This window comes from Lissotriton vulgaris, chromosome 4_1, assembly GCF_964263255.1.
Source record: "Lissotriton vulgaris chromosome 4_1, aLisVul1.2, whole genome shotgun sequence".
In the NCBI taxonomy this organism is placed as follows: Eukaryota; Metazoa; Chordata; class Amphibia; order Caudata; family Salamandridae; genus Lissotriton; species Lissotriton vulgaris.
Genome location: NC_141691.1, coordinates 731,482,688 through 731,626,866, shown reverse-complemented (window position 1 = coordinate 731,626,866; position 144,179 = coordinate 731,482,688). Strand labels below are relative to the sequence as shown.

At 44.8% G+C, this 144,179-nt stretch overlaps 1 long non-coding RNA gene across 1 annotated transcript; it reads left to right on the top strand.

Annotated features, from left to right (window-relative positions):
• Positions 1-41,080: 41,080 nt before the first annotated feature.
• LOC147722504 (uncharacterized) lies at positions 41,081-109,915 on the top strand. The gene is made up of 3 exons (XR_015310032.1): positions 41,081-41,264; positions 77,737-77,867; positions 108,717-109,915. It is a non-coding gene; the product is annotated as an uncharacterized LOC147722504 (long non-coding RNA).
• Positions 109,916-144,179: the final 34,264 nt, after the last annotated feature.

Sequence of the window (144,179 nt, the reverse complement as noted above, 5' to 3'; positions counted from 1 at the left end):
TAATTACCTCTACTTTTGAGTTACGAAAGTAAGCTAAGACCTATACGAACTCGAACTTGTTTTTATTCCTCAGAACAATGCTCAATGCTGCGATCCACCCGATCCCTTTTACTATATGCTGTTACTTTTTTGCTTTTCTTTGTTATACAATGTGTTTTCACTAAATTGTTTGTCACCTTGCTCGATATGTAAAGCGCTCTGATACCCTACCCTGGGTCTGGTGCGCGTTATAGAAAACTCTAAAAATAAATAAATAAATACATTTGTGAGATTTACTATGTTTGCTGAGTTTTACTAATCCAAGAGTCAAAGAAGTCCAGTATTTCCATGCAATCTTTGTTAAATATTATGTCTATCAATGATGTTGGCTATCGTAACAGACTTCCTTAAAGGGTATGGAATTTGTCTTATATTATTTGAGCAAGGGTCCTCCTTCCTTCCTGCCTGGATACATTGAATGTTTGACCTTTACATTTCCTAGACCCTAGGACCAGTCACTAACATTGTGATTCGAAGTTTGCAACTATAAAATAGTTATTTCTAATTTACTAAACTAATTGTAGGGGACATTTTGGGTTTAGAAATTGATATTAATAAAAATTTTTGAAGGGGCATATTTTGGGCACCCCTTTGAAATACTGAATAAGTACCATATGTATCAATGATTTGGAACTAGAATTCTGATCGCAAACTATTGAAAACTAACCAACTTTCAAGTTGGAGTTGTAACTTGTTCATCAATTGGAAGGTATCCTCTTTGGGACCTACACCTTTGTGAATTGGTGTAACAGTATCATGGAGAATAGACAGTGGTTCAGAGGGCACATCACAGGGAATAAGCAGTAGTCCAGAGGGCCTTTGCCAACTCCCATATACACTTTTGAAAAAGGAACTTTTTATATTTAAACTACCTGATTTCCTTTAATGTAACAGGCTGTTTTGAAAAAATAATTTTTCTTTATTTTAAAAAACATATATATTTTGGTTATCAGGTATATGGCCTGAGGCAGTGGTTACTAAACTTTTGACTACTAAGGACCCCCATTGAGTCACTACTGGAAGTCAGGAACCCCCAAGCAAATTGTCCAATTTAAATTTCAAACATTAAAACAGTAATTCGAAAAAAATAAACTCACACATGTGCACACCAAACAATTATTCAAATTACTGAAGTTTTAGTTTTTATTTAAAAAAATGTGCAAAATGGAAACATTTTAATGGTAAGGTTGGTGCTGCATCTCGGTGACTAACTTTTCAATCTTTGGTTTTATTTCACAGCACAAGGCGCCTGCTCTTGCCAGGGCCAGACTAGAAACCCAAAGCAACCCTGGCAAATATCGTCAGGCCAGCCCTGGCAGGTACACACCGAGTGCAGAGAGTGAGCTTGACCACTACAAAGAGAGCTTTGGGGGGCTCTCCCCCCAAGAAAATATGGGAAGAAATGGTGCATTCTACAACACATTTGTCATTATATATTGAATTGTATTAGTTTTTAAAGCATAGTAAATATTGACCCTACTATGCACTAGGATACAACAATCTTTGTTGGGCTCTTCAATGATTCCTTCACTATCGCTCTTAATCAGTGCCTCTCCTCTCTCCATAGCCCCTCTGTCACATGTATTTCATTTGTTTTATAGCACCTCTCATACCAGTGTAAGGTACCAGAACATTTTACATCACTCAGATACAGAGACAATGAATTATATGTGTGTAAATCAGTGTATAGAAAATGTTATATAAGGCAAAGGGGACTACAATGTGCAGGATTCACATGCCATTCATACTGGTAGGCATTTTTAAGGGTATTTGGTCAGGGGAAGCACAAACTCAGGATTCAGAACATAGCATGATGGTTAGCGTTGGTTTTAGTAAAACCTTTTTAGCAACATCAGGATAATGAAAAACTGGGAAAAAATATAACTTACTTATAACATACAGTTTGCATGCAGCTCTTTGAAGTCAGTTCATAGCTTGCTGTGCTAGATTACGATTGTAATGTATGAACTGCACAGTAACAAAAGAACTTCTGTAACAAAAGTAGTAACCCACTGAGCTATGTACTGTTTTTTGATAATGCATGGTACACGATCTTTGCAGCAGGCATATTAACCATCTGCGCTTCCTTAGATGAGTCAAAGCTGTCACTGGACAAAACTCCCATCTCTCTCTCTAGCAGGTACATTAATCACCAGGGATATCTTGGCACTTTCATTGTTGTCCAAAAACTGCTTATTAAACAAGGAATTTTGCATTGCTTTTAAAACAGCTGCCTGCGGACCCTCTGGGAATGTGTCACTGACCCCTAGGGGTCTGCGGACCCCAGTTTGGGATCCACTGAGGAATTAAGCCTTCTGCTACCCTCAATGAACAAGTGCAAAAATTGGGGATTGTATCTGTTAGAAATCTTGGTATATAGTCTCAGACCTTAGCAGCCTACAAGGCAGGCACATCTGCAGTAACTAAGGAAGTTGCTCCATTACCTACCTTTCCGATAACGGGTATCAAAACTTTTTGCACCGATGCTCTGACATATTGATTTTGTTCAACTAAATATATTTGGGACTCCCAGATGATCAACTTAGTTTTAGACAATAATTTCAAAACTCAGGTGTATTCCCTTTAATTGGTCTACAAGAAAGAGCTCATTCAACACCCCCAATTCAAGCCCTTCACTTTAAGTGAGGCAATGGACACATATCAGGATCCTCCATATTACTAATCAAACTTTCTCGGATCATAGTTCATAGTCTGCAGCCAAAAAGCTAGTACCACCTCCTGTTGATACCTGTTTTTTTATACCTGTTTTTCATCATTTCACAACCTCCTTCTGAAAGTATATAGAAATAAAAGTGTATGTATTGGTGGCTGGCCATTCTCTGACACAGCTCCACCTTCTGACACCCACTACCTCTCTGATATTGTCAACATGAGAACTGTCCAGTATTTAGGAGACAACTGAAAGAAATGTGTTCTCTGTCTAAAAATTCTCAGTTAATAATAACAATATTATTATCCCCTACTTTAGCAAATGATAGTCAGTCTTATAACCAACTGCTCTGCAGCTGTCAATATATCCAGATCACCCAAAAGCCATGAAGGCCTAAATGTGCTCAGCAAATTTCAATAACGTAAAATAAAGTGCTATTATTCCTTCACATACTTTCTATTCACTTTAAACGCCATGGTGCTCTTGATCGGGGAACCAAAACAAAAAGTGAAATGGGCTAATTTGTTTCAAATATTTGTAGGCAATAATATATTCAATCTTGGTCCCGAATGGCCAAATCCATGCCAAATTTAAGGACTTCCCTATCTATAAATGTATATTAAATTAATCTACAGGGAACTATATGCATTGGTGATGTTAAATATCTGGTATGGATCTGGAACCTCCTGCAAACTACAAATGATTATCTAGTTACATATTTTAAATCTTTTCGTAAATATCTTTAAATTTTCAGGGTTAATTTGACATTACAACTAAAGTAGAAGCTTTTTGAGATGTATGGTGCTTATGAAGTTATACATAGTAAAATGATTCTCACTCATTGCACAATACACAGTAGTCAGTTAACTAATAGAAAGTACATTTGTTTCCGTCATCTTCGATACTGTCAATATATATTTAAGACCTGTCCATTTCATATGTATTCACTGAGTAGCTGATTCTCCATGTTCAGATACATGAAGTGGATGTTGCTTTTGCATTAGAAGCCTGGCTAGTTAAGCAAGCCTAGGGAGCCTGAGTGGTTTCAGAAGGAAGGGCTCAGTTGGAGGGGACTGTTACATCCGAAGGGCTTTTGTCAGATGCAATCATTATTGCTTCTGATAAAACTTGTTCTGAAGTTATCCTGTGTGATAATTATTGCCTCTTCTGACTTTTTGGGGAATAACATACACATGCCCCCAAATCATGATGTCCTATAAATGCTGAGCCTGTAAATACCATGCATTTTCCCCCTATTGAATTCGAGCATGTTTTACCTGGCAACATTTTATGAACGGTGTGCAGTGTGTGTATATATATTTCCCTGTGCATTTAATTGGCTACTTAGGGCGTTCCTGGGTTTTCCACCTTGATGGCCTGAACTGTATTATAGCAAGGTTGTCCCGCAACTTAATCGGGCTGGCTAAGATTGGGCCTTATGATATTCCAAGTCTTGAAGATGTCTAGTACTGCAACTGACCTAGTAGTGTAGCATAGCGGCTTAGGCTATGTAACTGAGCAACATATAGGATTGTCGAATTTCACTCTTTTGTACAATACACAAAAAAATGAGAGAGGATAGATATGATAAAAAAGAAAAAAAGAAAAAGAAAAAAACAATTTGAAATTTTTTTCATTATTCACCATCACTAACAATTTCTTGTACAATCTAATGGTTGTTGTATATATTCTACTGCAAGTGTACTGGGGGAGGCTGGGATATTGCATTGGCAACAAACAATGACTATCTCCTCCCCACATACACTGAAAGGCATAGACAGTTTTTTAGCATGTGCAATATATTTATTTATTCAAGGTTGCTGCGTTTTCATGGGTTTGTGCAATGCATTTATGCAATTACGTTTTACATTTATTCGTAATCTCATCCAATGTATACAAAGTGGTTTAAGGTCATTGTATATATTGTAAATATATCAATTGTTAGAGAGTTTATATTCCTCTAATACACTCTGATTTTAATACCGCATTTTATATGAAACAATTATATATATTTATTTATTCAATACCTCAATTATAGGTTTGTATATATATGTACCTTGTATTTTGCACATTGCCTTTTGCGCATCGTAGGGGATTACCCCGGTATGAGAGTTATTAACTTCTAAATCTGTTGTCTATGTCTACCGTTGAATGAATTTCCATCTGACTATGCTCAACCAATGATATTACAGTTTGAATTGCACTAGCACTTTAAATTTTGCCTCTTTCCCTGCATGCGTCATGTGACCAAGGCCTCTGGGAAGGCCGAAACGTTATGCTGAGGTGCGCCTTTGTAATGATTGAATAAACCACTGCACACCTGCACCTGGGTCTCCTCTCTTCTTCTGCGCCGTTTGGTATCCGGAATTGGGCTCCAGGCGAGAGATAGCTGAGATTGTTTCATATATATATATATATATATTGTGAACTCCGTATCACTCCAGCACACGCTGCTTCTTTCAGCTGGCAAAACAGGACACCGGACACGGACCTCGAGGTGTTTCGAACTTTTATTAAGCAGAAAGTGTCACATATATATATCCTACTGGCGGTCGCCAGTAGGTAGTTATAGTTAGGATTTTTTTCAGTGGAAATTCTCAAAATTCTATTGTGAATAACTTTGGCGCCGGTTGACGAATCTGCCTGAAAATGTCCTCAAATTTGCTCATTTACGTTCCGGTTCTTCCCTGAAATGTTGGGGGGGATTCGTCAAGCGGGGGCCGAGATAAAAGGGGGGTCCCAAAACGTGTTTTCCCCATGTTAATTTCCATAGGGCGGTCCAACTCACTTTTAGCCCAAACGGCTGAATGGATTTCCACCAAACTTGGCAAAATTGTAGGGACTGGGAGCCCGATGTGCCTTTGCTATGTCTCAAGATATGTGCTCCAGTGTTTTTTTAATAATTTAGGTTCAAAAAAATATATATATCTATGGCAGCGCCCCGGTACGTGCACCGGGGAGCGCTCTGGGCGCGCCACGCGAGGTGCGCACGGAAAGCTGATTGGCTCTCAGGTGTCTGTAAACATTCGAAACAGTCCAGAGCGGCCGCCATCTTGTGTCTCAGTAGAATCGAGACACAAGAGGTGGGAAAAACAAAGGGGAAAATGACCATAAGGGGGCAGAATAGTCCCCCCCGGCCCCCTAGGTTTGATGTGGGGGACATAAAAGGGCCCCGGCGCTGAAAACAAAAAAAAATTCGATTTTGGGGGGGGGGGGGGGGTGGGGGGGGGAGCGTACCGTGGAGAAAAAAGCATGACAGAGTTTCCCAAAAAAGTTGCTTTTTTTTATACATTAGAGGTAGTTCTAAAAAGAACTGTTGTTTTTATTCTTTTTGTTGTTTTATATTTTTTTATTGTTTTTTTTTACATTTTTTACTTTTTTTGACTTTTTTGAACATTTCTTTTTGTTGTGTTTTTTAAGGGGAGAAACAAAAAACAGGGAATTCTAAAGGGCTCAGCAGGAGCAAAAAAAAAAAGCGGAAAAAATTAATGTTTCCTTGGGCACTTGTGGTTATCCTAAGCACGGTTAATAAGTGTGATGCATTGCTCTCCATAGCATATTGTTTGTCCACAAAAAATACAAACCATTTTAAAATTGGAAAACTTTGTTTGTATGGTGGAGCACATCTCCCTAACTTCCGGTCCCGATGGGGTTGAAACATTAGTTTGGGAGGTGCTGGCAGAAGATTGGACAGGGTTTCTGGCCAGTTCCCTGACCTCTGCCCTAGCATAGTTATTTGGATGCTTTCGTTGCATATGTCTGATCATCGTGTGGTTGCCAAAGGAGTATTTTTTGTTGGGATTCCCCCTTGACAGCTCCTGATGACATATTAAGCAGGTTGCCTTAGGCGCATTTACTTTTTTTTTGTCTTTGGGGATTGAAAAAAATTGCCAGATGATGTGCTCTTTAGGTTTGTAGGTAATATTGTCCTCTCGGACGAATCTCCTCTCCTCCTCCTCCTCATCCTCCTCCTCTTCTTGATCTCCACCACTGTGAAGTTGTGGTGGTCCTTGTGGTGGTGGTGGTGGTGGTGGTCCAGAAGATCCAGCAGCTGCAGCTAATGTAGCCATTTCTACTGAAATAACTGCAGGTCTACCTCTCTCAAAGCACAAAGGTAGAATGAGGAAAAAAGGTGGGGTCTTTCATCATTTGGAAAAGAAAACTGTTCTGAACCAATGAAAAGTGTTATTTTTAAGTCACATGACCTGGCCTTACATCATTAGGAAACCAAAAGTGAAATGAACCAATAAAAAGTTTTATTTTCAGGTCACATGACCCGACGCGCTTACGCTACGCGCCCCGGGCCTTGCCCCGAGGCGTGCCCGTAGTCGCGCCCCGGAGCGCGCCCGGGGGCGCGTAGCGTAAGCGCCTCAGGACGTTGCACGATCGTATGCGCTCGCGTGCTCCCAGGTGCGCTTAAGCAGTGCGTCATATGATGCATCACGCGGTTACGCGAAACGTCACAATGTTGTTTTCGTACGCGAGAATAGTGTTAACGGGACGCTCACCGGTACGCGCCCCGGGGCGCGCCAAAGCACTGTGCTTACCCATGCGTTCACCGGTACGCGCCCCGGGAGCGCTCCGGGGCAAAAAATTAAAAAAAATTACATAATTATACAATATAAAATTTGTTATAAAATGTTTTACTTTTTATACCTATAGAGAAATGCTATTAAAAAACCATTGAAATTCACTGAAAAAACCAGAGGTTTCACACCAGTTATAGTTAGGAATTAGCATTTAAAAAAACCTATTAAATTCACTGAAAAAAACATAGGTTTCACACCAGTTATAGTTAGTTGGAAATTTTACTGACATAAAACCATTGAAATTCCCACGTTATAGTTAGTTGGACTCACTATAACTTGCGCGCCTGCAATGCACTGCTGATGACGTCACATATTACATCACTCATGACATGGTTTTTTCAGTGAATATATATATATATATATATATATATTCCAGTACTCTATCTTTGAGAATCCACTCAACAACAGGACTCGGATAGACAAGCGCGGACCCAGTATTTCGTGCTTTCTTGAAATTTTATTCAAAGAAAAATTTCGCCTGCATCAGTCTGCCGCCATGACGCGTTTCGGTCCGACCTGGACCTTGATCACATGACGCGTTACTCATGGACCCCTGCCTCTTTTAAAGTGACAAGCTATCAGTAATACAAAACAGCTGTAACATTTGCACAATGAAATTAGAAAACAGACTGTGCAATGATATAGATGTAGTCAAGACCGCAACTAGGATACATATGTACAATTCATGTTAATATTATATACAATAAAAATGGATAATATTTACAAATGAATTCATAAATATACACCTATATAATAATATAGAAAAATAATAATCCATATAATTACATCTCAATAACAATTCATGTATATAAAAAATATATAAATATACATATTAAAATAAGTTAGAGATATATTACAAGACGATTTTCCAATGTTATGAGTAAATCATCCAAAATTCTAATATGTATCCCTTCACTTTAAAAGCAGTCTTGGAATTTGCTGTTTCTTTAAATAAAGCCCAAGTGGGCGAGCACTTCAAAATAGGCAAAGAGGTCCTAGGATATAAAGGGATCGATGTTATCCACTGCCTAAAATGTCTAGGCGAATAAAAAAAGTGATAACAAGTGCAACAGTGAAAAAATATAATATAACCAACAACCATATTAGACCCTGTACAAATAACAGAGATATCCTGTAATGTTCAGTGTATAAGTGATTTAAAAATTCGAGTGATACTCAAATATGTTGTATAGCGCAGAGATGTGGACTAACAAGAGACATCTAAAAGGCGACTTAAACGATTCTGAGACATGCTGACAAGCAAAAATCACTATACAATTATACAGTTAATTCATTCACAAATTAGCCTGAAAGCCTGTAAATCCCAGTGTTCAGTGTGGAGACAATAGAATAGAAATATTGTAATTTATATACAAGTATATAAGTCCTCCGTGGTGTTAAGACCATTTGGGACCTTGGAATTAAATTCCAAAATATATCTAGTTTCTAGTACTCTTAAAGCACTGTCCCTATTGCCACCTTTGCGTGAAAATGGTATACAATCCACAGCAAAGTACTGAAGCAAGGTGTTGTCACTGTCATGCTTAGCTTGAAAATGTCGTGCTACAGGGTAAGCCTGATCCTTGTTATTGATGGCCCTGAGATGTTGCAGGATTCTCATGTGTACCGGTAGCTTTGTACTGCCCACATAGCGTAATGCACAGGGGCATTCCAGCACATATACGACATATTCACTTTTGCATGTTATGCGTCGCTTAATTTTAACAGGGTCAGACAAAAATGGAACACTGTATTCTTTGACATTTTTCGCATGTTTACAGGCTTTACATAGGAGACATTTGAAAAAACCTTTTTGCTTGGACAGCCAATTGGATGGGGGTCTAACCTCGGGATTGCATTTGTTTAAACAGTTTCCCATGGACCTGGCTTTCCGAAAAGTTATCAAGGGAGTGGGATTGCTTTTAAGCAAGTCATTGCCTATAACCGGATCCTTCAACAGTAAATCCCAATGTTTCCTGAGAATCTTTCTGATGGCCATTTGTTGTTTATTATAAGTCATGATGACCCGTAATTTACTGTTTGGGTCATCGGCCATAGCAGGAATTTTCGGGGCCAAGATGTTATCACGAATCAAGGTTTCAGTTTTACGTATAGCCTTGTCAATGATTCCGGGTTTATATCCCCTTTGAAGGAACCTTTCCTTGCAACTTTCCTGAGCCAGTTTGCATTCCTTGTTATCACTACAGATGCGTTTAATCCGCAGCATCTCCCCATAGGGGATGCTGTTGATTAGGTGCTGGGGGTGATGGCTGGAGGCGTGGAGAACAGAGTTACCAGCTGTAGGCTTTCGGTGGAGTCTAGTGCTTAAGGTGTTATTGTTGATGTACACTTCCACATCAAGGAAGACTACAGAGGTTTTACTCATATTTGCAGTAAATTGCAAATTCAAGAGGTTGTCATTTAGCATTAATATGAACTCCCTAGCTTTTACCTCTGACCCTCTCCATAAAATGAAGAGGTCGTCAATGTACCTCAGCCATAAGGGGACATATGTCTTCAGAGTATTTTCATGCTCCCTTCTCAAGACCTGCTCCTCCCACCAGCCCATATGGAGGCAGGCATAACTGGGGGAGAAGCAGGCCCCCATAGCTACTCCCCGTATTTGTTGAAAAATGGTATTGTCGAAACAAAAGTAATTATGTTCCAAACAAAATTTGACCATTTCTACTAGCATTTTGTTGTGCAGGGTAAAGCATGCCGGTCTGCGATTGAGGTAATATTCAATCGCTCTAATGCATATGTCTGATCATCGTGTGGTTGCCAAAGGAGTATTTTTTGTTGGGATTCCCCCTTGACAGCTCCTGATGACATATTAAGCAGGTTGCCTTAGGCGCATTTACTTTTTTTTTGTCTTTGGGGATTGAAAAAAATTGCCAGATGATGTGCTCTTTAGGTTTGTAGGTAATATTGTCCTCTCGGACGAATCTCCTCTCCTCCTCCTCCTCATCCTCCTCCTCTTCTTGATCTCCACCACTGTGAAGTTGTGGTGGTCCTTGTGGTGGTGGTGGTGGTGGTGGTCCAGAAGATCCAGCAGCTGCAGCTAATGTAGCCATTTCTACTGAAATAACTGCAGGTCTACCTCTCTCAAAGCACAAAGGTAGAATGAGGAAAAAAGGTGGGGTCTTTCATCATTTGGAAAAGAAAACTGTTCTGAACCAATGAAAAGTGTTATTTTTAAGTCACATGACCTGGCCTTACATCATTAGGAAACCAAAAGTGAAATGAACCAATAAAAAGTTTTATTTTCAGGTCACATGACCCGACGCGCTTACGCTACGCGCCCCGGGCCTTGCCCCGAGGCGTGCCCGTAGTCGCGCCCCGGAGCGCGCCCGGGGGCGCGTAGCGTAAGCGCCTCAGGACGTTGCACGATCGTATGCGCTCGCGTGCTCCCAGGTGCGCTTAAGCAGTGCGTCATATGATGCATCACGCGGTTACGCGAAACGTCACAATGTTGTTTTCGTACGCGAGAATAGTGTTAACGGGACGCTCACCGGTACGCGCCCCGGGGCGCGCCAAAGCACTGTGCTTACCCGTGCGTTCACCGGTACGCGCCCCCGGGAGCGCTCCGGGGCAAAAAATTAAAAAAAATTACATAATTATACAATATAAAATTTGTTATAAAATGTTTTACTTTTTATACCTATAGAGAAATGCTATTAAAAAACCATTGAAATTCACTGAAAAAACCAGAGGTTTCACACCAGTTATAGTTAGGAATTAGCATTTAAAAAAACCTATTAAATTCACTGAAAAAACATAGGTTTCACACCAGTTATAGTTAGTTGGAAATTTTACTGACATAAAACCATTGAAATTCCCACGTTATAGTTAGTTGGACTCACTATAACTTGCGCGCCTGCAATGCACTGCTGATGACGTCACATATTACATCACTCATGACATGGTTTTTTCAGTGAATATATATATATATATATATATATATATATATTCACTGAAAAAACCATAGGTTTCAGGCCTTATATAGTTAGGAATTAGCATTTAAAAAACCTTGCAAATTCACTTAAAAAACCATAGGTTTCAGGCCTTATATAGTTAGGAATTAGCATTTAAAAAAACCTTGAAATTGCTCCTATATAGTTAGTTGTACTAACTATATTTTGCGCACCCGCAATCCACTGCTGATGATGTCACATATTACATCATTCATGACATGGTCAGTGACATCACTGATGACATCTCAAATGACATCATTGAAGACATCACTGATGACATCTCATTTGACATCACTGATCACATCACTGATGATATCATTCATGTGATAATACGATGCACCTCCTCACACTCTAATATAACCTTTGATACACCCAGTGTTAAATACAGACTACCATTCTTGAAACCATTGACACACCAATACCAGTTACTACATACGCACTCATTGATTCCTAGGTCTACACACACATTCACTCATTCACCCATAGAATCACTCATACATACAGTCACTCATCAATACAACACTATCGTATGCACTCATACACCTATACAGGCATTCACACACTGCCACTCATCCATGGATGGTGTGAATATATATATATATAAATATATATATATATATATATATATATATATATATATATATATATATATATATATATATATATATATATATATATATATATATATATATATATATATATATATATATATATATATATATATTCACACCATCTCCAATTGCAGTCCCTGAGTAAACAGGCGTCTAGGCATGGATCCCTATTTAGCGGGCCCTCTGTTTACAGGCCCTAATTGGCAGAGACAGAACCTCAGCCCTATCTCCTGCAGCCCTGATCACTTGGTATTCAATTCCCAAGCAATATATAGTCTTAAATGAGATCCCATTCTTTTCCATGTGGCTTGTATGCTGAATGATTGGGCTGGAGGAAAGAGTGGATGTTGCAATCCCACTTATTTCATATTAAAAATTCCCTAACATCCCATTCTCTTCGCACCACTATTGCAAGTCTAGTGACCACACCACTCATGCGCCTAGAGTAGTACTGAGGCACAAATAGAGAAACAGCAAAGGATAGCACGGAGACCATGAGAAGGACAAGGAGTACGAAAAGGAGGATGTTGAACAAGAGAAGGATGATGATGATCATTTGGAGGACATACCTGGCAAAGAAGGTTCGCATCTCAGTGCTATGTGGAAAGTGGTAGGGCAGTAGTACTTCCTACTCATGGGGTGAGACATGAAATGAAGCCTTACAAACTGTAATTATCAGAAAAACTATTATGGAAAAGGTGCTTCATCTACTGGAAATTGAAGCAAGGCAATGAAGATTTACCTACCAGGGCTAAGTTTGAATAGGAATAGGATAATGTGCACTTTAAGTATTATAGCATTGTGGAATTGAAACTCCAATGGTGAAATGCTCTTTCTTTATTGTGGTTAATGTGGGAACTGAAATGATAGTGTGTACTTTAAATACTGAGGTGGACTGATCCTATACAGGTGTGCCAGTGTGGCATTTTCATATTTGAGTAATTTGATGTCTAGTTCTACTGTTAGAGAACCTAAATTGGAAAACGTGTGAACTGAAGAATTAAGTAACCAACACCTGTCCTAGCACTCTGGTCAATAACCTTGGTTTCCTGCCGTCTAACAAAACTTCGTCCCTGCACCCAATTTTTCCACCTCAAACAGTGAGCAGGAATGAGACACAATGTTCCAGGTGACACAGGTATATGTAAACATCAGTGATCAGCCTTGACATTGAATACCGAATGATTAGTCCTGGAAGAAAGAGAGTGTATCCGAAATAGGGAAGTGAGAGGTGAAATAGGGTCTAACAAACGCTATGAAAATCGAAACAATATTTTTCTGAACAAGAGGGGCACTAATTTAGTGCTATTCCTTTTTTTATATATATAAATAGGGAAGCAAATTCCTCACCCACAGTAACAGTTCAGTCTGGTTTGTCCACATCAGTGAATAAAGGGTTACCATCAGACTTTCAAGAATGTGTAACATAATATTGGACACCTTTATCACTCTGATGAGAGGGAAGAACTACGGAGTCCTCTTTTGGGATGGCGACCAAGCTTTCCTAGATACATACACAAGAGAACAAGCCCATCACTAGGCCTTAACAAAATTTTTATTACACATGAGTAATCGGAGTAATTTTAGTAATTACGCATTACTCTGGTGTTGTGAAATTACTGAAATTACACGATTATGCCAGCTTGTTTAATTACTTGGGGTAGAAATCCTACCACAGCAGCACAGGAACAATGAACTAAGAGAGAGTGAGTAGCTGCTGATTACTGCTGTTCATGCCGTGTAGCATTTAGTGCTATTTTATTAGCGCATAATGCCTCCTCCAACCCATTTTGGATGAGTGGGTGCATTTTGGACTAAGAAAGCAGCTAATTGTTAGATTACCTTTCTCACAGAATTACGCATAATTACGAGTAACTTTGTGGTAATTATGAGCAATTGTGCTAGAGCACTGGTTTCCAAACTGTGGTCCACAGACCCCCAAGGGTCTGTGACACATTCCCAGGGGGCCCGCAGGCAGCATTTTTAAAATCACTGCGAAATTCCTAGTACAATCAGCAGTTTTCGGGAAACAATAAAAGTGTCAAGATATCTATAATCATTAATTCATCTGTTGGAGAGAGATGGGAGTTTTGTCCAGTGGCAACTTTGACTCATCTAAGGGAGCACATATGGTTTATATTCCTGCTGCAAAGAACATGCATCATACAGATAAAAAAACTGTATTTTATGTACATCGCTCAGTGGGTTACTGCTTTTGTCACATAGATTCTTTTGTTACTGTGCAGTTCAAATTTTACAATTGTAATCTAGCACAGCGAGCCATGAACTGCCATCAAAGAGCTGCATGCAAACTGTATGTTACAGGTTAGTAAGGTCGATTTTTTTCCCAGTCTTTCTTTATCCTGATGCTGCTAAAAAGGTTTTTTAAATCAACACTAATCATCATGCTACGCTCTGAATCCTAAGTTTATGCTTCCCCAGACTAAGCACCCTTTAAAAATGCCTACCAGTATGGACGACATGTGAATCCTACACATTGTAGTCCCTGTGTCTTATGTAACATTTTCTATACACTGATTTACACACATATGATTCATTATCTCTGACAGAGGGGCTATGGAGAGATGAGAGGCACTGTTGGAGGGTGATAGTGAGGGAATCATTGATAGCCCCAACAAAGATTTTCGCATCCTGGTGCATAGTAAGGTCATCATTTACTACAGCTTTATATATTGGAATGTTGGAAGCTCCATTGAAAACAATAGAGTAGCTCCGGGCTCATAATGGCGGGTATAAGCCCAGAGCTCCAACATTCAAATACTTCTTTGTTAATAGCTCTGGCTGTGAACAAAGGCTTCAGGGAGCCTGATGGAATTTCAATCCCCTTTGCGCTCCCTAAAGCCTTTGCTTGATTTGTTAGAGCATTCTGCCCTCTAGTGGCAGAATGTTCTAATAGCCTTATAGCCTTTCGTAGCTGGGCTATACTGGCTATTAAAGTCCCTCTACCTTGTTAAAGTTCCTAGCCTTCGGCTCGGGCCTTTAACGTTGCAGCTGGCTTTTCAATAGCCGGTATAGCCCGCTATGGTGGGCTATAAGGCTATATTAAAGGCCTGCTGTGGCGTTAAAGACCCGAGCCGAAGACGAGGGCCTTTAACAAGGGAGCAGGACTTTAATAACCGGTATAGCCCAGCTACGAAGGGCTATAAGGCTATTAGAACATTCTGCCACTAGAGGGCAGAATGTTCTCACAAATTAAACAAAGGCATCTCGGAGTCCGAGGGGATTGCTCAGTGGGCCTTTACCGGCCTGTAGAAGCACGGAGCACTCCATTGTCTGCAATGGAGTGCTCCACATTCCAATGTTCTAATATGCTTTAAAAGCTAATACAGTTCAATATATAATGACAAATGTTTTGTAGAATGCACCATTTCTTCCCAAATTTTCTTCGGGGGAGAGCCCCCCCAAAGCCCCCTTTGTAGCTAGTGGTCAGGCTCACTTTCTGCACTCTGTGTGCACCGGATGGGGCTGGCCTGAAAACATTTGCCAGGGCTACTTCGGGTTTCCAGTCCGGCCCTGGCAAGAGCAGGAGCCTCGAGCTGCGAAATAAAAATAAAGATTCAAAAGTTAGTCGCCGAGATGCGGCATCAACCTTCCCATTAAAATGCTTCAATTTTGCAAATGTTTTCAATATAAAACTAAAATCTTCAGTAATTCGAATTATTTGTTTGGTGTGGACAAGGTGAGTTTATTTATTTTTTTAATTACTGTTTTAATGTTTGAAATTTAAATCGTACAATTTGCTTGGGGGTCCACAGCTTCCAGTAGTGACTCAATGGTGGTCCTTAGTAGTCAAAAATTGGGGAACCACTGCTTTATTGCATATTGACATTTCTTTAATTAAAAAGAGAGAAAGTCAGAGTGAAAAATCAGAAGACGATAGTACTGCCGTGTTCTCAGTTCTCACAATCTCCCTGGAAAGCACATTATTGGTTTGTGTGACTATCTTAAGAAATATAACTTTTACGTGTAAATACATATATGTAAATTGAAAACGTTAAAGACACTCAACATTTTTGAAAGGGGTTAATAGAAACGTATGTTTAAGCTTAAAAATTGTAGAATTCCGGAAAAGCATGCCTTTTGTAAATCTATGTATGAGGACATTCAATGTGATTTTTGTTTGATTTAGCCTGTCTGAAAAGACTGGTGTACTCACATGTATTTAATAGCAAAATACTAAAAAAAATCATTCGTTTGGCGAGACATAAAAAGGAGTATTGTGCAAAAGCTCAGTTCAGTACATAGAAAAATGATACTTCTGGCAATAATATCATTATTTTCTCACTAGATACAACCCCCAACATTTTACCTTACTGCCAATCATTTCGAAGCAAACGTTATAACAACTGTGTAAAGCTTCGATTTCATTCTCCCTTTTTTGCTTCCTCCCCTCCCGCTGCCAAAACACAATCATTTCAACTGCAATCAATAACGTTTCACACGTGTAAGCGGATACAGCTGCAAAACAGATTAGCGCGGCCTAGACCTGCTACTGGTAATTGAGAGGGAAATGGCCCAAGAAGATTAATGCGCAATACATCCCGGGGTCTTCCAGTACATGACACTTATCACACGTGCACTGCTATCTCCCCATTACTGATAATGCTATCTTATCACGGGTGTCACTGAGTCTGAAGTGGTTAATTGTACTGCAAATTGCCGCTCAGATCACGCGCACGAGATTTCAATGCAAACATCTTTACAACCAGGGAGCATATCTGATAAGTTAAACAGGGCTGCGTGTTGCTGGGGGCAGCCTGCAGTGAGTGACACGTTATCTCTGCTGCCTCTCAGACGCCCTTTACAAGTCCTTCCTCATAATTCAGGAAATGTAGTATATGGGAAACGGAAAGTACAGGAATTAAAAAACAGAACACAACCATGACAACGCTCATGAAATCACTTGATTTTTTTGCTCAATGCTGACAATTGATTTTACAATGTCTTGCTACTAGTCGGACTGTTTTTTATACTGATTTTATATTTTGGCAAAATGCCCGCCCTGTACATGTTTCTACGCTTTACAAAAGGGTCTCATCTACAGGAAGTAGCCCTTAGTAGTAGTGGAGAAATGGACGTATATGGGGGAACTCTTACAAGCCCCTTGCGACACATTTGCACCGTCGTTGCGTCACTTCTGTGATGCAGCGGCAGCGTAAACCATGCGCCACGTTGCGACTTATTTACAACGTGACGCAGCTAGGCGTATGCGTCATGTTGCAAAGCACTGCGTCACATCAAACCTGTCGCAGGGTGGGGGTTCCGTCGCAGGAAAGCCTTGTAAAACTGACGCAGTGAAATCTACAAGATTTCACTGAGTCGGTTTTACGACGCTACTGCGTCAAACCTTTGCACTTGCTTGAAGCAGGCGTAGGCGCAATACAACACATTAAGTATGGGCGGTCCCTGAGCATTGTTGGAGTTGCGTCGCGCTTGCGACACGACTCCAGCAGTGCTCCACCCTTACCCCACAAAATGCAACACTCATCTCCCTATCCTTGCGCTACGCTGCACTGCATTGTAAATGCGACACATCCGTGGTGCCACAAAGGGAGAATTACGCAATGCCGGTTGAAAGGTACTTGGAGGCTGTGCTGGTTTTAGGAAAGAGACATGGAGATGCAGGCATTGTGTTCCGTTATTTTAGTAGTGCTCCTGCCTGTGTCTGTTTGTGGTTTGGTGTGTGACATTGGCGTGTGAGTGTATTTGGGGTGTTCTGAGTCTACTGATGGTGAGGTATTGGTGTATGGATAGTTCAGTTGTGCATAGCACACCGGATGTTGAGGTGTGCATTCTCTGCTAAGTCTAAACTCATTGGTTAAGCTAGGGAGCAAATGGCCAGCGTCATATCAGCTGCCTGACATGTCTTTAGTCCTTATTGTGTCATGGTGTTGTTAGACGAATGCTGGTCATGGGTGTTGGAGCTCTGTGGGTAGATATATTATACTGTGCATCGTGCTAATGGCTGATTATTAATTGGTTTATGCTTTTTACAATCAGCGTTGAGGAAGTAATTTTACAGCAGACTAGTTATGAAGGACAAGAGGGCTGAGTTTCGGATACATATGGCTGAGATACCCGCCACCCCCTCTCAACACAATCCCCAAGGATGGGAAACCGGAAACAGTTCTGAACTTTTTGGAAGACGGGAGGGAGTGACCCTCCCGGCCGTATTTATTAAAATATGAAACAAAATTAAAACATTAAAATAACAGTTTCATATTATGTACAATTTCATTACCACATTGCGATGTTTGGCTAACCTTAACATATTCTCTAATACAAAGGTTCTCCTAGCCGAACTAACATCCTACAAAACATCTAACTTGAAATTTTTGAAATTGTACATCCTAACGTTTAAGGGCCAACGGCAAGGTCGTAACCGGTGTCAAGATCCCTAACCAGACATATCCCCCTCACTTGTGAGGGGCGACCGCACAGAGGTGTACCTCGAGTGCAATAACCAATTTCCCTTGACTTGACGGGGGCCCCAATAAACTCGACGCCACTTAAAGGTCGTCCGAGGACTCGTGTGAGGAATCTAGAAGGTAGCGTAGACCCCCCCCCAAACCCCACACAACTTACCACATCTGCCGTCGCAGATGTCCTGGCCCCGGGAAATTCTCCGGGAGGGGGCTGTAGCCCCCCCTACCCAGGAAGGGGCCTTGACCGCCTTTCCTTTCCTTTCGGCGTCCCATCCTTAGAAGGGACCCCCTTCCCCGTTGAGGGGCCAATGGCCACCTCCTTCGAGCGCTCCCATCCGTAATGGGTGACGCCCACTCATAGGGATCTTCCAATTAGTGCTCACCGATCATGACCTTACCGCCCGACCAAAATAAATACGACAGTTCTAAACTAAATGAGTTCTAAACTAAATGACTAAATTACTCAAAAGACAGTTAAAAGCAACAATTTTATTAAAACCTGCTACTGATCAACACTAGAGCAAGATTACTTTATTTGCAAGACATACCACAAATTGACCATTTCTTTATTGCATATTCAAGGTTATCACGATAATAATCCGACCTGCAAACAAAAAGTTACCACATCAACTTTATTCAAAACTACTTGCTGTCCTCAGGGGCTGGTGGGTGGGTCAAAATTGGCTCTTCGTTCCGTCTCGAGCTCACGTGCAGCGAGGTGGTGCAGCTTCAGAGCACAGGAACAAGAGGATGCTTCCTTGGCTTGTTGCTCCTTTTATCCATCTTCAGGGCGGGCGTAAACCCGCCCCGGCCTGCCCCGAGGGCGTGGCCCGGCCGCGTCAGTGTCTAGGCCAGCCCACTCCAGGGCGGGAAAAAGGCGCGCCCCGGCTACGCCGCTTCGGGCATACCAGCCGAGACTCGCCTCCCGCCCAAGATGGCTTCCCGGGGGGATCGTGGTACTCCACCATACGTTCGGGGGGACCGAATGGTCGCCCCTTTCCATATGGCTGAGATACCCGCCACCCCCTCTCAACACAATCCCCAAGGATGGGAAACCGGAAACAGTTCTGAACTTTTTGGAAGACGGGAGGGAGTGACCCTCCCGGCCGTATTTATTAAAATATGAAACAAAATTAAAACATTAAAATAACAGTTTCATATTATGCACAATTTCATTACCACATTGTGATGTTTGGCTAACCTTAACATATTCTCTAATACAAAGGTTCTCCTAGCCGAACTAACATCCTACAAAACATCTAACTTGAAATTTTTGAAATTGTACATCCTAACGTTTAAGGGCCAACGGCAAGGTCGTAACCGGTGTCAAGATCCCTAACCAGACATATCCCCCTCACTTGTGAGGGGCGACCGCACAGAGGTGTACCTCAAGTGCAATTACCAATTTCCCTTGACTTGACGGGGGCCCCAATAAACTTGACGCCACTTAAAGGTCGTCCGAGGACTCGTGTGAGGAATCTAGAAGGTGTCGTAGACCCCCCCCCAAACCCCACACAACTTACCACATCTGCCGTCGCAGATGTCCTGGCCCCGGGAAATTCTCCGGGAGGGGGCTGTAGCCCCCCCTACCCAGGAAGGGGCCTTGACCGCCTTTCCTTTCCTTTCGGCGTCCCATCCTTAGAAGGGACCGCCTTCCCCGTTGAGGGGCCAATGGCCACCTCCTTCGAGCGCTCCCATCCGTAATGGGTGACGCCCACTCATAGGGATCTTCCAATTAGTGCTCACCGATCATGACCTTACCGCCACAGGCCGGATAGTTGACCGGCTATCCGGACCCCCCACAACACTCCTACCTAAAGGTCATGTCTTAAAGTCTTTAGCCAGGCTATACAGTCTCCTATGAGTAACTCGTTCCCCACCCGGGACAAATGAACACCATCCCCCAAATACATACTGTCACCAGTAATACAACCATGCGAAATAGAATGCAGTGTATTGGAACGGAACAATCTACTCACTTTGTTATTAATTTTCCTTACTGAATGGTTTAAAGCAGAAACCGAAATAGCCCCCCGCCATACCTTACGTGGGATCATATGTGACCATGCAATTGTGCACCCCGGAACTCTCCTCGCCAACCAACTTACAGTGGAAAGCATCGCCTCAAGAAGAAGTCGTCTACCAGTGGTGACCAAATCATTGCCCCCAAGATGTACTATGACTATAGACGGCGGTGACCTCGTCCGCCCTAACAAACCCTCAAAAAATGATTGAAACTGGTCAATACAGAGTCCGCCCTTTCCGTAGAAGGACACACTGTACCCGTATTCCCCAGCCACGTGATTCATGTCACCTGCTTTGAATACGTCCGCGGCTCGCCTCACGTATGAGTGGCCCACGACCCACACCTCCTTTTTCACAGCCGGTGAAGTATGACCGCTGGCCCGGTGTTGGGTCGACTGCATAGTCCGCCCCGCCTCGTAGGCTTGCGCAACTGAAACCAAACAAAAAACAAGAAGCGTGAGTACATCGTTACAGCTTCACAACATGTGCAACCGCACATACCTCTTATAACAATCGGAGGACCAACGCCCCACACGTTTAATTTGTTCGACATTCAGACCCCTGGCCGTAGCCTCTGTAGCAGCCCCTATCCGAAAGGAATGGGTCCCAAACTCGCCCGGGTTCAAGCCCGCAGCCGTAATCGACATCGCAAGCACCCGCTGAAACTGAAACCTCGTAGTGGGGTGGCGTCAGCGTGTCTCAACAAGGCCCCCCACCCATGATGCCACCCTTTGTGCTAAATACTCCTCTACACAACTCACCGGGCACATGGAGGACCCGGGGATCCTTCGTATCATTATGCAGTCCCCCATCGAACCCTGATCGGTCTTGGACTTGACAAATGAGACAGTCATTGTCTCCCCCCTGACTTGGACGTGCTCTCGGCACAGTCCCCCCATGGTATCCTGCTTGTTCCTCGCCACTAATTCGCTTACCCGCATAGCCCCATGAAATGCTAGCACAAAAGCGGCTCGGAATAACAATGCTTCATACTGGGATGAACATGTTGCAGGCAGTACAGATAACAACAAAGCCAACCTATCCAGACCTATCGGGCGCCTTTCATCTACTCTGCGACCCTCAAGGCGTTGCCACCCACGTAGCGCTTTTTGCACAACGAAAGACGCTGTCGGGTCCTGGATCCCATGAGCCCTAGCCACAAAGGAAATGGCGGCCCGATGCCTTTGAGCCGTAGCCACTGATTTGCCTGCCTGACGTAAGGATAGCAGGAATTTCACTACCAACTCCTCCTGGCCCCAAAGCTCCCCTCTAGCCGCCCCCAAAAAGGCCCAATAGGAACGGAACGCCCCTTCATATGCCTTCCTCGTCCTGGGTGCTAAACTCTCTCCCACGAGGTTCTGTAGTTCGGGGCACCGAGAGACCAGAGAGCTTCGGGAAAGGGTGCTGCCACCGGGTCCGCTGTGGGCAGAAAACCCCAGAAGGCCTGCATACGAAAACGAGAAAGCGCATCAGCCGCCTGGTTCATCACCCCCGGGACATGTTTTGCCTTAAATAGTACATTCAATTGCATACACAATAACACAATTTCCTTGAGCAATCTCAGAATCCATTTGCATCGTGCTGCCTGGCTATTGATACACTCAACCACGGTCATGTTATCAGACCAGAATACCACAGAGTGATCTCTGAACCCCTCGGGCCAAGTTCTCAGGGCCACCAGAATGGGGAAAAGTTCCAGGAAAGCAATGTTACTTGTCAGTCCACTATCATGCCACCATGACGGCCATTTTTGTGCCGACCACTGAGTGCCGAATATGGCACCAAAACCAATGCTCCCTGCCGAATCTGTCCACAGCCCCAGCTCCTCAGAGGACACCGCCGGTTTGTTCCAGACAATTCGACCATTGAAATCCGCCAGAAATGCCAACCAAATGCGCATGTCCTGGCGAACCTCTGCCGAGAGCCTTGTGCGATGATGACCCTCCTTCAGGCCGACCATGGCTTGAGCGATCGAGCGGGAAAAGGGGCGGGCCATCGGTATTACTCTTAGGGCAAAATTCAACTGTCCCACCAATTGTTGTAATTGATGTAGCTTAACCTTAGACTCATTTATACACATTTGCAGGGATGCCCTGAATCTTAACACTTTGTCACCTGGTAAACGAAAACAACCTTCTTCGGAGTCGAGCTCGATCCCCAGAAACTCGAGGCAAGTCGAGGGACCCACAGTCTTACCTGGTGCCAATGGCACGCCAAACTGATTCATCAAGACACAAAATTCAGTCAAAGCCTGTCCACATTCCGGATCCCCGGCTGCCCCCATAAACAAAAAGTCATCGAGATAATGCATAACATGTTGAAACCCCGTCTTCCTTGTGAAGACCCATTGCAGGAAACAACTGAACTTTTCAAAATAGGCACAAGATATAGAGCACCCCATCGGCATACACCTATCCATGTAATAGTGACCCTGAAACATGAAACCAAGGAGACGCTGATTGTCTGGATGTACCGGGAGCAACCGGAACGCTGACTCGATATCAGATTTTGCCATCAGCGCACCGGGCCCCAGGCGATTCAATATGGCTACGGCCTCATCGAAGGATGCGTACCGCACCGAACACACTTCCGGGTCTATCGCATCGTTTACGGAAAGACCACGTGGGGCTGATAAATTATGTATCAGCCGAAACTCACCCGGGTCCTTCTTGGGGACCACCCCTAAAGGGGAACAAACAAAGTTAGCAACTGGTGGCACATTAAATGGACCGGCGACTCGACCTCGAGTAACCTCTTTCCCGATCTTTTCCTGTACCACGGTCGTATGCTGCAAGACCAATATCTGGTTTTTACATTTCGCTATACCCTGAAACTCCCCTACTGGGATGCGGAAACCATATGAAAATCCGTTGCGCAACACCCCAGCGGAAGCGTGATCCGGGTATTCGCTGAGCCAGGGAATCATTGTCATGGTATCAATCGGGGTAGGTAAAGGCGCCCCTCGGACTATGTCAGACCTGTTTGGCGCCTCCTCTCCCCCCGTTATCACCTGTTTTGGCTCTGCACATGCACTCAGGAGGAGCTGATTGCCAACACCCCCCACATTCGTGCCTAAATTTGCATGACCCCTGGGGCCTAGTCCATTTCCCCCTGTTAAAGTTCCAACAAACCCCCCTTTTAATTGCGTTGCCGGCTGGCCTCGAGTGATTGTCGTTACTCGTACCTGATCGAAAGGGCGTCCCCGCATATTGGCGGGAGGATTCACCCACGTTACTCCCTACCAATGGCACCTTCAACATACCAGAGTCCTCCATTTTTGACCAGGACACAGAATCATAACAATCCCAAGTTAAATTATTATCATGCTCTTTCGCTTTTCTGAAAATATTGTCGTAACAAAACCAATGATTGCCCTCGTGAGATACTAAATACCCCATGATCCGTGACTGATAAATCGGCAATTCGGGCAACAATTCGGGCCTACGTTCACCCAAAATGGATGTAAAAACCCCCCATGCCTTGCCCCAATTACCAATGTTTTCATTTACCTTAAAGGCGGCCATCTTTGCGCGCCAAACACTTGGATGCATGAGCTCTTTCTGGCTCTTAACATGCTCCATTTCATAATGGTCGGTAAGCAACGAGAAGATGTTTATATATTCCCCTGCCCATATCTTCTCTTTAATAGCCAGAGGGACATGCTGACCCAGTTTTTCCCTCCGAGAGGGTGCCGACTCATCCCTCGCAATCGGCAATGGCCGCTTACCTGAACCGGAAGCTGTATCAGCGACTGGAACTGATGGCGATGGTGCCTTCGTCGTTTCCCTTGTTTCCCGCAGCTGCCTCATCAACACCTGCGCGTCGTCAGCCGTGGCGCCCTTGCTACCTTTACCCAACCACGCTGCTAATTGTGCTGCCAGCTCGGGCGGCATATCCTCCCCGGACACGGGGGTGACCACTACGGGAATCGGATTCCCTTCCTCCGGCAAAGGAGTGGGTGCTTCGAGTGGGGTACAGGGAACTGGGACGTCTCCCCCTGCTGCTCCCTTTCTGGGCCTCTTGCCTTTTCCTCCTGGAGCTGCTCCTGCCAGAGGACGTTTCGGCCCCCCTTCCTCGTCTTTCTCCGCCATTCGCTTCTTTAAGTCGGTCACCTCCTTCATGAGAACACGCAGCATCTGGTCGGTAGTCATTCGCTTTCCCGCCTTCTTAGGCATTCTCTGACAGAGTATCTGAAAAACAAACAAGAACGATTACAACGCTCAAAATTGGCTCTTCGTTCCGTCTCGAGCTCACGTGCAGCGAGGTGGTGCAGCTTCAGAGCACAGGAACAAGAGGATGCTTCCTTGGCTTGTTGCTCCTTTTATCCATCTTCAGGGCGGGCGTAAACCCGCCCCGGCCTGCCCCGAGGGCGTGGCCCGGCCGCGTCAGTGTCTAGGCCAGCCCACTCCAGGGTGGGAAAAAGGCGCGCCCCGGCTACGCCGCTTCGGGCATACCAGCCGAGACTCGCCTCCCGCCCAAGATGGCTTCCCGGGGGGATCGTGGTACTCCACCATACGTTCGGGGGGACCGAATGGTCGCCCCTTTCCATTCTCTTTGGGTCTGTTATTATTTTTAAGACAGCAGTTTGTAAAAGCTATGCCTATGCAACAATTTATGAAAGCATAGATATCCAGAGATTGTGCACATATTTTTCGAAATGAAATTAATGTTAAGATACTTGAACCAAGAATGACTGCCAAGTCGTTTTTTGTAAAAAAAAAACTTTATAAGACCCTCCGAAATGTCGATTCTCTGGATGGTAGCTGACAAGTTTTGATTTTGAATATTAATAGTTCACTTTTTGGTTGCTTTGTGTTATGTGTCATGAAGGTAATCCTGCAAGTGATTGAAAGTCAGAAGAGTCTATTTAATGCCACAGTTATCAGATCGTTTGTTCCAATTTGGAGTTGGATTCTACCCACTGACTTTTGCATGTGCTTTAGGCTGCAAAGTATGTTGGCATGGAAACCAAGATGCAGCCTCTTTACGTAATCAAGACAAGATAGGATTAAAGTTATTATTCATGAATTCTTAGTGGGGAAGCTAAGAGCGGGCTATTTTATCTCAGGGTTCTGAGGAGGGGCATGGAAAGTTGCATCCCTTCTCATATTTTGTAACTCAATCTCGTTTTGCAAAGTGTGAATCTATCAACATTGTTTTAAAAGGTGATAAAATTAAGCCTTCAATGGCAGCTTAAAGTTTTCCCGCCACCACTGTGAGACCCACTTCCACTCTGCAGCAACTCAGTAGCACTCACCTGTCCAGAAGGAGATTGAAGAGGCCAGAGCAGAAAGATCAGCCACGGGCACTTCATCGACCACTGCAACACTATCAACCTCTTCTGCATCATCAGCACCTTCACCACCATCCGCTGCATTTGTCCCTTGAGTACCACCTTCCGCTTCTTCAGCTACATCTGCCCCCCCCCCCCCCCCCCCCCCCGGCACCAGCCTTTGGGTCTGGCCCTGCATCAGTACCTTCTCCTGGTACTGCGGTGCCAATCAAATTATTTAAGCAGAATAGAGAATTTATCAAGCAGCATGGCAGTACTGCAACATACTGTCTCCACTGCCATACTGTTGTTGTTGTGGGAGAGAGGGCTAAAAATATATATATATTATATTCTCCAGTTGAGACTATTGTTTTGTTTGATCATGTTGGCCTCGTAAAAAAAACTTCTAGAAAAAATGTTTACAAAAGAAAAGGAAAAAAAGTGATTTTAGAACTAACTAAATATCTCAAAAGATAAAGAGCTTGTAGCAATATTAACCATATTTGTTTTAGACATCAGAAGTACAAAATTGTAATTAATATACAGATAAATGGTGAGTATAAGGTGAGTTAAACATGTTCCTCATGATGGCTTCTTAGTAGATGGTGAGTTAATAATATACTACTACAATGATATCTGATTGTATTTAGAGTGAAATACAGTGTCATAGAGTGGAGTGGCATGGAGTGTTTTTGAGTTTAGTGTTGTCGAGTGGAGTGTCATCAAGTGGAGCATTGTCGAGTAAAGTGTCGTAGAGTGGCACAGAGTGTAGTAGAGTGTCTCAGAGGGGAATGTCATAGAGTAATGGAGAGGAGAGTGGTGTACAGTGGAGTGCCATAGAGTGTAGTATAGTTGAGTGGCGTAGAGTGGAGGAGAGTGTTGAACAGTTGAGTGGCATAGAGAGTGGCAGAGTGGAGTGGCATAGAATATCGTATACTGGAATGGCATGGAGTGGAGTGGAGTAGAGTTGAGTAGTGGAGTAGAGTGCAGTAGAGTGGACTAGTGTGTCACAGAGTAGAGTAGAGTAAAGTGGTATGGAGTGGCTTAGAGTGGAGTAGTGTGACACAGAGTAGAGGGGAGTAAAGTGGCATGAAGTGGCGTAGAGTGAGTTGTGTAGAATGTTGTCAATTTGAGCAGAGTGCCATAGAGTGGCACAGAGTTGAGTAGAGTGTCGTATAGTGGCATAGAGTGGAGTAGAGTGGAATAGCATAGAGTGAAATAGACTGTTTTAGGGTGTAGGTGCGTAGAATATCGTAGAGTGGAGTACAGTGGAGTAGCATAGAGCATAGTGGAGTACAGTATCACCTTGTAAAGTGTTCTGGCACAGAGTATTGTGGCATAGAGAGTTGTGGAGTGTCGCATAGTGGAGTAGCCTGTCATAGAGTGGAGTGGCGTGTCATAGAGTGGAGTGGTGTGTAGTAGAGTGGAGTGGCATGCCATAGCGTGAAGAAAGGTGGAGTAAAGTTGAGGGGCATAGAGTGGAGTACAGTGTTATAGAGTGGAATGTCATAGAGTGCAGTGGCATGTCATATAGTAGAGTGAAGTGGCGTGTCATAGAGTGGTGTCTCTCATAGAGTGTCTTAGAGTGGAGTGTCATAGAGTGGAGTGTCCTAGAGTGGAGTGTTGTAGAGTGCAGTGCCTTAGAGTGTAGTAGAGTGCAGGCATCCTTAACATCGCGGTCAGTACACCGCGATGCTGTTACTATCCCAACACCTTCCCTACTGTTAAGTGGACTGCAGTTGGAATAGTAAATTACACTTTTCTAATGTTAGCACGCCATCTAGCGCAAGTCGATGTAAAGTGTTGCAATGGCATAGCGTGGTTACATCGCGTTCGTTCTATCGACCGCGATGTAACGGCACGAGTTGTACTCACTTTCGTTGTAACATCGTACATCCAGAGTGGAGTAGTGTTGAACAGTAGAGTGGCGTAGAGTGGAGTAGAATGTTTTAGAGTGTGGTAGAGTGGAGTGGCATAGAGTGTTTTAGGGTGGAGTGTCAGAGTGGTGTAGACTGAAGTAGTGGAGTACAGTCCATCATAGAGTAAAGTGACATGGAGTGGCATAGAGGGAGTTGCGTAGAGTGTAGTTGAGTAGAGTACAGTGCTGTAGAGTGGAGTGGAGTAGCACAGAGTGGCGTACAGCGTTGTAGAGTGGAGTGGCATAAACTGGAGTAAAGTGTCATAGAGTGGAGGGGAGTACAGTGGAATAGAGTGTAGTGGCAGATTGTAGTGGCATTGAGTGGAGTGACAGAGTATTGTCTTGTAGAGTGCTGTGGCTTAGACTGTCATGCTTAGAGTGTCATAGAGAGGAGTGGCATGTTGTAGAGTTGAGGTGCATGTCGTAGAGTGGAGTGGTGTAGAGTATCGTAGAGTGGATTGGAGTGGTGTGGAGTGGACTGGCATGTTGTACAGTGGAGTGGTGTGTCATAGAGTGGCACGGCATGTTGTAGAGTGGAGTGGAAGGCCATGCCGTAGAGTGGAGGGACATAGAGTGGAGTGGTGTGTTGTAGATTGTAGTGTTGTAGGATGGAGTGACATGTAGAGTGGAGTGGAGTGGTGTGTTGTGGAATGGATTGGCATGTCGTAGAGTGGAGTGGTGTGGAGTGGAGTGCCTTATAGGTGAGTGGAGGGTTGTAGAATGGAATGGCGTGATGTAGAGTAAGGTGGAGTGGCATGTCACCCCCTCAACTTATTTACCCTGCAGAGATCTGCAGGAAACTTGATAGGCCCGAAATTGACTGACTTGGCAAAGAGACTGCAAAATTAATACCGGTCCGTCCATTGGGTCAGAAGTTGTAGGCCCAGCAAAAAAAATATTTTCAATGGAAAGTGCACCTGAACCATAAGTACACAGTAGTGACTGACACTGCATATATATACAGTTAGATCTGCATTTCCATAGATGGAGCATTTGTTGATTTGCTAATAACTTTGTACTGTTTGATGAATCTTCACAAAACTTTCCAAGAAAGAAGTTTATTCATCTCAGCTCCTTCCTGGGAAGTTTAGGGCTGAGCCGTTAAGCGGGGGCAGAGAAAAAAGGGGGTCCCAAAACATAAAATCCCCATTGTTAGACCTGGCACCATTGGTGTGGGTCTCCCTTCCATTTTTGCTGTTGCCTCATATGTTTTTGCTGTGTAGATGCTTTTGGCACTGTGCCACTGCTATCCAGTGCCACAGTGCAAGTGCTCCCTATTGTAAATTGATGTATGGATTAGTGATTCCATGTTTGGCTACTTTGGTTTACTTGTCAGACCCTAGTCTAGTGCACTGAGTGTGCCAGGGCGTGTAATCCAAATACTGCTGGTGGGACTGCAGCACTGGTTGTGCCACCCACAGAAGCAGCCTTGTCAAATGTGTCTAAGGTCTGCCATTGCAAAGCCTGCGTGCAGTCTGGTACTGTCATGCTGACTGGGCAAGTGCACCCACTTTGCAGTCCCTAAACCTTCCCTTTTCTTCATATCAGTCACCCCTATGGTAGGCCCAAGGGCAGGGTGCCTTGTAAGTATAAGGTAGGACAAGCCCTGGTGTGTGTGTGGCATGTCCTAATAGTGAATTACAGCCATTTTCGTTCTTCACTATTGCAAGGCTACCTGTTCTCCATAGGTCAGAATGGGCTGATAGAATTGTTACATTTTATAATCCTAACAGGCTCAGAGAACATGGTAGAAATTCGAGTTTAGTATGCCTGAACTCAGAATAATAAAATGCATATTTTAGTAAAGTTTATTTTAATATTCTGTGTTTGCAAATACCACTTTTAAAAAGTAGGTATTTGCTTGTCTAACCATTCAAACCTGCATCTGCTAGTTTGTGTATTCCTATGTCCGGTTTCTGTGAGTGACAGGGCTGGGGAATTCCAGGAGACAGGCTGAGACCCCCAGTGGTGAATAGAGAGATCTGCATCTTAATGGGAAGGAGGAGTGCACCTGAACCCTGAATAGGGCTGTGCCTGCCTTCGACAATGCTGACTCCACCCCCTGGGAAGCGGCTGATGTCTCTGCCCTGTAAACTGAAAGAAGAGAAGGAGTCCTGTAAACAGAGTGCTCCAGGACTGTACTTGCCTTCCACAATGCAGGCTCCACCTCCTGTGGGGCGTCTGATGTGCATGCCCTGCACTGTGAAAGGAAAGGAGATGTCTGGTAAACAGAGTGCTTCAGAACTGGTTTGGACTGGGCAAAGGCCCCTCTCCCCTCAGAGAACAAAGGATTTCTGGGTATAAATATTGGGACCCTGATCCCATGAAATTAGATCACTTTTGGACTACAAGAAGAAACCTTTACTGAGGAGAGGAACCTGAAGAAACTGAGGAGAGACTATTCCCAAGCTGAAGTGCTGTTTGGGGGATTGGCCTGCAGTGGTTGCCTTACTGCCAAAGGAAGGAGAAAGGAACATTGTGTACTTTGCTTTCAACTTGTGAAGGATCTCCAAGGGCTTGGAAAAGAGCTTGCCTCCTGCTGAAGACTCAGGGACAACAGACTTCAACCCCCAGCTCCCCAGTGATCTTTTGGAAGTGCCTGCTGCTGATTTGGACCTTCTGAGGAACTGCGTGTCGCAAGGAGCTGGAAGCATGACTCAACGAGAAGAAGCGTGTCGCCGTCGCTGTGCCTGCCGTCGCAACTCTGGAGAAAGGAGGGTGTCGCCATTGGAACTGTCACACTGCACCGCATCGGAGAGAAGCGTGCCGCAACGAAGAGGAAGCATGTCGCCGTCGCTGCTACTGCCGTCGCAACTCTGAAGAAGGAGGGTGTCGCCGCTGTGGTTGTCACACTGCACCGCATCAGGAGAAGAATCTCGCAACATGTTCGGAGCATGTCGCCGTCGCTGTGCCTGCCGTCGCAACTCCAAAGAAGAAGGGTGTCGCCGCTGGAACTGTCGCATTGCACCGCATCGACCTAGAGCACCTCGCATCCCCGAGAAGTGCGCCGCCGTCTGAACTGCTGCCGTCGCATCTTTGATGTCGCCGCTGTAGTTGTCGCATTGAGCGGAAGCTTCACGCATCGTGGGAGAAGAGCGTCGCCGCTGGAGCTGTTGCCGTCACATTGTAAGGGTGTCGCCGCTGCAGTCCACGCATCGAACAGAGAGCTTCTCGCATCCCCGAGAAGCGTGCCGCATTTGGAAAATCTTCACGTCTTTATTTATTTGCACCTGACTTTGCCGCATTTCCCATCGCTGCGACATTGCTGGTCGTGGAAGAGCAACGCAACTTAAGGTACATTGACGCAGAGTGTTGCAACTAAGAACTGAATTGAACTAAGCTTAAATCTACCATCTTAAAGTAATCATAGTGTGTCTTTTTGTTGTTTATGGTCTTGTGGTAACTCTATATAAAGTCTACTTATTTTTTATATAAAACCTGTGTAGTGTCCATTTGTAGTGTTGTCACTGGGTTACTGTATGTGGTCACAACTGCTTAACTTACAACGTCTCTAAAATAAGCCTTGACTGCTTGCGCCACGCAACCTAGAGGGTGAGCAGGGGTTATTTTAGGTGTGTAATCCCCATTCCCTGACTAGAGGAGAGGGTCCCTGTTTGTTACAAGTACCTACCTGTGCCAACCAGAGACCCCCAAATCTAACACCCATGCATTTTCCATAGATTTCTTTAGACAAGGCTACAGCAAAAACTGCTGAACGGATTTCTACCAAAGTCGACAGAAAGCTAGATCTTGGTTCACAGATTGTGCTTTTTGTAACTTGGTGTAAATTCATTTAGTAGTTTTTCAGAAATTAAGGGAAAAAAATAATTATATTTTTGGAGGGATGGACTCGCGAGAATCCCACAAGAGCACAATTTTCAAAGTAGAGCCCTGTGATTGGTTCTGATTGATTGGTTCAGGGGCCTGTTTCTCCTGTGAGCTTCATGCTCTTGCTGGAGTGAGAGGCTCCTGTGAGTCCCACAAGAGCAAGTGCTTTGATTGGCTGCCTGTTGGAATTTTAGAAATTAAATCTCCCCTATTACTGTTTACTGTAAAAAACTTGGAGGTGTTGTGGAAATAAAATAAAAAAGCTATATAGGGGGCAGGAGAAAGTCATGCTGCCCCCCTAAGTTTTATGAAGGAAGTGTTTAAGGGATAACTACTGTGTAGAAAATAAATGTATATTATTTTTAACTAATGCTTACAATCTCGTGGGACTCTCGTGGGATTAGAATAGTAAAAACGAGAAGATGAGTTCTCAATGCACTGCATATTGTGCTGCTTGTTTTTGAGAGAAAGTTTGTAAGAGATAAGTAGTGTGATGAATAGATGGTTATTTTGTATGTGGTTCATTGGCTCTCTTAAGCATCCTGTGAGACTCGCAAGGGAAAGCGCACCACAAGGTGTTTACGATCCTGCGTTCTTCTTAAGCGATTTGCATGGAAAATGTCTAGGCCTGCCACAAGGTACTTTAGACTGTTATGAACTTAATTTCAAATGTAAGATCTCTCAAGCGGATCATGAGAACCAGACAGGAAGTACAGCCCCCTCGTTGTCCACGCAGGGGATTAAGTGTTTGACACTTGCGATTGTCTCGTGAGAGTCGTAAGTTTGTAAACTAAATAATGAATACAACATACATATTGTAATGACACAATTATTAAAGATTAGCATTCAATAATAACTCACCACATGAAAAAAAACTCTGTTCAATAGATTAGAATGAAATTTATAACTGTACGATCTCATGAGTTTCCCGTGAGCCTCCTCCGAGAGCGGTCACACAATTGATGTACATAATGAAAATACATAGTTTACAGTATAGTAAAAACTGATTAGTGTCTTTTTGAAATATAAATATGAAACATAGATACAAAGACTATGAAATCTATGCTGGTAACATTTCTCAATATGTGAGTTACAAAAACTAAGAAGATGACCATTTTTAGTGCAAACATCACTGGAGTAGTTAGTATTCCATGTATTTATAAAAATATTTTTGAATTTTAAAAACCCCTCAAATTCACTCAAAAAACAAACGTTAAATAACGTTATAATTATGCGTGTTAAAATAATCTGTTTTTTGTGTTAACCTCAGAAATTCACAAAAAAAACAAAGGTTAAGGTATTGTTATAGTTAGGTGAATTGTCAGTGTGAATATTAATGTTTTGAACAAAAAAACACAGAAATTCACCAGTTATAGTTAGCAGCAAAAACTATAACTTGCACCGCGTCATGCATTGCCTATGACCTCATATATGACATCACTAATGACATGTTCTATGACCTCATTTATGGCATCACTGATATATGTTTTTTGCAGGTATATCCAGCAGGGGCACTGCTGGCAGAAACATCAAAGTATGCCCAACTTTACATCAAGCAAATGCATCATCAGTTTGGCTAACAGGACATTTCTCTATTTGTAGCATAGTACCCTGTCCACAAAACTCCCCAAAAAAACCATAATGCCCTTTTTGTTTTTAGAAACAAATTTCATCCTCATTTCCTAGTCTGTACACTCAATGCGTAGATCTCTTTCCTTGGCTGAATTAGGAGATTTTCCCTTCTATTTGGAGCATATTAGGGCAGATTCACAAAAGCATGTAGAAGTATGTAAAATAGTGTTCATCAAGTACTCTTTTACAAACTCTTACTGTCTTTCTAAATAAGATCCAAATCATTTAGGGCCTGATTTAGATATCGGCGGACTGGTTACTTCGTAGCAATGGGGAAGGATATCCCGTTCGCTGAAATATAACTCCCATATCCTAAATTAAGCTAGTTAGAAATATAAATAAATGTATTTAATATTTAAACAAATCTAAAAATATAACATAGTTTGTAGTTTAATATAACGGATTTCCAGAACCCTTTTTAAATAAAAAAAATATTGTAACTTTTTAAAAATTAAAATAAAATTATTTTAAATTATTTCTATACACAAATTTTTATAATTTTTAATATGTAATAAAAATATATATATTTCACTTTAGGAGGGAGTTGCTCTTGCATTTTAACCTTCAGAAATATATTTTTTATTAATTTAATATATTCAAATAACTCGATATACAATTTAAATTAAGTTATTAATGCTGTATCTTTTTTTGCAACTCATAAATATCTACAAATATTTAATATTAATATTGTACATTTCAATATTTTTTCTATTTTGTTTTAAAGTTTAATCAACTTTTACACTTACCCCTTTACTTCTGGACAGAGTGCCCCCCGCAAGGGGCGCACTCTGTCCAGAAGACACAGGGCCTCCGTGCCCCTGGCCCCTTGCGATTCGGCAAAGTGCTGGTAAAGGGCGGCGAAGGCCGGTTCTTTGGCTTCTGGTCACTGCACCCCGTGATAGGTGGGGTGGGCGGCCGGAAGCGCATTGCAGCACGTCACTTCTGTGTATGTCATCGCCGAGGTGGCCAATAAAGCCCCCATGACCACATGTCTGTGACGAGTGGATAGGAGTGGCTGCAATTTTCCCTTCCACCCGGCCCTATATTTTAGGCATGGGGTCTAGAATCCTAAAGTCACCCCTATTTAAAAGGGGGGGGGTCCTCCAGAAGCAATATACATTCATTTAATAACTTGTTACTTGTAGGTGAAGGAGAGGTCTTTGATACTGTGGTGAAAAGCGCCATATCCTTAGGACCCGGATACCCCCCAGTCTGGTCCGGACCCTGATACCACCCAAACAAGGTACCAAAAGAACTACAGAGAAAGCTTTATTTTGTGGATCAGTTCATTCAAAATTGGCATTTCACACTTGTGAAAAAGGTCATAAAAATTCAAGGTGAAAAAACACTTGGAACACGTAACAGTCACCAAACCACGAAGAAAGTGTCAGTAGAGTATGTGCAAAATAGAACTGGGGGGAAGAACATTCAGCAACATCCTGAAGTACACCCTTCGCATCAAGTGCCAACCCGCAATCCTGAACGCCAATGGACCACACAGGTGCAACTACCTGCACCTGCGAGGGGTGGTCCCGCACCACTGTACCCTTGTCCTCATTATGTGCATCCCCCCCATGAAAACCAAGCTCCCCAGGGGCTGCAACGAGGTGGCAGGAGCAATGAACCCCGTGCCCAGCCCCGATCTATTTGTGCGCCCTAGCCCACAAGCTGGCATACATCCTCTGTTTGGCTCAGGACTGCAGAACCTTACACCTTAGTGCTGTCCTGAGGGGATTGCTTCTGGAGGTCCCCTCCTATTAACTAGGAATGACTTTAGGATTCCAGACCCCATGCCTAAAATATAGGGCCGGGTGGGAGGGAAAATTGCCTTTGCTCCTATCAGCTCGTCACCGCCATGATGACCAGGCCAGGAAAAGCGGCTAAGGCCAAAGGGCAAGGGGTCTTTATACCACTTCTGGCCACCTCGGCGATGACACACAGAAGTGAAGTGCTGCAACGATCTTCCAGGTGCCCGCCCCACCTATCGCGGGACGCGACGACCAGAAGCCAAAGAACCAGTCTGCGCCGCCTTTGGCAGGTTCTTCGCTGGATCGCATTGGGCCTGCGTCCACGGAGGCCAGTGTCCTAAGCGCCCTGCCCCCCCATGCGGGGGGGGGGCGCTCAGTCGAGAAGGAACGGGATAAGGGTAAAAGCTTATTAAATTCTAAAACAAAATAGAAAAAATATTCGACTGCATAATATTAATATTAAATGACTGTAGACATTTATTTGAGTTGCATAAAAGCTACAGCATTAATAACTTAATTTAAATTGTATATGAAAATATTTGGCTACATTAAATAAATACAAATATATTACTGAAGATTAAAATGCAAGAGCAATTCCTTCCTAAAGTGAAAAATATATATTTTTATTATCTATTAAAAATGATAAAAAAATGTGTGTATATAATTAACTGAAAATAATTTTATTTTAATAAAAAAAATGTACTTTCATTTTTTAATTTAAAAAGATTCTTGAAATCCATTACATTAAACTACAAACTATCTTATATTTTTAGTTTTGATTAAATTACATTTATTTATATTTCTAACTAGTTTAAGTAATTTCATTTAATTTAACATTATTTCATGAGTTTTTATTTTATATCCCTATCTCTGTTGTTTTCTATGGGAGGGTATTGCAGTAGCAGGGTTTGGCCTTGACTGGTGCTGGACTTACTTCAGTTCTGAGCTGGAATATGTTGATGACTGTTTTGGGTCCTCTGTGGCAGTACAAACTATGGAAGTGCAGTTTGTGAATACCAATGGGCTTACTCTTTTGTGGGTTCAGGGAATGGAGACATGTAAGTCTACACTCCTAAGTAACTTTACACTGCTAAATGGTGAATAACCCAAATAAGAAAAAAATTACTTATGTAGATTTACTTTTTGTTTGGGAATAGATTCCACAGAGATGGAATTTTGGGGCCAATTTGCCAAGGCATGTAAGAGTACATAAAAGAGCACTGCAGTAGTACTAATTCCCGTACTCCTACAAAGGTATTGTGAATCAGCTCCTTCGATTCCACCTTCACAACTTTGGTCACTCTAACCCACAGTGCTTAGTATACTGGAATTACTATGGTATAGTTCATATTATAACAAACACAGGTTGATTTGCATATTGCTGGGTCTAATCTGATGGAATACGAACAGCAAATAAACTATTGATTGAATGCTTCCTCAAGTGATTGCCTGTGGTTAGTTTACTTGCAAGAGTTTGGCCCATCTCATTTTATGTTTTTGAAAGTACATGATATGAAAAGCTGTCATGACATTTGGTAGTGGTGACTCCAGGGAGGTGCTGAGAACAGTGGTGAAGTTAATGACTTTGGAACCAGTAGATCTGAGGATTTTAATCACAGTTTCCAAGAACGAGCCATGAGACATTTGACAAATAAATGTATTTCCCTTTGCATAAGGTCCTTTAGCTGTGAAAATGTAGAGCGGTCTATTAACAAACTTCATTTTGTAGAATGTTTAATAGTACTAAAATATCACTACTAATGTACAACAAAATGCAATTCACAGACCTACGTGTTGAGGTCAAAACTTCATGTGGAGGTCAATGCCTCCCCCTTTCTTATTTTTTATGTACAGAGATCTCCGCCCAAACTGTGGAGATCTCCACACAAGTACGTATAGATTTCAGTAGTGAATGTGGGAGGGACTGGTAGTGGAATATATACAACAAAAGGGGAGGGGTTTTGGAAAGAGTAAGGGGGGCCAGGGCCTTGAGACCCTCACGGGTGAGTAGTGCACTCTAAACTCCCTGATTGATTGGTTAAGGGAAAGTTATTGATGGCTGTGCACCCACCCACAAAAGAGTCCCTTCCTATTCTAAAGCTGCTTTCCTAAAGTTACTGCAACCAGAAAGGACTGAAAAGAGTTGTACTGTGCTTTAAAGCTGGAGTAAGTCCTGCATTGCCACTCACAGTTACTGCAACAACATACCATAGAAAATAAAGAAGATTGAGATTTAAAATAGAACCCAGTAGGAAATAATTTTCAAACAATTCAACTCATTTAAAATATATATATAAAATTGTTTTAATGTTAAATAATTTAAATAAAATATAAATAAATATTCTATTTACAATATTATATTGTGCTTTTTTTTAGGTTTAAAGTAATATTGTGCTTTTTTAATTAAAAAAGTAATACATTTTCTTTAAACAATAATTTAATTACATTAATTTTATATGTAACTTTTAGTACATAATAAATATGAACAGCTTTCTGCAGGTGGTTTTTTTTTAAGTCTTCAAAAACATTTGTAATTTAATTTAATATAAGTAAATGTATTAAACATTTAATTTAAAAAATGTGCAAGTGAAGTAAGATTTAAAAAGACTATCTATTGTTTCCAAAAACAAAATTATTTACATACAATCATTTTGAATTATGTTTTTAAACTTTAATAAGCTTTTATTAATTCCCTATTCTTTACCATAGGGAGCTGTCTGACCTGATTGCAGAGGTCTCACCCAAGTGTGCGAAACATCAAAAACAGTCAAAAAGTCACTACTACTCGTGACACCACTTATTACAATCGATGGGGATATGTTTAAGTCCTCGTTTTTGAGTAACTTTACACTCATAAATGGTAAGCAGCCAAAAGTAGTAAAGTTACTTTAAAATATTGTAGGAGTACCCACACTCACAGCATTCGCTGAGCTGCGGATTCTGGTGCATTTATTTTCCTTATAAGGGCACTATCAGGGCCATCTTGGGAGGTACCTGGCACGCAATTTTAAAGCGTGCCGTATAACGGGTGATTCTACCCATTTTAGATTGCTTTTATGATTTCCATTTTTCTCACTTTTCTGTTAACTTTTCTTTATTTTACTAGTAATCCTACCTAGAGGGGCGTCTGTGCGGGTGAGAGAGGAGTTGCTGGACCCCAGTTTGTTCTGCCCTTGTTGCCCCTTCATTTTGCCACCTCTGAGGCGTGCCTACATTCGCTGAGGCTGACCAGGTCTATGGCCATGCCCCCATGTTAGCCCTTTTAGAGGACTGATTAGCATGTCAGCCCCGCTGGCACACCAAAGGCAAGCCCATCTGCGTCTGGCCGCGGCCAGACAGCACCAGGTACCAGAACCCCTGCTTGTTTTTTCACCTATGCAAGAGAGAAGTTGCTGGACATCAGGCGTGGAGGTGAGTTAACTGGTGGTGAAGTTTATAATTGTAACATAACCTCAAGCTTATTCAAATGCCAGGAATGCAACTATGCCTTCAATCTCTGCCCTATAGATGGCAGTAACTGTGAAGCTTTCACTAATTCCACAAGAAGCTTTGAGTATCAGGGCACCCAAAGGAATCTCTCAGCTGTGATCTGTTAAACGTAAGATTCCCTAATAAAGAACAAACACAAATTTGTGGATTTTATTGGGTCTTTTCATCCTGATTTATTATTCCTTATGAAAACTTGGACTGATTCTTCATCAGATCCCAATCTGAGAACTGCTACTCCGGACGGGTATGATGTATATAGAATAAATAGGCATGGTCGTTCTCCTTCAAACTTAATGATGCTACCAATGTTAACAGTTCTCTACTATATCGTCCATCTGTCCCCAAAGACAGCTTCATGTGCTCTGTTCCAACCTTTCTGGAGTCTAGCTTTGAATTTTTAAACTTTACCCTCTTAGGGGATTTTAACTTTCACTTGGAGCTAAGTGGAAACTCAGACACAGAACACTTACTAGACTGTGTTTGTTGCTTTGATTTGCATCAAATAGTCAAACAATCGACCCACTATACTGTGGTACTGAAAATTCTGGACCCTGCTATTGTGTGGTACCGAAGCTCTACACTCGTGTCAAAAATATCATCGTAGCATGGCGATTTTTATATCAAAAGACCGATAATGACTAGTACACTATGCACAAGCATTTTCGTCATAATCGAGTAACGATTTCACCTCGAAATCGTCATTTTCGTTTTTGAACCCTTGGGTTCCATTTTACGCTTTACGGCCATTTTGTGAGTTGCCCTTCACATAGGCTTGTAGCTACAGTTGAATTCGATATCAAAGGACACATACACCTTAATTGACTTTTCTGTGACCTGGGCAAGCTGAAACCATTGCCCCAGGCCAAACCTGTTTGGTCAGTCCCTCTCCCAGTGGCCGAACAAGATAGCATCAAAGCACAACAGGCCATAAACTGTTCCCATCGCACACACACCCCGCCCAAATCTTACTCACACCTGTCCCTGCTCTTTTCTCTCCTTTTCCTTTATGATGAGGAGGGGCCCGGTTTTATTGGGGGTACACCGATATCTGATGGAAACACTGGACCTTGCCGGATAGTTAATTATAAACTGGACAAACTGAAATATGGACTTGTCATCATGACTCTGCTTTTTCTTTGTGTTGGAAATATGTGAATTGTCTACTGTAAAACAAGGAATGTTTGCCTAGAGCATAATAAATGATTTAAAAGTTCTGTGCGGAGACCATTCAGGAGGCTACCTCATTCAGTTGCTTTAGGTGTGACTGGGCGACGTAGCCTCACAATTAATTGTAATAAAGATGTCTTTTCATATTTCAGATTCTCTGTTGATTTCTTTGCTGCTTTTGAATGGACTACTTATTGGTAAGACCCCTGAGAAGAAGTCTGAAGTTTTTAGGTACTTCAATGCCAAACATGAACTGGATGGTATTTTTACAAATAACCCTGTGCTCAGTTTTGACACAGTCATTCCACTAATTTGGATGGATCAAAAAGCAGTATTTTTTTAATCTTGCAGTTACAGATAAGAATTGTGGTCACCCCAACCCTTTGAAAGTCATTAAGACCCACTCCTGGTGGAAAATAGGTAGTCTGGAAGTTGATAAAATGCTGATTATACACAATCCAGACTTAAATAGTAATATTGAAGAGTCTAAGGCTAATTTTACCAACTGGTTAGATAAGGTCATTATGAAGCTAGCGCCTGAAACAATCTTAAAAAGTTTCAGATAAATCAAGATATTTTACAGAAAATATCTGCACTGCAATGACTCGACTGAAGATCTTTTTAAAACAGTCACTACTCTCTCTAATTGTAACTTTACTCAACTTTTTACTCCTACTCAAGCATTCTGTAATGAGCTGGCTGAGTTTTTCAGGCAAAGGTGAACAGTTTATGTGAGGAATTTCCTTCTCATCTTAAGGCTAATAGCCTGAGCACTACTCCATCCCCCCTGTTTCATGCTTAATGAAGATCTTATCTTATCTTTACGCTGTCAGATGTGTCACGCATCTCTCTATCCTTGCGCTACGGTGCGCCGCATTGTAAATGTGGCGCATCCATGGTGGCGCAAGGGGCTTTAACCGTCACACAAAATAACTGGTGCATCCCTGCGGATATGCAGAGTGCGCCAGTTATTGTAAATCTGCCCCTTGGTTCTTTTCTATTCACAATCAGTAGACAGCTAGCTGCCTATCACTCAGGGAATGCTAGCGCTAAGCAGGGCACATGTCCTAAAAAAAGAAGTGGGGGTACGCTGTCACCTGGAGTGACGTCACAACAGAAAGTGGCGTCTCGAAAGGTGCCGAGCCCCCCGTCCCAGAGAGGCCAAAGAGTGAAGTCCAGCTGTTTGGCAGGGGGGACAGCGTCCACCCGCGTGGTACCCCGACTCGAGCCCTGGCGCTAAGACGCCTCTGCATTTGTATGCTTTAACATTTTTTAACTTACTTACTCGTGTATAAAGTTACATTTGTGAGTTGCCCTGAAGCTTTAAAACTGACCCACCCCCATTATTAGGCAATACATACAAGTTAGTAAACGCTGATTGTGATACAAACCATTAGTAGCCATTCGCAGACAAAATAGCAAATACATACATGAGGAGCCAACAAGAAAAATATAGACAATGCTAGAACTTTCTCATTCTGCTTACCACAGCATTTTGAACATTGACGTAATAAGTCTTGAGGAGGTCACAAGGGGGTAGAGTTGGGAAGCAAAGCAACGTCCTTTTCCTCTTGTATCCGGCATGCCCCTTGAGCTCACCAGAGTGAGTGGTGTTGTGCAATACACCTTTCTAATCAGCTACCTCTCCCCCCACCCTCTCCGCCAATCGCCTCTGTGTAGAAACGTAACTGAGGCCTCTGACTCGTGAGACAGTCTGCAGAGCTGATGTCTCCGCGGTCTCACCTCCCTTGTCACGAATACCCGGGTTAAGAAGAGGGTGATTTATCTCCACAGTCTCCGATGATGCATGGCGGAAGAGATGAAAATCTATTTTAATGCCGCTGAGCTGTGTCAGGTGACTGCAAGCGACAACAAAAAGCCAGGCAATTAGAGCTGCTTCCCTCGACTTGATACCAGCTGAGGGGGCTTCTGGGTATTGTGATAGATGTAGATTCCTATCCATTGATTTCTTTTGTACCTGTCTGAGGAGTTTATGATAAAGTGTTTTTTGTTTTTTTAAATGGAGTTGAGTTACAGCAGAATCTTGAAGCCTTGCTGAAGCTGTTCTCTGTGTGAGTATCATCACTGCTACACTGAGGCTATTATAATTCATCATGACTGTTTTGCCTCTTTACAAATAGCATTGTGTACCGAAGAAGCAATGAATGTTTACGCTCAGTGTTTTGTGCTCTACCACCAGAATGGGAATATATCCACATGGAGCTTTTATAGTATTCTGAGGCGTGGACTCGCGGAAGACTGCAGAACAGGTTTCTCAATCCAGGGTATATGTGACAAAATGAAACCTTCCTAGATATGGCTGTGCTGTACACTGGGGTGGATTTGCTAATTGTTAACACAACATGGTAGACAATCAGATTGAGTGTGTTGTGCAAGTGGGAAACATATCTACTAAGATTGACCTGCGGCTCCTGCCGTCTCCTGCCCTGGAATTCCTAAAGGCTGCCTTGCACAGCACACAGCCTCGCACCATAGTGCAGGAGTGAGTTGTGCTATCTAGCATAGAATTTATACTGGAAGCATACCCTTTTAGTACAAAATCCTATGTCTAAACAAACTGAACAATCCCATACAATGGATGTCTGCTGTGCCCTTCATTGCATATGTAAAGCTTGGGTGTTTTGAGAATTGAAAACATTTCTCCTTGTTAACACAGGCTTCAAGGAGATGTTATAGTTTGACACAAGGCCCGGTCTGGCTATCTTAGTAAATCAGGCTAAGCATCAGAATCTATGGATATGTGCACTGTAATGTCACAGTAATGATCCTTTGATACAATATGACTCGAAGAAACGCGCTGATAGCACCAATGGACTTTTTGGTGAACGAGCGTTTAATAAATCCCCCAAACATAAACCTAAACATAAAAGGTCATGTTTACAGTGGGAAATGTCTTTTTCACATGAAAGTAAATCACATGCAACACTTTTCATCGCTTTGAAATAGTGCTACGTCTAGTGCTATGTCTAGTGCTAGTAAATCTGCTCCTCGTTGTAATGCCACTAGAGTGTACACATGTAAGGCACGTCCGACTCTACATGTGTTTAAACACATGGCTTTTCAAAGACAAAGATTCTACCTCCTGACTTAGCCTTAAAGTCCTGATCAACCACAGGAGTACCCGTACTCAAGCTCCCGACAGACCCACCAGGACCCCAAGGAAGGCATGTAGAGACTCACAGGGTGTTAGGCAGAGGCAATAGTAGGGTCCAATCCAGGTTGAGTTGCCACTGGTCAGCTGGGTAGTTCAAGGAAAATGCCCGTTACCATGTATTGCCTCCCTGAAGCCACTCATGAGCCCACTTCTTTGTCCTGGGTAGAAGAGGGAGCAGGTCCTGATCTTCAGGGATCCTCTCAGATCACAGACAGCCTATCCAGTCCTTTTCTGATAATCTTCAAGTCCAGAAAGTGTCCTGAAGTAGATGCCTGGATGTGCCACATTTATGCCTTGCACCATCTAGAGTGTGGGGGTGACTCCTGCACACTCCTTAACCAATAGGGTAAACGATTACAGGGCAGAGAGGTGTTAAGGTATGTGCACCGTGGGCAATTGTCCAGGGCTCCTTACAAGGAGCCCCTCGAAAGTGAACTTTCTCTCTATTTGACCACGGTCTATTCTGTTTCTCTGTCTAAGATTCTCCCTCACTGCCTACCATTACCTCTAAATCTATCTCTCAAGACCAGTGTCATATTAAGGAATTTTGGGATCACAGATAAGACATATCTTTGCTGTTTTGTATGGCCTTGTTCAAATGTAACATCTACTTTAGCTTAGCATCATGAGGGTTTGAAGTGGGTAATAACATTCAAATCTGTTCTGCACATGTACCCCAAAATATATTTTGCCCAGTACCCCCAAAATCCTTAAGATGACACTGTTCAAGGGCCTACCTTTTCACTTTTTCACTAGTTCCTGTTTGCCATACTACAAACAGGCCCAACATGCCATGTCAAGACATTTCCAAGCTGCCGAATGCCTTCAGGTCTGAAGGCTGTGAGTGTGTGGGAGTGTTTATCAGGAAATCACCAGTATCCTTCCACATCTAACAGCAATATCCAGATTGTAGCATGCACTGTCCACATGTAGTTCCATAGATTGAGGGTCTGAGGTTCGGTGGTTCCGAACCAGTTCAGTAAAGGTCGTCGGAAATAGACGATTTTGGTGTCAGCGGACCGCCAATCACGAGTGTGGTGTGTACAAGTGTTTTCGTCATAATCGATCAATGAGAACACTACGTATTCAGGGATTTTGTTTAAACCCTTGGGTTCCATTTTGTGTACGGCAGCCATTTTGTGTGGTTGCCCTCACATAGGCCGATGACTGCGGCCGAACGAGTCCTTGGGACACGTACACCTTAGCTGACTTCTGAATGACCTGGCCGAACTGACTCCCTTGCCCGAGGCTGACATCGCTGAGCCAGTTCCTTGTTAAGCAGCTGGTCAGATAAAGATTAAAGAGCAGGACATGTTGGAGTTTCCAGTACATTGCACCCACCTTTCTATCTTGCTTCCAATCTGTTTCTGCTCCTTCCTTTACGACATGATTACTGATTTGGGTTGAGGTTTTATGATGGGTTTGTCCGGCCTGATCGAACAAGAAAATGGAATGTGCTTGGTCATTTCTGGTGGGCTGGACAACGGAAAATGGGATTGTCGTCATGCGCTATGTTCCCAAATGTCACAAGCTGATTGGTTAGTTTGTATGTGTTGAATGCCACCTCTGGAATGTGATTTTCGGCATAAAAGACCATGCTCCGCTCATTGAATTTGTGCAGTCTCTAGTGAACCACCCGTGTTGTGCTTCGTAGATCTCTGTTCCTGGTTGCAGCCAATAAACTTTGGTCTTTGACGTCATCGAGAAGTGTCCCGTGTCTCTGTTTGCCAAGGCAGGGGAACTCGAAGGCATCGGGCGTTTTCCCTGACGCCACTGGGTTCTAAAACCCGGTCCTTCAGTTGGTGCCCAACGTGGGGCGACTTCAGTGGTACCGGTCCAAGCCTGAAGATCGTGGAGAGCTTTGTGTGGAAATTCTGGAGGAAGGCCAACCACTTCATCGACCCCTGTATGTCGTCGTGGTCCGAAAGTCTTTGCTGCATGGTTCCACGCCTTCCGACGGCTACGAAGGACTGCTGCCCTGACTGTCGCCCTGTCTTGGAGCCTTAGACGTTTGTAGAGCGAGATGATAGACGGGTCTTCTGGTGACGCCATCGACATTTCAGGTAAGTATGAGTGGAGCGTCTCCCAGTCCTTAGTTTGTTTTGGTATCCCTTCGTGGATCGCTTTGATTTGGTACCTGCAGGCCCCAAAGCCAAGGGACTCGTGTATTCGCGAGACTATCGTTTTGAGATTTCCCTTGTAGTTTGAAGCTAGACAGTGAGCGAAGATACCTGGTCTTAGCAGATTTGGAAAGATATTTGGTTGTGGTTGTTCTAAGGATTCCCGTTTAGAGGATTCGTGTCCGGTTCCTCCAATTGGAACTCCTACGTATGAACTCTATGTGAAGCATGGTGTGGGCCCTATTAGTTATAATGATATCTGGGTAAAATATGGGAGAAAGGACGGTGTCCTACAGTGGCCCTGTTATGGTAGTTTTGAAACTGAGATTCTAGATAACCTCGAAGTGAAACTGTTCAAAAAGAAAACCCGGCCGGCAATATTTGACTCTTTTCGCATATGGCGCAAAGAAGCCAAACAGAAAGAAATTAAAGTAGCGAAGAAGAATAAACGAGAAAGAGGTTTGTCAATGGTGCAAGCTGCTATAGCGTATAGGGATAATGAGGAAGAGCAAGAGAGCGAACAGATGCTTAGGGTTAGGAAGTTAGCGGTAGATAGATGCTACCCAGTTTTGCCACTTAAAGAGCAGGAAGAAAAGAAAGATCTTGCGAAAGATCCTTTAATGTCGCATCTATTGAGTTCGCCACCCCCTTATGCACAGAATGCTACGGCACCACCGCCACCAGTTGTATCTGTGCAACCTCCAGTTGTTGTGCCACCTGTAATTCCCCCACAGCCAGCTCCTTTTCCGTTGGCTACTATTCCTTTGGTGCAGCCTCCGCAGGGGCCGCCAACTTTGCCTCCCCCTTCGTCTGCTACTCCTACACCTATCTATAATACTCCTTCTGTTCTGACTTTGGATTCTTCTACTATCGTTCCGTCTTCTCTTATTCTTTCACCTTCTCCTTCTGCTAGGCAGAGAATGACTGCTGCAGTTTCTGCTTTCTTTTCTCCTTTGTTGGGACAATCAGGTATGTCCCCTGTTAATGAGCGTAGACAATCACGTAGTCAGTTGCCTGATACAAATGAACATACAGTTTTGGATCATTTGGTGGGTAAATGGATAACGTACGCTACTCAGTATGATCTTGAGGGTGTTATGGATGTTTTCCTTCAATGGGAAGCACCAAAGCAACGGTATGTTTTTGATATGATGTGTGCGTTCCTCCATGAACAATGGGTTGAAGAAGTAGGTAAAGCTCCTAATGAGTTGTACCGAATACGTTCTGAATTTGCGAAAGGGACCGTTGTGGGTCCTCATGATGTTGGGAGAGCAGTTGCGACTATCTTGTCGTTTCGTAGTGATACTCCTTCTGAGCGATTGTTTGCGCCTGATTCGTCAGTTAGGAGAGCAGCACGTCAATATCCGATGCTTGAGGTTCCTCCAGTTTGGAGACCTACCGATCCTAATGCTGCTCCACCTGTTCTTGCGCACTTTCAACGTGTATGGGTACATGTTCCTTGGAAGCGTGCTGAAGTCTTAGCACTTAAGCAGTCTTTGCCTGATCCGCGCTAAAATCCGGCGGGATATTATAAAGAGCTCACTCAGACTGTGGGTTCGTGTATCATGAATTTAGCAGACATAGATATGTTGTTTGGAAATGTTGTTCCACAACCTACTTGGGGTACGATTCGACATACGGATCATGATCAAGAATTGGGTGATACATGGGTTAATATTAGTGCTGCGTATGATAGACAAGTAGGAGGTGCTAAGCCTGAAGATATTATTACTCTACTTCCTGGTAGGATAATTAATTACATGAAGACATTGATGCCTGAAGTGCGTGTTAATTGGGACAAGTTGTCTGCTTGTAAGCAGAAGAAAGATGAGACTGTGTCTGACTTTTTCACGCGGTTTGAAGAGACTTTTGTAGATCATAGTGGTCAGGATATGGCTACTGAAGGTGGCCAGAGATTGTTCGGTGACAAATTTGTGCATAATTTGCTTCCGGAGTTGTGCACTAAGCTGAAAGATTCCGAGAGTGCTTAGGCTGTTTCCACGTCAGCGCAGATTTTAGCTACAGCCCAGTACCATGAAAATAGGCACAAAGATGAGGTAGAGAAAGCGGATAAGAAGACTAAGGAATTGAAGACTAAAATTCTTCTACAACAAGCTTATCCACACCGTACTAATACTCAACCGATTATCAGCAGAATCAGCAATATTCGAGGAACTCGCAAAGGAACGAGTCTTCTCAACAGCGTTTTCCGTATGGGCCTAATCAGTGTGCGTATTGCAAAGAAGAGGGCCATTTTAAGAATAGTTGTCCGGTTTTGTTACAGCGCACGAATGGTGCTTCTGCTGTGAGAGGTCGAGGTGCTGAACAAGCGCCTAGAGGTAGAGGTCACGGACAGAATGGTCGTTCTTTGCCTCCACAGAACTCAATAAATAGTTTTTATTTTTTTTTAATTTTTTGAAAACCTTTATTGTGCAAGCAGAAGCGTACAAATACGGGCCTACAACCAATCAGGCCGGCCACGACACATTACGAACGCATGAAATCAGTATTGAAATTCTCCAGCAGTTTCTCGGCATTACATGAACAATCAGACAACATTAAAAGGCTCAGTATAACCGCTAGGAGCAGGATAAGAGAAGGTTAATTTTTATATTATAGTAGGAAGTATAGCAGGACCAGTTGCAACTGTTAACATCTGAATTCCCATGGTGGGCAGTTGGTAAAGCATCAGTACAAAGGAGCAGTGAGAATCGGGAGTAATAGCAACAATTGGCGAGGTCAACATACAGTCTCCCCGTTTCTAATCAGTTCCCACCATTGCCCACCGGCCACCCGTCACCACCTGAATATGTGCTGGTACAAATCAAAGAAGTCAGAACAGCAACGCAAAGACAGCCATCCACTATACTAACCCAAAGAAAGGGAAAAGAGAGAAAGAGTAGAAAAAAAGGAAGGAATATTAAAAACAATAAAGAATGAACGCAGCACCGCAGAACGTGCCCCATGGCGAGCAAAGCAAACAATACTAGAGACCCACAGTGGGGGTCGAGGCAAGTAAGACGTGTAAGTGTGCTATCATTATCATTGAAGCGAAGAAGTCATATCCTACACTGTCAGCTAACACCCCATGGAGTACCTGCGCGGACACAGCGTCCCGATAAAAGGGATACAAAAGAGCCATAGAACTAAGAAAAAACGAACAATATACAGACCCCATCCCACCCACACCACCCTGCACCCCTGCAGAAGGCTACGGCCTACCCTGGCCATGGTGCTCTCGCGCCTTGATTATGGTAATATCATCTACAATGGCGCCCCAGCCTACGCCATTCGCCGATTGCAGCTTGTGCAGAACCAGGCGGCCCGCCTGATTCACGGCCTGCCTAAATTCCATCGGGCTACCCCCCTAATGCAGGCACTGCACTGGCTGCCGGTGAAAGAGCGTGCCCTGTTCAAACTCGGGTGCACCACCTTCCAGGCCAAAATGGGCACCGCTCCGGAGTTTATCTGCTCCGCCATCAAACCCTACTCACCTGGCAGAGAGCTCCGCTCCTCCCATCAGGCCCTGCTAACCATTCCCCGTTTTCGCAAGTAAAAGGCCGGAGGAACAAAATTTGCAGTTCTCGCTCCTGCGTTCTGGAACTCCCTCCCGACAGAACTCCGATTGACTTCCTCCTACATAGAGTTCCGGAAGGGTCTTAAAACTCTGCTTTTTTCCCAAGCCTACAAGGTCTGATCCCCCTCCGCTCCTGCCATCCCCCTCGCAATCCTAAAGCGCCAAGAAACCGCATGGTAGCAGAGCGCTATATAAATGTTTTTAAATTCAAAATTCAAATTCATACCCCCCCGGCAGCGTGCCTGTCGCCCTAAGTAGAACCCGAAATACAGAAGAATCAGAAAGTAAGAAAAGATCACTACAGACAAAAAGAAGAAGGAAAGGGGGAAGAAACCCCCCCCAGTGGGAGAGGAGATATGCATTCGAGCATCCAGCTCCCACCCCCCGCCTGAACACATTTAAGACCCACTTCGAAACAAGATCGACCCAACCTCGAACATCAGGAACCTGAAGCGGAGTCGGTCATACTGTTACAGCTGCGAACAGTCCTCATCTCCATACATTAATTAGCAGTCCGCCGAGGCAAGTCCGTCTCACCCCTGTCCACTCCTGATCATTACATTAGCACACAATAAAGAGAAATACAGCAAGCAGTTAGGCATGAAGTGTACATAGGATCGGAACAAGGTAGGCCAAGGGTGCAAAACATGGGATCCCAATCTCGAGCAGCAATGCAAACAATGGCGGCAGCGGACCAAACAGATGAAGAGCAACATCAGGAGCAGCAAACAGCGTGGGTGTAGTCCCGCCGACCAAAGGGGGGAGGTGTCCCCCACGGAGCAACCGTGGGACCCCACCGAAGCAGTTCGAGTCAAACAGCCGCCGGGTACCCCAGCCAGACTGACCTGGACGGACCCCAGCGTGGGGCCCTCACCCCCATTCGCCACAAGCAAAACCTCCCGGAGACTCGAGGCGGCAGGTACATGATCCCCCAAATGAGTGGCAGCAGTATTCCTTGCAGCAGCCGGGGGAGGCAAGTCAGCACACTCCCTCAGTCGGGCCACATGTATGGGGGGCGGCCCAGCAGGCCCAGCAGCAGGACCGCTATCTTCCACAGCTGCGTCAAAGGCCATGGTCTCACGCCAGGAACACAGGGCAGCGAAGACATCGCCAATCGTGGGCTCATTCCCACAATCTTCAGCCATCGTGTAGTGCGACGGACCAGAGTCGCCTCCCCCAACAGGTCCAAGACCCAGGGCGCCAGCCGCCATTTTGTCAGTGCAACAAGGGCGCTCCGTTCCTCAACTCCGGACCGGGCCGTCGAACAAGGCCCCGCAGAGTCTCGCCGGGTCCCGCTAATGGCAATCTTGGTGCAAAAAGATGGGCCGCCAAGAAGCAAGGGGTAGCCGGCGCCACCCTATAATGGGCACCGCCCGCCGATTCCGGGCGAAGGGCTTCAAGATGTCCGGGCAGGACAACAAAGGGGGGACAAGCCTCCTATACGTTCTACCCCCGTCCGAGGCAGGCCGCGCCCCGCAGCAGAGCCCCCGGGCCACCAGACCGGGCCCGGTCAGTCGCCACTGGTTTAATCGCTCAATGGCTTCTTCAGCCGACCCCTCCCCTCGACCGGGGGTCGGCGTCGATACCCCGCTCTGGCCGACCGTTGCAGGCGAGTTCCCGGCCTGCACGTCACGGAGGCTCCGGAGCAAACAGGGGCACAGCTCAAGATCCGCGGCACGCAGGAGCTCCCGAGACAAACGGTGAGTGCAAGCAGCCTTTCACCTTCCCATAGTTCGTCGAATGTGTCTCCTCGGGGCAGGATGAAGTACAGGATTTGTGGTTCAGGCGGGAAGGTTGACGGAGCCGAGCTACAGTGCGGCCATCACGGTTGCGAGCTTGGCTCCTCCCCCCTCAATGAATAGTTTTGATCAGCAGCAAGGTTCGTCTGGTAGGACAGCACAGTACTATACGGACGATTACTACGTCGAAGGTGAGGAAGTGGATGGTAATGATTGTTAGGACAGCCATAGACAAAGAGAGGGAGTTGTTTCAGTTCCAGTAGATCAGAGTGGACCTTATGTTGAAGTGATTGCATCAGGTGTGTCAGAGCCTTTTCTGTTAGATACTGGTGCTACAAAGAGTTCTATAATGCACTCTAAACTCCCTGGCGCACCTTTGTCTGGCTTTGAGAATGTTTCTGTAGGTTTTTCTGGTGCCCCGGTTACAAATCTGATTTCTTCTCCGTTTTCTCTTTCTGTTGGACCTCGTAAATTTGAAGCACCCCTCATTTTGACTACAGGTTGTGGTGAGGACTTGTTGGGATTGGATTTATTGAAAAGATTGTATGCGACGTTGTATTGTTCTCCGTCAGGAGTACATCTTACGTTGGATGAGAGAGTGATCTCTCCGATGTACATGTCGAAAGACAGACTTCCACCTGAATTGTCTTCTTTACCAGATTCATTCTGGGCTACAGGTCCGAACGATGTAGGTCTTTTAGAGATTCCTCCATCTGTTGTGACACTGAAGGCGAATGCTAAGTTACCGCGCATTCCACAGTACCGTATCTCGAGTGATGGTAAGCGTGCACTTTTAGCGATTATTTATGATCTGATCGACAAGGGTGTGATTGAGGAAACAAGAGGTAATGTGTGCAATAGTCCCGTTTTGCCTGTTCTGAAGAGAACTGATTCTTCACAGCCTCCTGTATATAGGTTTGCGATCGATCTTCGCGAAGTGAACAAGATTGTCGTTCCACAGTTTCCTGTTGTGCCTGATATTACAGCTTTGTTGACTCTAATTTCGGCTACGGCCACATGGTTTTCGGTGATTGACTTGAAGAATGCTTTCTTCAGCATCCCGATTGCCATGGAAAGTAGAGACATCTTTGGATTCTCTTTAGGAGGACGAAGTTTCCGCTTCAAGCGCGCTCCTCAAGGTTATTGCGAGAGTCCATCGATCTATAGTCAGGCTTTGAAAACACAACTTGATCTGTTGGTTTTACCAGATGGTGCTGCCCTTATTCAATATGTTGATGACTTGCTAGTTGCCGCTGATAGTGAAGAGATTTGTAGAGAAGCCACTTTGTCGTTGTTACGCCACTTGTCTGATTTTCATCATAAAGTTTCTCTCTCCAAGTTGCAATATTGTCAACAAGAAGTAACCTACTTAGGTCACCTCTTATCGAAGGAGGGAAGGAAACCTACCCCAGAGAGAATTCAAGCTATTGTGAAAATGAGTGTGCCTATGACACAGAGAGAAGTACGTGCGTTTTTGGGTATTACGTCGTACTGTAGACAGTGGATCCCTAATTTTTCTTTGTTAGCGAAGCCTTTGATAGCTCTTACTGTTAAGGATACTCCAAATCCTATTCCTTGGAGTGTTGAATGTCAGAAGAACTTTTCCGAATTACGCAATGCGTTGTGTTCGGCTCCTGTGTTGGGTACCCCCGACTACAGTAAGCCTTTCACATTGTATGTTCACAAGAGAGAGGGATGTGCATTGTCAGTGTTGACTCAACAGTTTGGCGATAAGCAGCGTCCATGTGCTTATTTTTCGTCGACCTTAGATCCGGTAGCAAGGGCGTTGCCGAGTTGTTTGAGAGCTACAGCAGCAGTGGCTGTTTCAATTCTACAGTCTGCTGGTTTGGTTATGGACAATACGTTAGTTATAATGGTTCCACATGCAGTGGATACCTTGTTGAACCGTACAAAGACACAGCACTTAACTAGTGCTCGGTTGTCGGGTTACGAGTTGACCTTGTTAGCGAGTCATGTGCACATTAAACGATGCAACACGTTGAATCCAGACACGTTGTTGCCGATTTCAGTTGAGACAGATATTGAAGAACAACATGATTGTTTTCTGAGAACTGAGGAAGAAACAAAAGGGAGGATAGACCTTAGGGATATTCCTCTTCCAGAGTGTGATGGTACTTTGTGGGTTGATGGTTCGTGCTTTAAGTTGCCGAATGGTGATACGACTGCGGCATATACTGTTACGACTTTGCATACGATTGTTGAAGCTGCACGTATCCCACATAATTCAGCGCAAGCAGCAGAGTTGATTGCATTAACGAGAGCATGTGTATTGGCGAAAGGAAAACGAGTGAATGTGTATACTGACAGCCAGTACGCGTTTGGTGTGGCTTATAGCTTTGGGCGTTTGTGGCGTGAACGTGGGTTTTTGACTTCGCATGGGACTAAGATTCAACATGGTCAGTTGGTGAATGAACTTCTTGAATCTCTTACTTTGCCGTTGCAAGTAGCGATTGTGAAATGTAGTGCCCATAAGTAAGTTACGGATGATGTTGGTCGCGGAAATGCATTTGCGGATGAAGTTGTGAAAGAAACTGCGAGAAATGTCATGAGCCGAATGTATGTTGCAGGTCCGGCGAGATGGGTTCCAGAGAAAAGTATGTGTGAAGATACGATTGAGAGTGTGAAATCCATCCAAGCTGAAGCTACAGAAAAAGAGTTGAATGAATGGAGAGAAAGTAAGGGTAGATTGGATTCGAATGGTTGTTGGACTGATTTGTCTGAGCATCAAAGATGGTTGTTGTCTGACGCGTATGTGCTTCCAGTTGTTACGATGGCTCATGATATGGCACATATTAGCGTGAAAGGAATTTGCAAGTTGTTGGCTCCGGTTTGGCAGAATGTGGGAATTCCAAAATGTGCAGAGAATTTGGTTAAGAATTGTATGGTGTGCTTGATGTATAATCCTGGTAAGGGAACTCCAACACCAGCTGGTCATTTTGCTCCTCCTACGTATCCGTTCGAGGCTTTGCAGCTAGATTTCATCCATATGGAGAGGTGCAACAACCTGAAATATGTTTTGGTGGCTGTTTGCTCCTTTTCTAGATGGGTGGAAGCTTATCCTTTGAAGGACAATACTGCCTTGTCCACAGCGAAAGCCCTTATCAAGGAATTTTTCCCTAGGTTTGGTTTGCCGAGAATTATCTGGAGTGACAATGGGAGTGAATTTGTGGGTCAAGTGATGAAGAAAGTATGTGAGGGATTAGGAATTCGGTAGAAGTTCCACGCTGCAAATCACCCCCAATCAGCTGGTTTAGTTGAGTGCTATGATGGCACTTTGAAGCTAAAGTTAGCCAAAATCCAAGCGAGCTCTGGTTTACAGTGGCCAGATGCTTTGCCTTTAGTGCTCTTGTCCACAAGAACAACTGTGCATTCGCGAATGGGTTTGAGTCCATACGAAGTTTACTTTGGCCGCCCGGCGAATATTTGGGGTGTGCCAAGGCCGACTAAATTCAGTGAGATCGAATACCCTGTGTTGCTTGATTACTTGCACGAACTGACGGCTAAACTGCGTGTTTTACACCAACAGGTTCACAAGAGTTTGCCACAAACTTCTGGAGATCCAGGCCACGCTATTGAACCTGGATCATGGATCTTTGTTAAGAACTTCCAGCGGAACAAGAACGATCAGCCCCGTTGGACAGGACCCCATCTAGTTCTCCTGTCTACACGTTCTGCAGTTTGAGTGCAAGGCAAGAAACACTGGATCCACGGCGTACACTGCAACGGGCTCCATTGCCCTTACCGTACGACCGGTGGGTCCAGGAAGGACTCCCAGACTCTGAAACAGAAACTGTGCCACGATTTTTGCCATTCAGCGATGCTCGTTTGATTGGAACAAACTCTGAGAAAGAAAGTGACGATCTGTTGCAAGAAGCTGTGCCTCCTTTGAATCAATTGAACACTACTGAGCCTGATCTTTTATTCAAGGACCAAACATTGCCTGGAAAAGATCGTTATAATTTGCGACCAAGAGTCGTGGGACTAATAAAATAAATGAAGTTTTTATGATTTTTCTGTTTACAGGTTAACTCTCCACAGAGGATCTACTCATTTTTGTTTTTCGAACCGCCATCCGGGTTCAGCTGTAGGGTCGCGGTTGATAAGTCTTTGGAGTGCAAGCCCGAGACAATAGGTCAAAGGTTCAAGTTAGCCTAAGGGAGTTGCCCTGGGTTGACAGAGGCATTCCTTATCATAGAACACCCTACCATCGCGAGCAGCATATTTAGTTAGGATGGATTTCTTCGAGTTGCAAAGACCTGTAAGGACAATGAACTTTAAGAATAAGATACACAAACTAATCACAAGGAAAATATTTTTAATACTGTGTTTGTTTTTGCTATTGAGTTTAATGATATATATATATTTTTTTTATTTAAAACTTTTTATTAAAATATAAAAAAAAAGTAGAATATACATGTTGGCATTCCTATATACAGTACATAATGTGGTACGCTTCGTCTTCATGTTCTCCGAGAGAGAGAGAAGAAAAGAAAGAGAAGAGAGAGAGGGGGGTAGGGGGGGCCTTAGTTGCATGTACTTGGCTGGGCTCGCGTCAGATGTGCGTCTAGGAGCTCCCACATCTCTTCTTTTGAGTTGTGTTCCTTTGAGAATTTCCCAGTTATGCTGTCTGCTCCTCTGAGAAAGGTGACCCAGTTCATCCATGTTTTGAAGTTGGCTTTGGCCGTGTTTTTCCAGTTCGTCAGGATTATTTTTAGGGCCGCTGTGAGCAGTAAGTCTAGTAGGTCTCTTTCTTCTTTGTCTTTTAGGTCTGCTGTCATGTGTTCTGTGGCCAGGCCTACAAAGCTGATTGTTAAGTCTTTGTTGAATATATCGTTCAGAAAGCTGTTCACTTTCATCCAGAACTTCCTGACTTTGGTGCAGTTGAAGATCAGGTGTTCTAGAGTTCCTTCCTCTTTCCCACAGTTCCAGCAATTGCCTGATTCTGTAATGCCAATTTTGTGGAGTCTTGTCGGTGTCCAGTAAGCTCTGTGGAGGAGCCAGAATTTTGTCTGGGCTAGTTGTGGGGTTATCTTGTTTGTTGATGCCGAGCGCCACAGTTTGCATTGTTCGCTGTCGTTTAGCTGCCTTCCCAGGAGTTGTTCCCATGTGCTCGTTGTTTTCATGTTCAGTGACGATGTGGATGGGTTGAGGAGCTTGTATATCTTTGCCGTTTGGTGGCCTGCGAGTTTAGGCTTTGCATGTATTTGATGATGGTCGGTTCTTCCTTGCTTAGGTTCGCTTTCGTTATGGCTGTTTTGATCTTCAGGACGGTGTAAAGTTACCGGTTCAGGAGCTCGTGTAGTTGTTGCAGGTTTTGGAATGTTAATGCTGACTGTTTAGTTTCTAGCTGGCTTGGGAGGTTTATTCCTTTCTCTATCCATGTATCATTGTGCATTGTTGCTCCTTGGTAAGTTATCTTTGTGTTGAACCAGATCGATTCCCATGTCGTGCCCTTCAGTTTCTGTGCCATTCGTTTGTCTATTTTCATCAGCGCCTCGTTGGTGTGTCTCAGTATCGGGTTTATTCTTTGGGGGTGCCTGTTCGCGGTTAGAAGCGCTATGGGGTTTAGTCCCCCCAGGATGTTCCTTTCCACCTCTAACCAAACCGGTTTGTAGCTTTGGGTGTTGTCTAGCCAGAAGATTCCTTGCCTCACTAAGCATGCGGTTTGAAAGTTTTTAAAATTCGCTAAGTTGAGTCCTCCAAGGTCTTTCGTAAATCTCAGCTTCTGTAGGTTAATTCAGGGTTTCTTGTTTCTCCATATGAAGTTGTTTATGAGTTTGTCCAGTTTTTTGTGGAATGTGTCTGTCGAATGTCTGACATAATATCGACAGACAGAATATCGAACTACAAAAATATCGGAACAAAAATATCGACATCAAAAATATCGGAATCCTATCTTCATAAAGGTAAGTACAAAAATATCGAGAAAAAAAATATCGTAGTACAAAAATATCGGAATTAAAAATATCGTTTTTTTTAAATGTATTAATAATAATGTAAAAATAATTTTAAAATACATATAATTTTACAAATATTAAATAAAAATATTAAAACAAAATTAAAACTAATACATATACATTTAAAATAAATAAAACACTTAATAATTTAATGTAATTTTTTTTTAATGTTTCAAAACTGACCCTGAACCCTAAAAATATCCCTGTACCCCAAAAACCCAAAACTGACCCTGAACCCTAAAAATACCCCTTTACCCAAAAACTGAAAACTGACCCTGAACCCTAAAAATACCCCTTTACCCAAAAACTGAAAACTGACTCTGAACCCTAAAAATACCCCTTTACCCATGAACTGAAAACTGACCCTGAACCCTAAAAATACCCCTTTACCCATGAACTGAAAACTGACCCTGAACCCTAAAAATACCCCTTTACCCAAAAACTGAAAACTGACCCTGAACCCTAAAAATACCCCTTTACCCAAAAACTGAAAACTGACCCTGAACCCTAAAAATACCCCTTTACCCAAAAACTGAAAACTGACCCTGAACCCTAAAAATACTCCTTTACCCAAAATTAATTAATATTATTTAATTACCAATTAATTATTAATTAACAATAACAATAAAGTAAATATATTAGCACATTAGCTGTAATTAATTTAATTTAATAATTAATATTATTTTTCCCAATTAATTAATTAAGAATAACAAAAATGTATATATAAAAAATTACTATAATTAATGTAATTAAATAATTATTATTAATTAATTACCAACTAATTAATAATTATAAATATGTACAAAATTATATTAAATAATTAACTAATTAATATAAATTAATTACCAATTAATTATTAATTAAAATATGTACAAACATATATTAATTAATTAATTATTATTAAATTACTTCCCACCCTATTCCCCTATAAACCCATAACCCGCTACAGAACATATTTATCAATTAATCAATTAATTAAAATTAATTGAAAATTATTTCTCAATTAATTAATTAATAATTCCTACTAATTAATAATTAATTTAACATAATTAAATTACTTCCCACCCTATTCCCCTATTAACCCACAACCCGCTACAGAAGTAAAAGACAATATTTAATTAAATTACATTAAAAATAAATAATAAAACATAATAAATACAATATAATATACACTAAATTTATTTAAAAATTGATATTAGTAACATCGAAGTTATTTATTTCGATATTATTGACATCGATATTTAAAACTTCGATATTACTGATATCATACTAATATCGATATTAAGACTGTCGATATTACTTACCTTCGATATTTTGTCCCATCGATATTTAAACTTCGATATTTTTGTATATCGATATTTAAAAATCGATATTTTGTCTGTGTACCGTGTCTGTCATCAGGAGCGGTAGCATGCTGAGCGTATAGTTGATGGCTGGCGTTACCATCATCTTTATTGTTTCGATCCTGCCCCACCAGCTTATGTATTTAGGTGACCACAGGTCCAGTCTTTCCTTTATCTTCTTCAGGGTTGACTCCTCGTTGTGCTCTAGTGTGGATGTTAGGTCTCTTCCGAACAGCAGGCCTAGGTATTTGAGTGGTTTCGTCTGCCACGCCAGTCCTGAGTCTCCGAGCACCTCTCTGGTGGTGTGGATGTTCATTGGCTTACATTCTGATTTGTCTTTATTGAGCTTGTATCCCGAGGCTTCAGCGTATTCTCCTATTGTGTCCATGAGTGCTGTTATTGACGTTGACGGGTTGGTAGTTGTGATGAGGATGTCATCCGCGTATGCTGCCAGTTTGACGTTTTTTTCTTTGATTTTGATGCCTGCTATTTCGTTGTTGTCTCTTATTCTGGCTAGTAGTGGTTCTAGTGCTAGAAGAAGAGGCCTGGTGAGAAGGGGCAGCCTTGCCTGGTGCCTCTACCCAGTGTGAGTGTTTCGGATGTGCTTCCATTTACTACCACTTTTGCTTTTGGTTCGTTGTACAGGGCCATTACCATAGTTCTGTATTTGGCCCCTAGCCCGAACCTGCTCATACAGTTATCTAGGAATGGCCAGGAGACCCTGTCAAACTCCTTTTCCGCGTCCAGTGCTATCATCACCGCCTGCTTGCTGCTGTGTGTCGTGTGGTTGATGAGATGGCACAGTAGTCGGGTGTTGTCTTGCGATAGTCTGTTTTTGATGTATCCTACTTGCGAGTTGTGGATCAGATTTGGCAGGACCTTGTTTAGTCTGTTGGCCAGTATCTTCGCGTATATCTTTCAGTTAACATTTATGAGCGAGATCGGTCTGTAGTTCTGCGGGTATTGTGGGTCCTTCCCCTCCTTGAGAATTATTATGATGTTCGCTTTGCCCATGGACTCAGTCATCTTGCCTCTCTGTATGCAGTGAGTGTATGTTTCCGCCATTAGTGGTTTGAGTTGTTGGCTGAAGGTTTTGTAGAACTTTGCCGTGTACCCGTCTGGACCTGGTGCCTTCTTTGGTTTGAGCTGGTTGATGGCTGCTTCGATTTCTGTGTCTGCTATGTCCACTTCCAGTGATGTTCTTTGGTCTGCTGTGAGCTCTGGCAGGGTGGTGCTGTTGAGCATGGCTGTGCCACCGTCTGCTTTTAGATTCTTGTCCTCGGTGTATAGTTCCTGGTAGAACTGCCTGAATACCTCGATTATACCTTTGTTTGTCGTTTGGGACTTATTTGTTTTGTCTGTTATGGCTGCGATTGTGTGTTGCCTCTGTTTTGCCTTTAGGTATGATGCCAGTTGTTTCCCAGCCTTGTTGGCGGCACATAAGTTTATGGATTTGAATTTATTCAGCCACGTGCCAGCTCTTTCGCTTAGAATCTTGTTCAGCTCATATTTCTACTTCATCAGTGTGGTGAGGGTATTCTTGTCCGTTATGTTAGCGCAGTGCCCTCTCTCCAGCTGTGTTATTTCCTCTTCAAGTTCACTGATCTTTTTGTTCCTGCCACGGTTCATTCTTGCTTTGATGTTGATCAGTTTCCCTCTTAGCGTAGCTTTGAGAGCGTCCCAGATGGTGCCTTTTCCTACCTCATCGTTGTCGTTGTGTTCTAGGTAGTTGTTTATTGCGTCTTCGATTTCCTTCACGTTGTCTTTGTTCTGCAGGATGTCGTCATTTAGTCGCCATCTTCTCGTTGGCCTCTCATTGTGTCTTCCACTTAGTGATAGTGTGACGTGCGCATGGTCAGAGATGGTTATTGGCGCGATTTCTGTGTGGTCGATTAGGTGTGTGTGGGTATTAGACATCAGTATGTAATCTATCCTGCTGTAGGAGTTGTGTGGATGCGAGTAGAAGGTGTATTCATGTGCATCTGGATTTTGTAGCCTCCGCTGGTCGGCAAGGTGTAGTTTGGTGCACAGGTCTTTCAGGGTGTTGGTGTTTTGAGATTCGTGGCTTCTTCTATGTGGGTGTCTGTCTGTAGCATGGTCCATTACCCTGTTCATGTCACCTGCTACCAGCATGTGGTCTTCTTGAGGAATGTTGGAGAGCATCGTGTCCACCTCCTGCCAGAATTTCTTATCCTCGGAGTTTGGCCCATAAATTTTGGCTATGTGTATTTGTTCCTCTCCTCTCAGTAGGCTCGTTATTAGTACTCGCCCTTACTCGTCTGCGCTTGAGTGTTTTAGGATCAGGTTTGCCTTCTTGCTCAGTATGGTGATTACACCCCGTTTCTTCCCGTTTGCCGGCGAGCAGAAGACTTCCCCTATCCACCTCGCTTTCAAAAGCTTTGCTTCTTCTTCTGTGAGCTTGGTTTCTTGCAGTGTGTAGATGTCGCCTTCCAGTTTGGCTAGGTGGTCTAGTACTTTCCTTCGTCTGACTGGGTGGTTGAGGCCTTTTACGTTCATGGACACCACCTTGAGGTTTGCGGTTAGTTTGGTTTTTGGTGCGTTATTCATTGTGGTTTGGTGTTATCGCTGTCTTCTATGTTCTTCGCTAGGTGCATGGCTGAGTGCTTTGCCCGTCTTCCTTGGATCTTCCTAAGAGCCTCCCCCGAGGTCTGGCGTGTGGGGTGTGGGGTGATAGGTGGAAAGAAGATATAAGAAGAAAAAGATGATCTAGTTACACATTTACGTACTGTACCATTCGCTTTCCGGTCTACATGTCCCCCCTTCCCCCTCGTCCTCCCCCTCCCTCCCTCCCCCCCACCCTCCGCCTGTGGAATTGTGGGTGTGTGACAGCAAAGGTCCTCCCACTCTCTCCCCCCCAAGTCTCTGTCTGGTGGGAAGGTGTAGCGCTCTTGCCCTTGTGTCTTTGCATAGTGTTGGCACACTTAGTTCAGTTAGTGACTATTAGTTGTTATTATGAATCGGCATGGGTTACAGGGTTTTGAAAAAAGGATGTAGCTGGTTATAGCTGCTTATCTTCTTCTTGGTAGAACGTGGTGGTTGGTTCTGCTGCAGCTGTTCCCTTTCCCCTTGTTGAGGTAGATGAGGTTGTGTCTATGTGTGTGCACCAAAGTGCGTTATCTAAGGTAGTTTTAGTTCGTACTGCGCCTTGCGCGGTTTGAGAGTTCTGCTCTGCTTTTGTTCTCTTGATTGTCAGTGCGTACATTAGCAGGTTCCGTGGTTAGTTTCTATTGCGTCTATACGTAGGGGGCGGAGTCTCACAAGGTTTCCGTAGGGTTGGCCAGTGTTATATTGTTCCTTGCCCTTGTTTCACTCCCCCCTCCTTCTTAAGGGTTTTCTGCCATTCTGGGGACCGATGGCTAACAGCAGGAACATTCGCCGGTTGACGAGAGTGGTTGAGTCCACCATACTCGAAACTGCTGGTGCCCTTAGTAACTTGACTGCTGAGCTCCAGTCGGATAGACTTATGACACTTCACAATAGAGTTGCTCTTGATGTCATACTAGCAGATCGAGGTGGAGTATGTAAACTGATTCAATCGAGCTGCTGCGTTTTCATTCCAGACAACGCTCCGACAGTCTTCCAGGCCATTTCCAAGCTACATAAGATCTCCGATTCTGTCCATTTAGATAAAGGAGATTGGTCGTTGATGGGATGGTTCTGGGGATTGATATCCACTTGGGGATGGAAGATTCTGATGGTCATTGGGATGGTTTTAATTATCCTTTCCTTGTTCTGTCTCTGTGTACAGTGTGCTCCTGCTATTTGTGGCCTCTGTGCTACTTTGTGTGTAAGGAGACCTGTCCAGAGAGAGGTACTAAGTACTAGGATGATGCTACAGCAACATATCGATGATCTGATGATGATAGACCTGGATTCAGATTGACATGGGTTTGGGTCTGTTGCCTATGTAAGGGGAAAAGGAGGTTCTGTAGTTCCGTAGTTTGAGGGTCTGAGGTTCGGTGGGTCCGAACCCGTTCAGTAAAGGTCGTCGGAAATAGACGATTTTGGTGTGAGCGGACCGCAAATCACGAGTGTGGTGTGTACAAGTGTTTTCATCATAATCGATCAATGAGAACCCTACGTATTCAGGGATTTCGTTTAAACCCTTGGGTTCCATTTTGTGTACGGCAGCCATTTTGTGTGGTTGCCCTCACATAGGCCGATGACTGCGGCCGAACGAGTCCTTGGGACATGTACACCTTAGCTGACTTCTGAATGACCTGGCCTTACTGACTCCCTTGCCCGAGGCTGACCTCGCTGAGCCAGTTCCTTGTTAAGCAGCTGGTCAGATAAAGATCAAAGAGCAGGACATGTTGGAGTTTACAGTACACTGCACCCACCTTTCTATCTTGCTTCCAATCTGTTTCTGCTCCTTCCTTTATGACATGATTACTGATTTGGGTTGAGGTTTTATGATGGGTTTGTCCGGCCTGATCGAACAAGAAAATGGAATGTGCTTGGTCATTTCTGGTGGGCTGGACAACGGAAAATGGGATTGCCGTCATGCGCTATGTTTGAAATGTCACAAGCTGATTGGTTAGTTTGTATGTATCGAATGCCACCTCTGGAATGTGATTTTTGGCATAAAAGACCATACTCCCCTCATTGAATTTGTGCAGTCTCTAGCGAACCACCCGTGTTGTGCTTCGTAGATCTCTGTTCCTGGTTGCAGCCAATAAACATTTGTCTTTGATGTCATCGAGAAGTGTCCTGTGTCTCTGTTTGCCAAGGCAGGGGAACTCGAACGCAACGGGGGTTTTCCCTGATGACGCTGGGTTCTAAAACCCGGTCCTTCACACACAACAAACCCAGAGACAAATGCAGGTAGGACAAAAGCATGGTCATTCATCAACCAGACAGGGGATCCACAAGAATTGTCTTGACATCCTGTTCTCTCCCTTTCAAGTGTTCCCCAAGCTTGCACTGTCCATAAAGGAATAGGGCTGTTGATGCTGTCTTATCAGATAATCTAAAGATAATGTAGGTATGCAGGTTCGGCATAGGTGTTGTCCTAAAGAACTTATGAGGAAATGTGCCCCTAAATAGTTTAGATTATCAATAAATCAAACAACATAATCAATTAAATATGCCTTCTTAAGACAAGGTAAAAGTTAGAAACCATGAAGGTTTAATATATTATTAAAGTTCATTCCAGATGGCAAAATATGGTTGGTCTCAATATCAGTTAAAATTGATGTTAAATGAGGTATACAAAATTAGTATAAGGCTCAAATAAATTGCAAAAATCATCACGAATGCAGCATGACGTTTGACTTAGGGTTTCCCTCAATAGAATTGTAAGGTTTTAAGTCCAGAGTATGCAATAAATCAACGTGAGCCTGCTCTCTAAGAATCAGAAACGCAACACCGGCTCACCTCTAAAATAAGCCTTATTTTATAGGAAAATGCACAATAAAATTCACACATGCAGCATGAGGTGAGTAAAATGTTACATAGGCTTAGCAATCATGAAACAGAAATGCAACAACACTCAACACCAGCCTAACAATATCTCCTAAAGGATTAATAATGTACCCCCTTTGAACCTAATCTTGTCAGATGTGACAGTACACATCTAGTTACATATATAACAATGACAGGCTTATGAAATAAATAGGCCCACGGAGTTTGAGCAGGAAGAATTGAAGAAACAGCAGCATTTAAAGAAAAGCTTTTTCTAGACCTTACAAAAAACAACACTTTAATTCACAGAGAGCAAGCAGGGTTACAGAACATACTGCATTCAATAATGCTTACAGTGCAACTTTTGCTGCTTGTGGAGTCAGTGTCTGTGAAAACACAGACACGTTTAGGATTCAAGATGGAGTCTGGGATTAGTTGGGCTAAGCTAAGAAACTAGGGGGCAGATTTACTACTTCTGGCGCATCTCTGCTAATCAGCAGGGATGCGGCAGAAGAGCTGCGGCGCATCTGCCCATCGATGCGCCACCACTGATGCGCCGCATTTACAATGCGGCGCACTGTGGCGCACGGATGGGCAGATGCGTGTCGCAAGCGCGACCCAGCTCCAGCAAGGCTCGGGATGCTCCTATTCCCAACATGCTGCGTCAATCCTTAAGCCTGCTTAAAGCAGGCACAGGGTTTTGATGCAGCATGGCCATACAAGTGACTGAGTGAAATCTTGTAGATTTCACGAAGTCACTTTTCAGTGCCGTTCCTGCGCCAGAACGTCCCCCTTTGGCGGAACGCCCACATGTGGTGCAGGGCTTTACAACGTGACGCATCTCCCTAGATGCGTAACGTTGTTAATACTCTGCAGCATGGCGCTAACTTTGCGCCGCTGTTGCATCACAAAAGTGACGCAACGGCAGCGCAAATGTGCAGTAAGGGGCTTGTAAATCTGCCCCTAAGTTCTGTAAAATGGAACAAGTTATATTTGGTTGCATATCATTTATATTACTAAAATATCTTTACATATTTATTAAAAATCTACTCTAATGGGGTCAGCATCCCAACACACAGCTGGGTCCTGTTTGCCTGCAACTCTGCCTGCATAAAGTTCTGTGCTTGGCTGCATACCAGAAGAATGTTGATCCTGTGCTTGGTCAGTTAATGATCTGATTGAAACAGTGTGACAAAACCTGATCCTGTGACTTGTAGAACTGCTATGTGAAGAGTTTAGGTACCTCAGTCTGCTAGCCGCTGAGCTTTTATTGCCTGTCGAAAGATATGCAGTCTGGATACCGTCCAATTTCCACTCACAGCGCTAATTTTAACCGGGCATAGGAGAACCACTAAATTAAGATGACTGGAGGACTTTTGAAAGTCCAGAAACTGAAGTGCTCAAATCCTTACTTGAAAGTCTGCACACACTCCATTCTGTTATGGACGTCGCAAGCTGTGTGTCAAGGAGAAGTCAAAAGGAAAATGTCCATCACCAGAAAGAATCTAAGTACATCAAGTAAGCAAACACAAGGAGATGATGGACGGAGCGCTGACACTTTTCAGTCACAGATCTAGATTGAATCCATCATCGTTCTTTAGCTCAGTTCGCCACCACAGTGCCTGAAAAGTTTCAGGGCTCCATCCCTCATCTCCTTGCATTTGCTTTGTTCGCCCAATGTTGGCAGTGTATGCCCAGAAGTTGGTCACTTGCTCACTTTGCCACTGGATTCAAGCTAGCCTGGCTGATGAGGGGTGTTAGGCCGAAGCTGGTCCAGGAATGATTGTTTCTGGTCCAGGGAAGACCTGGTTTTTCAGTTTGGGCTGGGCTGTTCCCATGAGGCACAGGTTCAATATCGATTTGCATATGGCTCAGTCTGAACTGGGGTGGCGAAGTGAGCTAAAGAATGATGAGGGATTAAACCCAGATCTATGACTGGGGGTGAGTGTTGAAAAGTTTCCATGCTCTGTTCATCATCTCCTAGTGTTTGCTTTGTTCGCCCTATGTTGGCAGGGTATGCCCAGATGTGGGTCCCTTGCTCCCTTAGCCACTGGATTCAAGTTAGCCTGGCTGATGAGGGGTGTTATCCCAAAATCAGTCCCAGGATACTTGTTTATGGTCCAGGGAAGACCTGGCTTGGCAGCTTGGGCTGGACTGTTCCCAAGAGGCACAGGGTCAAGAGTGATTTGCATATGGCTGGGACTGAACTGGGGTGGCGAAGGGAACTAAAGAATGATTAACCCCTTGCCTGCGGTCGGAATTCCGCTCCTGTGCGGCACATTCCGATCGCGGGCGTGGTCGTCATCAGCACACGAGCACTGTGTGCCATGACGGACGGGAGCCGTCACCAGCATGCAAGGGGTTAAACCCAGTTCTGTGACTGGGGGTGAGTGTCTGAAAAGTTTCAGCACACCGTCCATCATCTCCTTATGTTTGCTTCATCAAGTAAGCTCCACCCAACCTGTGTCAACAATATTGTTAACAGTGTTGCTCATCTGAGAGTCAGTTTGGAAGGTAGTTATGATTACACATGCTTTCTCTCCTACTCAGGAATGTTACTAGAGACTAGTTTCTCACTCAATTTATTGCATTAGATAAATATTGGAAGGGTGTATGTTACAATACCATGGCCTAGATATCATCTGACAAAAACATTGTGCACATAAAAATCAATTCATTGGGTGTAGATTTCCTATTCTTAACTTTAAAATGGGGCAATAGTTTTGTATACAATATTTAGTACACAATACTTTAGTCAAATGATTTGGAATTAATATTCTGCCCCCATACCATCTCCTGGAAGAGCATCCTAAAAGTGCTTTGAATAACAGATTGGCTTCTAAATAGCATAGATGCATTTTGGCTCCTTCAGTGTACTCTACGACCCCACACTGAGTAAAGCCCTACCAGCTAAAGCACATTTCAGTCTGGTGCAAAGGAACAAATTCCAAGGATTAAATCCTTAGCTTTATTCACAGCTACTTTTACACCCTGTAGCTGTTCTACAATAACACATCGTTTTATATGAACTACATAGTCACCCTCCTATCTGCACTTGTGTGATTAATGAGATTCTGCCTGAAACAAGGCATAGTAGAAGTTTAACATAAATAAATGTTTGGTGCCAGATGGTAAGTGCCAACAAATGCCAACTGACTGAAAAGCAGTAACATCCATATATTATAGAATTTGCAAAAGCCAGGTGTGACAACTCTGAAATCTCAGACTCGGGCACTGCAAAGGTAGTTCTTAGGGTCTTGCAGTTGAGTTCTACAGCACGGATAAATGCAATCTATAATATTGTAAAGCCTAAATAAGCAAATGGTGTTTAGACAGCAATTCGTCAACACAACTAAATAGGAAAAGTACATTTGGAACTGGGTGGTTAATTGGCATTTAGCTGATGCCACGTGTTATCCATAATGCAATTGTCTACTTTTGCTAAATGTAAGGCCCTGATTAAGACTTGGTCGATATATTCAGATCCATGTGTAAGGCCTTTTGCATATGGGACGGAATTACGTGTTGGTAGGTATTTAACTCATATGATAATTATTGGATGTGTTAAATGCCTCAACCTATCTTGAAGTATGGCAGGTCAAACATACTGAAATTTAATGGGAGGAAACGCACACAGTATTTACTGTATTATGTGTTTTTTGGTCCGTTAAACACTGAAATCCCTTGTTATTCCCCACCAACTCGTAACAGTTGTTATTTATTACACTCAATTAATAACATACCCTGTGGTTTCGTTATTTATCAGAAGCAATAAATAGCAACTGAACTCGTAGTCAGGGCCCTAATATTTAGTACCCCATCCTCTTCGGAGCAGGAATTCTGACACATTTCCACGAATCACAAGTCCATATTCCACTGCAGTCATACTTTGGCTACTCAATAGAGCACCATGCCAATGGGCTTAGCTATCATTAGTGCAGCAGGTGCAGTGACACAGGTGCCTAAAAATGTGAGGACTTGGTAAATGACAAACACACAAGGGATACTGGAGGTCTATCATGGGCTCAATATTGTGTGCCAATTCCAAAGTGACGCATGTATGAACAAGTGTCTGATCACAAAAGGAAGATAAAGTGTGAGAACAAGACAAAAAATACTCCCATCAGCCCAGCACTTGGCGGAAAATCGTCATCTGGGATTTTTTGTACAAAAACTGGTATCTGTTAGGTCTCTCACCTGATGATATTGTGAGGAGACCAGATCCATCTGATTGATAGTAATATTTGTTTATATACTATCCACATACTGTTGTTTTTAACATTACCTCTGTGATGACCCCCCTAATAAAGTACTTTGCCTTGGCATCACACTAGGTAATTTTATTTCACTCCCCTTTTTTTGTTTCACTGCAACCCCTCCCATCCAGCCATGTTATTCATACATTCTTTTCGTCACTGGAGGATCTGTTTTTAGGTCTCCTCACAATATCATCAGGTGAGAGACCTACCAGATACCAGTTTTTGTACAAAAAATCCCACATAGTTGGATTGGGGGATAGGATACTTTGTAGGTCTCTAAATTTGTTTCCCATATAGACCCTCCCACACAGTTGTTTTTTGTTGACTTAGGTAAATGGCCAACAAGTGGATCATTTGCTGGACATGTGAATATATCAAATATGTTTTGATGCCCCAATTTGTGACACTTAGATTCAATCAATATGGTACACATCAATTAACCAAAACATAACTGATCAATCAAGAAACAGAAAAGAAGAGAAAGACCAGAAGTGTGTCAAAAATGTATATATTATGAATAACCTCCCTCAATACTATAAGACAATTTTCAAAACCAAACATTCGGTACAAATCATGCAAAACAACCATAGATTAATCCTGACAGAAACAATCAATGTGAAAGGACTATATAGATCATGAAGCAATGTATGATAAGTCCAGTCTTAGTCAAGGTATCAGTCCTTAGGGTAAAGCCAACAGTTTAAGGGCGAGGATCCATGAGCTGTTTATAATGAAAACATGGAAAACCGGTTGACATTTCGGTCTCTGATATCCTATTCCCGCAAGACCAATATCTGGACACTTTTAGCTATGGAGTTTGGTTGTTGACCCCTTGTTAACAATTTACTAACTGAAACAGAAAAAGAATACCTGCTTTAGTTAAAGAACATGCCGGTATAAACTAATTCGGTGCCTGTGACACAGCAACAGTGAAAAAAGACACACATTTTGCACTCTAAATGTGACGTGACTAAAAGGTGTCTGAAGCAGTGTTTTATCACAAAACATGGTGATATAAGATGTATACATACCGATCGAAGTAATTCATATACTGGCAACAATTATCCAATCAATAAATGTTGAATTAAATAAATCAGTAGTGGACATAGGTCACAGTCTTATGTAAGGAATTTCATAATTCATGTAACCAATACTTACAATTTAAGAGTTTATCTGGCTTGTTAGAACATTTTAAATAGTTTTAGAGGCTGAAAGTATGACACAAATTATTTAGCACAAGGAGTGCACAAGTTCAAAGGAAGGTAGAGTGGGAATGGGTTTAGATATATTCACCAAACTTAATTAGAGAAACACAGTATGGATAAATGCTCATAGGCTTGCATAAACAAAGATTGCACGGTGCACAGCAAAGCGATTGTAAAGGGAGCAGCAGAGCTTCAAATGCCATGCATGTACTTAAAGGAAATAAAGGCGGGTTGCTTATGATTCATGTTCAACACTGGCGACTTTGACTGCGTTATTAGGAAACTACAGTTCAATATTGCATGGCGGCAGCCATATTAAATGGGTGTGAGAGGTAAAAAGGTGCAACAAAAGCAAGAATATGATGACAGAGCAAGGGTACAGAACCAAATCGACATTGATGATAAGCTAAACAGGTTCAATCACATTGATAACCATTGTGTAAACCAACTGGAGAAGCTGTGATACATAAGTATGTCATACAACAGTATACAACAGTATGTCAATGGAGAAGATAACGATCCCAAAATTGCAAATATTTAACAGAAGTGGATACAGATACACAGAGACCAGTCTGGGTTTATGCCAAAGCGGGCCACACACTACAACCTGTGGCATGTGGCTAATTGGATGGATGCTGTTCGAGGCCGGGAGGGGGCCCATCTGCTCCTTTCCCTTGATGCCGAGAAGGCGTTTGATACCATCCACTGGCCCTTTATGAAATGTACTCTGGAGAATTTCAGATTTGGTCCGGGGTTTAGGGAATGGCTGGTGCTTCTATACAATGGGCCCAAAGGTAAGGTTTGGGTTAATGGGGCTACCTTGATGACCTGGCCGATTCAAAGGGGCCCTAGACAGGTCTGCCCACTCGCCCCCTTACTGTTTGTCTTCATATTGGAACAATTAGCCTATGTTGTTAGAGGCTACCCTGGGCTAGGTGGTTTTGTAGACGAATCCCAACTTCTGGATGAAGAATGCATATCTTTATATGCGGACGACATCCTACTGTACGTTACAAACACGACTGAGACACTCCCTAAAATCCTGCACATTTTTTAAGAATATGGGCGACACGCAGGGTATAAGATCAATTGGAGTAAATCCACCCTGTACCCGGTGGGCGGGGTGGTGGAACCCCAGACTTATCCGTGTTGTCTACGGCGGTCAACAGACGGGTTTACCTACCTTGGCGTCTATATCACCACAGATGCAGCTGTTAGCTTAGATGGGTCCTTTTAAATTTTCAGGAAGAAGTCAGAAGATGGAGGAAGCTCCCACTGATGAGCATGGGGAGGACCGCTATATATAAAATGATTACACTCCCCCAGTTGCTATACGTGTTGCAAAACACTTACTGTAAGATACCAGACACCGTGTTTAGAGGTGTAGACAGTGAACTACGCCAACTTTTATGGGATGGCGTTCATCCACAAATTACACACCAAACACTACAGAGAAACTGATATACAGGGGGTTTGGCACTACCAGATATTAGGGCAAACTACAGAGCGTCCCACCTCATTGTAATCAATGAATGGACACACGCTCCCGGTGATCATCCGACGTATAAACTGGTATGGCTGCAATTTAGAGAGCACACACACTTACATTATATATATGGGGGCAAGGGAAGTAGCCGGTTGCTGCTAACTACCCAAAGGGCAATGGAGGCATGGAAAAGAGCTGAGCAGCTAATGAAATGGGATGGAAAATCTACTAGAGAGACCCCCCTATGGAAGGGAACTAGACTAGCTGAAATTGGAAAAATGAGAGGCTTCTGGCAGTGGGATTTAATGGGCATTTCCAAAATAGGGGATGTTTTGGAGAAAGGCATATTAGCCTCATTTACCACACTAAAAGCCACATATCAGCCCCAGGACACTCAAGCCTATGCATATCTCTGACTGAAACATGCTTGGGTGGCGGAGGGAGTGGACAGGGACACGCTGCCGGAATATGCCCCGCTGGAAGGTCGACTTCTGAAAGAGGAGATTCCAGTCAAAGCCATTTGTTTGCATATAGAAAACTAATTAACAATATGCCTGATATACTGGGTCCACTGCAAGCTAGATGGGAGCTTACCACTTTCCCAATGGATCACATTGATTGGGAGTTGCTCTTATGCATCAATGTGAAGTGGCAATTAAACTAAGGTTGCGTCTCATACAATATAACATTTTACAATGGACCTACTTTGATAGAGTAAGGCTACATTAAATAGGGCGTGCAGCAACCCCATACTGTCTTAGATGCCACGTAGCGTGCGGAACATTTATACACACCCTCTGGGAATGTAACAGGATTCAAGCGCACTGGGGTAAGATTGTGAGAGAGCTTAACAATATACTGGAAGTCCAACTTGAGTTGGAACCTACGTTTCTCCTCCTGGGAATCCCCACAGATTTGGATCTCCTACGACTCAAACTCACATTGGCCAATTTGGGGCTGGTGGTAGCTAAGCGGGATATAGCTAGATACTGGGGTGCCCAACAACTGCCTACACTTCATGAATGGAGAACAAGTCTTGATCTGTATATGGTCGTGGAACAAGTGACGTACAAGGCTAGAGGCTGCCTTTGGATATTCCGGATGATATGGGCTCCCTGGATAAAATATTATGGTTTGGAGGTTGGGGAGGAAGAGGAGAAAACAGGAATGATATCGGGAAGATCGGGGGAAGAGCCTTGAATATTGCAATATTTGACCCTATTGTTGATGTCTGTGAATAATATAATTGTGACCTTCTCTGCTCGTATGCAGCCGGAGTTTGAGCCCATTTACACGCTCACTTTCATAAGACATGTTGCTATATTATTTGCCTTTCGAAATTGCTATAGACTGACATTAAAGTTGTATTGTTTATTCATAATTTGTTTGTTGTTAAGTTCAACCTATAAAACAAAAATACAACTTTTTTTATGTGGATACAGAGCATATTCTACAATTAATGAACAGAAAGAAATTTAACAGAAGCACAATGAATGAATAGAGTTGAGATGAAACAGAAGGTTTATGTACACAAATGCTTTTCAAACATTAGTTAGTATAGAGACAGAGAAGACCAACAAGAAGCAAAACTTCAAATACTGACTGATGTAATGATGAGGTCCAAAACAGATTCAAATGTGGACAACACTTATCAGAGCAATTTGAATACAACAGGTTTACACAATAGCTATTGCAGACCATTCAACAGCAATATTCAGCCCTCTAGATATACTGTTAGTTTTCCAAATCCATCTGTTTTCACAAATTGACAGTAGATGATCAATGTTGTTTCTGCGAGTTTTACAACTTCAGTGATCCACCATATCATTTTGCTTGCAGAGTGGTCAAATTCAAGATAGTGATCAACCGAGGGAGCATGCGCTTTTTATTACATCTGATGTACGGCTGGTGTTGAAGAATGCGTTTGCATACTTTCTGCTTAGTTTTATCAATTTAAAGCAAACCACATGGGCATTGGATGCAATAGATGGGAGGTTTCGTTTTATATCTGGAGAAAGGTCTGCTGGTACAGCTGACACCATTAATGGTAAAGGATGTCAAAACACTACAACTGTCACATCCCATACATTTTCCACAACAAAAATTACCAGTGAGAGGCTGCAAACATAAATTAAGTTGTAAGGGGTCTCTTTTTGGTTCATTGTGAGATTTCACTAATCGATCTTTCACATTGATACCACGTTTAAATGCAAACATGGGTCTTTCAAGAAAAACTGAGTCATTATTGACTAATTTCTAGTCGATTCTCTTGATTTTATTAGAAAACGTTCCACAGGATGGGGCACTAACTAGTCCAGTTTCTTTGGATTCATTTTTAACTTGTAATAAGGAATCCCTGTGATTGTACCAGGCCCTCATTAAGGATCTTTTAAGTAGTCTGCATGGGTAACACTGAGATCTAAGATTGTCAGAAAGATCCTTAGCTTCAATGAAATAATCACTTTTCTTGGTACAGTTACACCTAAGGTAAAGAAATTGCTAAAACTGAAGATTGTCCTTAAGTTCTTGGGGTGGTGACTGTCATACGTAAGCAAAGTGTTTCTGGCTTTGGGTTTCATGTATAGTGCATTATTGTCAAGTTTAAGAGTAAGATCACAGAATTTGGTTTTGGTGGAACCAAACTCCAAAGAAACTTTTAGATTATGTTCAGGATATTCTGCCAATCATGGGTCTCTACTAGTGAGTTAGTGTTAGTCATGGCATATCATAAGAACAACATCAATATATCAACTATTTGGAAATGTATGGTAAAAAGGGGTTAAAGGGGGAATAGATAAGCCTGATCTAAAAAATATGCCACATAGATTTTTGCTAGGTTTGGTGCAAAGCCAGCCACTATAACTCCTCCTTTGATTTGTAAAAAAAAAAAAGATTAAAAAAAAGAAAGTAATTCCTACTGAGTGCTAATCGAGCACAGTCAATAATGAGTGAAGTAAGAACTTGATGGGGACGACTCGTAGTTTGAAGCAGATCATGAATAATTTGGGACACCTGAGTTTGAGGAATATTGGTATATAAACTCTTGATATCCATCGTCGCCAAAATATCTGTGCTAGAGCTCTCCTAATATGGCCCTCAAAGTTGGCAGTGTAGTGTTGCACATGAATCATGAGCAACCCATGTTTTTTCCTTTATTCCATTTGAAGCTCCGCTGCTGACAGTCACAAGCTTTTTTGCTGTGCTCTTTGCAATTATTATTTCTGCAAGCTTATGAACATTTAGCCAAGCTTAGTTTCTCTGATTAAATCAGGTGCATGTATTTCGGCCCATTCCCTCTCTAAGGGGCATATTACCAAGCAATAGCGATAATTATAGCTATTGCTTGGTTAGAGACAAAAATTTACCGCAAATAAACCTTGGTATTACCAAGGTTTAACGCAAATGCGGTAAAAATCGCCGCAAAGCCTGAATATATCGCTGAAAAGTCAGCGATATTCATGCATTAGCGAGCTAATGCTCTTAGCCATGTTATCCACCTCCCATTGGATAACATGGCTAAGAACTGCTCAGGGCAGGTGTTAGCTTTTGGAGATATTCCCGCTTAGCGCGAATATCTCCAAAAGTTGGTAATAGGAGATAGCGATGTTAGCGACTGTTTTCAGTCTCTAACATCTTGGCACGCCCACTTTGCATCTCATTAGTGATAAATATCACTGACATGCAAAGTGGGGCCCAAGATGGTCGCTATCTCCTACTAGCTGTCGCTAACTGGTGTTAGCGGCAGCTAGGTAATAGGGAGATAATTTTATCTCCGCTTTCTTGGCTTTTAAAGCCAAAAAAGCGGAGATAAACCCCCTTGATAATATGCCCCTAACTTTCTTTGACCTTGTGTAATCTCTGTGCTAAATAATTAGTGCTTCTTATGTTCAGCCTCGGAAACTATGTTTATTGACGTGAACAGCTGGATAGAGGTGTGGCGCAGCGGCCAGGGTGTCTGACTCCGGACCACAGGGTTCACAGTTCGATCCCCAGTGGCAGGTTTGCCCAGCACCATGTGACTCTGGGCAGTAGCTCGCTTAAACTTCCCGACGGCCCCCAGCGCTGGGACACCTCCGTCGTGCAGCATCAGGGGGTCAAGGTCTCTGATGAGCTTCTTAATCATTGCCCCATTAAGCCTGTATTTGGAGTAGATCTCCTCTTCAGTCTGTCCCAGTAGTGTTATCCGCAGCCGGAAGATGCGCTTATGGATCCTGCGTCAGTTCTGGGCTGCAGCCTGGAGCCTCAGCAGCCTTGCCACGATGTAGAGACCTGCCATTGTGACTTGGCTCATGCTCCTACTGAGTCTCCTTAAGTGTGTTTGATTTAGCCAACACCTGTTTGTTGTTTGCAACATTTTTTTTGTTGCCAATTTGACTTCATGGTTACCACCTGGTTTAGCTTCTCCTTAAATTGCGACTCGTATTTTGCGAATTATGGTATTTTCGCTATGTGCGATTGCTGATGAATGTGGATTTCAATTTCTTAGCGATTTTCCTATTTGTTTGCCAATTCGTAATTGATTTCGCTAAATATGTGGGAAATCGCTTTTAAGGAATCGCAAGGGGGGTTTCAACGGGTTTAGCGATTAGTTGTTTAGCGAATTCGCAATTTGCTGCTTTTCTACTTGATGCATTGCGGAAGAGGAAATTGCTATCACAATCGCTGTTTCGCAGCAATTGCAATCGCAACTTCGCTTGATGCATCTATGCCTAAGTCACCTAAGTCAAAATATTCATATTTTCACATACGCCTAGTCTTTCTTTTTCTGTTTCTTAATGGATCAGTTTTGCATTATAGGATACTTTGGTTCAATTGATATGTACCACATTGATTGCATCTAGATGCCATCCACTGGGGATTCAAAACTTATTTAATTTATTCACATCTACAGTAAATTATTCCCTTGTTGGTCATTTACATTACCTTTGTATAATAACCAAACTCACAAGGGGTTATTGTGTTTTCTTTTTATTGAGAATGTAAGGGATTCGCTACACTGTATTTGTGACTGTCATTTAACCCCGCCCGTGCTCATGATGAGCTGATCTCGTCATGAGGCACGGTTGTGCTGTGCTTATGACGAGCTGAGCTCGTCATGACCCGCGTGGCGCTAACACGCGGGGATAATTCCCCTGCTGTGCTGAACGTTTCTACGAAAACGGGTGTAGTCATGACAAGCACAGCTCGTCATGAGCACAGCGCCACCGTGCAGCATGATGAGCTGAGCTTGTCACAAGCACTGCGGTGCCGCGGGCGCCCCCCTACCGCCAGCGCCGCGGGGGAATTAGCCCTGCGGCGAGGGGGTTAATATCAGGACCAGACTGACTCATGCGGGAAACAGGTGTTTTCCCGCGTAGCTGGAAGGGTGGGGGCCAGTTTTACAGCAGTGGGGGCTGTTTTTTTTGTTAATGGGGTCCGGTTTTGCAGAGGTGCTGCAATATCATCCTCCAGTAACAAAAGCAGCAGTGCTTCACACTTGCACCCCGCTTCCAAAACACCTCCCTATACTCCCCAAGGAGGGTTGTGGGGAGGGGGGACCAGGGCCAGACTGACTACCGGGCAGTTTGGAATGCTGCCGAGCTGGGGGTTGATTTAATTGCAGTGGGGGCTGATTTTGTTCATGGAGACCTGCGTGTGCTTCGAAATAATGAAAGCAAAACGAATTTCGTTTAGTACACGCAGGTCCCCATCAACGAAATCAGTCCCCAGCTCAGCAGCATTCCAAACTGCCCGGTAGCCAGTCCGGCCCTGGGGGGGACTGATCCTACAAAATTGCCAGGGCTGCTTTGGGTTCCCAGTTCGGCACTTTTTACTAACCAGCTGTTGGCAGGGGGCCCTTTTTCATTGCCTGCCTGGAGGCCAGTGGCATACTTGCTAGGCCCCTTACAATGGCACTATGCCAATGGGTACGAGATATAACTGCTAGTGAGCCCAAGATGCACTCCTCTGCAGCAGATATGATTTGACAAATCTTTTCTGCTATTTATGCCTTATAATCAGTGCCACCACGGCTCCAGTCTGATCTGTTTTCTCTTTCATCCTCAGAGAGAAACTGAATGCTGAGTCACAACACTCAAGCTATGGCTCCATTCCAATGTGTAAACAGTCTGCAGCGAACATGCTGCCCTTTGCATGGCTCTGTCTAGAGCAGATGGAATTGAAGATTTTTTTTCTCGGATGAGTGATGACGTGTGTACAAAGCAGAGTTTTTCCCCTTGATGTCTTTCCCTTGTGTCCTAGAATTCTTTTTGTTCTTTTAGACTGATAAAACATTGACTAGGGATATTGCAGAAGCTTGTGTGTCCCAGATTCCAAGTTCAGAATTGTCTGTCACAGTGTTGCAATTCTCCATGGCAGCAGGTCCGTCACGAAGTCAGCAGGGAGGCATACGCCCAGGCCCCCCTGCTGTTCAGGGCACCACTGTCCTTCAGAAACATTTATTTGTAGCTTTTTATTTGCATGTAAGCCTGCCCTGTTGATTTAATAATGAGGCAGCGTGCGGTGCTAGACTGCTAAATGAGGCCAGGTGTCATGTTTTCTCTATCTCTTAAGACATTTGTTTTCAATATTTAGGCCCCGATTACAAGTTGACCGGTAACGGAATTCATGTCTGGAGTTATGTTCTATCAAACCTTAAGTAGGTTCTTGTTCCAGCACCCGGATTTACCAGATGCTATACGTCAGACACAACTTTTCTGTCTCGAAATTGCAGCTCGGTCTGTTTTGCAGCATCTGCCCAACCCTCAGCAACAGCACGAGGGACTGGGGGGGGGGGGGGGGGGGGGGGGATGTAATGATCCTCCTGCCAGGCGACAGTCTCCCTTTCCCTTCCCCTTTCCCAGCCTTTTCAAACCTCCCCTCACCCCATGCCTCACACTAGAACCTCCGCTCACATTTAGTACCTGCTCAGAGCAGGTGTTAAATGCAAAAGTGAATCCACCTGGGATAGGAATGTAAGGTTCTCACCTGTGTACTTTTCCTCAGGAGCAACCGGAACGCCCGCAGCTAATTCCCAACCTCACCTCTCGAGCTAAGAAGCCAACAGAGTCAAAGTCTACATAGCCCGATGGGGAAGAAGCAGGGCTCGGGTATGGGAACCACGCGGGTGGATGGCGTACCCCCACTTATTTTACCGGCAGCTCGATAACTGGAGCAAATGGAGCCACACATTCACTCTTTGGCCTCTCTGGGGCGAGATCGCAGCCCATTCAGAATGCTGCTCACGGGCTGGCTTCTCTGATGCAATCGCTTCTAGGGAGTGAACTTCCTGTTGTGATGCCAGCACCCCCCTTTTTTTAGGACTTGTGCCCTGGGAAGAAGGGATGGGAAGAGAAAAAACATACGTCCTTCGCAAACTGCTCTGAGGTGCAACTGTCTGCTCAGGGCTGGACTGGTTCTTCCTACGAAAGAGAAAAGAAAAATGAATGGGAGGCTAGTGTCTAGTGCAAAATGAAATGTATCATGATTTTGCAGTGATTATATACTTTAATTCTCCCCTCTCTCACATAATGGTACATATGTAAGCTGGCTTACTGGTATTTGCATGTGCTCTGCTAGAAAGTAGAACACATTTGTAGAACTAAAAGACTGTGACATCTATCTGTTAAATTGTTAATTCCTTTTGAACTGCCTTACTTGTCCTAGAATTATTAGTGAAGCAACAAAATAGATACCGAATGCTGATATTGATTACTACTTCAAAGTAAGAATCTCAGTTCCTGCATGAAGTCTCATAAATGAAAAAATAAAAATACAACAAAAATACAGGCCCTTTATGCAAACAAAGAAAGAATTCTGCTTAAAAACAGATGTAATCCAAGCACATTAAACAATGTTCTGTTTGTTTGCTTTTATAGGTTTTGTAGGATCATTACATACATAGCAGTCTTTGTATCAAGAAGGAGAATGCCATCATTAAATAAGTATTCCAGTATTTACCATTAATTTGCAGCGAAGAGCTCGTTACCCATAACTTGTAGATTCACAATGCCTTAAATGACTTCTTTATCTCTTTTCCATAGGTTTCACCAACTACGAAATTACGGAGAGCATAGCGATCTGCCAGGAAAGGGAAAGGAGCGCGAACGGCAGAGAAGCCCGACGAAGATGCCGCACATGTCTAGGACAGAGTGGAAAAACATGGAAGTGTAAGGTAAGTTGTTCCGTCGGCAGGTACCTGCAGGCATGAACCGCTAGAACGCAAAAAAGGTTCCTGCCATCACAGCCCGTTTTTGCGACTGGTTGCTCCCCTTGGAAATCTTGACAATTTTCATGGGAGACAAGAATTGAGATACTCCTTTCTGCACTTTATATGGCTTCTTGATAGATGCCCAATCATCAACATACAATACACGTTTTTAATATTGTTCTTATTGTCAAAAAGTTCCTTAGAAGCTCTCAGTCGTGCCAGTACAGAACTTGAGTACCTTCTCATCAATCTCAGAGGAAAACTTAGACCCTCAGGTTGGTGTAACAGAATACGTCCATAGTTTTTGCCTTAGAAATTCCACCACAGTCAGGTCACTAGCCAATGTGGTTTGGAGAACCTGTTAACTTTCTCCACTAAACCATTTGAAATGGGAGAGTATAAGGCTACACGTAAATGAGTAATTTGAGTAACATCAATTAATTGTTTCATGGAATTAGAAGTAAAATGTATCTCATTATCGGTGACAAGGATTGAAGGGATACCTTCCACTTGAAACAGCTTCTTAAGAAACTTAATCACAAAAGAAGTTGTGGGAGATGCAGTAAAATCAAAATATACCCACTATGAAAAATAATCCACTAATACTAACAGAAACCTTTTTTCTGATGGCAAAGTGTCAAAAGGCCCTGCAAAATCCAAAGCAACCTTATCCCAAGGATTTTCAGAAAATAGAACAACATGTAAAAGTGACTCAAATGTTTTTTCAATGCTTATCCGAATGAAGATTTGTGCTACATATATTTATAAGACTGACTGGCTCCATAGAAGGCCACCAGTAGTATTGCTTCAAGTTCTAGCATGTGACACTAATGCCCAAATGGCCCTCGTGAGCAAACTCTATTATTGAAGTGTGAATGTGAACATGGGGCTAATATTTGTATGTAAATTTTGTTTAATTTATCTTTCTCAATAGTTCTTCTTGTAGGCTGAAACATTGTAGGCATGTAATCAGGAATCAACAAGATAATTTAGAAAGATAATGAATATTCACCTTTCTCACCAGGAAACAACAGAGGCCTTCTGTAGTGGAGCCACAATGGGTCCTCTTTTTTGCAGCTGATGTATTGAACCAGTTATTCCGTTACTGAGATCTTTCCGTAAATCGGGTAGTGTTTAAGTGTCCAAGTGTGATTGCACAATGAGAATCATAGCCTAGTCAGATTTTGAGTCTTGCACTAGTTATGAGAGATTTTTAGCTGTATACTCATTGCCTATGTTTAGTTTGGAGTCTTTATATCTGTGGGATGCATGTTGATTATGCTGTTTACACTTCACTCAAAGTATCCTCATTATGGACCTCTCTTGGAAGAACCCAAAGGAGATTCGTTATGTACTAAATATGTCTGGCTCCTCTGTATGAAACTGATAACCATTCACGTTGTCTTCTACAAACTGTAATGTCTGACTTTGGAGCCAACTGCCTATCCTCTGAAACTTATTTGAGTAGAGGGGAGTGCATCTGTATGCAAATAACTCAAACTGACAGCTGAAATTGCATGGGAGGGCATGATTTAGAGACAGCTGAAATCTGATTAGAGGAGCAGTATGCCCTGACAAATTCTGTATCTGTTGTAATCAGGACCAGGATGAGCTATCCCAGGGCACTAACCAAGAAAAAAGTAGGAAGATATAAAAACGGATGGCCATAGTGGTAAAATGGCCAATATAATAGAAAGAGCCCGCAGACCACAAGATGATGCTTGTGGAGGGACTACTTTGCCACTGAGAGACATAACACAGTCTTGTGCAAAATAATTACACTTACAACCTTGAATAATGTGGTATATGGCAGAAAATTGTAGAAATCAGAGAGTGCGCCTGGTTGTTCAACTTAAGTTGGAAGTTATGGTGTGTTCCCCCCAAAGAGAGCACTAGATGTGACCCGCAGAGGTCCAATGTCAAGAACAATTGAAAAGTATGGCCAACCACATGAACGACACACTCAGTACTACCTGGCAGCTCTAGGGAGCAAGTAACCATTTTAAGTGCATTAAGATTATTCACTACATGTGTCAAGAACTTAAATTCACCTGTGAATCTCTAACAATAAACTCATTTATCAGAGGCAGCATACAAGTGAGTCTAGTTAAAATTAAAGGGTGAAACGTCTTTTCAGCCATTGAAATGTGAGTCATACTTTGCACTGTAAAGCCTAGCTTAACCTGGGAAACTCCTTTTCCAAACACTCAAGGCAGAAGGTGTTTGTGTGAGCGAAGATAGGAGAGGACGGCTTAGATCTTCCAGATCTGATCTCTTTTACAAACTCGATGGAGCCATGGGGAACCTTTGCAAAATGCGAATGTCATGGAAGTCTGAAATGAGACGTGGGACCATCCCTATGTTCCCTCTAGCATTTGAAACAGTATAGAATCATCATCTGGATGGCTTTATGGTTTTCAATAAAGGGTCTGAAGCTACCCAATACCCCATTACCGGCTGCTAATATTGTTTATCTGCTTTTCTATGTGCTTTGTTTCTGACCAATATGCTTTCTTGTTGGTGCTACTGTATAGATAGAAAATTGACTAATGTAACAAATCTTTGATTTTATAAGAAAACATATTCCCATCCTTTTTTCTTGCTGGACCTGGGATTTGATATGTGGTGTGGTACACAAATTTCCATGAAAATATTTTTCCGCTTTTTGGTGATTCAATAAATTGAAGATTCACGCATATTGGGTCATCACACTGCTATTTTCCAATTTGACTTTGTCCAAAATGTTGAAGTCCACTTACTCTAGAGGACTTTTTCTTGAATCATAACTTACAATTAGTTTAGAAATCATACAAAAAAAGAAATTCCCGAAGTACCTTTAACTTGCAAATTATGTTTAGGCTATGATTCTATCCCTCAAAACAATCAATCAACAGAAATCGCTCCTCATAAAATGGTGTGTGTACATTCAGTATCCTGACTCATAACATATTATGGGTTTATGATTTATTGTAATGCACCAAAAACAGAAATTGAAATGGCAGGAGTACTTATGGGGGCTTATTTATGAGAACTCTGTGTCACCTTTACACCATGTGAAGTGGAACGTGTGACCCAGGGATCTCAATCTGATTTATTAAGCCACGGAAAGCCACCCTGTGTAGCTTTGAGGTGCCTCATAAATTTTGAGTATTGCAACCCAGCACAAATCGCTGTGTCACCTTACTCTGCGCCCAGGAAGCATTCCATGGGCATAGTGATGGGGTTTCCCACGCGACACGAATGGATTTTGACACTGCCCCAGATTAACAAAATCATGCAAATTTAGGAAAGCACCAAATCTATATGCGTGCCAATGTGAGGCGTAACAAGGAGAAATATGTTTATTTCTCCATATTTTTTCCTCTTTCTCACATTGAAAGAGGAAAACGCCTCTTAGGATTGTTTTTGTGCAGGAAGGTGTCCCTTTGTGCAGAAAAACAATCCTGCATGCAACAGAGGCACCCTTGCACCATAGTGCAAGGGTGCCTACGTTGGTACCAGGCTGTTCAAACGGCATCAGCAGAGTGAGAAAGGACAGGACTGCACTGTATTACATTATTGCAGTGCATTCCTGCCCTTTCACTGTGGCGTATGGTAGTGCAGCAAGGTTCACCTAGCTGACCTACCCTACGCCAAAATTCCATAATGAGGGCCATAGTGTATTGTTGCCACTAAAGGGTGGAGGTAGTGTCTGCTCCAGTAAAATGGTCCTAGGGATGCAAATACAACACATACATTACTGGAACACATGGGTAAGCTATTACTAACCTCTCCTGTGAGGTGACAGTTCAACGAATGAAAACAATCTGGTCGTGTCCCAGTATTGGAAAATGTTGGTAGGAAATTGTTACATAGAACCTCAATTACATTTAGGATGAAATGTTAAAGCGTGCAATGCTTTCATTTTTTTAAATATTTCTTTTTATTAACAATAGGAATCAACAGCACAAGGCACATCGCAGTACATTCTCTTTTCTCGTCATAACATAGTTCTTTCCCATGTATTAGTGCACAATATCGTAACAGTAGGTAACTAGCATCATGTCTACAGTTATTCATCTTGAGCTGATACCAATGGCAGGACACAGATGTTCCCTCTATATTCATTCCAGTTGTTCCAGATGCTGCACCATTTTTTGGGACATCCCCTAGCCACATATAAATACTTGCACGGAACATGCACCAATCCATATCCCTCTTCCAGATGGAGACTGTGGGTGCCTGCGCTGCCCCCCATTTCTGAGCAATGTTGCGTTTCGCTAACATCAATCCCAGTGTAACCCAGGTGACACGTGTGTTGTTCAGGTCAGTGGGCTCCCACAGCTTCAGGAGACATCTTTTGGCCTCCAGAGGGACCTCATGTGCTAACACCTCACCCATTACCTCATGTATCTTCTTCCAATACCTCTGTACATGCTCGCATTCCCATAATATATGGAGGAAGGTGCCTTCACCTCCACATCCCCTTCTACATTTATCATCTTCTGCTCTTCCCATTTGCACCAAACATGGCCCCTTGATGTAGATCCGGTGCAGGATTTTAAGTTGCACCAGCCTCAGCCTTGATGCAATGACCACCTCCTGTGGTGAAGTTATTGCTATTGCCCAATCTTTATCATCAAGTATTATGCCATCTCTTTCACCTTTTTTCCCATAGTTTCAGAAGGGGTTCACCATAGTGATTCACTAATTTTTTGTAGGTGAATGAAATAGCCTTCGTTGGTAAGTATCCATCCCGGAGTCTGTCCTCAAGGGGTGAGGAATCGGGGGGGGGGGGTCTCTACCTTCTGGAGACATGATTGCAAAGCGTGCCGAACCTGGAGATATCTCAAATATTCTGTGGAAGACAAATCATATTCCTGTTGCAGGGTTGGAAATTACTTGACCTCACCCTTCACCCATAGGTCACCAATTTTTGAAATATCTATGAGGTCCCACTTGTCTAAACCTTTAGATGACCACAGATTCCCAAGCAACTCCGAATCCCATAATGGAGTAGCCAGATTTACCTTATGGCCCCACCCCAGACTTCTGTTAGCCGCCTGCCAAACTTGCACTGAGTGTTTGGTTGGTCCCGTCAGGTGGCGTTTTCCGGCTCTTGAGTAGAGCGCTCGGTTGTAATTCCCTCCAGATAGTAACCAGCGATCTATCGCGTAGCCCGGGTTAATCATATCCCCGTCTGTACGTGCCATGATTAATGGCCATTAGATGAGCTGCCCAGTAATATTTTTTAAGGTCAGAGAGGGCAATACCCCCATCGTACCAGGTAAGATTCAATTTAGGGAGTGCTATACGTGGCTTCCCATTCTAGTGCAAGCTTTGTTGTAGGCTCTCGATTTCTTTGGAGTAACTCGCAGGGACCAAATCTAGTGAATTTTGCAGGGTGTAGAGGAACCGGGGTAAGGACATTATTTTGAATAAGGATGTTCTGCCCAGCAAAGAGAGCGGAAGCATCTTCCAACGCTCCGAGTCTCTCTTCAATCTCTGCCGCAGAGGGAGTAAATTATAAGCGAATCTACTTGCGGGGTCAGCTGTGATATAAATGCCTAGGTATTTGAAGCCCAGTGTGTTGATCTGTATCGGGCAATTCCTGGGAAGGCCAGTGAGGGGTCCCTTTAGGACGTATAACACTGATTTGACCCAATTAATGGAATACCCTGAGTACCTACCAAAGATGGTGAAAATGTCCAGTACAGCTGTGAGTGAGGCCTTTGGGGAAGTTAGGAACAATAGTATGTTGTCTGCATACAATGAGATGCGGTCCTCCCACGAATCGCCCCATTTAAAAACTCGTATCACCTGGTCCCTTCCCACCCAGGAGGCCAAGGATTCCAGGGCCAGGGCAAACAGGAGGGGAGAAAGTGGGCACCCCTGCCTGGTTCCCCTGCTGAGACTAAACACCTCCAACCTTTTCTTGTTTACGACTTTCTGGGCTAGTGGTTTCGAATAGAGGAGCTGCACCCACTGGATGAATTGGGGCCCAAATCTCATTTTCTTGAGAACCGCAAATAGATACGGCTATTCGAGCATATCGAATGCCATGGACGCGTCCAGAGATACCAATATCACCTCCTCCTGTATGGTTGTCGACCTCCCCGTTACCCAGTGTACTCTGCGTAAATTCAATGCGGTGTTGAGTTGGGGCATAAAGCCGTATTGGTCCGGGTGTACTAGATTATTAATTACCTTAACCAGTCTATTGGCGAGGAGTTTAGCCAAGATCTTAGGTTCAGCATTCAGTAGGAAGATTGGCCTGTAGGAGGAACGTTATGTTATGTTATGTTATGTTAAAGAAGCTTAGTACCGCGCACGTACACCAATTGGTTTCTTGGCACTCGGAGACCAGTGGAAGGACACAGGGAAATGAGTGCAGCTAGCCATGAGCAAGACGAAACAGATGAGTTTTCAAGAATTTACGGAAAGTAGAATAGTCAGGAGTGAGGCGGATAGAGAGAGGAAAGGAGTTCCAAGTGGACGGAGCAAGAAAAAAGAAACAGGCACCACCGTGCTTCTTGCTATTGAACCTAGGAATAATCAAAAGATTGTGAGCAGAGAATCTGAGGTGTCGGGAGGGAACATAGGGGTGCAAGCAAAGAGAAATAAAGACAGGAGCAGAGGCAAAGAGAGATTTGAAAATGGTGCATCCCAATTTAAAGATACAACGTTACGCAACCGGGAGCCAGTGTAGAGTTTTTAGCATCGGGGTGACGTGTTGGTGTTTGGGCTGCTGAAAAATTAATCTGGCTGCCTGGTTTTGCACCAGTTGGAGTTGGTGAAGATGGTATGCAGGGATCCCCACGTATAGACAGTTAGCATAGTCTAAACGTGAGGTGACCAGGGCCAGAATGACAAGAGTGAGAGCCTCTGGTGATAGGAACCTTCGGATCTTCCCGATTCTGCGAAGATGATAAAAGCAGGCCGAGGTGACAGCGTTGATGTGCGGCTGCATCGAAAGGTCACTAGAGATGGTAACACCTAGGCTATTCACAGAGTTGACTGGGCAGGGAGGGGGACCAAGGGCAGGGGGCCAGAAGTTGGAAGTCCAGGGATGTGGGAGCCCGCCAATCAAAACCAGCTCTGTCTTGCTAGGGTTGAGCTTCAGCTGGCTGAAGTTCATCCACTCATAGATGGTAAGCATTGTGGTTTGGAAATTGGAGCAGGAAAGAGGGGAGGGGTCGATGGGAAAAATAAGTTGCAGATCATCTGCGTAGTTGAAAGTGGTGACAGAGGAGTGACGGATAGAGACAAGGAGGGGCTGCATGTAAAGATTAAACAAAAGAGGGGACAAAGCAGAACCCTGGGGGACACCACAAGAGAGTGAAATTAGGGGAGTAGAGAAGGAAGACAGGTGAACCGATTGGGAGCGGAGTTGGAGAAAGGACACAATCCAAGACAGGGCCAGGCCCGAAATGGCAGCATTTCTGACATGGTCGACCGTGTCAAAAGCGGCTGAGAGATCTAGTAGCACTAGGGCCTGGGCCAGGTTCTTATCAGCCCCCCGTCTCAGCGTGTCCATGACCGCCACCACTACTGCCTCCGTGGAATGGGCCGGTCTAAAACCTGCCTGTTGATCATCGAGGAAGTGAGTTTCCTCGATGAAAGTGCTCAGGCAGCGGGTGACGTAGGTCTCCAGCTACAATCTTACCTTCCTTGTGAATTGTCACTAAAGTCGTTATCCTTTGATCAAGAGGCAGCTCCCCTTGTTCTTTACTCTCCTCAAACATTTTACACAACCGGGTGGCAAGAATGTCTGGTCTAAGTTTATATAATTTAATCGGCAGACCAATAATTCCCGATGCCTTCCCAGAGTTAAGCCCCCTGATTGCCTGTGCCACCTCATCCGTTGTGAGTGCCCCTTCCAGTTATTCCAATTCCGGCGCTGAGAGTCTTGGTAGTGTTATATCATGTAGGAGGTCCAATGAGTCATGTAGTGTGTAAGGGTTTTGTGAGGAATATATCTGTTCGAAGTGGGCAGCAAATGTATTTGCAATTTCTTGGGGGTCCGTGATCGTGCGTTCTGCCTTGTCTTTTAATTCAGACACCAATCTGCTTTCCAGCTTTCGATTGTCTAACCACGCAATCAATTTCTCAGCTTTATCCCCTTGATCATACATTCTACCTAGCGTCTCTCTTCCCAATTCCTTGACCCAGTTTGTCACTAAGGCTTTGTAGCTATTACTGTAGGACGTGTAGGGTCTCTGGGTTGGGTCCCTCTGCTATTTCCACTTCCAAGCGGAGGACCTCTGCCTCCTAGTCTTTCTCCTCCCTAACCTTTTCTTTCCTTACACCCACTATTTGGGAAAAGGCTTGGCCCCTGACTGCTGTCTTGAATGCTTCCCACAGTGTCCGATGAGAGCTCACCGACCCCAGATTGTTTTGGAAGTATTGATTGATCGCAGTTTGCAGTGCTTCACGAACTACTGGATTGCGGAGATGCCAAGGGTTGATGGGCGCTACCCTTCCCACTCTGTGTTGGCCCACCACAAATTGGGCTCACAAAGGGGAGTGATCGGATATACCCCTCGCCATGTGTCTAACTTCTCGTACATCTGCCAATTGGTCTGGGGGAACCAGTAAGCAGTCTATCCTTGATTGGCTGTTGTGAGCGCCCGAGTAGTAGGTGTATTGGGCGGTGTCACCATGTATCCTGCGACCCCAGAGCCCCCAGAAAGTCCGGTAGCCAGCGGTTAGAAGGGCAGAGCTCTCGTGGAGGGTTTCTATCTTTGGTGCCGTTGACAACCACATTCAGGTCTCCTCCCAATACTAGGGTTCCCTCAGGTACTGTCAGCAGAATGGAGCCCAGGGGGCATATTATCAAGGACAGGCAGTACATTATCGCCGCTTTTATCGGCAGGAAACTGCCAATAAAGCGGCGATAATGGCCTTGATAATATGCTCTATGAATTCCAATCGAAGCCCATGTTAGATGTGAACACATCTAGCATGGGCTTCGATTGAAATTCGCCTGTCCTTGATAATATGCCCCAAGTCTTTAGGTTTAAAGCATTTTATTAAAACATAAAAAACATGGGGAAGGGAAGTAGGAGGTCAAGTTTACATACAGTGCAAAAAGAGACATGTTGCAGCAATTCTGGTGGAAAGTGGGGAGGTCGGTAGTCCCGGAGGGGAAAAAAGGCATATGCCATAAGGCAATGAGGCAGTGCGAAAAACCCTCCAATAGTCCCCAACCTCCCAATCAGAGCTCAGCACGAGTAGCGTCCCGCAACACAGCGAAAACAACACAGTCCCTCTAAGCCCCCCGTCCCCAGAAAAGGAAAAAGAAGAAAACAATACCCCAACATCCCCGTCCAATAGCCCGTTGTAGAAACATTCACCCCAAGCCGCCTACCCCCAACCCCCAGTCCCCCTGATCCCATCCCTCTTAATCCGCTGGAGCCTCCGGCGGGGTCAGCCTAAGAAGGCGTAGGTACCTCGGACATGTGAGCTCGCGAAATTCCGTGGACAGCAGTGCCAAGAAAGGGTGCCAGAGCTCCTCGAACTGGTCTACATTTCCAGCCACAGTGAGCGACATCTTCTCCATACCCAGTACTTGCCAGAGTCTATGTAACCAGTCAGTGATAGAGGGGGCAGTGGGGGTGCGCCAGTGTACAAGGATATTTTGAACCGCTGAGCCTAGCGCAATAGCAATCTGCCTACCCCTGCGGGACTTCAGCGGGTACATCAAGTCGTTGGGAAGGCCTAGCAGGACGTATGCTGGGAAGCGCGGGAGTTCAACCTCAAAGTGCCTGTCCACCTCATCTAAGACCTCCTTCCAATAAGCAGACAGCACCGGGCACCCCCAGAGAATGTGCAATAGAGTACCCTCCTGTCCGCAGCCTCGCCAGCAACCCTTGTCGGTGAGTTTGTGCATCTCGTAGAGCCTCTCCGGGGTGTAATACCAGTAGGTGGACACCTTGGTAAAGGTCTCCGTCAGCCCAGTGTGATACGCAGAGTGCCTCGCCCGATATGCGATCTTGTCCCACTCCTTGTGGCTCAGGGTTCTGCCCAGCTCCCTGTGCCAGCGCTCTCTCCCCGGGTTGTGGTAATGAAACGGCGGGGGTTGGAGAAATTTATACAGATCGGTGATAAGCTTGGCATCCGAGGTCCGGGTCACCAGCCACCGCTCGTAAGGTGTGATTTGACGGGCTGCGACGTCGCGCACTTGGGGCTGGAGAGCCCAGTGACGGACCTGCATATAACGCAGTCTGTCCACCTCCGTCAGACCAAATTCCTGTCGGAGTTGTTGGAAAGGGAGCACGCCCTCTGGCCCGTAAATCTGAAAGAGCACCCTGCAACCCGCACTCACCCAGTGAGAAAAAGCTCCCGGTTCTAGGCCCGGAGTAAAGTCTGGGTTACCAACTATGGGTGTAAACGGTGATGGGAAAGTAGTTAGCTCGCGGAGCTCACAAACCGCATCCCACACTCGCAGTAGAACCTGGGTGACAAAGGAGGCGTAGAGATTAGCCGGGCGATGCGCTCGCCGCAGGAATGGAACCTCTTGAAGGGTGCGACCTGCAACCGCCTGATCTTGAAAGAGCCAGTGCTTGTCCGACTCCCACCTGCTCCATTCCACCAAATACCGGAGTTGCGCCGCTTGAAAATACTTCCGGAGGTCCGGAACACCGAGACCCCCCGCCTCCGGGGCAAGCGTGGAAAGGACCCGCTTCATCCGAGGCTTGCGGCCCTGCCACACGAAACGGGAGATGTCAGCCTGCGCTTGCTGTATCCAACCCACAGGGGGCTGGAGAGGTAGAGCGCGAAAAAGATACAAGATCTGAGGCAGTACCGTCATCTTCACCGCTGCGATACGGCCCAGCCACGAGAGCAGGCCCTTGCCCCATCGGCCGAGTTCCTCCTTAATCTTCTTGCTAAGGGAAGAATAGTTGGCTTTGACCATTTCAGGCAGCGAAGGTGCAAGCAGGATCCCCAGGTACGGCACCGTGGAAGAGGACCACTGCATAGGGAAAAGACGCTGGAGGTCTCGCCTGGTGTCCGCGGAGAGCGACACATCCAGGGCAGCCGATTTGGACATGTTCATTTTAAAGCTGGCCACGCGTGCAAAGGCGTTCAGTTCCTGGACACAAGCAGGGAGTGACCGCCTGGGGTCATCCAGGGTCAGCAGGACATCGTCCGCATATAGGCTAACAGTATGGGTATACTGACCCATCTTAACACCAATAGCGTCCAGATTGTCGCGAATCCTCTGGGCGAACGGCTCCATATAAAGGGCGAACAAGAGCGGTGAGAGGGGGCAGCCCTGTCTCGTACCACGCTCAATGGCAAAACTACTAGAGCTGTGTCCGTTGACTCGCACCGATGCGGACGGTCTCTTATAACAATTGAAGACCATGGTGCGGAACTTCTCGCCGATCCCCAGTTTCCCGAGAACCAGCTCAAGGTACGGCCAATGAACCCTATCAAAGGCCTTCTCCGCATCGACCGACAGTAACATCCGTTCCCCCGGGACGCGTGAGGCCTTTTCTAACACGTGCGTCACCCTCTTGGTGTTGTCGACTGTCTGCCTACCGGGCACAAAACCAGTCTGGTCCGCCTCCACCAGGCCCGGTAGGTGCAGTCCAAGTCTGGCCGCCAGGATCCCCGTGTAGAGCTTAAGGTCCACATTCAGAAGCGAAATAGGCCGATATGAACCGCACAGGGTCCGATCCTTCCCGGGCTTCGGAATAACCGACACCGTCGCGGAAAGAAGGTCCGGCGGGATAGCCCCCGGCTCAGAGAAGGAGTTGAACAGGCGAGCCAGGATAGGCGCCACAGTGGAGCAGAAGGTCTTGTAGAACAAGGCCGTGTAGCCATCCGGGCCCGGGGCCTTACCGTGCTTCAATCGTGCGATAGTGGAGATGACTTCCTCCACATGGATGTCCCTCTCCAGGTGGTCCGCCTGGGCGGGCTCCAGAGCCGGGAGGGTCATAGACTCCAGATAGGCCTCAGCTTCTCCTGGTGGGGAGGGTTCCGCGGCGTATAGCGCCTCGTAAAAGCTACGGAAGGAATCCGCCACGTCCGCGTCACCGAAAACCGGAACCCCATCTGCACCCACTAGCTCCTTCACCACATTGCGTTGCTGCGCAGCCCTGAGCCGATGGGCCAGGAGCTTACCGCATCTGTCCCCGCCCGTATAAAAGGCATGCTTCAGACGCAACGCTGCGTATTCCGCCCGATCTAGATCTAGCGCAGAGAGGAGTTTCCTCGCCGCTTTCAGCTGCCTCCAAACTCGAGGAGCCCCCGTTCGGCGGTGAACCTGCTCAAGTTCCCTGACTTGCGCCGTCAGTTCGTCCCTCTTACATTGCCGCTCTCTGTTCTCCGCTGAGGAAATGGAGATAAATTCCCCCCTGAGGACCGCCTTCAAGGCCGCCCACTGCGTCGCTAGAGACGTGTCGGAGTTGCTATTGTGGACCAGATACTCCTGAATGACCTCCCCCACTCGCTTCACCACCGACTTCTTATGTAGCAGCGTATCCCGAAGCCGCCACATCCCTCTGGAGGGGGGGGCTGCCGGCCAAGCAAAGACTCCGGACACCGGTGCATGATCGGACAGGGACAAAACCCCGATGTCTCCTGCCATGGCGGCCGAGCGAAGCGGTCCGCTCACCAAGAGGTAGTCCAACCGCGAATAAGTGCGGTGCGCGTGGGAGAAGTATGAATAGTCCCGATCGGTGGGGTGCATAGTGCGCCAGAGGTCATGCAGATCCATCTCTGCAATCCGGTCTTGCACCGCTCGGGAAAGCTCCCCCGTCTGCGGGAAGCGTTGGGCAGACCTATCCATAGCTGAGTCGAAGACCATATTTAGGTCTCCCCCCCAAGACTACATGGCGATCGGGCGAGGCAGTGACGTCCACCAACACTGATTCCAGGAAACGATCCTGGTGGTCATTCGGGCTGTAAACGGAGCCAACCGTGAAGGCGATACCCCCAAGCCGCATGCGATACACTAGGAGCCTCCCCTTCTGCTCGGCATATTTGTACAATACCTCGCCCCTGAAGGAGCTGGCTAAAAGAATGGCTACACCCGCAGTCTTGGTCGCCGCCGAAGAGAAGAATTGGGTGGGGAACTTGGCGGAGCGCAGCCTGTGACAATCTTTGGAAAGCAAATGAGTTTCCTGCAAAAGGCAAATGTCCGCTTGCGTCCCCTCTAGCAGGGAAAGGATCGCCCTACGCTTCACAGGGTTGTTCAGACCCTTAACATTAAGGGTCACCACCTTCAAGGACGGCATCGCTCCCAGGGGATCGAAGCGCTATGCAGCAAGCGAGGGATCAGTGGAGGGGGCGCGCGGGGCAGGAGCGCAGGGAAGGCCAGGACCGGCCTCACGTGTGCTTGGGCATTATCAGACGGGACCCCACCAACAACAAAACAACTCTTACGCCCTCCCAAAACCAACCCATGGCAACTAGCCAAAACCACAAACAAATAAAAACACCCCATTGTCTCAGTCCAGCCCGGACGGGCAAGTCTGTAGAAAACAATCAAGTGGACGTTCAGCCACTCAACTCCAACCGTTCCCTCCCAACCCCCAGCCCCAACCCAGCATCGTAGAAGCTAAGCATCTCTCCCCCCGGAGTGAAATCAGGCCGTCAAGGCCACGCCGATGGTGTCAGGCAAGTTCCTGGCCGCCGTTCTCAGGGCTTCCTCCATATCTGCCCTGATGGTAGGGGAATCAGGGCGACTCACAGTCGCTGACGATCTTCTCCTCGTCGATCTCCGCCGATTCCGTCTCTCCGAGCGCCTCCACGTGGGCGTCGCTCTGTCTTCCTCCGTGGCCGTGAGTCCCAACACCCCACAGATGTCCTGGAGGGAGCGCAGCTAGTGTAGCATTCCGTTCCATCGAAAGATGAGGCGGAAGGGGTGACCCCAGGAGTAGGGCGTCTCGTGCTCCCGCAGAAAGTCTGTAGCAATCCGGAAGGACCTGCGCTTCTGCAGCGTGATGGCGGACAGGTCTGATAGAGCGCCACAGGCCGCTCTCTGAAAGTGAAAGGCTGCTTCCTGCGGGCCTCCGCCATGATGCGCTCCTTCAAGGGGAAATCAGGCAGGAACGCCAGAATGTCCGGTGGGGGTGCTGAAGACTGGCGCTGTCGGCCCACTCTGTGCGCTCTGTCTATGCGGATCGGGAATTCTGCGTCCTCTCCCAGAATCTCCCGGAACAAGTCCTGTAGATAGGCCACCAGATCCATCCCCTCGTCCGCTGATGGGACACCCCGCACCCGGATGTTGTTCCGTCTGGACCTGTTCTCGAGGTCCTCAGAGTGGGCCTGGAGCTCGACACACTGCTCCCGGAGACGGAGAACGTCCTGCTGGAGATGGACTATCTCCTCGTCACGGCGCTGGGCCGCCGTTTCCACCGTGTCAACACGCTCACCAAGGCCCTCCACCTCCTTGCGCACTTCTCGCACCTCGCTGGCCACCTCCTTCTTTAGCGTTTGGAAGTCGTCCTTGAGGGAGCTAAATAAGTCCTCCATAAAGGACCTCGTGACCGGTGGTTCGCCTCCAGTTGCGTCTGCCGAGGCCCGGGAGGACCCCGGCGACGGCTGCGTCCTGTCCCTTAGCTGCTGGGCCCTGCTGAGCATGTCCGGCAGAGTGCGATCGCCCCTTCTCGAGCCTCCTCTCCCAGTCATCGTGGCCACTGCAATGGGCAAGGTTCAGGGCCGGCCGCTGTAGATGCGTTCAGTCGCCTGCGGGCACCAGATGTGAGACCCCGCCGAGGACAAGGGTGCTGCGTCACAAGCGACAAAATGGCAGCTCAGGCCGGGGCGAGACAATCGTTGTACCGACCAAGGTGGCAATCAGGGGGGCCAAAGTCAGGGCCTTTCAGAAGCGCACCCCTTGGGCGATCAGGACATGAGCCAATGCGAAAGTGGGCACCTGCCCGCCAAAGGCACAGGTGGAGGTCGCCAGCTCCAGCTCCTCAGGGAGAAGATGGCGGCAGGGCGGGGCCCAATAGAGCGGCCTGTGCTGGCGAGACCGTCGGCGACCCCCGGGGCTCAATAAGCAAGGAAAGTCCACAGCTAGTGTCTCACAGTTCCGCCAGTGGGTTCGCCCAGGTCGGCTGCCGTTTAGATGCCTCCGTCCCTCTTCGCCAGGTCCAGGGCCCACGCCGCGCCATGCACCGTTGTCGGTAGCGAGGGGCCAAAGTGCCAGCTAAGGTCCAGGGTCTGCTGCGCGTCGGTGGTACCGGTCACGTAGGCTTCGGCCGGGGAGTGCCGTTATTCTCCGGAGCACGTCGGGACCGAACACTCGGGATCACCAGCTTTCAGCACCAGGCCCAGCCGAGGCGCCTGGACAGCACTGCAATACGCTCCGCCTCCCAGGCTCTCCTCCGTGCTCCAAACTTTAAGCAAACTTTCGGGGTACTTCCCCCGGGGCGATAGGAGTCAAAGTGGTATCAATAGGTGCACCAGGAACTCCGACACATTCCTCTCACCCGCAAAGCAGCCGCAGGGGGAGGGAAGCGCTGAAATCGGGGCCGAGCTGAGCCGGGCCGGAGGAGCTATGGGAGGAAGCGTCCGCTCACCCCGCCATCTTGGCCACGCCCCCCGCCCCAAGTCTTTAAAGGCGGGTGCCTGGAGGCCCGGCGGTACATAGACCAACATGAGGGTCAACATATTTCCTTCCCATTGTCACGTGATGCTCGCGTATCTCCCCCGTGTACTCCCATGTGGATTTGAACATCATAGGAAAGGAGTTCCTAAATAGTGCCACAAGATTGTATCCCCACCTGTGGAGGGCTTTACAAGTGTTTCCCACCAGATGTGTCTCCTGCAATAGCACTACGTCGGGGACATGTATTCTGAAATACTGTAGCACTACTGTTCTCTTCACTTTGTCTCCCAGACCGTTAATGTTCCAGCTCATCAATTTAAACCCTTTGTCCAATTGCGTACTCATAGACAATTATGTGTCATCAATATGTCTGTGCTGCAGGACTACGATGGCTTGATGATTCCATAAAAACATATAACTGTGCATTAACCCCTCCCAACACCCCCCACCCTGCTCCCCTGCATTCTAAGCTCAGACCTGCCCATGCAGAGTGCCTGTCACCATAAAGTTGAACTAAGTGAAGAAAATTGGGGGTACACTCCCCTCCACCCTCCCCCACCCGCCCAATACACAATGTAAAGGAATACCCCTGAGTCGGTCTGCCCCATACTTGTATTCAATGTCACACGCCCCTCGTAGTCGGTTATTGAAAGTCTGTGCAAGCTGGGGGCACAACCAGAACCCAAAGACACAGGTCAAGTGACTGGGGTCCCCCATACCTCCTAGTCTCTCTGGGAGCTGTGATCTGTTGGTTCTCTCCACCCATCTAGCCACTCGGCAGCATCCTGCAGTGCCTCAAAGAATCTGGTCTTCCCCCCAGCATCCACCTGAAGACGAGCCAGGAACAACATGCATATTTAAGGCCTTTGTCACTTAATCTCTTTTTAACCCCCAAGAATGTCCTGCGCTGCCGGTGAGCCGCCTGAGTGAAGTCTGGAAAGAAGCGGATTTCCGAGTTCTCCATACGTATAGGTGGTGCTACCCTGCAAGATGATATCTCTATCCCGATAGTTCAAAAGTCTGGCCAGTATGGGACGAGGGGGGGCTCCTGGTGTTGGTCGCCTTCCCAGCACCCTGTGGGCTCTTTCGACAACAAAGATATTGGACTGGCCTTTAGGCTGAAGTTGGTTGGTGATCAGGCTTTCCACAAATACATTTGCTGCTTGTTCCTCTGACTTTAAGGCACTTCAAGAATACGAACCTCGATCTGCAATTGGTTAGTGTCTTCTACGAGGCTTGTCATGGTAACTTCGAGCTGTTTAACCTTCTCCCTGTTCGTGGCCAGATCTGCCCTAATTACCATGACCTCTGAGGAGATCGTGTCCATTCTCTGCTCCAGAAACGTGCAAATCTCACCAATGGCGTCCAGAACATCTTTCAAGGTATGTTCTGGGGCATCGACATCCGGTCCTCCGACAGACTTATCTTTTGGTGGGTGCTGTTCTTTCATGACCGCATTCGGGCAGGTGTACCTGTCCAGTTTGCTGTTTTGGGTGTTCTTAAGGCCCATCGAATTCGACATATCGGCAAGGTTAGTATGTGCCGCCGTACTGCGAGTCTGATATCCGCTCCCAGGCGTTTGTATGTCGCTTGCGGATTCCCAGGCTCTGGCAGACCGTGTCAGCAAGTCCCTCTCTGTCCAGTGAACCACTGCAGCACAGTCTAGGTCTTCTACAGAGGGTCGTTATAAGCTAGCAGATATTGCCGTCGGGCTCCCTGGGAACGATCAACCAATAACGGGACCAAGATGGCGGCTTACTCCAGCTTTTGTATAGGCCCCTTAGACGAGTACAACTCCTCACTGTTGCGTCCCCTCACCCGCTGGCTGTATCATGTTCTCCCGGGGGACGCCGGTGCTGTGGGACCCTTTCTTTGTTCCTACGAGTTCAACCTCTGGGGCCCCCTCCGTCAGCTCCATAACCTGTCACTTGTCTACCACCTCTCAACAATGTGCCTTCCACCCTGCCGTGGCGTTGAGGAGGGCCACTGCAATGACACCTTCTAGAGGGCTACTCAGGGCAGCAGTTACCCCAATATCATCTCCGCGTATGCTCAGCGAGCTGCAACTCCCGGCATTGGGGGGGCTTCGGCGCTCCCGGTGCTATGCTCACTTGTCTCCTAGAGCCCTATCCACACTGCCAGCTCTCGCGGCCTCCAGGATGTCATTGCCGCTACCCAAGTCATTATATGAAAGATCACTTGCTGGGCTCACCTCTCATCATGCGGCCGAGAACGGGATGGTGATGGGCCTTCCGTAGCCCACGTCCTCTGTAGACAAACGGCCCTCCGGTATTCCCTTCCGGTCCCGGACACAACAGCCAACCGTGCTGTTTCAGGTCAGGGGTGTATCGGAACTCCAGTGTTCATGACAGGGACTGTCTCCCACTTCCCTCGTCTGCGCAGCCGCTGCACCCCTCCGTGTTGCGGCAGTCCTGGGTCCTCGAGCACACCACCGGGAGCGCCACAGTGTGTAGACCGCCAGACGCAGCACCGATCCTGGGCACCCACTCACTCTAGGTCCCGGCTATCCTCAAGCAGCAGGCCGAAACTGGATGCGGCGAGTCTCAGGTTTTTCTGGTCCCAGCGCCCTGATCTTGGGCTCATTTCACTCCTCAGGGCTTCCGAAACACATTTACCACTTTGGGGCACGGATTGATTAGGTGGATGGATGCAGGAAGAAAGGGTTAGCCTCGGAGAGTTCTTAGCCTGCGCCATCTTACTTCGCCGCTTGGCCGCGCCCCCCAATGCTTTCATTTCTTGGTGTAAGTGGAGTAATAAACTTAAGGACTAGCAAAGGAAATAGTCTTATATGGACATAGCCTCAAATAGAGGAACTGTCATAACAAGAAATTACAAAAGAGACATTGAATACCAACCAGGGATGGATGGTCAACATAAATGACCACAGACCTTTGGCAAAGATTTGTGGGATTTAATATTGACAGTTGATCTAAAAGTTTATCAAGAATCAATATCTATCTTCTATAACTCTTACACTCAGTGGTCTTACAATTGTGTGGATGAAAAGGGGTCTGAGTACAGGGAGGGCAGGGAACAGGTGTATGATAAAGTCAACCATTTGAGGGAAATGTATGAACGAGCTAATCGGGGAGGTTGCATAAAAGCATAAAACTGCTTATGGCAATGAACTGCTGGGTTTATAACATGTTGGAACACATTGAAAATAAATTATAAATAATGTGGGTGATAGCTGGATTCACATTTTAGCATTGATGATTTGTTAATATCACTAATACAAAGCAGTTATTTTTTGTACCCTTTACCTAATAGTTGCTATGGTTGTGTTTTGACTTTGAGTAGCCCTTACGTTAATCACCCACCTATAAATATGAGGAAGAGACTGTAGGATTGTCTAGATTTCTACTGTTATTTCAAATTTGTGCTGGATAAATTTGGAGAGAATCGGAAAAGGGCTTGTATGATCCATGGCCAAGAATGTACCCTCTTCTATTCCAATATATTAAAAAATGCTACTGAAGACTCTCCTCATCTTTAAGTTTGCATTATCCAAACCTGAAACTTGCCTGCTAATGATTTAGGGGCCAATCGTTGAGTTAGGTGATAAGGAAATCTCTGATTTTTCACCAGTGTTTGGACCCCCACACTTTCCATATGTTGGAGGAAATTCCACCAACATATTCTTCTCCGAATATTGCACTTGTAGAAAGGATTTTCTATGACATCCAAATCTAAATCAGAACCTTAGAGGTCTATTCACAAAGGCATTTTGAAGTATATAAAGTAGTACTATTCTACATACTCTTAAATGTCTCTGAGTATTGCCCTCAAAGCAACTTATAAGGGAATATAAATGGAGTATTCAGGGAATATTCATATAGCCTTAATATAAGGGAGTGTCTATTTACCTGGCCAAATAGTTCAAAATCTATGCTATTTACCCAGCAATCTGCAAAATAGTACATATTCTCTGCTGTTAGCTGGCCAAACACTAAATAGTAGAGATGATGTACAATTTGACCAGCATCCGGAGAAATAGAGTAAAGGAGGTCTTTATTTAGCCTGCCATAAAGAAATTAGGGGCTACAGTCAATGGTAGTGTGGCAGCCATCTTGAAATGGGGATGCAACATGTGTGAGGCACTTTAAAGTAAGCACATAAACAAATGTACCATAGTGTATACAACGATAAATGCACAAATTAAGCTAAACTGTACATAGATGAAAAATCAGTAAAATACATTTTGAATAAAAGCATTTATGTCATTTAACCATTCAAATAAAACATGTAGAAATCAAACAGAACCTTCAGGATAGGGCACACAGATATTTTGCCCTTCAGTCAGGGAGTATTTGACTGTCAGCAAAGAATGTAGAGTCTGGTTTTAAAACCTGTTATATAAAAATTTTATTCACTCATGGCAATAAATTGCATTCTTTAAAGTTCATGATACTTCAAATCTTGCAACAAAGCAGCAGTCAACATGCAGCAGCTAAAGGGAATGCCAACAGATAGGTAGTATCTGGGCTCCAGAGGGAGGGACACCTAGGTAGTAGGTATTTGGTGTTTGGAGGAACAATGCTTTGGGGACACTTGCAGAGGTAAATTGAGTGAGACACTGTAATGGGGCATTTTTGGAATGGGGAAGTGAAATCAAGAGACAGGTAAGTAATGCATCCGAGTAATTCACATGAGGAGTTTACTCTACTGCCTGTGAAAAGCGCACTTTTTCATACTTTTCACCCAAGGTTATGGCATTTATTATTATTGGTCTCATGTTATGAGCAGCCCCTTCAGCCAAACTAACATTTTAGTCACCTGCCCAAAGCATCTTTGGAGTAATGTTTTTGATTTTTAACGTGTTAGGTAGTGTTTTAAGTGGGCACAGTCTGTCTCTACTAGGACCTCATTTATGTACTTGACAGTTGTATCTCAGCAAAGGGTATCTGAACCCAGTGAACAGAAGGACCAGAGGTAGAAGGAACAGAAGACCCTCACCCATAACTATGAGGTGGGCTATGAGGGCCAGAGGAATGAGCCCAACCAGGGCCAGGAGTAGCAGCCTAAGTAAACAGACCAAAGGGGAACAGTACCAGGAGGCCAATGGAGAGAAGGACGAGCGACAGGAGTACCAAGGCAACAAGGATTAAACAAAAAGAGCCCCACCAAATCTGGGTCATCCGTGTAACAGACCAATCAAAAGGGTATAGTATCCCAATTTTAATACATATACCTAGGGTGTGTGAAATAACACTACTCCTACGGTCAGGATGTATAAATGACTTGGCATATACCGGTATACCGGTGATTGTTAGCCGGGAACCCCTCGGGTGTTGCTACCGTGAGGCACTCACTCTATTCTTCACATATTTTTCACATTCTTTTCAGTTTTTGAATGTGTTGGTCACATATTTTTCACATTCTTTTCAGTTTTTGAATGTGTTGGCCTGTGTTTCTGTTGTGTCAAGTCATTTATACATCCTGACCGTAGGAGTAGTGTTATTTCACACACCCTAGGAATATGTATTAAAATTGGGATACTATACCCTTTTGATTGGTCTGTTACACGGATGACCCAGATTTGGTGGGGCTCTTTTTGTTTAATCTTGGTCTGAGTGGGGGTCAGCCCTACCGAATACCTTTCCCCCTATACCCCTGGTGATTTAATATGTACCAAGACAACAGACATCAGATCAAAGAGAAACAATGAGCCAGAAGCAAAAGGACCAGGACGAAGCAGACCACAACCAGAAACGACCAGGGCTGGTAGGACATGAACTCTTTAGGTTAGAATTACCAGGGAGTTATAAAGGATGAGAAATTCTAGATCCATTGTGACAATATCAGAAGGTCCAGGAGAGTCAGACTAAAGGGGGTCCTAAACTAAAGTGACAAGAACTACAGGAATCAGGGTGACCCACAACCCAGGAACTACGAGGAGCAGTGCCAGATGGTTGAGGGAGACCATACCCTATAGGACCATTACTAGGATGACCATGAGGATGGTCCCATGGTGAGATGGACAAGAGCATGGTAGAATAGGTGAACAAGTAGACCAAGAGGATTATCAGGAGTAGGATAGGGCAGGAGGTCCGAAGACTAGGAGGGCTAGGGATACCAAGGCCAGTGGAACCAGTATCATAAGACACGATACATGAGGGACAGACAAAGAAACACCAGAACTAAGACCAAGACTACATGGATCAAGGTGACAGGTATCAGAAGAATAAGGAACAGTAAAACGAGGGGACTAGATAAACCAGGGGAGCCAGATCAGGAAGAGTGATGGATGAAAATTAGGATGACAAGGATAAAATGTCCTGGACCAGAGACACAGAATCTAAACAACTAGGGACAGGAGTACCTGAGAATGATGACCAGTCAAACCAGGACCAAGAAGTACAGGGCAAGAAAGATCTTAGACTAGTATGAACCGGAGGTCAAGTAACATCAGAACTAGGAAAGGCTAGGATGATCTGTGACAGGACAAGTTATTGCAGAGTCATGCGAGCAATGAGCAGAAGTACAAGGGGCAGAAGTTTCAGGACCAGATTGAAGAGGATTAAGAAGATCGGGACCTGAAAAGCAATGGCCGATATGTCCAGGATACTAGGATTAGTAACAGAGGGATTAGAAGGACAAAAGGGGCTGTACCAATGGCATCCAGAAGGCCAGAGCAAAAGGACTAGGTAAACTATAAGGGTCTTGACCAGGAAGTCCAGAAACAGGGCTAAGAGGGTCATGAAGATCAGGACCTAGAGGACTAGGGTGTGTATTACCAAGTGGTGCACAGCAATCATTACAAGTAGCAGGGTGAGGAGGATCTGAGGTAAGAAGGCCAATCTATACCTGGAAGACCAAGTGGAATGAGCAGTGGCGGGCAGGAGAATGAGGTCCAAAATGACTAGGCTCAGGATGACCCAAACAAGGAGAACTTAGATCAAGAGGACCTAGGTACCAGTAGGACTAAATGGACAAGGAGGAGATCCAGGGGAACAAGCACAACAGAAACCATGGGGGACAAACACTTAGAGTGCCAGGACATGAGAAGCAAGATGAACCAGGACCTGTGGTACCAGTGCTGCGAGGATGACAGACAGGGGAATCAGGACAAGGTGACTAGGACCAAGAGGACCACAAAGGAATCGAGCCAGATAGGCCAAGATTGGGGGAACCAGGAAGGGCCACAATGGCCAAAAGGCAAAGTTTAAAATAATAAGCTCAATAGGACAAGACGATCCAGGATGACCAGGACGATCAGGACCGATGAGACACAGGCTAAGATAGCAGGTAGCTCAGGTCCAGGAGAGTTTGGCCAAGAGAATCCAAACTACAAGGAACAGGACCAAGGAATATGAAAAACAGGAACAGCATGACCTTGGCCATGAGTGCCAGGTAGCTGAGACCAGGGACATAGGAAGACAGAAGGAAATGTTATAAGAGTACGAGGAAACAAAAGATTAAAGGGACCAGGAAGATCAGGGCAGAGAAGAACCGGACCGTGAGTACCAGGACCAGGAGTACAAGGGTCAGAAAGAAAAAGAGCATCAGGACTGGGGACATCAGGACCAGGAGGATTACAGCTCGGAGGTCCAGGCAATAAGGTTAGGAATAGGAGAGCCAGGATGAGGAATAACAGGATTTCCAGGCCTAGTATGACCAGATAAAGGAGGTCATTTTAAAGAATTAGGACCAGGTCAAGAAATACAAGATCCAGGCCAATAGGCCCTGTGTGCCAGAATAAGCAAGGAAGATGGAGAGGTCAGTACCAAGAAGAAGAGAGCCAGGAGGACCAGGACCAGAGAATGAATGATTAGAAGAATCAGCACCAACAGGTCCAGGAACTGGCCTAGGAGTGCCAGAGGGACCATGACCATAAGATAGAGCCCAGAGTTCCAAGACCAATAGACCAGGACGTGGGGGTAGCATGACCAGAGTGAGGAAGATCAGGAGGGCCAGAACAGCCAGAGCCAGGAAGATTAAAGGGACAGGACCTGGATGTCCCGGAGGACAAGGGACAAAATGACGAGGCTCAGAAGGACACCAATAAAGAGAACCAGGAACAAGAGCGACCAGACCATTGGGTGCAGTGTCAAAAGGACCATGAAGACAAGGCATAGGGCTAGGAGGACAAGGATGCTCAATAGTAGGAAGACAAGAGCAAAGAGGGAAACGCCTAAGAGGGCCAGGACACAATAGTCCAGGAAGACCAAGGGGACCAGGACAAGGACACTAACCCGAGCACCAGCCAGGATGTCCAGAAACACTCCCATGGGAAGACAAAGAGCAAACACAATTTCAGTGAGGAAGAGAATGACATCTTGATCACTGAGGTGGCAGAGCACCAACATCAGCTCAAAATTGCCATTAGAGAAGTAAGAAGTCATTTGGCAGTCCATAGTGAACAAGATCAACAGCGTGGGACAAGCGAAGTGGACAGTCACCAACTGTAAAAACACTTGCATGACTATTTGAGCAGGCGGAAGGAGAAACTGGCCAATAACCTGAAATTATCCATGCAGACTGGAGGAGGAGGACCGGTGCCCCAGGAGGAGCTGGGTATCTTGTAGGAGCAGGTGGCACCTGTCATCCCAGAGGAGTTGGTGCAGGAGTCCTGGGACAGGACAGTACTGGCCATGAGAAGCAACAAGACCTACAGGGTTAGTCGCAACAAGGGGCAATGTGGGGAAAAAGGTCATGTTGTGCCGTGCAGCTATCTACGTCCCCGAGTTCCTCTGCGCTGTGTGCAGGGCAAAGTGCAGGAATCTGGGTCATGTACCATTAAACATCACATCAATTTAAGTCACACTGCTCAGTTACATGTTGCACAGCTCCGTCCATCTCCGTCACGTTTCTCCCTTCCATGTGTGAAGTGCAACACCAGCCCAGGTTCACCTTTGTATACTGACACTTGTAGTGGAATGTACAACATCAGTCACCAGAACTACAAGACCCTGAATACAAAGCCAAAACCATGGGCTGTAACAACACATCATGCAGCCCACCTTGCATGAGACCACTGTGTATTACTTGGGCATAAGCACACAAATCTGGACTGTAAAGCAATGGAATGGGCATGTCAGAGGAGAAACTGCTCACATGAGAAGGGGATCAGGTGTGGGGCATGTAAAGTATCATAACGTAGGAACTTGCCAAGAGCCACATGTATAGTAACCTCCATGAAACTACATTAAAAAGCTGTCCCGACTTGGGGGTGAGACCACACAGGTGTCAGCTGCCATGGTGGGGACCATCCAAACTCCTGTCATGTACTAAATCAAACTGGGGGTGGGTGTGAATGCAGATGATGCACCTCAGAGGACCATGAGAATTGAAACAAAACATGGTGCATGGCCCTAGTGGGCCCCTGGAATGGCAGTGCATTTAAGTGCTGGCTGAGAACATTGAACTGTCACTGTGTCTGAATATGGAGACATTGCATAGCAAGGAGGTGAGATAAGATATGTGTAATGCAAGGTAGTCTGACCAATACACATGCACTGCTGTGTCTGACAGTGTCACACTTGTGTCACAGCTGGGAAAGGATGACAGAGAAGGGCCCATTGGGGTACTACATCCTACATGTGATGTGGCCTTGGGTGAAGAAGTAGCATGAGGCAGGAAGGAGTCTGAAGACAAATTGTCTCACCATGCCACATATGTCAAAGTCTGAGGATGTGAAACAGGGATCTTTCAAGGTAATGGATGAACTAGTTTGCCACCCCAAATGACAGGAGTCATGGATGGTTGGAGACTGAGGTGAATAGTCCCAGTGGTGTGGAAAACCTGGGTAGGTACTTGTCATCAATTCCAGCACTACTACCACGTGGGGTACAGCTTGACCCATAGCCCTCAAAACAGCCAACCATGTCAGTCAATGGATATTTTCACGTATATTGTTGGTGTTATATGTACATGAGAATCAATGTATGATCTGGGTTCCATCAGTGTGTGGCAGTAAGTTGAGTTCCTGGCCCAAAATTAGGATTGCCAGAGGACGCATACACATGTGAGGGGGCCTGAGTCAAACGGAGTTTGCGGATAATCAACTCTGGCAATGAATAAATAGAGTGAGCATCAGTGCTAGCAATCTACTTAGTTTAACTGGGCCAATCCCCTCAGAGTTGGTATACAGTGCCCCCAGTCCACAAATATGGAGCAAACTGTGGGGCATATTTACAAAGAAATGACTCAGCACAGCACTGCAAGTGATTTAGGAGTGCCGTACTGCGTCATTTCAAAACGCAGGGATGCGCCCTATTCACAAGAATACGACGCAGCCCTGTGCTTTTCCTTGCTGCGGCGGTAAAAAAGCTGCCTAGCGACAATGCAGACATTCTTGTGCCATGGTGCCAGGTGCCTGTGTTGCAGGGATGATTGTTTAAGAGCTGGAAGGGACACCTTCCTGCACATAAACAATCATGAAAGGCAATTTTCTTCTTCTATGTGTGCTGCAGAATACTGCACACATAGAAAGAACAATAAACGAGAAGAAATACAAGTATTTCTCCTCGTTGCACCACTCTAGTGTCTGCTTTTCAATGGAATTAGTTTTTGACGCTGCCTCAGATTTACAGATACTTCTAAATCTGGGGCAGCATCAAAAAGCAATAGGTGTTTGTGGTAGAACGCCCACAGCAACTCCCATGCACGCCCCTTTGACAAAAAAGGGGCCTTATTTACAAGGCCATGAAAAGCCACGCAGGATGGCTTTGTGTGGCCTTGTATGTATGGGCCAACACACAGTGCCCCCGGAAGATCAAAAAAAGTGACAATCTGATGGCGCTAGGGGCTTGTAAATATGCCCCTGTGAGTAAACACGGATAGGAAACCCATGGTAAGTACATGCCCTCACACATCCCTGCAATGGAGCAAGGTTGGAAGCCGTGTAGAGGTGTGCAGTATATGTGTGAAAAACTAAACCCATGGCCACATGAATGCAAAATGTGCACGCAAGACAGCACAACAAGGCAGAGGGATGTGATGTATTATGTGAAAGGCAGACTGCAGGGTGTTAAATAATTCATGACCAAACCCACATCACCTTCACAGGAGCTGTGGGCTGAGTACTCGTCACATGGAATGCAGGCACCCTGGAGACTAGGTGCATGTGCACAGTAGTGGTGTCAATACCTCAAAACGCTATCAGTATAGGCATAATGAAAAATAAAGCAAATCACCAAAGCAGATGTGGACCTTACCTCATATCATGCATGCAGGAATAGCAGGGCCGATTCAGAAAAGAGGGTGGTGATGGCCAGAGTATCTGAATTAAGCAGAACACTCCTACCCAGTCAACAGATCTGGGCTTGATCCATCACCGTTTTTTAGCTCACTGCACCATCCCAGCTCAGAAATTGGCTACATGCAAATTAGTCTGTCCCTGGCCCAGTGCATCATGGAAACAGGGCAGACCAAACTACCAAGCCAATTCTTTTATTGGGAAGGAAACAAGCTTCCGGGGACCGGTTTCTGGAATTACAGCCGTCTTCGGCCCGGCTTGCTTGAATCCTGATGGTGCAGTGAGCAAGGGACTCATGTCTGAGCATACCCTTCCACGCTTATGGTGGACAAAAACGATTCAGAAAAGGGGGTAGTGATGGACAGAGTATCTGAATTAAGCAGAACACTCCTACCCAGTCAACAGATCTGGGCTTGATCCATCACCGTTTTTTAGCTCACTGCACCATCCCAGCTCAGAACCTGGCTACATGCAAATTAGTCTGTCCCTGGCCCAGTGCATCATGGGAACAGGGCAGACCAAACTACCAAGCCAATTCTTTTACTGGGAAGGAAACAAGCTTCCGGGGACCGGTTTCTGGCATTACAGCCGTCTTCGGCCCGGCTTGCTTGAATCCTGATGGTGCAGTGAGCAAGGGACTCATGGCTGAGCATACCCTTCCACGCTTATGGTGGACAAAAACGATTCAGAAAAGGGGGTGATGATGGACAGAGTATCTGAATTAAGCAGAACACTCCTACCCAGTCAACAGATCTGGGCTTGATCCATCACTGTTTTTTAGCTCACTGCACCATCCCAGCTCAGAACCTGGCTACATGCAAATTAGTCTGTCCCTGGCCGAGTGCATCATGGGAACAGGGCAGACCAAACTACCAAGCTAATTCTTTTACTGGGAAGGAAACAAGCTTCTGGGGACCGGTTTCTGGCATTACAGCCGTCTTCGGCCCGACTTGCTTGAATCCTGATGGTGCAGTGAGCAAGAGACTCATGTCTGAGCATACCCTTCCACGCTTTAGGTGGACAAAAACGATTCAGAAAAGGGGGTGGTGATGGACAGAGTATCTGAATTAAGCAGAACACTCCTACCCAGTCAACAGATCTGGGCTTGATCCATCACCGTTTTTTAGCTCACTGCCCCAGCCCAGCTCAGAACCTGGCTACATGCAAATTAGCCTGTCCCTGGCCCAGTGCATCATGGGAACAGGACAGACCAAACTACCAAGCCAATTCTTTTACTGGGAAGGAAACAAGCTCCCGGGGACCGGTTTCTGGCATTACAGCCGTCTTCGGCCCGGCTTGCTTGAATCCTGATGGTGCAGTGAGCAAGGGACTCATGTCTGAGCATACCCTTCCACGCTTATGGTGGACAAAAACGATTCAGAAAAGGGGGTGGTGATGGACAGAGAATCTGAATTAAGCAGAACACTCCTACCCAGTCAACAGATCTGGGCTTGATCCATCACCGTTATTTAGCTCACTGCACCATCCCAGCTCAGAACCTGGCTACATGCAAATTAGTCTGTCCCTGGCCCAGTGCATCATGGGAACAGGGCAGACCAAACTACCAAGCCAATTCTTTTACAGGGAAGGAAACAAACTTCCGGGGACCGGTTTCTGGCATTACAGCCGTCTTCGGCCCGGCTTGCTTGAATCCTGATGGTGCAGTGAGCAAGGGACTCATGTCTGAGCATACCCTTCCACGCTTATGGTGGACAAAAACGATTCAGAAAAGGGGGTGGTGATGGACAGAGTATCTGAATTAAGCAGAACACTCCTACCCAGTCAACAGATCTGGGCTTGATCCGTCACCAATATTTAGCTCACTGCACCATCCCAGCTCAGAACCTGGCTACATGCAAATTAGTCTGTCCCTGGCCCAGTGCATCATGGGAACAGGGCAGACCAAACTACCAAGCCAATTCTTTTACTGGGAAGGAAACAAGCTTCCGGGGACCGGTTTCTGGCATTACAGCCGTCTTCGGCCCGGCTGGCTTGAATCCTGATGGTGCAGTGAGCAAGGGACTCATGTCTGAGCATACCCTTCCACGCTTATGGTGGACAAAAACGATTCAGAAAAGGGGGTGGTGATGGACAGAGTATCTGAATTAAGCAGAACACTCCTACCCAGTCAACAGATCTGGGCTTGATCCATCACCGTTTTTTAGCTCACTGCACCATCCCAGCTCAGAACCTGGCTACATGCAAATTAGTCTGTCGCTGGCCCAGTGCATAATGGGAACAGGGCAGACCAAACTACCAAGCCAATTCTTTTACAGGGAAGGAAACAAACTTCCGGGGACCGGTTTCTGGCATTACAGCCGTCTTCGGCCCGGCTTGCTTGAATCCTGATGGTGCAGTGAGCAAGGGACTCATGTCTGAGCATACCCTTCCACGCTTATGGTGGACAAAAACGATTCAGAAAAGGGGGTGGTGATGGACAGAGTATCTGAATTAAGCAGAACACTCCTACCCAGTCAACAGATCTGGGCTTCATCCATCACTGTTTTTTAGCTCACTGCACCATCCCAGCTCAGAACCTGGCTACATGCAAATTAGTCTGTCCCTGGCCCAGTGCATCATGGGAACAGGGCAGACCAAACTACCAAGTCAATTCTTTTACTGGGAAGGAAACAAGCTTCCGGGGACCGGTTTCTGGCATTAAAGCCGTCTTCGGCCCGGCTTGCTTGAATCCTGATGGTGCAGTGAGCAAGGGACTCATGTCTGAGCATACCCTTCCACGCTTATGGTGGACAAAAATGATTCAGAAAAGGGGGTGGTGATGGACAGAGTATCTGAATTAAGCAGAACACTCCTACCCAGTCAACAGATCTGGGCTTCATCCATCACTGTTTTTTAGCTCACTGCACCATCCCAGCTCAGAACCTGGCTACATGCAAATTAGTCTGTCCCTGGCCCAGTGCATCATGGGAACAGGGCAGACCAAACTACCAAGCCAATTCTTTTACTGGGAAGGAAACAAGCTTCCGGGGACCGGTTTCTGGCATTACAGCCGTCTTCGGCCCGGCTTGCTTGAATCCTGATGGTGCAGTGAGCAAGGGACTCATGTCTGAGCATACCCTTCCACGCTTATGGTGGACAAAAATGATTCAGAAAAGGGGGTGGTGATGGACAGAGTATCTGAATTAAGCAGAACACTCCTACCCAGTCAACAGATCTGGGCTTGATCCATCACCGTTTTTTAGCTCACTGCACCATCCCAGCTCAGAACCTGGCTACAAGCAAATTAGTCTGTCCCTGGCCCAGTGCATCATGGGAACAGGGCAGACCAAACTACCAAGCCAATTCTTTTACTGGGAAGGAAACAAGCTTCCGGGGACTGGTTTCTGGCATTACAGCCGTCTTCGGCCCGGCCTGCTTGAATCCTGATGGTGCAGTGAGCAAGGGACTCATGTCTGAGCATACCCTTCCACGCTTATGGTGGACAAAAACAATTCAGAAAAGGGGGTGGTGATGGACAGAGTATCTGAATTAAGCAGAACACTCCTACCCAGTCAACAGATCTGGGCTTGATCCATCACCATTTTTTAGCTCACTGCACCATCCCAGCTCAGAACCTGGCTACATGCAAATTAGTCTGTCCCTGGCCCAGTGCATCATGGGAACAGGCCAGACCAAACTACCAAGCCAATTCTTTTACTGGGAAGGTAACAAGCTTCCGGGACCGGTTTCTGGCATTACAGCCGTCTTCGGCCCGGCTTGCTTGAATCCTGATGGTGCAGTGAGCAAGGGACTCATGTCTGAGCATACCCTTCCACGAATAGCAGGTCCAGTGAGCTGTGTAACTGTTTTGCTATATGTGTCATGATACCTTGTCACACAGTGGTTGTGTGAACAATGCAGAGATACTGCCATCTGAAAGGCAACAACAGTGCAACTTGGCCTCAATACCTATAAGCACAGTACAGATTTCTTATGCATCAATGTTGACCAGAAAGTAAATTTGTACAAAGTCTGAATGTCAACCCGATTACTCATGTCAACATCTAACATAGATCACCAATAACACATATCTATTTCATTCCAGAGGATGTACCAACACCTCCTGAAGAGCTGCCTGTCCTGGATGAGAATCCTGCTGAGGATGACAGTCTGCCAACCCTTGACCAAGATACCCACCAGCAAACCCTGGCCTCTATTCAAACAGCATCTCTGGTCACAGGAAAGGCTGACAGCGTTGTGTGGTCTCCAGAAGATCTGCCTATCACCCACCCGTGGCGGGCACCCTAGAGGAAGTCTGTGAGTACCTCAGTCCCGATAAGGACCCCTCGCCAGCTATAAGAGGCACCGACCCTCCGCTTCATTGGTTGCTGTACTGGCACTGGTGTGAAGTTTAAGATCTGCTGCCTGACACGCAAGGCAATATGGGGAAATGGACCCTCCTATCTGGCGGAGAGGCTCCATCAATATATCTCCCAAAGGGACCTGCGATCAGGTTTGAAATCCTTGCTCAAAATCCCCAGGATCAAGAAAGCACAAACAGGAGGAAAGGCCTTTTCATATCAGGCACCATTCATATGGAATCCACTTCCAATTGCCTCAAGACAATGCCCAGACCACCTGAAACTTAGAAAGGCCTTGAAAACTGTCCTCTTTTAGATCAGCCCGCAGTAACAACTTTCTTCTGAAAATCCATGAGGGCCAAGATACCCCTCAGTGGGTGATTCATGCGCTATATAAGCTCACAAACTAAACAAAACTAAATAAGCAAGCTCTTCTTAGTGCCTTACTTGTGGGCACAGACAAATGCTGCTGCGGACAGGGGATTCACATCTTCAGCCCCTGATGGGTGTGTGCCTCAGTTGCCTCCGGCATTGGCAATACCCCCCTCACGGGAGGCACCACACACTTTAGAGGACGAAGATGTGGACTTCACCTCTTTCCACCTAATAATTGTATAGAAGCATTTCTCTGTGCCACATGGCCAGTTTCTCTTTTGAAAAATGCTTATGACCATGCCAGTCTACTTCTCAACTTGTACTGTCCTCAATTTTTTCCCCAACTATTGATCTCACCCATTTGTGGACTGTTGAATTGACCTGTCTTCCCTAATGGCAATCTGGTCCTCCTCCTCACTGGAACACTCCTCTCCTCCACATATCCCATTACATGTATCCCCCATGGACTCTGTCTGGACATCCAATGGCTCACAAGCTATGTTGGGTCGGTTGCTGTAAGGACTACCACTTGCTCCTTGATTCATGTGTCAATAAAATCACTTACCTGAATCAGCGTGCTGTATGTCAGTTCATGATTGGACTAAGTAGACCATGGTGGGTGTGCTGCCCCTAAATACTCTACCTACTATCCAAACGAAATTGTACTTCATAGACCCATGGGGAAATCTGCACAGACCAAGGGGAATAGTTTATGTGATCCTATGTGCATCTAAACTAGCAAGTAGTTACCCAAGGTCACATGCATGAATTGCTACAATTAGCAACCAGTCAATTGTAAGAATGAATGAAGTTTCTGCCCAGGTGGTGGATACTTCCATGCATACTAGCCAACAAGCAACAGTGAGAACAAAATGGTGCAAGGGAGAGTATGTAAGTGACTGGCATCAGTGTGTGACCCAACACATCCTCGATTAGTCACAATTGTTTGACTTAGTCATCCATTCAAAGCATGTAGCATCACTTACACATACAGTGCAACATTAGGTGAATACCTGTTTTGGGGTGTGTGTCCATTCACAGCAAGAGTGCCACTTACCAGGGCACAATTACGTTTGAAAATCCCTTAAGTGACGCTGTTGCAAACTTCACCAGGGTGCCAGATATGACTGGCTAACGGGGGCACTTTACTTTGAAATGGGTACGTTTCTCTTACAATTATGAATCACATTCAATACTTCACAACGACTTCTGAGTCAAGGATCGTTAATTATTTGTTTCTTTAATTAATGAACCATGATGGTGTTCGCCCAAACTTTGCCTAGACCCTGATTAACAGGTATATGTATGGATCCCAAAACATTTTGCTGTTTGAGTGGCATGAATGTCTGACATGCCTTCAATCATTTAGACTAACCAATTTTAGTAGGGTAGAGGAACGTATTCTGCAGGCATGGGCATGATAAGATGTGAACACACAATAGGACAATTACATTGGAAAAGATGTTCACTGTGCACATGTCAGCATTAAATGTGCTGTTGACAATTATTAGTATTGTCTGGGATATGTGTTACACCCCAACCACACCTGTGTCCTGCTCAAATTTTGACTTGGGCAAACGTACTGTATCAGGAAAATCACAGCCTATCCTATGCAAAAATCCTGTCACATATTTCGGGTAATATGTTGTCACTTTCTGCCCATAGTATGGGTGAGAGACATTTGAACTTATGACCATCTGTTGGTTTCGGGGCAGGTGATGGTACATGGGCCATAAGCATCCACACCATAGCTGGGACAACATTAGCACAGCAGATTCAGAATCATCCATCATATGGGCCTGCATACATTGGACATTAATTCACATTGCATTTTGCCGTTATCAATAGCACATGCAACTTTGCCCTTCTTCTGTTGTGAATCTACAGGTAAAGCTTATTTCTGCTGACTAATGATACCCCTTACATATCTCACTGCAACCAATATACAAGAACACACTCAATCCGTAAAGAGCAGAGAAACATTCAGGTGACACTCACTGGTGTATTGGGATCTCTGAAGCTGTCCACCTCGCCATGGGTGTATTGTTCAGGTCCACCTATAAGACATAAACATGGTACAGTGCTCTGCGAATGCTGAACATGTACACTATGTACATATGAAGCACAATACATTAATTTCACAAATGCCTGGTATTGTCTGTATGTTGGACTTGTAGCAAAGTTGGAATGCCCTAATGATGCAGGTATGTATGTAACCCTGGCGTAGTTTGCATAGTAGGCTACGCGTAGCTACGCAAAGTGCACTTCACACTACGCGAGCTACGCACAGCTACGGAAACTGCGTAGTGCGGTACGAAAAATGCTGTTTGCACTGATTGCACAGTGCTGGATGCTTGTCAGCACTGTGCAATCATTGCAAACTGCATCTTGTACAGTGCAAGCGGTTGTTTTCTGCTGCTCGAGTAGATTTGTACTCGAGCGGTAGCTTTCTCAACGTGCTCTGGTAGTTTCTCATCACGAGCGGTCGCGAGCATACGTGACCACTCGCAATGAGAAACCTGACCTCCCCACGTTGAGAATCTCACCGGGAGGTTTATTTTCCACGCTCGCGATCGGCAACTTGAAGTTGCTGATCGCGAACAAGGAAAAAGTCTCGCCGGGATGTTACTTTGCTTGCTCGCGGTAACCAACTTGACATTGAGACCGCGAGCAAGCAAATAATGCCTGCTATACTACGCGTTTTTGCACTGTGCTACGTGCAAATCACGTAGCGAGTAGTTGCGCAAACTCCGCGAGCGTAGCGTAGCCCTATGCCCAGGGCTATATATATGCCTTGTTGTAGTGTTTTCAGATAATACTAGTCACATCACGTATCATGAACACCAAGTGCAGGCAAGGTACAAGACCATGTAGCTTGCTACATGTTGCAAGAGTGCTTGGCTTTGATGGCTTTGTGAATAGTGCAATTTGACTGACCACACTCTCCATAGTACAATATTGCTGGGGCCTTTTCAAGTCAATACATGTTCTGAAAAATGCTACACACATAAGACAGTAGCCATGCATGTTTGTCTTCTTCACTTAGCTCCTTACATGTGACCAGTGTACTGTAAATGGAGAATGATCATTCAATCCATGTACAGGCTCATAAAGTAATTATGACAATTTTTCGTGATATACAAGTATGTGTAACAATTTTGGGGGAATAGCAAACACCAAGTTCAAACCTGTGGCATGATGACATGTGAGTGCACACTCCTGCAACATACATGGCGGGTGGCCCCCACAGTTTGGAGTCAGTAATGACTTAGCAGGCCGGGTGACAACATTCTCTGCACAGTCCCGGATGGGTCCCAAACCACTTTTTAGGCCTCCCCTGCACTGCCGAATCAGTTGTGACTATTGAAATGTCATTGTGAACAGGCCCATGTGGCATTTTTCGTTTATTTATCTGGTTTTGCTCGTATTATGCCATACTAACCCAAACACATATCTAGACCTTCCTGTTGAAAAAGCATTTAAATATGTTTGCAAAAGCCACACAGCTACAAGCTCATGGAAAATAGGGACTTGCGGATAGGTGCACCAACTTCAGTTCCTAGGTGATTTAGGAGATCTGCCTCCCGGCTGACCACATCTGCCGATTGGTGCTTAAGTTGGTTGACGTTACGCTCAATGTTAAAGGCACGACTCCTGTGGAACTGCACCTTCTCACAACGCTCCCGCCTCTCTCGTGTAGGGTAGCCTTGGCTTACGCTACCTCCACTGCCGATTATGATCCAAATGTAGTGTGCCAACAGCCAAGGCAGGCCACCAAACTCCTTCTCCCACCGATTTGTGGCTCTTGGGGTTTGTTGTCATCCATAAGTAGGCTGTACCAGTACGAACCTGTTTCACACGCACACATACATGTGCCTCAGTGGTCCCACTGATGTCATTGCTGCACTACCTACCACTGTCGGAGCCTTCGAATTGTTAACTTCCTTTTGGAAGTGTAATGTGGTGAGTACATGTGATGCATGTTACATTTGTGAATTATTCAATGATGCTTCATTGCACTCAGTGTGAAAAATTTCTTGTGATGATAGTTCACTGTTTTTTCCATGTGCTTCCCTGTCGTTGTGCCTTGTCCACAGGCGCTATGTGTACTGTACTAACAAGAGTGTCAGGAGGGAATGATTCCTACCCGGCTGACGGGAGCACTTATCTCACAAAAATAGGTTGTTTTTTCACTTTTTATCGTTTATCAACATTTAGTTCAAATAATGAACGTTTCATCCAAAATTAAATCTTCATTTTGAGAATTATTATTTCAAGTTTTTGCCATTTTCCCAATGGTCCCTCTCGGCAATTGTATTAATCATCCATATCCTTATGGAACCCAATACATTTCAGGTCAAAACTGGCCCTTCATCAGGGGTATCAACAATTAGTTCGAACCGGCACTCGGGAAGAACTCACCTGTAATGAGGTCTTCCCGAGTGCTTTTTCGAATTCATTGTTGAGAGCCCTCACCTCCCTGCATCCTCTCCTGATCCTTCCTGCTTCCATCCAGCAGCAGCGGCTAGACTGCGCACTACATTAACCGTGCATATGCGTTTTTAAGGCATATGCGTGGTTGGGGTAAGCATGGCAGTGCTTGCATTGTTGGAACACACGTGTCTCCGCCCGTGTCATTCTGACTGTTTCCCATCCAAGGTCCATCTGCCAATCCTTTGAACCACCTGGCCTGTAAGGCCCATTGCCACTACAGCAGTGGCAGCCAATATTCTGAAAGAGTATGACTCATATTCAGTAGGGTCAAACCCCACTGCCCTCAAGGTCAAAGTTTTTATCCTGTCTGTGTACCCCAGCATCCTCACAATAAAGGATATCACCTCTGTGTGGCATCTAGCTCATGCAACTGACCGCTCGTCGCGCCTCTGAGACACCAAGAATACAATCACTGACATAGGGAGCGAATCAATCCCGTACTCCAGCATGCCCCAGGAAATTCCAATATGCACAGAATGCCCCCTCATAGGCATGTTTGTCTGGAAAAGGCATAGGGAACTCCACTGCCCCTTGGTGATGGTACCTCAAAGCTTGCATCTTGAAACAAGATAAAGCATTAGCTGCATTGTTCAGTACACCTGGGACAAATGTTGGCTTTAAACAGTATATTAACCTTCAGACATAGCAGAAAAGCCTCCTTTAAAAGCCTAAGGATCCTTTTACACTTCGCTGCCTACTGGTTAATGCAAACCACCAGTGTCATATTGTCAGACCAGAACACTACTAACTGGTTGCGGAGCTGCTTTGGCCAAATGGAAAGGGGAACTAGAATGGGGAAAAGCTCAGGAAAACCAATGCTAAAGACTAGGCCACACAGCACTCAATCCCAGGGCCACTGCTGAGCGCACAATGAATAGCACCAAACCCTTGCTGCGCGCCGCATGAGTGAAGAAACCTATCTCCTCATTATTCTGGGGTGGGATGGGCCACACCACTGTCCCATTAAAGTGACGGAAAACTGCCTCTCAGATTCTCATAATATCCTGCCGAACCTCCCCATACAACCTAGCATGATGGTGTTTCTCCTTCAAACCAGCCAAGCCTGCTCAATTGACGGTGAAAAGGGAGACCTATGGGAATGATGAAAAAGGCGAAATTCAGCTAAGCAACCACCACTTGCCATTGGTGGAATATGACCTTCCTAGCACCCAGGTATATTCTCAGGGATTTGGAAAAAGAATTAACCTTTTCCAAGGGGAACCTAGTACACTCGACGACAGAGTTCAACTAATCCCTACGAATTCAATGGTAGTCGCAGGCCAAAATGTCCTACCCTGAGCTAAAGGTACCCCAAAAATTTCCAGCAGTTCCAGGAAAGACTGCAAGGCCTCAGCACACTCCGGTGTCATGAAGGGACCCATAAACAAAAATTATCTAAGTACTGCAACACCCACTGATGAATTGACTTCTGCCTAAAGACCCACAAGTGAAATGTGCTGTACTTCTCAAAATAGCAACATGAGGTCAAGCAGCCCCTAGGCATGCATTTGTCAAAATAGAGTTTGCCTTCGAATTGAAAACCCTGAAGATAGAAATTCTTCAGATGTACCGAAAGCACTCTGAACACTGACTCTATGTCCGATTTCGCTAGAACCGACCCTGACCCAAACTCCTGCAGTATCTGAATTGCCTGGACCAAAAAAGCATATTGATTGAACCCTAGGTGCTGACACGTTGTGCATAAATCTGCATTCCCCAGGATCTTTTTGGGGAACTACTTCCAGGGGGCAGCAAGGGGCCGGCCTGAAAGGGCCTGCAACCCTCCCAAGACTAAACTCCTTACTGCCTTCGCCTTGGCCGCTCCATGATTGGATCAGAGTGAGTGCTGATTTCTGCAATAGGACACCCCAACAGACCCCTCAGCTGGAATTCTAAAGCCTTCTTTGAAACCTTCATACTATGTCTGCACTGTCGTGGGTATTGTACACGTTGATCAATGGGACCATTGTCAATCAATTAGCATGGGAAGGGACTTTGTCCAAGAGGGGTGCTTATTCCTGTTTCTTAGCACCTCTGTCCTTGGACTTTCTGAAACAATTGGACTCGGGGTGCGATGACAGACCAGAGAATAAGCAACAGTGCTTGAACTTGCAGGCCGCCAGGAACCGGGAACAGTCCCAACATGAACCTTTCTCCCCCCACCCGGCTGCCAGTCGACCCTGAGCCTGCCTGAAAGGGCTGATTGGGTGTAGCATGAACGCGTTGTGGCGTCATGAGATGAAGCAAAGTGTTTACAACAATCTGGTCCCAAACTAGCGTGAGCCTAGCGACTATAATACTCCTGAACTCCTTATCATAATCCTTCCAAGCTGTGCCACCAAACTCATCATGCGTGCACACTATTCTATTCTGGTAGCGCGCATGTTGTGCCCCCAAATTAGTAAAGCGTTCTGCAATAATAGCATGGAATATTTAAAAAACTTTCCCCCAATTTACCTATGTTTCATTAACTCTTTGAACCGGTTGAACTCTTCCAGCTCGGACCTTTCAGCAAGCAGATCAAACATATTCACATAACCACTTTTCCAAATTTTAACTTTTACCTCCATTATGAAATGCCTGCCCAACCGGTCATGCTCAGACAGCACATCCCCCAAACAAATTGAAGGCAATGGTGCCATACCTGTTACTGTGGATTCCAGAGTGGGAGGGGCAACCCCTACCGCCACGGGCCAGCAGGAAGCATGTCACTAAGCAGCGCAATGACCGGGCTGTTGTTCCCTGAACTGCTGTGTTAAGCTGCGGGCACCATGGACCACAACCTCAGGTGTGCCACCCACCAGTGTCCCTGACACCCTGTTAGACCCACCACACACTGCGCCACTGAGTTAAGCTGAGGTGCCCCACTGCTACCTGCTACATGTGTCCCACATACTTAAATTTCCTGATTGTCAAGGTGGGCCACCAACCTTCTGGCCCTCTCCATATTACCGCTCTCTGGCACACCAGCTAGCGCACCCACAGCAATGAGGTAGACAACATTCCCACCTTGGATAACCAAGGCAGCAACACTTGCTAAGTTTGCTACCAAATCTGGCTTCCCTGGGCCTCCCGCTGGAATAACCCCAATCGCCTTACTACCGTTACAATTCTGGACAATACTACCACTCACCGCTGGCATCATCACAGCAGAGACTCTACCCTGTGATACCCTCTCATCAGAGCTACCTTCCTACGGGGTCTGTGGATGCCCACAGCAAAAGCTGTCAATCCCTTCTGGGTTCCCTGGCCCCTGCACCACTTTTGATCCTGAGGAAATGTCCCCTTAGGTGCAACCCCTGATCTCCTAGGCTACTCTTCTGGCACCAATGGCTCGCTAGGCTGGCTCACATGTGCCTGGGGCCGCAACAACGCCAATGTCGCAGCCATATCATCCATCTTACGAATTAAGGCCTCAATCACCACCTCGGTCCGTGGGCACTTAGACCCCCTGCTACCACTATTAGGCATCCTTGGGCAAAGGCTTACCAAATAACACTGGAACTATTCCTAGCGACCATCAACAGGACAAATGAATAACCTTGGCCCTGAAGCACTACCACAATGCAAAATGAGGGGATCCTCAAGCCCTTCAACAACCCCAGGTCCTAATTAACTAGTGCGAGCGAAGAAACAGTACCCCACTGCGCAAGCTGATGACGGCTTGGTACACCCTGCAAGCAAAATTCCACAAAAAAACATCAATGGCTCAATGTACCAGCACCTTGCGATATCAAGGGAGCCACCACCTTCAGTTTACCAATAATCAGGATAAAAGAGCCCTCCTAAGCAAGGACTAGCCACATGAAGTGACCCACGCTAAGCCCCTTCTCAAACTACTGGGCAGAAACAAAGCACACTGCAAAATTGCAGCCACCAACACAAAGCACCAAAATAAACACTTGTTTGCCTTAAAATATATACATATAGCACCCCCTTTTGGATCACCCCACCTGCAGCCACAACGTGCCTCCAACGAAGCTGCCACAGGGTGCCTCGAGCACCCGGGTCAGGCGAGAAAAACTCTCGAGCCCATGTGGCTCCAGTAGGAGACCAGCTGTGCTGCTTTGCAGAGCTCTGCGGCACGCGAAGGGCATGCCTATATACCTGCAGGAAAAAGAGAGACAAGAAAAAGAAAACACTTCTGGGAAGCGATGTGGGGCCTGGGGTAGCGGCATCCTTCCTGAAGGGGTGAGCGGGAAAAAAGAGACCCCCTGGCTGCTTTCCAGCCCATTTTATGGCCGGGGCTTGGTGCACGTTGTGATGAAAAAACACTGAAGCACTAAAAGAGCTTCTGGTGCCACACAACCAGCATGACCAATCACTACTGTCCTTAACTGGAAGCCCGCACCGCACAGCACTACAACTCTTAGTTCCAGCCCTGGCGAACCGCCATATAGGCGACTCCCCCGAGTTCGGGGAGCCTTCGTCAGTTTTTGACTTGTAAAGACCTGCTGTATAAGTATTTTCCAGGTATGGAAGAGTACATGGATTTGAGCTTGCTCCAGGCAATGTTTGTTTTAATGTCAGGGAAATCAACAGTAAAAAGCAGCCCAGGAGACCATGATGCAGGCCTACAAACAGCCAAAAAGCCTGGCCACACATTGACCTGTGAAAGCAGCCCATTGGGCACAGCCTGACTACCCTGTAGACCAGACTGACCCTGTGCAAAAGAGAACACTTCATACTACAAATACTCTTGTGAATCAGCCCCTTAGCTTTTTATTACAAAGGGTCTCCAAGCATTAATCCTTTAGGTTTAGGACTAGGTTCTAGCAATCATATTCTTAAGTGTTTGGATTCATTCTCACTCATATGGTTTTAAACCTTTAAACCATGAGGGAATTGCTTGCTTGAGCAGTCATGCAGAAAGCATGCTGAATTCATCTTCACTCTTGGTGAGCATGTCTGGGTTCATCCATATTTAATGATTGTTCATCTTCTGTAGGCGGTAACATGCGACATCTTATAATAAAAAGGTTGCCTCAAAACATCATTTTCCTCAACTTTTGTTTTCTTAAACATTTTGTACAATCACAAACTATTATGCACAAAAAATTTGATTTAATAATTAATAAAAATAAATGGAATATACAGCTCTAGTTGTCAGATGTATTTTTAACGACATCACATAATACAATACTAATTTGCAGTGTCCTCTTGTATTTTAAAACAGTAGTTACTATTCCGGTTAAATATAAATTGACTACACGAAGTATTTAAATAATGTAATTTTACTACTTATGGACCTTTTACTCATGCATGTCTTCGCAGCATCATTCACACTGAATTTAATTTGACTGATGTTGTGTTTCTTTCTCAAACTCTTAAAGCAGATCGAAGGTTTTACTTTTTTTCTTTTGTCCTCCTCGCGAGTCAGCATACCATAGCAGTATGAAAGCAGAGTGAAGAGAAGAATGGCTGTTCATTCCTGTATGTAGTGCATAGATAGTTATGTTTGGACATTGTCAACTTGTTTATTAGTGAGGGCTTTGTACGGTAATTAGGTGGGTACAGCCTTGGGTGCAAGAGGGGCGTGGTGATTTGTCAAGCTTATGGTGTGTGTTGGGCCTGACCCTCTCCACAGGGCCACCCCCACATGTTTTGCCTTCACTCCTCCTGTTTTGCTGAATTATTTTTTATTGGCTCTAGGACTTTGCACATGTTACCCCTGCTAACCAGTGCTGACGTGCTTGTGCCCTCTCCTTTAAACATGGTGAAATTAGCTTCCCCCAGATTGGCACATTTAATTTACCTGTAAGTACCTAGTAAAGTACTACCAGTACCAAGTACCTTTAATTAAATGCCACTTGTGGGCCTGCAGCACTGATTGTGCCACCCACTTAAGTATAATTTTAAAACATTTCTCAGGCCTGCCATTGCAGCCTGTGTGTGCAGTTTTAAATTGCCATTTCGACCTGGCAAGATAAACCTTTTGCTGGGCCTAAACCTTCCTTATTACATTAACATATTCGTCACCCCTAAGGTAGGCTCTAAATAGTACATAGGGCAGGATGCATTGTATTAAAAAAGCTGAAAATGTACTTTTAAGGTTTAGATGTCCATGTAGTCAAAAACTCTCAAATTTGTTCTTTACTATTGCCAGGCCTACCTCTGTCATAGGATAACATTGCGTTACCTTTTTACATTTAATAAGTGATAACTTGTGATATTTTCTTGTTTGGTGTCTGAGGGATTGTATTTGAAACCCCCCTTCAACTTCAATGGTAAAGTCAGGTTTTAAGTCACAATTCTGAAAAAGGCACTTTTAGAAAGTTGCATTTTCTGGTCCTACCCATTTAGTGCCTGTTCCTGGTTCACATGACTAGGTGTAGTTGGCCTTTGTGTATTCCTCCCAGACAACATCACAATAGAGGGTCTGGATTTGGGCAGGATGGGCTATCCTGGCTTGATGGGGGGTCGGAAGAGTCACCCAACACACTCACACTTCAATGACACTTGCTCAGCTCACACACAAAGGACTTTAAATTGGCCTATTGTGCCCCTAGACAAACTGGGACCTGGGCAGGAAGGCAGACAATTTCAGACACTTCTGTAGGTGGAAGATTACTGATATTTCTTCCATTTCAAAGTGGGCACTATGGATTACAAGGGGACCCTAAAACCCAACCCACTCTTCAGTACACTCCTGGATTTGTGAAGGCTACAGAAGAAGGACTGTTCAGTTAAACTGCTGCACTGGACCTACCTGGATGGGCAAGTGGACCTGCCCTGCTATCTAAGAAAGAAGAATGGACCTGCACCCTTCATCCCAGTCTTAAGTGACTCCAAGTATCTGCTGACTACCTCCTGTTCTCAGCTACAGGTGCACAAAAAGCTCCAGAGGCCTCCCTGCAACTGTCCAACTGAACCTGCTGCTCTGGACCTGCCTGGACCTACAACTGGACCTGCCTGAGCCTTGGCTGGCCTCTTCTGGAGTGAGTGCCTGATCTCCAAGAGGGGCCCTCCAGGTCCTGGACCCTTAATGTGGCATTAGTTGATCACCTCCTTGATGAAAAGGAGGAATCCAGAGGTTTTGGGCTCTTCACAGCCACAAACGGGCCAATTTGTGCCAAGATATTTCTTGCCACCAGCGGCCGCCAACTTGAAGCTCTGGTGAACCTGGTACTTCTAGCGACAGCGACCACTAGTGAAGACCGGCAGCGTGAGATCTGCACTATGCACTACAGCCTTGACAGCCCGCGGTGAATGCCAAAGTGAAACTCCAGCAACGACTTTCTGAGATAACTGACATCCATGATGCCTGGCTTGCCTTTTGCGCTATATTGCTATGGCCAGCCGTGAGGCACTCTCCCTGTTCCTTGTGGCCTTCTTCATCAGCAGGACTAACCTGGTCCCTCGATTTGGCCCGTGCTCAATCGCAGTTGGCGTGAACTTGTGATTTTAATCCATTTTCACATGACCTGATAATTGTGAATGGTGCTCAGTGCTTTTAGGTGCTATACTTACCTAATGTTTAAAACTGAATATCTCTGGTTTTACTGATTGGATATTTGTCATTTAGGTGTCAAATCATTTATCAAATTTCACTCTATTTTTCTAAATTGTTTTGGCAATTGTTTTTGTGTTGTGTTTTCACTTTCTTACTGTTTGTATGCTGCACACAATGCCTCTAGGTTAAGCTTGACTGATTTTGTGCCAAGCTACCAGCGGGTTAAGCACAGTTTAATTTAGTGACTTTTGTGTTTCACCCTGATGAGGACTGAGTCTATTGCTTGAAAGGGGCTTTCATTCCCTTCAACCAACAACCCAATTTCTCACATTGGTGTTCAGTGTTGGATTACAGAACTTGTGTTTTTGCAGTGCCATTCAGTGATTTTGTGTGACATTAAAATCCTGTATAAATTATTTGAAACCATGTTGATTTTTTTAAATACTCCTCTTTTTGCTTTTTCCAAATTCACTTCTATTCCACCTGACCTTGTGCATCTGTGACACTACAGGCAAGCATGAAGTTTGAGCTCAATAATTTTGAGTGCTGCACTGTGGGTGAGGTCAAGGAATTCTGCAGCAGGAGGGGACTTCCTGCAACCAGGAGCTCCAAGAAGCAGGAGCTTCAAAAGGTCATCAGGGCTTAATGGGAGGCCCACCTGTTACGAGCTATAGAGGATGAGAAGGATGTGGAGGTGGATATTGAGGAGGAGCAGTAGGAGGACATGGAAGGGTAGTATGGCAGCCCCCTGATCATGGCTCCAGGGTAGAGAGGAGGACCTGTAGGAGTGAGGTCCCCCTTCCAGATGCAGGGCAAGCAGCAGCATCAATTAGAAACAGTAATTTAAGACCCTCTTTAGTGGTAAAGTTGGAATATAAGTCACAACTCTGAAAATGCCACTTTTAGAAAGTTGTCATTTTCTGTCCTAACCATTTGGTGCCTGCAGCCTGTTCTTGGGTCACATGACTAGGTGTAGTTGGCAGTTGGCCTTTGTTTATTCCTCTTAGACTGCCACACAATAGAGGGTCTGGGTGTTGGTAAGATGGTCCATCTCTGGCAGAATGGGGGGGAGGTGGAGATGTCACCGACCACATTTGCACTTCAAAGACACTGACCAAGCTCACACACAAAGGACTTCATACTAGCCTATTGTGCCGCCAGACAGAATGCAACTAGGGCAGGGAGGCAGGACTTTTCATACAACTCTGTAGGAGAAAACTACAGAAGCTTCTCCCACTTTGAAGTCGACATTAGGTATTAAAAGAGGACTCTCAGACCCTCTCTTCAGCACACTCCTGGGCCTGCTGCTCTGCTATTTGAGACCTGCCCTGGTGGCTGAGAAGAAAGAATGGACCTGCACCCTTCATCCCAGGTTGAAGTGACTCCAAGGGTCAGATGACTGAATTCCTTTTTTAGATACAGGGTTGTACCAAGCTCCAGGGGCCTCCGTGTATCTGCCCAGCTGACCAGTTGCCTGGACTTGCTGCCTGGACCTGCAGCTGGAACAGCCTGAGCCCTCCTGGCCTCTGCAGTAGTGAGTTCCTGGCCCCTGAGAGGTGGCTCTGAGGTCATAGACCCTTGGTGTGGCATCAGTTGAATTGCACCTTGAAGAAAGGAAGAAATGCTGAAGTTTTGGGTCAGTTCTCACCAAGATCTTGCAACCTACGCTGGACGCCAACGCAAAGCCCCGGTGAACCTGACTCATTACGCTCCAGCATACGCTAGTGTCAACTGGCAACGCGGGATCTGCACTTTGCGCAATTGCATCACAGCCTGCGGTGACCGCCAGTGCCTATCACCGGCAACGACCATCCACGAAGCCCAATATGATCTTCGCGCTACAGCGACAACTATCATGCACTACAGCGATGCCCAGCCTGCTCTTCTCACAGCCTCCTCCACTGTGAACGGAACCCTTCATGCAGGACTTTAGAAGGTAACCTTTTCAGCAGGATGAATCTGGCCCCTGTATCTGTCCTGCACACTGTTGTGGTCAGCCTGAACTTGTGACTTTTTACCTGATGTGGGATTTTTCCTGTGTTCCGTTTTTACTTAATTGCTGTTTGTGTGTTGCATGACTACTTTACACATTGCCCTTAAGTTAAGCCTTACTGCTTATGTGTCAATCCACCAGAGAGTTGAGCATTGAATAACTTAGTGACTTTTTGTGGTTCACCTTCACAAGGAAGGTGGCTGTTTCTTGAGAAGGGTTTCACCCCTCTGAAATGACAACCCAATTTCCACCAGTGTGTATATGCAATCGAGTATGAAACTGTATTCTGCACATTATTAATGATGCAAAAAAAATGTAAATGCACAAAAAACCTTCACAAAGGTGGATGCATAGTTACAGATTTAGAAGATACAGGTGTCCCCTCATTAAGAATTTGGTTTGTATTGCCCCAGTCATGTGATCCGTTATCACTTTGTTTGCATTCCACAGTAGATGACGGGTAAGTTGACCAACAATACTGCAGCTGAAATTAAAATACCAAACATATTTTGGGGCGGTCAATATTTTAAAATCGATATGTATGTAAAACTAAGACAAAGCATTAAAAAAGGTTATGGTAAATGTGTTTTAGGACCAATATTTTTTGCTAAAGATGTTAACGAACGCAACCCCATAGGACATCGCTTCTAGAATCCGAAAGAGAGAGGAAAGACACAGCTGGCAATTCTGTTACCTAGGCCCTTGTCCATTACCTGAGGCTATCAAAAGCTTGATGTCTTTTTAAGCTACCATAAACATTCAGAAAAGCTCAGTTTCATTTTCTAAGCTTAAGCAAAAAGACATAATGATTAAAAGAATAAAAAATGATTAGCTAGTAAATATATTGGATTGGTATTCGTCATCATTCCCTCCCTATCTATGCATTTGCAACTAAGAATAATGTGTATGGCCAAGTGAGTTGGACAAGAACCACTAATTCTTCTGAGGTCATCCACATGTGCATACAATGATGCTTGGTGACCTTGAGAAAGTCTGGTGAGTCCCTCCCTGTTCCCTTTGTGGTTGATAGTGTGACAAATTTCTTTTTTGCTAACTGTCTTGCTCCCTTTTTCTCCTGCCCTCCTGGGTCCCACCCTACAATGTTCTCTGCCACTGAAGCACAGCATGGAACACTGCGGTGAGGTTGAGGCCTAGCGTAAGAGATTAAATAAGGTTTTTTGGCCCACAGCAGTTGATGGATGTGCAGAGAGCCCTTTGCCATGTGAGCTATTACCCATCCTAGAGGGGTGGTCTCAGAAGGAATAGCCCAGCTCACACACAAAGGACTTTCCACTAGCCTATTGTGCCCCCAGACAAACTGGGACCTGGACAGGGAGGCAGACAATTTCAGACACTTCTGTAGGTGGTAGACTTCAGTTGTTTCTTCCACTTCAAAGTGGGCACTAGGGATTTTAAAGAGGACCATCATACCCAACCCACTCTTCAGTTCACTCCCGGATCTGTGAATGGTACCAAAGGACCGTTCAGTTGACCTGCTCCACTGGACCTACCTGGACCGGCAGGTGGACCTGTCTGAGGCCTGCCCTGCTATCGGTGAAGGGAGAATGGACCTGCACCCTTAATCTCAGGCTGAAGTGACTCTAATTATCTGCTGGCTACCTCCTGGTCCCAGCTACAGGAGCACAAGATGCTGCAGAGGCCTCCGTGCAACTGCCCAGCTAAACCGGCTGCTCTGGGCCAGTTTGTAGTAGCTTGAAAAAAGTGGAATGCAAACAAAATGGCTAATGGTAGTGCAAGGAGAGTAACCACAGAAAGTGGCTGTGCACCTTCTAAAAAGAGAATCAGGAGCAATCCAATATAAAGAATTTATACATTGCGGAGAAGGTGATTCTTACTCAGCCTGTTTTCGGAAATGTATTGTGTGAAGAGTGGGACAGTATAATGGGAATTGAATGTGAAAGGTTGCGAGGAATAATGGGTAATGAGCTGAAAAAGGTAGTGAGGACTGATAGGTCATGAGGTAACAAGTGACTGCTCTCTTGCGGCTTTGCCTGTCAGTCCTGTGTCTGCCTCTATATCTATCACTTTCTATCACTCTCAATCTGCTCTCTGTACCTTATCTCTCCTGCCGTACCTCTCTGCCCTTTTGCTATCTGACCTCCCCATATCTCCATTTACTTCACTTCTCAAACATCCCTATCCGCATCTTTACCTCACCTCTCTATCTCTCTCCAGGATTCTACTACCTTACTTCAGGCTCAGCCCGTTCTTAAATTCTTCTCTCCCCCTCACATCACTCTCATGTATCTCTCTATCTCACTGATTATCAAATCTCTCAACTTACCTCTGTTACCTTTCCCTTGCCTCTGTAAATATTGTATTCCTTTCTGGATAGTTCTATTTACTTCAACGATGACTCGCTTACTTTATATTTTGAATATTTCTCAAGTACTGTTTTTGCTCTACATCACATTTATCTTTCTACCCTTCTCCCTGCCTTTCTCTCTTCCTTACTATTCTCTTTACCTGACCCATTTTTCTATACCTCTTCTAATATTTCTCCTTCTTTAGTTTGCATCTCTTTCTATTTCCTCGGGTCTTTCTGTCTACTTCTACTTATCTCTGCCCTACATCTCTCTCATTCACCTCTTTTTCTACATTACCTCTCTACTTCACCCCTTAAAGTACTGTAGTCTTCTGCCTCCCTCTACCTTTCCTTCTCCTATCTCTAGTTGACTCTACCTGAGGGGGGACTGAGGCACTCTTTGGGGGCAAACCTCTACACCTGCTGACACCCGAGACTGCTGCACGACCTCTCTGTATCCCGCACTCCCGCCGCCGCAGTTCACAGATAACAGCGGCGGCAGCGTGGACGGGGGACCTGTTCCGGTCTACAAGCCCCAGACGCTCCAGCGGCAGAACCAGCCGCCACTCGTCATCTTCGCGCCAGGAGGCGCACAAAAGGGAACGTTGCCCCCGGTGAAGCGGGGGACTGAGGCACTCTTTGGGGGCAAGCCTCTCCACCTGCTGACACCCGAGACTGCTGCACGACCTCTATGTGTCCTGCACTTCCGCCGCCGCAGGTCATGGATAACAGCGGCCGCAGCGTGGAGGGGGGACCTGTTCCGGACTACAAGCCCCAGACGCCCCAGCGGCGGAACCAGCCGCCACTCGTCATCTTCGCGCCAGGAGGCGCACAAAAGGGAACGTAGCCCCGGTGGAGCGGGGGACTGAGGCACTCTCTGGGGGAAACCTCTACACCTGCTGACACCCGAGACTGTTGCACGACCTCTCTGTGTCCCGCACTCCCGCCGCCGCAGTTCACGGATAACAGCAGCAGCAGCGTGGAGGAGGGACCTGTTCCGGACTACAGGCCCCAGACGCCCCAGCGGCGGAACCGGCCACCACTCGTCATCTTCGCGCCAGGAGGTGCACAAAGGAGAACGTAGCCCCTGCATCGCGGGACGTGAGCGGGACGCAGAGCGAAGCCCGGGCAAAGGGCAGGCCCTCTGTGGCCCTCAGAGGCCAGAAGAGGCTGGGCTGGGCCACGGCCTTTGGCTCTGCATCACAGGACCTATATACCCAAGTGAGACCTTTAACTCTGTTATCTGGATAAAGTGCTTCTGAAGTTTGTTCTGTTTTCCCATCTGGTACCTAAGTACAAAAGCAAGTTTGGACGATGTCTAAATCCAAAACTGATAAAACTGCATCTGGGTTGGGCACCATGGACAATTATTTGGTAAAAATGGTGAATCAAATTAATAACGATCGTAGGGCCTCGCTAGGCCGAGGGACTAATCCTGTTTCACATGAAGTTATGCCTATCCCACTGGTGGATTCCGCTGTGGTTGATATTCTTGATGTGAGTGATAGGGCTGTCATAACGGCTGAAGCGCAGGTGCATGCTGAGTTGAATGAGGTTTACCTGATATACCTGTTATACCTGTTATATCTACTTAGGCAATAGAGCAGCCACAGCCTGCCCCCAGACCAGTGAGAACTTGTAGAAAGTTACAAATCAGATGTGGGGGGAAGTACAGTAAAAAAAGAGTAGAAACAGTCCAATTAGTTCCAAATGGCTCTGCTATTGGAACTGATTTACATGAAGATAAAAATGTAGCTGGTACAAATATAAACTCGGAGCAATTTGCCCTATTGATTCGTACTCTAGAAACTAAGATAGAGGCAAATATAGAAGAGCTGTTGAAACCCTTGACATCTAAATTGGATACTGTGGCCCTAGAAGTTAATAGATTAGGTGGAATGATACCAACACATTTGGCCTCAGCCTCGGGCCGAAAGATCTAAGGCTGTGGACAAGGGCTCTGCTGGAGAGGGGCAGGAAACTGTTAGAGTGAACTCACAGCAAACAACTGTAATCAAAACTGCCTCACCTGATCTCACACCACCAATCGACCAGAATAAACCGGCTACAGTAGATCCAGAGGGTAATCCGGATACTAGACAAGTAAAGAAATGTCGCTACATTAATCTTCCTCCTGACTGTGCACCTTATGTGGTTGTACTAACAAATGTCCCGCCCACTGATTGTCACTCTGCTCAACCCTATGAGGAATCCCATGATTCACTAAAAAATAAAACAGTATCATGGTTGAATAATAGATGTGGCTTTCCAATCACATACTCTGATCAAATAGTGTCAACGAGAAGGGTGAACTGGATTGGCCCGTCCAGAAAGACAGTTAGTGGAGATTGGATTATTGTTAACTTCAAGCATCCCCAACACGTTGCGACAGTCTTACTAAGAGCAGCCTCCTTAGTTTACAATGTGAACAGTGTATGTGTACGCCCACTTGGTTATTTCTACACTCATCTAAGTAAAGCCCCTCCTAATCCTAAGAAAATTAGACCATTTATTCCTATTCAGCTTCCGGCCCCAGAAGTAACATATCTGTATAATGTTGATAACCACTGTATGAATGGGTTCAATATTGCAACGCAGAATAGATTTGATTTACTCTCTGGTCTGGAAGCGTGCGATTGACGTGAGGAATACGAGAGACAGGGAAAGGAGAGATTGGCTGAAGTGGGATGTACGGAGATCACACGGGTAAAAACGAGTCAAAACAATGTAATCTCATGGAGCATTGCGGGATTGGGTGCTAAAATGGAGGACTGCAATTGGATTAGGTATATTAAGCAGTATCAGAATATCTGTTTGCAGGAGACTTGGTCAGTTGAATGTGACAATTTCCTTGAAGGGTATAAGGCATTCTATGCCCCTGCAATAGCAACAACTAGGGGAAGACCTAAGGGGGGAATGGTCACGTTCATCTCTGTTGCACTATCTTGTAAAGTACGTAGAGTCTTAACAAGCAATTCTGGAATCATTGGTTTAATTTTAACTGTAGAAAATTGTACGGCTGGTTTGGTCAATTTTTATAATGCTGTCAATCCATGCTCAGTTTAGAGTCAAATATCAGCATTGAATGTCTTTATCAATATCTCTATGAAGGTTTGCCTCCACAATCTCATGATCATGGGTGATTTTAATGTTCACCCTTGTGGTGACCCCCTTTTGAAAAGTATTTCGGATTTGCATTGTGCACGATTCGAGGGTTTGCATTTGGAACACACGATAGAGGGGGAACTCTTTAATGATCTATTGAATGATCTGGATTTGACGTTGACCATGGCATTGTTGGATCCTACCAAGTGTTTTGAGATAACACTGACACATCTGATTGTGAGGGATTATTTGATCCAGGATAAGGCAATGGGCACTCCATGGATAAAATACCTGAAATCCAGCTTTGCCAGGCTTGGCCGTCTGGGTCTGTTTGAACACCCAAGTCAGATTGTAGAAGGGGATCTGGAGTAAACTAAACGGGCCTTCCTTATGGACAGGAAGACCCAGAGGGAAGGTGTGGAGCTCCAGAAACAAAGTGTGAGAAAATTTGTCATGTTGAAAACGTGTGAAACTACAGAGCCGTATTTGCTGGGCTCACTGACCTCTCATGAAAAGTTCCTGCTAACAAGGTTTAGGTTAAATCTTTTCCATCATATGCTGATTAGGCCAAAAACTGATATTTGTAATAAATTTGCAGCACCCTGCGGCTGCAACAGAAAGTCTCCGCAGGATATGCTGCATTTTATATTTTTATGTAGGTTTTATGAATACCCATGCAAGCGCTATCTGGTTACCCTTTTTAAAAAAACTTAATTTTACTCAGATCAGACCGGCATTAATGTATTTACAACTTTTGCATAGTGACAGTATTCTCCAAATTACTGAATTTTTAAAATTGACTGTAAGGCTGAGAATTTGTCTGGACCGGTAATGGTCCCCTGTGATGAATTATCTACTTTTTTGATTCCATTGTACGGAAGATAGCACATTACTGCACCTTTGGCACTTTATCTGACATGTGTTTACAATGAATGTGTTTTAAATTGTTTTATTACTGTATATTTACTTTTATGGTTTGTACAAAAACCGAAATAAAGTCTTTATACATATAAAAAAAAGACTCTACCTGTCTAGCTGACTCTAAAACCTTACAAATTTCTCTACCCCTCTTTCTCTAGCTACCTCTCCCTCTTTCTACCTCTCTTTATCCTTCCTTCCGGCTATGTCACCTTTCTCTCTATACTATACTTCTCTCCCTACCTCACATTTCTCTCAATATCATCTCTTTAGCTAACATTTTCCCCTTTTACTTCACGTCTCTCGCTATACTCTTGTCTTTATATATCAGTCTTTTTCAGATATCTAACCCTGTTTCATTTCTCTCACTCATCAGGATCGCAGGTAATTGTCTAACGGGAGAAGCCGGCACTCATAAGGAGGAGAAGAGGGACAAGACAGGGGAAGAGAAATTAGGAAAAAATGATCAGATTTTATCCAATAGAATGGTGAAAATCTTCACAGCAGCACTTCATTTTCACTGTATGAAGTAGGTTTGCAAGTATAAGAATGCCAGTAATTAAGGGGATATATTTGTGAAAAAAATACCCAGAAACAAAATCTAAAATCTTAAGTGCTATGCACCTTTGTCGTATTTTAATGTACGCCCACAAAACATCTACCAAGTCACCCTTAGCATGCTTATTCTACAATGGGAACAATAAGCTGGGCTTACACTGAACGTACTACCACACCAAGTACTTGAGTACAGGAAGAGATATATGTAAATCATATCATATTCTACAATATTGTACCTGTCTTGACCACAGGCTTATCTTAAAATATTGAGAGGTTGCCTCACTGATAACTTTTTCATGGCATGCTTCATCATAGGTGACCTCCCACACTGGAGTAGGATGGTACCACTCCAGTGGACTCAAACAAAAAAATGGGACTACTTAGATATTTTTTCAACAGGACACATTTAAAGGCCCAGATCATAAGTTAAAAATACCTAGGGGTACACCCAAAGAAATTTTCTTTATTATTGAGTACCCCTTGTATGGGTTAAAATTAAAGAGTGTAGTATAGAAGTAGAAATTAATGTTTCACCTGACCACTTCAGCATACCAACATGCTTCGACTTAACAAAGTGCCAAAGCTGTTCAAAGGTCTGCTACAGGGACAAATAACTCCCCACTCATTCAATGTTGCCTATGATGACGCATGCCATGATAAGTAATCTCAATATCTCAAGATTAGCCTGTAGGACAAGATGGGTTCTATATCTTAGAATATGATATGATTTACATATATCTCTTACAGTACTCAGGTACCTTGTGTGGTGGTATGGTGTAATTAGGAGGACATAATTGGGTCTTTTCCTCCTAACTCTCCTTTGTTGATTATATTACACTGAACGTCACATAAAATGTTTCTGAGAGTAAAGCAAATCACAAAAAGAAATGGCCCTATCAATGTTTGCTCAAGCTTTCTTTAGGCACTATACAGCTGGCGGACACAGGTAACTTGAGCTTTCATATATTTTGGCTTGCCTCGTGTCTGATAGTTTAACATGTAATTCGATATTGTTTAACATCAAAAGGGCTTGAATTAGCTGAAAATGGCTAATAAATTCAAAGTCGTTCCAAACAGTGGGCCCAAAAATATATCTCACCCAGAGCACGACATCACTGACTCGTGTTCCAAAATGTACAGAGCAGCATCTAACGCATCCACCAAAAGTGCTTCCGTGCCTTGTCATTGGTATGAAGCGCTATATAAATGCAGTTGCAAATCAGTCAATGCAAATTAAGGCCCAGGGAGTCAATGTAAGCGAAGAAGGCCCTTTTAGGAGCAAGACATCGAAACGTCCAATTTGTTAGACACTTAACAGTGTCTTTCTAACACATACATGTCCTCTTGTGTGTGATAACAGAAGAGGTTGGAAAACCTTTGCAGTTCCCTCTTCCAAACGTCTTTCAGGATATGTCATATTTTAGCAAGACATAGACAAGAGGAAACACAATAATCTATACAGACCTTTCCACGGCACTGAAGGATAATGTATAATCTTCCGTAATTCTGTTGGGTTCTGAAAATAAAGCACGGTAAGTTTTGGGGGCTACATTTTTAAGCACTATCTCAACAAGGAAAATAAAAAAAACGCAGATGATGAATGAAACAGCAATTCCTCTGTGCTTTGCAGACCGCTGGGATTGATTCTCTCCGAGCTGTAAGTGCAGCATGAAGGCCTCGCTGCTCTACTTTCCAGTAAAGCTACTGCAAATGAGATCTGTGTCAGAGCTCTCAAGTTTCGAGCGGAAAGTGTACTTTTAGGCTGTGCAGTAATGTGATTTCTGAGCTCCAGGTTTGTAAAGATCGAGTTTCGACAGGAACGTCTCGGCCTCTTTGCTCTCTGTTTTATTTTACAGTCGCTGGACAGATGCTGTGGTGTTTTTTTTTCTTCACCAAGTTTGATTCTGATTTTATGTGATGCCAAAAACAAATTTATATCAAGACCAAGGACCACAGAGGCTCAGCTCTCTCAAAGAGGCAGATGCGAGCATATACGCGGGTCTAAGCCAAATTAATTTCAGTTGTATTGTATTTAGAAAGCGCTTTCTTCCAATGATCAGGGCCTCAAGTGCTTTACAGAAGGGTAGCATGCTACACCTTGGAATATGTACAATATTACAGACGTCTGTCATGCATGTTGATTTCAATCTGTTACGCCATTCATCATGCATGTGTCATTCAACTGGGCACGCAATCTGCTATTCGTAATCCTTACGTGCCATGCAGTCTTTCATTCCACATGTCCTGATTGGTTATACAAGCTGTCATGCAGCGGATCTTGCAGGTAATTGAGACGCATGACGTTATGTGGCGAGCAGGGCCGGACATGGGCCTGACCGCGGGGGCACAGTTGTGAATTATATTATGGGTTAAAAGCACCTGCTCCAGAGTTTCCTAAACATGTCATGATAACTCTGATGATTAATGCTCCTGCTGGAGAGAGACCAGATTTTTGTCGAGTTGCAGTTTTGACTGTTCATAACATAGCACAGAGGGTTAATATGCCTGCTGCAGAGAACGTGTAAAATGCAGATCCCAGAATGGCATTTTATGTGAATAGCTCAGCCGATTACTCCTTTTGTCACAGACATCATTTTGTCACTTGTAGTTCATATGTGACAATCCTCATATTGCACATTGACCTATGAACTATCATGAAAGGACTGCATGCAAACTGCATGGTATAGGTTAGAACAGTCTTTCATAAGCCTAATGTTGCTAAAAAGGGTTCATTGGGAAGGAATATATTCCTATTAGTATAGACAACGCCAACAACCACAGTGCTACTTAAAAAATATATATATATGTATTTTTCTTGCATTTAATTAGAAATGCATAGTGCTGGAAACAGTTTCAATCACACCCTGACTACTGTGGCGTGTTTTAAACACTGAGTTTGGGCTTCTCCACACCAAACACTCGTACAATACACTGCCTACTAGTACAGATGACCTGTGATTCGACCTTGTAAACCTCATTGTTTTATGTACTATTTCCTATATACTGATTCACACACCTACGATTCAGTGTCTCTGTATAATGTGTGTGTGATGAAAAGAGCTCTGACACCGTGCACTGGTATAAGTAGCACTATAAAACAACATAAATGCAGGTGACAGAGGGGCTATGTTGGAGTGTGAAGTGAGGGAATCCATGGAGAAGGAAGTAATTGACCGTGGGTTGAGGGAGCAAAAAAGATTGCCACACTGGTCACCACCAGCGCTAAAGCCGGCCTGGTGGTGAGATGTCATGCACTAATTGTTTCTCGTACTCTAGCCACATTTTCAGGGCATAATTTGTAAAAGAAGGAGTGCTGGTGCCTAAAGCCTAGCAGAAAATCCGGGCGACTGATGCAATGAAATGCTGGGGTGCCCAATACCAAGGCAGCGTAGGCTTGAATCCCCCTCATGCTTGTTTAATCTACTACCAGACACTTCCTGATCCTTCATATTACTCTTGTATGTTCCTGCTTTCTTCCTTTAGGACAGGTTTTCTGTCTTTCTCTTCCTCCATCTGTAACTTCTATTTTTGGCCCACTTTGTCACTGTTTTTAAATCTTCCTTCTGCCTCTTCCACAAAGAGGGGCATAGGAACTCAGGAGCAATGGTCCAGGGTGGATCCACTCAATAGTAAACCAAGTAATGTGCATATAGAATGCATTTGCTGGACATGTGAAATAAATCTGTAATCCCACAAAAATCGAAAGTTTGTCAATCTATGGTCTCTGGTCTGCTCCTTCGCTGTCCTCATTACCATTCTTCTGGTTTCTTATAGAGCACTTGGCTTCACATTTTGACTGGGTAGAGCTGTTATGGATTATGTGATTATCCAAGGATGTATGGGTCATTTTGAAATTCCTGTTATGGAAATATGAGATTGTTACAGTTTCTCGGTTCTTAAGCAGTTCCATGAGTGTCTAGTATATTTTATACCTTGGATGTAACAGCTGCAGTGGATGAGGTATTGAAAAACTCCACTTCTGGGTACCTTTAGTGTTAGTTGACTTAAATAGCGCTCAACATTTTGTTTCAGTTCATAAAACCATAAAAGTAATACAACATACAGTACCTGTTAAAAAAACACATAAAACATATAACATCTATTATGGTCATGTACTAAAAATATTTGCAGAAAACTTTGCAATTTAAATGCAGACAGGCAGGCTCTTACTATCAGTTATAAAAACAATTAAACTCTTAAAGTGCATGTGCAGCATTCATAAGAACACAAGTTGTTTATCAGTAATAAAGAAATAATGTAGAATGAACCTGGATCTAAAAGAGGAAATTATTGGCCCCTTGTCATATTGCCTGTTTAGATAGGCCTTCTTCTAGCACAGGTGGCAGGGTCAAAGAGAATAATGTGCAACACATAGCACAAATCTTTGGCGCATCTGATTGGGTACACAAAGCGCGCATGCTAACTTATGAATAAAAAGTACATCATTGGAATAGGAATGGAAAATACAATAAGACATAGATCTTTACATTGAGTTGTCAGGGGGGTTTATCAAATTTCCATGATCTTATTGTCCAGGCCCAGAGTAGATTCCTGGTAGTGGCAAAATCAAGTTGATCAGTAGTATTGCATCTGATAGATTGTAATTTTCCTGTTACAGAATGTCCTAATGATTTTGTGAATATGTTAGCCTAATGTGTCTAACCAATATGCAGTTACAGCCTATTATTCATGTGCTGCAACCCACTGAGCTATTTTTGTAATATGCAAGCTTCAGTTGGATAGAATTGTTTCTGTAATGGTTAAGCTTTTGTCTTATTTTTGCCTTCTAAGTTAGAAGGCTTGTTGTAGTACATTGCCTTCCATCCGTTAGGTTCCCATTATTGATATTTCTGTTTACTTTCCTATAAGAGAGAGAAGCTTGTCTATGGCAGGCAGATTTCTGATGCTGACATTTGCTCTGCAGCTCCAATGTCTCATGGTACAGTTTTCCCCCCTCCCTTATGAGCAGAAAGTCCCTGTTTCAGCATTTCTTGCCTCGAGCTAGTTTTGCAGAAATGTTTCCATGCCCTGGAGTAGCAGAGCTTCGGCTCTGTGGCCTTGAGGGGAGATAACAGTGTTGCCTTCGCAGGGTCAGATGCCTCATGTATGAGTTCATTGTTCACCCTCTGCTGAGCCCAGTACTTTTCCAGTCTGGGCGTGGTTTTACTCTGCCATGCTATGTGATAATGTATTGCTGTGATGAGAGGAGGCAGTCCTCTCGGTGCACTCCCTGGGGTGTAGACCTGACGGGCCCATCTGCAGATGAATATTATGGCCAATAAAATATATTTCTAATTCTTCTCCACTGCCTGGCTAGCTTATTATATGAGAATGATAGATGAGTGAGGTAAGTCGCTCAGGTGGATTTGAGCCACTCTTATCAGATGGCGCCTGAACAGGGACCTCGCGATAAGGATCTTTCTCACCCGTAGGTGGGTAGCAGAAGGCCGGGGGTCCTCTGGTCGGCACGGTGGGTCTGGGTACCCACTGTGATGCCGAGCTTGGTTCTCGCAGCGCAGCCCCACCCTGCTGATCAGGAGAGGTCCCGGTTCATGATCCTGCGCCGGGGTCCAAAAGGCGGAACTTTGGAGCTGACCGTGTTGGTCCCAGCAGCCAGCGGTGGAGAACAGTGGATGTCGGGTTCTGTGAACAGGAGGTGAGTGGTCCGACTGGTGATTGAAGGAGCTAGGGTGCTCCAGAGAGCGGTGTGTCTCCAGTGGTTAAGAGACCGGTGTGTCTCCGAGACCGGTGTGTCTCCAGTGGTAAAGGAGCCAGTGTGCTCATGGGGCTAGTGTGCTCCGGGGAACTCAGAGTGCGAGTGGTGCTCTGACAGACTTAACTGAGGTTGGGAGGACATTTGTTTGTGGTCATCCGACCGGGTGGTACTGTGGTGGAGATGTGGCTCATTGCAGGTAGGCTCCGGAACTCACCCCGAACCCCTAGGGTGGCGGTTCGGCGGGAGTGGGTCCTGGGTCTCCTGTGGTAAAGTGCGCAGCGATCTGTAGTGCCACCCAGGTGGCGGATGTGTCCTCCATCCTCAGAAGAGTTAGTGTACTGTTCGGTCTGCGGTAGGGTCCAGGTTCTCCAGGACTTGGTCGACGGGCCTTGTCCCATTATAACACGTGTTTGGCAGGGACTTAATGCATAGGATGTATGTGCGTGGGCAAATGAAAGTGGTTGTGTGTGGAGATAGTTGCTTGGTCTTTTGTGTGCGGGTATGTGTGGGTTCTTTGGCGGTATCTGATTGAGTGAGTTTGGTGGTGTTTGATTGAGTGTGCAAGGTGCCGTGTTTCAGTAAGTTGCGATGTTTTAGGTGTTGCTGCAGTTCAACTGATGTCAGATTGGCCGAGAGCCAACCCGCTCCTGTAAAAGACTCTTTTAATTCTGAGATGTATGTGAATATGTATTTATCCTGATTTTGTTTAATATTGTTGATGCAGTTAAGATAGATTACTTGCAGGAGAGACTGTTTGCTATGCACAGCTGTCAGAGCATGTTTAATTCCCTAAGGTTGTGGCAGAAAGAGGTTCAGCAAAGACAGATGAGAGGACTTATGATAGCCCAGAATATGGACAGATCAACAGTTTAGTTTTAAAGGAAGACAAAATGTGTACATTTGGAATTTGCAGGGTGGTCCCATTTAAATTTGCTTGTAATGGCTCAGGGGGCCAATGTGAGCAGTGATTAGGAGGATGGGGTATGTATTTCATGTAATATGTTTGATTTGGTTATAATTGGTTTGGTTTGAGAGCAGTCTGTGGGTTGCCTTTTGTTCGTGTAAATGTTTGTTTGAATGAAGTGAGTGCATCTTTTTGCATGAGTTAGATTGTCTGGCCCTCGTGAGTTACCTGAGATGGTTGTGCCTGGCTATCAGTGTGTTCCTCAAGTAGTTTAAAAGTGCATGCAGGGCTGTGCTCTATGGAAAAGAATTTGGTTTCTTTCATCCCCTTAATTTGTGAACAGTAGAAGATGAAGAAAAGAATAAGGATTTGATTACCAGTAATTAGAATGTATATTAATAAGAATGTAGAAAGAGTGTAAAGTTAGAAGGAAGTGAAAAAAAAAGAGAAATGTATTTTTTAAAATAGGGCATGTTAGAAAGAGTTAGGAAAGGCTTATTGGCTTTGTCAGCGCCAGAATGACGAGCACAGAGTGCGAGGCAGATTTGGCCTTGGTGATGGATGCCAGGGGGGCCAGGAAGGCTGGCTAGCAGCCCAGAATTCTTAGCTCTTGGAAGATGGTAAGAGTGAAATGCATTTTCTGAACGGCAAAAGAGGCCTCCAAAGGGGGTGGAGAGCTGGAGTTGTTTAGTTAGTTTTAAAATGACCTGTTGAGTGGATGTGTTTCAGTCCACAATAAAATAAAAGGGGTTGTAGAACTCTGGGCTGGGAAGGTTTAGAATGACAGTGTGTGAATTCTATTCTGTTCTGGAAGGGTTAAATAGAAAAAGAGAGAATGTGAGCAGGGCTATTGTGGAAGATTATGTAGAATGGAAATATAGATGCTTGCAAAGCAGGGCAACTTCCCTACCCCTCCCAATGAGAGAGGGAGAAGGGAGGGGGGATAGACGAGCAGAGCAGCGGTGACCTTGTGTGATAACAGCATTCCAATGGGTTCGCAGAGCACAGACAGAAGATTATGGGGGGGCTAGGAGGCCCAGCTATTGGCACGGACAGGCAGAGATACACAGTTGGAGCCATGTGAATTGTGAATTTGGAGCGAGTCTGCATAATTATTAGTGCAAACTGCTGGTTTAGACTAAAGTATAATGCAGTTGTTCAGAACACATGTGATTTAGTATCAGGAACAAACTTATAAATAATTGTCAACAGGTTATTTCATTTGGACATAGAGAATTACACTTTAAAATGGCCTAGTCTGAGAAAAGAAGGATTGTTTTGAGAAAAATTAATTTACTAGATATGTTAGTGAGTGTTTCAGATGCAATAGTATAAGAACATGTTACTCCTATTGTTTGAATAGTATTCAGAATAAGAGATTGATTTGTGTGCAGTTTAAAGGTAAGAAGAAAAAGAGATTTATTGGTTGTCTGTCGTGTCCATTTTTGTTGTTGAATTTTTGTTTCGCTGTTGGTCCATGTCATAGTATACAGGTTTTCTATTTAAATAAATATTGAGTTGGGGGGTCTCTGATTGGCATACTGATTAGTGTTTTTGCTAGTGGATCCCTAGTGGAGAGAACTGATCATGCGAGGGTAGGTATCTAATATTGATTGTGTTGCTCATAAGAGTGGTCTGGTGGGAATGTATATATGCGTGTATATATTGGATTTGTATAACAGCCTTTGTATGCAGTTTGTCCATGGGACACCATTGCAGTGGGCCCAGGGCCCCACCCGCTGAGTGGAGGTGCAGAGTGTTAACAAGAATAAAACGTTTACGCACAATATGGAAATTATATATTTTTTCTCTTTTTGATGCTGCCTTAAATGTTATTATAAGATAGTCATGTGATTTTCAATGCTGCTAAATGTTTTGTCTTTTTTGGCTGGAGGTTGGGGGCTCGTCCTGTCTAAGACAGCAGACAGGGTTTTTTTTTTAGAAGAGAACTTGGGGTTCTTTTTACATTGAAAGGATGTTAGGGTGTGAATGAGCTCCAAGCATAGGTTTTAAAGTAAGTATTTGTAGAAGGTATTTTTACTAAGTGGTTGCCTTTCTGTCCAATATTTTGTGTGTTGTTGTTTTTTTTGTGGTTTGATTTGTTTCGTTTCAGTGCAATGGGAAATATTTTTATCTCTGTGTTATGGTGAGTATTGATGCAACTTTGTGCTAGACAGATTATGTGTGCACTGACACCGCATGATGCATGACATGCATGAGAAAGATATAGTCCTTTGAGTAACTAATATTGTGTTTTCCTTTTTGTGGCCCTTGTGTTTGGTATATGTATTATTGTGTATTATTTTATGTTATACGCATGTAAATATTGTGTGTTTTATGTTTTCTTTGGCTTATTGTGCATTGTTTGTTCTGTTTTGCGTGGTAGGTATGCTGATCGATCTTAAGGCTGACAAATTAAGGAGGCCAGCATACTGGGTTTTGGGCTGCAGTTTCACTGTGTATGAAATGCATGGCATTCTGTTGTGTGTCACAGCTCCTTTGCATGTGTTGCTGGGATTGGTCTATGCTTGCTGTGCTTAGCACAGCCAGTATACCTGCTGCCTTGGTATGCTTGTTCTTATTTTATGTATATTTCTGTTTTGTATTGTTTTGACAATTCTATTTTTGATACTAGTACAAGCTCCTCTGTGGGGAATTTGTTCTTCCCTAAATTTCACAGACAACACTTCAGCAGTGTATGTCTATTTTGTTAAATGGTATAGAAGAAAAAAAAAGAGAAGAGTTCTTCGGTGTACTCATGGTGTTGTGTCACAAGCCTGACCATTACCTAAGTAATTTCTGTTCTTTTATAGATTTCCCTTTTGCCGCCATTTCCCTAATGAATGTCGCATAGTGCCTGGTTATGGGGGATTTTAGCTGTGTCCCAGTGCCGTTTCCTACATTTGTACATGTGCTAAAAGATGTTCTAGCCCTCTCAAAAGTGCTATGTATCTCTTAGAATTTTGTTTATGCCCAGTGCTACACCCGGGGGTTGATGGTTTTGACTGAAGTGAAATATGTTTCAGATTTCCTTCTGTCAAAAATGGGGGAGGAAGCTAGCTCCCCGCTAGCTCTCCTATATATTAGGACTAGGTAACATGTATATTGCTCCCTCCTCTTCTCAAATTTTTATTAGCCTGTCCTGCTTTGCTCTAAAAGGGGAATTAGATGTGGGTAGTTTTGTTCTACAAGTTTTGGGTAATAACACCATTATTGTAGTCGTGCGAGTACGTTGCTAGTTCTTTATTAGCTAGTCTGTGAACATAAACTGATAGTCTTTATTAGAGAAGACGCCTCAGACTAATGTTTCCTTATTTGACCTTTGAAGGGAACAATAGTTCTGTACTTTTTTTTGTTTCACATTCCTAGGTAACAACATCATTATTGTGCAGCACTAAGTAAAGGTGCACAGGTATCACAAGTCTCTTATCAGTTAGCCTGTATAGTTGAGCTGACAATCCCTATTAGAGCTGGTGAACAGGTTTTCCCCTAACCCATAAAAAAGAAAAATGTTACATGGTCTAAATAGTGAGAAAGGTGAAAGATGCTTGTATGATCCTCAGCAAAATATCCTCAGCAAAATATTTTTTCTTTTGAAATTATAGCTTTGTAGAAGTTAGTTTCCTGCTGCTTCTATAATATGTGAGCATGGTCATGAGCAAGTAAATAAATAAATAAATAAATAAAGTTGTTTTGAGTAAAAAAAGAGAATATTTGAAGTGTTTGAAGTTTTGCACAACAGTGAAGGTTCACAAAGTAGACACTGTGTGCATGCTATAGGAATAGCGGTTTGAAATTCCCTTTTTGAGGGTTCTCAAGTGAAAATGCGGGAATACAACATGTCTGTTTTGTTTTATTTTTTCTCTTCTCTTAGAATTAACGCATACGTCCGTCCACAGGTAATACAGTGGAAAAGTCAGATATGTAATGTATTACCTATTATTAGCACAAATTTATTGATAGGCCTGAGATGTTTTTTTCATTCCAATTCACACCGCCTAGCAAATGTTTGGGGTGTCCCGAGACCAAATTGTTTTGACCCTTTGTTGACAGACTATTTGTATGCTTTGACTAAAGATCTTCGTTCCCTTCATCAGCAGGTAACAGACACACTGAAGCCGCAACCGGAGGGGCCTGGACACACCATCCAACATGGGGACTGAGTCGTCATCCGAAGATACCAGCGGAAGTCTTGCTTGGAGCCGAGGTGAAGTGGCCCGAGGCAGATGCTGCTTGCCACCCAAACCGCACTCAGGGTCCGGGGCCATAAGTTGTGCACCCATGCTAGCCGTGTAAAGAGGGTCCAGCTTCTGTTGCCCTATGATGAGTGGGTGAGAAAGGGCGTCGCTGATGACAAATACGCTTCTCAGATGCTTTATTGAGAGGTGAGGAGCCTGATCAAAAGGAGAAGAGGCCGGCTCTGATTGCTAGTGGTGAGGTCTCTCTTGATCACAGTGAGCAAACATCAGCGGATAAGTCCCCTGCCATTGAGCCCCCCATTCTGTTCACAGATCCAGAGGTGCGAGGGAGCACTCAATACAATCTGTGGCTCAGGAAAGGAGAGCAGGGCACCGGAAGAATGGCTGAGTAAGGGAAGTAGGGAAGGACTAAAGAAAGTGTTAGGGACTGCTGGAAGAGCCCTGGTGCACTGTCGAGACATTGTCAGGTGGGACACTAGGATTGCGCCTGGGCCCAGATTAAGTGCTCCTCTGAGTCCTGAAGCTGTGCGACTCCTTCGTGGGAGTTAGGGAATGAACAATAGAAGTCTGCCTGTGAGGCTTTAACGGACACAGGGAGAAGATCCCTTGAAGGGAGAAGATCCCCTCTGGTTGGCCTTAGTGTGAACTGTTTTTCCCCTAGTTTACTTTAGACTTTTAGCTAGGAAAATGAGTCCCTTTGAATGTTCCTATTCCCCAGGAGGAGCAGCCTCTGCGGCTCCTTGTCCATATGCCCCTGCCCATATTTGGTTCACATGGTCTACAAATTTAATATTGGGTTAGTTTGTATCGTAACTATTGCTTTCATATTTCTCTTTAGAAAATTAGTTTCTTATTGCTTGGCGCATACCCTCATGAGTACTATTCCAACACCACATGAGAGTGACCCTAGTTCCTCACGAGGAGGAGCCCTGGGAAGTTCATTAGGATGATGTAGTATTCCATTGTTGCACAAGACACATGTTACTTATAGTACTGCAGATTATTGGGTGTGTGGGTCATTGCCTTCAAACACAACAGTGAAAAAATGTTGCTTCTATTCTTGCCCTATGGAAGTAGCTGTGAGGGTTAGTATACTTTGAGTAGTCTAGTAAAAAAAAACATTTCTCAGCCCGATAAAGATCTACTTCATGGATGTTAGATACAGGTCCTCGCTGATAATGCAAGTGAAAACTAAGTATATAATTCAATAGGGTGTTTTCTCTGATAATGATAGTTTGATATTATTTGCATTAATTCCTGCTCATGACTTGAACTGTGATGTCTTTTTAAGTTGTCCGATCATGACATAGTGTTATAGAGCAAATGGTACCCCGAGAACATATGCTTAGATTAGTCAAAAAGGAGGGTGCCTCACACCCAGAGAATAATAATTGTTTTAGTAGGTATTGCAGGGGTTGTTCTTTTACTTGTTGCCTCTGCACTTCCTCTCCTATAGTATGCTGCACTACTTCTATGATCATGCTCATCCTAGTATTTCCTTTCCCGACCTTTGATTGATGAGTGATGCCGTCCCCGTTCTCTTCTTTAGAATTGTACAGTCCCTCATTTGAGCAATAAAGGCTACACTTATGTTAGCCACATTAGGCTAAAAGGAGGGTCTGATAGATTGTAATTTTCCTGTTACAGAATGTCCTAATGATGTTGTTAATATGTTAGCCTAATGTGTCTAACCAATATGCAGTTACAGCCTATTATTCATGTGCTGCAACCCACTGAGCTATTTTTGTAATATGCAAGCTTCAGTTGGATAGAATTGTTTCTGTAATGGTTAAGCTTTTGTCTTATTTTTGCCTTCTAAGTTAGAAGGCTTGTTGTAGTACATTGCCTTCCATCCGTTAGGTTCCCATTATTGATATTTCTGTATACTTTCCTATAAGAGAGAGAAGCTTGTCTATGGCAGACAGATTTCTGATGCTGATATTTGCTCTGCAGCTCCAATGTCTCATGGTACAGTTTTCCCCCCTCCCTTATGAGCAGAAAGCCCCTGTTTCAGCATTTCTTGCCTCGAGCTAGTTTTGCAGAAATGTTTCCATGCCCTGGAGTAGCAGAGCTTCGGCTCTGTGGCCTTGAGGGGAGATGACAGTGTTGCCTTCGCAGGTGCAGATGCCTCATGTATGAGTTCATTGTTCACCCTCTGCTGAGCCCAGTACTTTTCCAGTCTGGGCGTGGTTTTACTCTGCCATGCTATGGGATAATGTATTGCTGTGATGAGAGGAGGCAGTCCTCAGAAAGCACTCCCTGGGGTGTAGACCTGACTGGGCCCATCTGCAGATGAATGTTATGGCGAATAAAATATATTTCTAATTCTTCTCCACTGCCTGGCTGGCATATTATATGAGAATGATAGATGAGTGAGGTAAGTAGCTCAGGTGGATTTGAGCCACTCTTATCACATCTCATGAGCACAGCAGCCTCCCAATAGTGAGTGACGCCTAATAGCTGACAGATGGGGGAAATCCACCTATTTCTGGAAGTCAGGTATTCTGGGCAAATAAAATGAAAATGTTCCTCTAACTTAAGGATCATCGGGCAAAAGGGACGATAGGCAGAAGAATAGAAGTCTTTGGACCAGCGACGGCTCGTGGAGGGAGTTACGGTGGGGCAGGAGGGTGGGGAGGGGGAGGGGCAGGGTGGAGGTTGCTAAAAACCGGCATATGGATAATTGCAGGTAAGTAAACAATTTAATTAATAAAACGAATTTCGTAGCTCGCACTGCATTGCATTTTGCGATGCAAGGCGCACTACGAAATTCGTTTTATTAATTAAATTGTTTACTTACCTGCAATTATCCATATGCCGGTTTTTAGCAACCTCCACCCTGCCCCTCCCCCTCCCCACCCTCCTGCCCCACCGTAACTCCCTCCACCAGCCGTCGCTGCTTTGGACCATTTAGATATACATTTTTTGAGAGGAGATTCTCAGGTCTGAATCTAATAAAAAGGTTTTTGGCATAGCTGGCCGCAATCCTATTTAAATATGGCTCAAAGCTACAGGTGCATTTGTCCTGGAGGAATTTTGCAGTGAGACCCTCCTCTTGGCTGTTCCATCCTTTGAGTAGCGTATTCTTTATTCTATTGGCTGTATCTTTATTCAATGCCAATGGAATCTGCCATATTTCCTCCATTTTGGTGCAGGCGCAAAGAGT